This window comes from Thermobia domestica, chromosome 11 (assembly GCF_964235325.1).
Source record: "Thermobia domestica chromosome 11, izTheDome1.hap1.1, whole genome shotgun sequence".
NCBI lineage: Eukaryota > Metazoa > Arthropoda > Insecta > Zygentoma > Lepismatidae > Thermobia > Thermobia domestica.
Genome location: NC_137464.1, coordinates 196,807,035 through 196,951,213, shown reverse-complemented (window position 1 = coordinate 196,951,213; position 144,179 = coordinate 196,807,035). Strand labels below are relative to the sequence as shown.

General features: G+C 35.1%; 2 protein-coding genes across 6 annotated transcripts; both read left to right on the top strand.

Annotated features, from left to right (window-relative positions):
• Nucleotides 1-23,221: 23,221 nt before the first annotated feature.
• On the top strand, nt 23,222-47,614 carry LOC145664645 (transmembrane protein 70 homolog, mitochondrial-like). 5 transcript variants are annotated; one of them, XM_081731479.1, is made up of 4 exons: nt 23,222-23,581; nt 28,780-28,886; nt 34,802-35,166; nt 42,001-47,614. In XM_081731479.1, the coding sequence occupies exons 3-4, from the start codon at nt 34,843-34,845 to the stop codon at nt 42,223-42,225; spliced, it is 549 nt and encodes a 182-aa protein (XP_081587605.1). In that variant the 5' UTR covers nt 23,222-23,581; nt 28,780-28,886; nt 34,802-34,842; the 3' UTR covers nt 42,226-47,614. The 5 variants fall into 5 exon arrangements, with proteins under 5 accessions (XP_081587605.1, XP_081587604.1, XP_081587608.1 ...); XM_081731478.1 differs by lacking the exon at nt 28,780-28,886 and having other exon boundaries at nt 23,224-23,581; nt 42,001-47,611; XM_081731482.1 differs by lacking the exons at nt 23,222-23,581; nt 28,780-28,886 and adding an exon at nt 23,682-23,746.
• Nucleotides 47,615-57,567: 9,953 nt separating this feature from the next.
• Exo70 (exocyst complex component 7) lies at nt 57,568-121,076 on the top strand. Its single transcript, XM_081731477.1, has 14 exons — nt 57,568-57,912; nt 72,092-72,257; nt 76,165-76,373; nt 82,061-82,178; nt 84,913-85,142; nt 89,021-89,085; nt 90,189-90,289; nt 96,660-96,844; nt 101,219-101,398; nt 105,738-105,975; nt 107,968-108,184; nt 109,634-109,745; nt 113,898-114,031; nt 120,820-121,076. Exons 1-14 carry the CDS (start codon nt 57,853-57,855, stop codon nt 120,920-120,922), a joined length of 2,118 nt encoding a protein of 705 aa, XP_081587603.1. The 5' UTR covers nt 57,568-57,852; the 3' UTR covers nt 120,923-121,076.
• Nucleotides 121,077-144,179: the final 23,103 nt, after the last annotated feature.

The following is a 144,179-nucleotide window of genomic DNA, read 5'->3' as shown; positions in this document are numbered from 1 at the left end:
ATTTGATTGCCAAATAATCTGAGAGTAGCATGCTTGACATATTCTTATAGTCTTATCATAATAACTGCAAATCACAATGGTTTTGGAATTATATCAGGATGTGCATATGTGAAGAATGAAACAACAGTCTGTTACTTTAAAATAGAATATTTAATTATGACAAACAGTCAAGCTGTTGTTTCGAGTATTCTACTTGGACATTTTGCAAATCTCTTTTAAGTCGATGTAAGTTAAATGAAAACACAAAAAGCTGGAAGTAAAATTTAACTTTGCAGACTCTTTTGGCTGCAGTTTTTTTTATTTATTTATTTTTTTTTTACAATGTCATCAAAAATAACTTTGAAGCAAAATTATGCTCTATGGATATGGTCCTAAGGTTGGTGAGTCCTGTTAAATTTCTTAGGTATTTTTTTATGATCTTTTGTTTGCTAAAACTCCTTTCCTTGCCTTATACTGAAAATAAATATTTGCCTAGTTTTTCACTCTTCTAATCTGACGCCCGGGGCACAAGTCCGTTTGCCAACCTTAGTTACGTCACTGCAACCTAGTATGAACCACTGACCTTGGACCCCCCTCCCCCTCCGGAACAAAAACTTTTGAGTGCACACTTAATTCGGTCCAACATCACACTCCGGGCATCTTTACTTTCCCAGGATGGCCCAGAACCATTTTTAAGAGGCTAGATAAACCTTAAAGCAGCATTGGAATGAGGATAGGAGAAAAATCCTCGACTCCACCGGGAATGGAACCAATAATAATAATAATAATAATAATAATAATAATAATAATAATAATAATAATAATAATAATAATAATAATAATAATAATAATAATAATAATAATAATAATACAATAAAGGTGCAATGTAAATTTGCTGGTATTGCAGGAACAATGTAATTCTAGTAACATAACTTTTGTAATATTGCACGTTTTCCTATACCCTTTTTGTAAATGCTTCTGTTGTAGTTTTAAGGGGACCCGGACAAATCCGCCAAATGACAAATCCGCCAATTACCAAATCTGCCAATTACCAAATGCGCCAAACGCGAAAATGACCAAATGCGCCAATTGTGAAAATGGACAAATCAGCCAATGGACAAATCTGCCAATTACCAAATCTGCCAATTACCAAATCTGCCAACTACCAAATCTGCCAATACCAAATCTGCCAAACGCGAAAATGACTAAATGCGCCAATGACGAGAATGGACAAATCTGCCAATTGACAAATCCGCCAATTACCAAATCTGCCAATTACCAAATCTGCCAAACGCGAAAATGACCAAATGCGCCAATCGTGAAAATGGACAAATCAGCCAATTGACAAATCTGCCAATTACCAAATCTGCCAATTACCAAATCTGCCAATGACCAAATCTGCCAATTACCAAATCTGCCAATTACCAAATCTGCCAATTGACAAATCTGCCAAACGGAAAACACCGAACTCTGTTTGTATTATCATCAAATAACTGGATAATCTAGTAAAAAGCATACTGAAAGAAAGTATATATGAATATCAAGCAAGAAACTAAAAGTAATTAATAGAAAATAATCAAATCATCGCCCAAATATTTGAGGATTTGAACGAGGTAACCATTTAAAATAACATTAACGTTTACTCAGTATATGTAAAAAAAAAAAAAAAAAAAAAAAAAAAAAGTTGGTTATTTTATGAAGACCGGAGAGACATGATCTAAAAGTTCAATAAATCGTACATGCTCTAACGCAATGAGATAATTTGTTTGTTCTTATATGTTAATTTGATGAATTTATAACTGTTAAAAATAAATATTCTTGTTATTTGCTGGAGTGATTGCCCCCTTTCTGCACTGAGGTTATGTTTTTGGGGTGCCCGACCTCTTGGACATTACACTATACTTGTTACAGTTGGCAATACTTCTTAAAATGACGTAGTTGCGAGAAATTTTTAAAACGATAGTTGTTTGTTTTCGTACCTTTGACACTTGACCAACAGTTTTTGGTAGTCGCGATTACTACAAATTCTCCTAATTTCACGACTTTTAGCTGTATTTCCAACATTAACATTCATTATCACATCTCCTAAACCATGTAAAATAACAAATTGCTATTACGTGTTGTTTGCCAAGACTCGATTTTGGTGTTGTTTACCACGGTATTGTTCTCTCTAGCTTATCTTATATCACAATCGTGAAGACTTATACAAAATCGACTTATAAGCTAAGGGTTGCCAGATGAGCATATTATAATGATCAAATCTATTATATTATAAACAGAATGAATACAATACGAATTGTCCCAAGCACGTTATTGGGTTACTACGCTATCGGCTGTTAACGCCACAGTTAAATTTATTCAAGGTGAGTTCAAGCACTCAATATAATAATTTGTTTGCTTAGAAACTCTCCAAGTGCATTTTCAAAATTGATATTGCCTACAATTTGTTTGTGTTCGACTGTGTAGCCAACGTTAAATCTAGGCATATCATCAGGACTAACAATAAGGGGGGTATAGGAATCCCGATAAATGGGGACCCAAACCTTCTAGAGGGGGCGCGATACGCGATATATATATATATATATCAAATTAAAATTAGATTTAAAGATCTGGATTTAGCGATCTTTTAAACACCTTTGGTGAAAGTAGAAAAATTTAGTCTATTGGTAATACAAAAATTTAGTGACTTATGTATAGTTACTGGGGTATTTTCAAGTCCACACAAAGAGCTCCCTAGTGGATGAGCGGTTAGCGTAGGGACCCAGGTTCGATTCTTGGCGGGAGCTTATTTCGTTCGGATTCCACGTTAAATTGTAGGTCCACGTCTCATATAGCCTCGATGCTGAACGGGACGCTAAGACTGAAAATCAAATCTGTCCCACAGAGATTATTAAAATACAAGGGTCGGCAATCCCTCCATAGCCTTTCTGAAACAAGATGAAATGTATACGAATTGGAGTGATTTTGAGTTAAGCATCCCATTCAGCAGAAGACTATGAGCCTTGGGCCTACAACTTAACATAGTTTCCGATACACATGAGTTTCCACCGGTAATCGAACCCGGGTCTCCCATACCAAAGGCGCGTACGCTATCCACATAGCCACAAGGGAGCCCTGTGTACGATTTAAGACTATAAAACCTATGGCAGAAGAAACGGGTAGGTTACATTTCTCTAAGTTACAACCATTAATTCTCTCGGACGTTTGAAGATAAAATTTAGATCATATCAATGTAAGAAATTGAATCCCGCATTTGATACTGAACCACTCCGAGAAGAAATCAGAGAAGAACAATTTAAAGTATTGGCTTTTTGATGTAATCGTACACAAGATCGTATCTCAGGTGGATTCTCGGTGTACAGAAATGAGATATATTTACTTGACTTTTCAAGCAATTCTCAGAGTAAACACTTTAAATGACAGTGACGCAATCAAGAAATTAATTACAATCTACTCTGATGACTTCAGTTGTAATTTTGTCAAAGAGAAACAAGTAGTCTCTGTGCAGCTACTTTCTCGGATCTTCACACTAAAACTTATAAATTGATGTTATATTTGTGTTTCCTGAACTTTACAAGGCACTCAGAATTTCCTCGCGCGAAGTGGATTTTGTGGTGGACAAACACAGTGTGTCTGAGGTTTCTCGGGGTTCTTCTTCCTCCCATTTTCTTCATTACACTATTTTTCATTCATTCTTATCATTACCATCCTTTAGCTTACACGGCATAAGGGTAGGACGTAATTGAAATTGGAAACAGAAAATTATACAACAGGAGATAATATTAAAACTCCGTTAGAAGAGAAAGTGCAATTATATCAATTTATTAAGTTATTGTGATATTAATGATGTTCTATGTTCATTTGTTTTGAGTTTAATGTTCTCTTTCAACAGCGACTCTAATGAGACCTCTCTCGTCCCAAAGGCGAGAACATTTACCACTTGTTCCAGAGGATCAAAAACAGAGGTGCCTGGCAACCCTTCCTCTTACTCCAGATGTGAGTAAATTTTCACGATAATAAGATATGATAAGATCGGAATGCAAATACTTCGTGGCAAACAACACGAAAATCGAGTCGTGGCAAACAACACCGTTGCAAACAACACGCCACCCAAATTGCTGTAAACGGCATTATGATCATTACATCTTTTGAAAATAATCTACGTAATTAGATGTGATACTTATCTCAGCTCTTTTTCGAAACAAAGCCCTTTGCAAGAAGTCAAGTTTTGAATTCCTTGTAGCTTTTTTGTTCTGTTTGATAGAAATACATGATCTGCTGACCATAGTATTCGACACTAATTTGCTTTCGATGTGCGATGCACCATCCGTCTGACTTGCGTCCTTACTGTTGTAGAGGCCTCCAAAAGTGTGGAGGATGTGTGTATTCACCAGATAAAGATTCAAATTCAACACAAATTAGAATAACAGTAACCTTACACCCTTCACTACAATTGCAATATTATTTTGACTCACGACAATAGTTTATCCGATAAATATATTCTTCCTAACACAGTAACCTTCCCCTTCGTTTATATGCAATGAAAGATATAGCCATTTAACACACTTAAACACACTTGCACTTATACACTTTCGAGTGACGAACTCAGTACTAATCAGGAACTTTTACTCATCATACACAGTGTGAAACTACTTGAGCAACGTACAGATCTTTAAATGTGACATCTCATCTGAAACCTGTTACCTGATTGACTCGTAATAATCAATCATCTTACAGAAAACAAAGTTACACAAAAATTCTAAAATCCCTTCCCTTTCCTGCTCTACCTTCGCAAATACATAGAAATAATCTAATTACATGAATATAAACATTAATTCTTATGCCTTTTCAGTAATTTATCCCACTGGCAAGAGCGGACTTGGCTACCTGGCTACCCGGCAATCATTTCTTTCAACTATTTTAACGTATTAGCATTGTTCATTAAAAAAAAAAAGTACTTCATTTTATACTATATTCTTCATTTGCTGTAGGCAGGGGGTGTGCCTGGGGATCCGAAAACCCCTCTCCGAAATCACAACTTTTCGTAAATTTCGTCTAATTTTAGGGGCGATATTACAAATTTTAATACAATTTGTCCTCATATTGAATTTGGACGCCTTCCCTCCGAAATGAATTCCTGCTCACTCACGTTCCTGGCTGTATGTAATTATTAAACAAGTTTAATTAACATATAAGCGAACTCTATTTGGCAGGATATGGTCCAGCTCTTCGTTCCACTCTCTGGTTACCCTTCTGTATTGTACTCCTATTGCAAGATCCTTGTTGCATTTTTTTAATGTCAACTTTACCAAATAAACCTATCCTCCCTTTAGGTTGTGAAAGAGTTCATTTATATTTTTGTCTGACTAAGTATAGTTGTACATTTTCTGCTTGAAATTTTTTGCATACTATGGAACGTTAGGCTCAGACTGCTTGATGTCTGGGAAGTTTTATGAATCGGAATTTGTGCAAACATGTTTTCATTACGCAATAAATGGAACATAATTATGAGAACTATCATTTTAATTTGTCTCTTTTCTTTACACACAAGTATTGAGCGTCGGTGAAGACTTTTTTCACTCTTCAAAAATTTTCTGCGTTCCTGATCCGAGTTAAGTTGTTTTCGAGGAGTTACAATTCTATTTCTGTAGGCAGAATAAACGAGGTAAAAGAAATAAAATACATGAAAGGTGGATAATGTTAAAAGAGATTCTACTGTTTTACGTACAAAAACAAACACTTACGCACTCCAGAACTTGTAGGACTATGTTTATGCCGTTTTTCTTTTCTTCTTTCTTTCTTTCTTTTTTCTTTTATTTTTTATTTTTTCTTTTTTTGTAATTAGTAGACTTCGGATTTTAAGGCAAATGCCTATTTTGTTCCCTTTATAGGAAGTAAAAAATACTTCGGATCTTTACGAATCATGAGGAATTAAGCCTATTAAAACACTTTATAAGTGCCCTAAAAATGCCTAAAATGGAGTTTAGCGCCTATTTTGGCCGTTTTGGCCTAAAAATGCCTAAAACTGCAAAAAATACAAAATTCCTGTATTTTTTAAATAAACTTTTTTTTTAGTGTTGAGTGAAATTTAATTGACAAATCTGAAGGCAGAGTGAGTGTGTTTGTCGAGGCTAATTTTAGTCTAACTCGTATGAAGAAGTGAAACGCAGAGGGTGGTTGTATGTAAAAAATTGTTTCTAAAAGTTGAGCTATTTCTGCTCAAGGTCAAGCCCATTTGTGAAAGACAAAGACAAACCATCCCTTTGCATCCTGCAGACACTGTACTGAAAGATCTCTATCTCTTTCTGTCTGTCTCTCTTTCCCCAGGGGCAAAACCAAAGCTATTGCTAAGTGCATATCGCAGTAACCAATATTCCCCTCCCTGCCGTTCTGCATTCTTGGAACTATTCCACCTTTTCTCTTCTGTAGCGGCTCACTTCAGCTCTTCTGTGATCCGTTCAGCTCTCTGGAATTTGGACAATAGTTTACACACACACATTCACAAATCAACACACAGCTCTATTGAAGCAAGAATCTCTTCGGGTCTTCGCTTTCAATATTTGGGAAAAACCAAAGTCCACGAACAGAAACGATTCATGAAGTGACGCGGTTCAGTTGACTGGAGTATCCATCCATGTATCATTTTCGGGTCAGTGCAGTGATTTATCTTAAACACGTAGTTCAAGAACGATACATCGTCTCTACAACGCATGAACAATTGGACTCAACGGCTTACAGCCCAGTCACAGATCTTGAGGATTCTTAAAAAGAAGTTTTGTATCATACGCAACAATGCCAAAGGAGAAGTCTTCAAAAAGTACCTTGATTCGCCAGTGGTTGCAAGAATTTCCAGATCTAACATACGATGGAAGAATAATCTTTTGTCCATTGTGCAGCAAGCAGGTAAGAAAAGCTATTTTTATTTACAGAATTTATAAATTTAATTAAATCAATTGTACACCCCCCCCTCCTTGTTTCTGTATAGCTAGCTAAAGTAAAACCTTTATCAATGGGAGGTTAACTATTTTAAGAGACAACGTTACTGAGCTGCTGAACTCGTGAAAATCTAATTTACATGGAATTTAGATCAGTTAAGAAAAAACATAAAAATAATCCTGTAACACAGGAAAATCTTTAAAATGTAAAGACTTCTAGCAGCCTGCTTAAATGAAATATATGAACGATGGTTTTGAAAGTGCTAATGGAAGAAAGTGTCTAGACTTACACATTCAACAGTTTTAGGGATTCTCGGGGATCTTGAGAAAAGCGGACATGGCATTCTCGGTTCTTTCCGAAGGACTCCCCCCCCCGAAAAAAAGCGGTAAAGGTTAAAAACAATGTAAGTTAAAGTTGACATATTGTGTCAGTAACTCCAAAAGGGGTCCTCTTTTCGGAGAAAAATGTTTAATGCCAGCAATTACTCGACAGTTTCAGGAGCTTAAGAAAACATATTTTTGCTATCTCGTTTTTCAAAAGAAAAAAAAAAAAATACGAAAGCAGTTAAGAAAGGCGGGATTCAATTTTTTTTAAATGCCAACAGTTCCAAAAGTTTGAAAGAAGAAATGTGCAATGCCAATATTGATTATCTTTAAAAAGTTAAGGAAACTGGATATATCCTTTCATCCCGAAAATATCTAAAAACGAGGATTTCAGTTTGAAAGAAAAACTAGAAATGTCAATATCTTGAAAAGCATAAAAGATAGGAAAAATGTTTAAAGGCCATTTTTTTTTTTTTTTTTGTTATTTTTCTCGAAAAAGAAAGAAAAGATCTGTTAATAGTTAAATAACGGCGTTTGAGGTTCATAGATTGTCTCAGAACTTGTTTTACGAAGCAGAAACTTGTTTGTCTCTTTGTTTTTTTATTTATCAATTTTGCTCGAGGTGCTACTGTCTATTGTCTTAAGATGCTATTGATTTCCATCCATAGTTACAGACAAATAAATTCCACACAGGGGCAAGAAAAGAACAGTCTGACACTCGTCTAACAAGAATTACAATTGCGGATAATTTTATTTTAGGACAGATCTTAAGAAAGGAAGAATTTGTCTCTGATGTTCTCTCCCCAAAGCCAAAAAAAAAAAAAAAAAAAAGGAATTCTAATCGATTGCTCTCTCTCTCTCTCTCTCCTGATGAAGAATATCCATACACCTTTTGTCGCAGGGCCGCAAGAGACAACTAATTTCCAAAAAAAAAAAAATTAAAAAACGCCAATTTTATTTATTGTATCATGCTGATGTTCACGCTCAACTAAGGCATTGCTAATACTTTATTTTCGTTCTAACTTTGGTTTCTGTCAGTTGATAGTTGCAAAAATTTTGAATTTTTGAAATTTTAAAACGGCCCTTATTTTAAATTTTTGACAGGTCACTGATTTTCACACTGAAACATTTTAATCATATTTTGGGGAAAATTTGGTTCAAATCAGTTAAAAATTTTGTAAATTACAGTTTTAAAGAAAATTTTAAAGGGACGATATTTTGAAATTTTTCATGCAATTATTTTGGCATCCAAATCTCAAACAAAATATTGCCAAATTATGTTTTAATTTTTGCCAAGTTGGAGTGTGTCAGCATTCGAAATTAAATAAAATATAGTGCTTAAAATTAAATTAGTTACAGTGCTTAAAATTAAATATTATTTCTCAGATATTGATATACAATTTTATTGCTTCTGTCTGTAAATTGGGGATTATTCTGAAGTAAAATGCTCATCGATTAGTCTTTTATTTGATCTGTTCTGATTCGAAATGGGACTGGGGTATATTGGTCTTTAACGAGGTAGACCAACAAGTTTGCCTTTTTGTCAACTTTAAATCAATAATGTAACGTTCACCGATTAAAAAAAAAAAAAAAAGCACATTACGACCAGAAAGGCAAGCAAACAGTGATGGTAGTTGTCGCAATTAGTGCTCTCAATCGGGTCAGTTCGGGTCGACTTTTGGTTGGACACCCTCGAGTAACGGGTCGGGTCAGGTCAGCCTAACTCGGGTCACGGGTCGGGTAGCGTTAGACCAACTCAGTTCACCGGTCGAGTCGGGTCACCCGAGATAGTTTGACCCGACCCGACTGGTGAACTGAGTTGGTCTAACGATACCAGACTCGTGACCCGAGTTAGGCTGACCTGACCCGACCCGTTACTGAGGGTGTCCAACAATAAGCTGACCCGAACTGACCCGTTTGAAAATACTAGTCGCAATGTACACGAAGAAAATTAGAGAATTTGAAACCGAAATTAAAGTTAAAACGCCACCATCTTCACTAGTTTTGTAAGAAGCATTTGAAAATATATTTCTAAGCGTTTTTTTTTTTTTTTTTAAGGTTTCTCAGGAAAAGAAGTGCCACTTAAAGCAACACATTGATGGTGCTGGACATCTTGCCAAATCTAAAGCGAAGAAACAACAGAAACAGACACAGTTAACTCAGCCTTCTGGATCTGGATCTGAATCTGGAACTGCGAACACATTTAATGCGGATCTTGCTAGAGCCCTTGTCGCTGCCAACATCCCATGGAACACACTTCAAAATGAAACATTCCGACAGTTTTTACAGAAGTGGTGCCAGCAATCGATACCGTGTGAGTCAACACTCAGGAAAACGTGTTTGGATTCTGAATACAACAATACACTTGATACAATCAGAAAGGATATTGGCGATTCCAGCATTTGGGTAGGCGTCGATGAGACTACTGATGCATGCAATAGATACATAGTGAATGTTGTTGTAGGAAAACTTGATGAAGATGGACCTTCAACTCCTCACTTGTTAAGTAGCAAGGAAATTAAGAAAGTGAGTGCCCAGACAATTGCTTACACCGTGAACAAAAGTTTGCAACTTCTGTATCCTAGTGGTGTGGATGATTCTAAAATTCTTCTTCTTTGCACAGATGCAGCTTCTTACATGATTGCTGCGTTTAAGAACCTAAAACCTTTCTACCCCAACCTCATCCATGTTACCTGTGTAGCACATGCTTTTCATAGAATTTCTGAAACAATCAGGAACGAATTTCCTCAAGTCAATGCCCTCATTTCTAACATGAAAAAAACTTTTTGCAAAGCCCCATCGAGAATCGCTGTCTTTAAAGAAAAACTGCCTGGCATTTCTCTTCCTCCACAACCTGTCCTAACGCGCTGGGGAACATGGCTTGAAGCAGCTTTGTATTACGCAGAGAACTTGGACGCTATTGCTGGTGTTGTTGGCGAACTTCCTGGTGTGGAAAACATTGCAAGTGTTTCAGTTTTGAAGGAACTTTTCAAAGATCCCATTCTCAAAAGAGATCTTGTATATATCAAGTCAAATTTTTCATTCTTACCTACGACGATCACTAAGTTGGAAGCTACGGGAAAGCCACTTAGTGAACAGGTGTCAGTAGTTAACGAAGCCGAAAAGAAAATCCAAAGTGCTACGGGGAAAGTTGGGGAAAAAGTGCAGTGTAAGTGGGAAAGTGTAGTGAAGAAGAATGAGGGATTTCTTGTGTTGGCTCGTATAGGGAAAGTTTTGATGGGAGAGGATGAAACCATCCCCGACGAAGTGGAAATGAAAAATGTATCGAAATTTAAGTATGCTCCTGTAACATCTGTCTCAGTGGAAAGATCGTTTTCGGCAGCAAAGATGATCCTTACAGACAAAAGAGAGAGATTGACAGTCGAAAACTTTGAGAAACTGTTGGTAATTTACTGTTTCCAAAATTACGAATGAGCAAGTTGTGTACTGAATGAATCACCTGATTCACTGAAAACAAAAGATGTTAATAAAAAGGGGTATGTAATAATTTATACTATTATTTTTAGAGCCTATTTTTAATTTTTAGCGCCTATTTTCCTATTTTTAGTACCTATTTTAGGCGCCTAAAATTAAACTTTTTGGTGCCTAAAATTCCGAAGTCTAGTAATTAGGTATAACTTTGTTCCCGTGAATTGCAGTAGGGTGTCGAAAATCCGGATTCGTGAGCCATAATGGTCGGATTCATGGGTCAAAATTTTGATGATGGACCAAAGTTTGCCAGTCCACCCCTGCTCTGTGATAATTAATTCTTAGTTCTGATTTCGAATCCATTACATTCTTACCTTCTTTTTCAATGCAACTTATTTCTTTCCAGTTTTTCAGTATCCTTCTCTTGAACATTTTAATTACATTTATATTTGCTAAAGCAGGGCTACCAATATATCAAAATTATTGTAAGGCGAAAGGGGAATTCCCATTTTGCCTTATGATAACAAGTCATTAAGTACCAATTTTTGGTTGACGTTTCTTGTGATAAGAATCATAAGGCAAAACAGGAAAAGGCGAACAGTGAAGACACGATTGGGATCATTTCCCCATCAACTACTTGTATCGCCAGGATTTCTTTTGTGTGTGTGTGTTTGTGTTTACGTATCTAGTTATGTGATATTTTGTATGTTTATTAATAATAAGTAACCTTAAATTCAAAATTTTCAGTCATTAAGAAATTAAGTAAGTAGATACTATAATTTTAAATGTATGTAGTAGCCAAACTATATTTTGGATTTCAAGTACAAGCATTAAACTATTCTTCACCTCTATCGATCAATATTAAGAAATTCACAAAGAAGGTCTATTCAGAGCTTCCGTTACATTTCACAAAATATTTTTACTGTAAAACAATCAAAATTAAAATCTTCTTTATGTGGTCACATACCGAATAAAATTACAAAAGTTTACAATTATTACTGGAAACTGATGCTGTTACCCATTTCGAACATTTCTTTTTAAGCACATAGTTTCAAACATATTAAAATTTCATTTCTTCTAGATAGTATGAAACGTATACATTGTGAATTTTCATAACTGTTCTCAAGGTGGATTTGTGTACAGCCAGAGGCAGTTTTGTAAGTACAACAAAAAGTCCAAAATAAGCCTCTTAAAAACAGCTTTTATTTGTAAAAGAATAGAGAATGATCACTTTTGGCTGTTGCAATAATCTGTGCAACCAGCTTGATAAAAATTCAACGTAGCATAACAACAGCTGTTTCTCTTATTTGCCAAAAAAAAAAAAAAAAAAATAAATAAAGAAAGAAAAAGAAAAAGAGAAAAAGAGAAAAAAGTAAAGAAAAAAGGAAAGCTCGATAAGGTGAGTGTAGGGGCGCCGAAGTCTATAGCTACGGCTCTGTTTTTCATCCCCCTTCTAAACATTTGTCTAGTTTACTGACACTCACTGGCGTCTCTGGCATGTAAAATTGGGGGGGGGGACATCGAAGAAAGTGATTAAAATGGTGCTACCTGGCCCAACATATTTAATATTTTGTACTTCAAAATATTGGGGGGGCGCGACCCCCTCGTCCCCCCGCCAGAGACGCCTATGCTGACACTTATCGATTCGACTGTGATATTCCTCATTGTTGTAAAAAAAATATAGAAAATTTTTCGAACATTTAACTTTCCCCTTCATCGGACGCAAATTCATATTAATTAATATACTGAGAAAAGTCCGTTATCCGGACAGCGATACATTGTACAAATATACGGAATCATTATGTTTACTACAGGAATCTGCAAGGAGCACACCTTATCCATATGCTACAGACTTTCCTCACTTAGATGTTACATAATGCCGTTTCAGGATATATGACATCTAACAGTCTTCCATATATCACATACGTATGTTACATACGCCAGCTGTATGTTACATGTGTATATCTGTATGTGACATCCTGATCACTTATATATAGTTCTTTCGTTCGTACAGAAAGTGCGTTTATTCGAAATATTTATACGGAAAGTATGTTTTAGTTATACTTTTTTAGTTATACGTTTTTTAGTTGTACCTTAAGTCCAAAAACTCCATCTTTTAAGGAGATGCAAAGAATTTTCACCTATACAAAATTAAATATCACTTTCATTATTGCTTACAGTAACTGTATACATATACTTAATTTTCAACTCTTTTCATCTCTGAAACAAAAACAGATAATTCTTCCAGATATATTTATTTCCTTTCTACAGAAAGTAATTTATTACTTGAATTATTAAAAGTAAACTAAACTATTGCTCTGAATTTTACCACTATTTTACGTATTTATTTATAGACTATTCTCGTGGGTAATGATGTATATAGTTATTCGCTGTAAGTCGTAAATAAGACACGTGCGGATAACCATAATTGATAGGACGATCACTACCAACTTCATTGGAACATGTGTGGCCCCACCCGCTAGATGGCCCGCAATTATTTTAGCAATAATAACATCGTTAATAAGTAGGCAGTAGTTAGTATAATCATGACTTGTTTGCAAACACGTATCTTGAGATCTTTTTTGAGTACCCTATTTAGAACTTTAGAATATTTAGTCTTTTTTATATATAATTTATTAAAAGTCAGGTTTGCGGGGTTCTTAGATTGTAGGAACTTTGCCCATATTACAAGTAACTTTTGTCTTCTTGACCTGATTTACAGTCGTGAATTTTAAAACCGAAAGTTATAACAGAAAAAATTCTTTTACAACTATAAATTTTGGTATTAGTTTTTTGTACGATCTTGTACTTGGTGAGAAATTCTAGTTTGTAATTGTGAAAGTTGTAAATATTTGAAAGAATGTGATGAAATATTTTTCGTAGCCTTGTAAAATATAAAGTAAATATTTTAAGTAAACACTTTTCTAATTTTCTTTTAAAAGATTCTAAAGTGACGGCTTATATTTTGATGTCTCTATTCAAATTACCCGCCCCGAAAACAGGTTCGTATTCATTTTAACCAATTTGAAAATACTTATTACCAAGACTTTTTAATTAACTTGATTGTTGTTACCTACGATTACAACCAGCATGTTCGAAAAAGTGTATGTGTCACCTTACGAAAAGACAAGGAAACTGCTAGTTCGCTACTGCCAGGACAATGAATGAAAGCTGTCACTGTACAACGAGTATGTTGTATGTATCATTGGCAATCTGTGCCTATTTTCAGAAAGGGATCAGAGGCGAATTATGTGAACATTATAATGTATAAAAGAGAAAGAAAGATATAGGGTAAATGTGCCAGTCCTCGACCACCTAACTCACTTTCTTATCGTCTTTAATCGTTTTTCACTCAATGGAACAACTTAAGAGGATGCAAGTAGCTCACGTGTGTTCCTAAAACTATATTTTATTTATACTTTATCCAAAATTGAGATAACTTATACCATTTATGTAATATTAGTCGGAAAAACACCAGTAACTGATTTCTTTTAGTGTTCGACCATTTTTCGTTAATGTTCGACCGCCTACTGTTTAGTCACCGACCACTACTCGGTTAATGTGCTTTTAATTACAGTATGAAAGCTAAAGCATAACTTTACTAAACTAATAGCATCTGTAGATGTTACATAATTAGTTTTTCAGGTATCACTTCGCAATTTCGCACAATAGTCGCTGAGATTAAGTAATTTTGTGATAGTTTTGTCAAGAAAGAGACCGCCAAATTCATTTAAGGTTCAGTGGAATGCAGCACCAAACATGCTTCGTCTTCTCTGGGTTGAACGGCTATAAACCCCATCTTCTAAATTCATTTTTAATTACTAATTGTGTTGCTACCTTGTATATCACTCTTTTAATTAGTGGTGCAGAAATAACACGTGTAACATTTTACTCACTTTCCATGTATAACTCTCGAAAACGATTTGAACACCGATACGTCGCAGGGTTGAAGAATATGTGTGCTGTTTGGTGGAAGGCAGTAGAGTACTGTAGCATGGCTGGAACAAAATTCGGTGACTTCCATTGCCAAGTGAGTCTTGTGGCCGTCGATTAGCAGAAGGACTGGTTTCCTAATAGCGGGATATTCACCCATTTTAGGAAGACGTTTACTATCCATTCGTAGTGTTTCACTTCGCATCCAGCCGCTATCTGACCTGACCTGCCTATGAAAATCTCTGAAGAAACTGCACTGATGACGTCCTTTGGAAGATGTCTTACATACAGATATACGAATATCGGGGAAACAATTTCTCCTGCTGCGGAAAAAGTGCAAAGCAGTGTTAATGTTTCTTTCTCGTTGCCCTTCACCTCGTACATATTTTTCCACGCTTTGGACACCAACGCTTTTCTTGATTTGGGACACAGTTGAAATGTGGATTCATCAGCATTAAATATTCGCTCAGAATCATTTAGAATATCAGATTGTCCCGTTTGTTTCAAGTATTTCTCAAGGTCCTAAAACCACAAGCGAATGTTTCCCTCGGTTACAGCGTATTGGGCCTTGTTCAAAGTTTAGGGACACGATTTGTGGGTGTCTCCTCAAGTAAGTGTAGTACCAGGTTTCACCAGCTCAATTGTCTTTGAACGGTGTTTTGCGTTTTTCTGAATCGACAATTTTATAACACTGTTCAGAAGATCGTATTTCTTCTGTAGAAAGCTCTTATGCTCACATTAAGGAGCCAGTTAGCTAATCCCTCTTCTTCTTTCTGTGTTAGGTATGGTTCTGGATCTATTTTTCGCTTTTTGGGACTGTGACCATGAAATTTATCCATCAGCGTTGCCCGAGGGATTCCATAGATTACTGATGCCTATCGTATGTAGCGCTTTTGCGACAAGCCTCCAGAGCTTTTTGTAGATCCTCGTTTGAATAAGCTGGCAGTTTAAGCTTAGGCCTAGTCACTCATTGGCTCTGAAAGAAACAAAACTTCATAAGGACATGCAAGGAAAACAGATGTATTCCAGACGTAAGCTGATAGTAGCTATTCTGCTAACAATATTTGAATGTTCCACGACGAAGCGAGAATAGTGTAGTTCAATATTAAACGAATTTGACCAAACATAATAAATTTATTATTCAAATTAAATGTCATACCCTAACAGTGCAGTTAATTTTCTATGAAAATGTTGGAAAACTACATGAATATTCAGTTACTTGAATTTGAATTTATTTTATGGTCTTAAGGCATCTACGGTTCCGACCGTGATAGGTTGGGGGAGAGAATGTTGGAAGTTAGACGCCCAGGGCCTATTTTGATGATACCATCCCAGCATTTGCATGGTGTGACTGAGGAAAAACTCGAAAGAACTCAGTCAAGATGGTCGACCGCTGGGATCAAGTTCGTATCAGCCGAGACATTAAGCCTGAATGCTTCTCGAGCCAATTGGAGGTAATCCAATCCTGATAGGGACACGAACACAGAAATATCGATTACAATTAAAAATAACCTTGCTCTTGAGAGGGATTCGAACCCTCAGTGGATTGCCTCTTCACCATTACCACTGAGTCACGGCCATTCGGTGAATATTCATGTATTAACGATAAGACTCAGCAGATGATTATACAAATGTAAATTGATCACTGAATTGGTGTTTGAATCAAGAAATTCTGCGAGAAAGTACAAACGCAAAGCATGGTCGGACACTGAGAAAGAAACAGCTAATCTTCGACCAGTACAAATGTATTACGAAAAGTAGTGGTCGAACACTAGTAAATGTTTTCGTATTCCAGTATAACTTCAGAATTGGTAACTAGGTACTCATTACATGCAGATGAATCGAAAGTTAGTCATTATTGATATTTCTACAATTTTTCACTGCTCGACCACCCTGTGGTCGAACACTAGTTAACAAAGAATATTTCATAAGTCATTGTCCGACCACTACATTTTATTGATTTATTCTTCATACCTTACAGTTATCACTAAAATTTAATTACTAAAATGTGTTCTATAGTTCCATGTAACAGAATAATATGCGCATTTCTTACCTGGTGAGATAAAACTATGGAAAAGCACGAAAAACAGGGCGCTGTCGTTCCCATTTGCAACAGATTAAAGTTCTTGAAAAGTCAGTGCGTCTTCCGTAGGCATACATTTGATTGGCTATTACCGAATGCATGTGCAATATATTTTGACAGTATCTTTGTGATTTGTTCAGAATAAGCTGCAATTCAATTATAACGGAAAAGCATGCATTTTTATCGGAAAATAAGCCTAATATATGGTTCTAAAGTGAAAAGTGGTCGGCAACTAGGGGGTGGTCGAAGACTGGCACAACCACCCTATAGAGATTTCGAGATTATTGTTTTGTAAACGGTAACTAAAATAAGAGTTGTTGTTACTATGGCAACGATATAAATAATTGTACTTATACGTAGACATATTGATGAAAAAAAAAAGAAGTGTGTGTATGAAGGTCCATATATTTTGTTATATGTGCAGAAAAGTTAATTATATATACTTCTCATGATCAAATAATAAACGTCAGTTAAGAAAGTGATAAAACGCGTTGAGAATTATTTTGAAGATTAATTACGAACCAAGGAGACCCCTTACAACTGATTATTGGCAACGAAAGATACAGTGCAGCATATTTTTTTTTTTATAAACTAAACTAGTATTCGAGCATCTCATTTTATTTGGTTCGATGTGATTTATCGATGTATACATATATAATGTGTTTGACAATGTTATTTTTAAAGGAAGAAAATCAATCAACAGTGTGGACTATATCTCATTAACTGAGTAATGTAGTCTTATAAATGGTGTAATAAAGATCTTAATGACAGCGGCGACGACTTCTGTATAATTTTGGGGAGGCATTGAAATATGTGTATATCCTTGTCACAAATTCGAATAAAGATATCTACATTCAGGGAGGCCAATCTCCAAGATCAGTGTGCATGGTTAATGACGATATAATTCAATTTCACTTTTATATCAGTAAGTAGCTGTAACAGAGCATCAATGTTCATATCTACGAATACGATATTTTACTACATGTTCGAGAAAAGTTTACATGGGTTTTTACACGCATGTATAACATTTTGTTTACCTCAATATTATCAATGGAATGATATATGTCTCGTCATTGGAAGACTGTTAGAACTAAGCGTTTCATTCTTGGAAATATGTGTGTCAGTGTTAAGAGAAATCAAGTAACAAAAGGTACAATCCGATTGTTAACAGTTAATATTTTTCACTTTAGAAATCTGTAATCAGGATCACAAAATTATTACAAAAACACTAAGCATACAAGTTACAAAACACCAGTTACTAATGTGTATTTACTAATAGATGCGAAGTGAACTCAATTATACTAATTTTCCTTTTATATGAACTAATCTTGGATCATATTCAATCCACATTAAACGTATTAACTACACAAAGAGAAACTTACTCTGAAAATTATTTTTTGGCTATCGAATAATTACAACAAACATTAGTCTTTTCGGGTTCGATTCCCAGTAAGAGGGCATTAAAATTCAAACGCGTTACGTCACGTCTCATATAACCGATGTACAGCAATGGGATACTAAACTCCAACAACCAACATCAGAAAACATTTATTTTGAAACATAATTGCGAATTAATTAAAGTAAAACACATCAAAATTAAAATACCCTTTTCCGCTTTCTTTCATAAATAATTCTTCTTCTTTTTCGTAATATTGTGGGATGATGATTGAAGAATACATCTAAAATAAAATGATAGTTCGGTGACTTATCTGTTGGCAGATTTGTCCATTGGCAGATTTGGTAATTGGCGGATTTGGTAATTGGCGGATTTGGTAATTGGCGGATTTGTCAATTGGCAGATTTGTCCATTGGCAGATTTGTCCATTGGCAGATCTGTCCATTCTCACGATTGGCGCATTTGGTCATTTTCGCGTTTGGCGCATTTGGTAATTGGCAGATTTGTCAATTGGCAGATTTGCCATTTGGCTGATTTGTCCATTTTCACAGTTGGCGCATTTGGTCATTTTCGCGTTTGGCGCATTTGGTAATTGGCAGATTTGTCCATTTTCACAATTGGCGCATTTGGTCATTTTCGCGTTTGGCACATTTGGTAATTGGCAGATTTGGTATTTGGCAGATTTGGTAATTGGCAGATTTGTCCATTGGCGGATTTGTCCATTGGCAGATTTGTCCATTTTCACGATTGGCGCATTTGGTCATTGGCAGATTTGTCCTAGGCCCGTTTTAAGTATCAAGCACAGATTAAGAAATAATTGAGAAGAAAGTTTACTATTGGTATTGTGGCCAGCACAATAAATAAAGCAAAGTTGGATTGATTGATTTAGCCATGGGTAAAAGTGAGGAGGAACGCGGACGGACGTCACCCTCCCACTTCCATAAACGTATCTATAGCGTCCCCCAACTTTATAAAATATTACAATGGTCAAAGATAGGCACGGGGGACGGTGTGACGTCAAGTATACTCCTACCTTTGCAGTTCCATTCTTACCCCTGTATTTAGCTTGAGAAAAGGTTATAAAGCTTATTTATAATGTAATTCCAATCTAGCGGAAAATATCGGTATTTTGTTGGCACATTCACTGAAGATCAACATCCATAAACGAAATAGAACGGCCTATAAATATAAACTGGGAGCGTTATGCATTATTATTGTTATGCTTTCTTGTGATAAATCTATCCCATTGGTTTGTCTTGATTGATTTTAACCCTTTTAGAATTTCCACTTTTTGAGGTAAATCTTAGACTTTCACTCAAGCAGCTACTGCTTCCTTACTATTTATCGTAGGATCATGGTTCATACCTAATTTGTTTGTTTGTTTGTTTTTTTTTTTTTTTTTCAGAATAGAGTATACTTTCCAATGGTACTACTCGCTTGTCCGTATTATACACTAGAAACGAGAAAATCGGGTAAAACCGGGATATTTTTCGAAAAATATCGAAATGTTTGCCCCCCTCTAGCCTGAGCCTGGGCTCAAGTAGGGATCTAATATTTTTTTTAAAAAAAAGAATACGCTACTATGTATAGTACATAATACGCGTGCAAAATTTTAATCTTTTATCTCCAAAACTAAGGTCGGAGAAATTTTTGAAGGTCTCAAGGTGACCCATTATATATATATATATATATATATATATATATATATATATATATATATATATATATTGGCGGATCCAGGATATGATCAAGGGAGGGGCTAAACCATAATTTGCCGTTTTATCGAGTGTAAAGCTGAATCGAAGCCCATTTTATCTAGTGTAAACCTGAGCATTAAGGGGTGGGCTATAGCCCCGCAGCCCTCCTTAGATCCGCCCTTGTATATATATATATATATACCTACAAAAATGTTCTGTGTCATTACTATTTAACCTAGAGTCATGGCTCGAACGACATTTTCTTCAGTATAACGAGCCCTTTCCAACGGTACCACTCACATGTCCGTAACGTACACCTGAACAGAAAAATTCAGGAAAAACCCGGAAGTTTTTTGAAAATCCCTCCAAAACATTTTGCCTCTCTGGCCCGAGCCTGGGTACAGGTAGGGATCTGAATTTTTTTTAATACGTTTTTATGTACATAATACGTGTGCAAAAGTTCAATCTTGTATCTTGAAAACAAAGGCGGAACAAATTTTTGAAAAATGTGAATTTAGGTCGTATATACCTATATATACATATACAAATTTACTGCGTCATTAATGTTTGACCTAGAGTCATGGTTTAAACGTTATTTTCTTCAGTATAACAAGCCCTTTCCAACGGTACCACTCACATGTCCGTATCATACACTCAGTAGCGTAGCCAGGATGTGCGTTTGGGGGGGGCCCAAGTGCTGTTATAGGCACATATAGAAAAATTACAAACAAAAAAATATATAAACATAAAAATATATAAAAAAAATTACAAACATCAAAGTACCAAAGTACATTATCGGACCTCTTTAAAGGGGGGGCGGCCCCTCCGGCCCCCTTTCCTACGCCACTGCATACACTTGAACCGGAAAATGGGGAAAACGATATTTTTCTGGAAAAAAATCACCCCCTCGGAACACTTGCGGCCCTCGGGCCCGGCTCTAGTTTCACGTAGGTATCTCAAAAAATTTTTGGGTAATACCCAAAGGTACACAAAATCCATATGCAAAGTTTCAATCTGATGTCTGGGTGGGTGGGGGGCTGGGACGACGTTGTTCTGCCCCCCTCACTTTAATGTTCCATTTTCTTGGGAACGGTAAGGGATCAAACGGAGCTACTGCGGAGCAAATGGGAGCAAACCTAGTACAAACGAATGCGACCATCTGTTCCTCTCTGTGATTGTTTTTAATTCGAGGGTCTGGGGCCATTTTTTTCTGGCCCCTTAGTTTAAAGTTCCATTTTCTCGGGAATGGGAGGGGAGCAAACGTAGAAACTGCGGAGCAAATGGGAGGAAACTAAGTACAAACGAATGTCACCATCCGTTTCTCTCTGCCATTGGGTGGGGGGCTGGGACCATGTTGTTCTGGCCCCCCACTTTAAATTTCTATTTTCTCCCGAACGGTAAGGGAGCAAATGGGAGCAAACGAAGCACAAACGACTGAAATTGTTTTCGAAGGATTACGTGATGGTGAAGGGAGGGGGGGGGAGGCAGGACTACGCACAGCTAAATAACACGTTCACTGCGATCAGCTTCTAATAATGACTAACAATAATTGATCGATTTGGTACAATCACGAGTTTAGTTTCCTCATGACTCTATGGTTCACCAGCTATTGGGGATAGGGACCAGGGTTGCCACACTCGAGACTCGCGATGATGCCAATCACGGGCCTGAATTATGCTAGATTTTTGCAAAATTATGCCAGATTTTTAAATTATATTTCCGTACTAATTTTAAAGACCTGCCCCTATTATATATATATATATATATATGTGTGTGTGTGTGTGTGTGTGTGTGCGTGTCTGTGTGTGTGTCCAGGATATGATTAAGGGAGGGGCTAAATCATAGTTTGCAGCTTTAACCAGTGTAAAGTAGGATTGAAGCCCATTTTATCCAGTGTATACCTGAACAAAAGCAAAAAATCCTCTTAGTGATCGAATTAAAAGAATGTTATCTTCAGGTTAGTATTCACAGAGATTATTTTTGCAAAATTTAAGTTTCATGGGTAAATCAGTAGACTTTGAATACATTCACATCGTATCCATTGAGTTGCGAAATAGTGTACCTCGAGACATGGGCGCCCGAAGAAAATTTTTTAGGGGAGCATCTCCATGGTTGCTATATTATGTCTGGTGGTTTGCTATATTACGTATAAATTTTCGTGAGCCAGAGGAGGGGGGCATTCTTATCAATCACGGAGATTACTGAACAAAATATAATAAAAACATCTAATTCGAATTTCTATCATCCCTCAGTCGAACCCGAGACTGAAACATAAGAGATGGGCTTTGTTTTTAAACAACGTAACGTGCCTAGCAAAGACTTCACATTGTGAAGATTATATTAGTGAAAGTTACACAAATGGAATTTTACAACTTAATATACATATTACTAAATGTTGAGCTCCCTGTTGCTATGTTGTTAGAGTATGCGTGTTTTGCGAACAGAGTTTGATTCCCAGTAGGAGCTCATGTGTTTCAAATCCGACGTTAAGCTGTAAGTTTGCGTCTTGTAGAGCTTTGCTCCTGAAAGCGACTCTACACTATAATCTAATTTAATATCACTAAATATTAAAAAATAATAATAATAACACCGAGATGACGTGAAATGGCAGCCATCAAATCTATTTTATATTTTCACTTAATCTAGTGGTAATTAATATAACAATTACCAGGCACACGTATAAATACTCAGAAACAAGCACATACCCACGTACACGTACACAAATATGAACCCTTCAAATCTGTTTACATCTGGTGGACTTTCGCTGCATCAAGCACTGTTATCCTCAAACAAACTTCATCATCATCTTCCCATGTATCTGCATTATTTGATTCATCTACAGATTTGTCATTTGCACGCATCATTGCTTTTAGCATTTTCGGGGAAGGTTCAGGTTTCTTTTTTCATTTAAAGAATCGGTTCTCTGTATTGGAAAGAGAATCAGGGAAGGAAGGGAGAATTTATGTTTTATGAATGGATAACATTTTAAGAAATATATACAAAACATACCGCTTCCGACACAGCACTGAAGCATTTCTTTTAGCGGCTTACTAGTGGTCCCCTGACGCTCATACCCCTTTCCCTCACAAATTGTAAAGTGAGAAGGAACAGAAATATCCCAGATAACAACACTCAGGTTTCAGTTGACAGGAATAAAACTATGGGTAAGTAAACATCTTGTGCAGAGTCACGTTTTGCTAATTTTTGAACATTTCTGTGAATTCAACAATACAACAGCGGAAATACTAACTGGTTTTATTGCTCCAACTATCGCTACAACTAAAAGTTATTCTGATCGCTGAACCATCCAAATTTTCGTTTTGTTTCTGTTCTCCAGAGGGAAGAATGAAATTATGCTAGATTTGGCCAAGATGGTAAAGTCAAGATGCTAGATGCTAAATGCGTATGAATTATGCTAGATCTAGCACCAAGATGCTAGATATGGCTTCACTGATAGGGACTCGCATCAAAATGCTCTGATCGTACTACTCTTTGCTCTACTTTTCAGTTGCTTATTCAGTAAGTTGACCAGAATTTTAACTTGCGAAAACGGGACACATGCAATGGGGAGTGCTGAGTGATAAAGTCTGAGTTCCAGAATATATTTTGGGCAATAGCAGGGCTTTAAAATTACAAATAAGAGTGATAACGAATCAAGAGCATTCAAAAGTTGCAAGCACTCAAGATCATTCAAAAGTTCTAGGCATAGTCTAAAAATTCCCAGTGTAGTGAGAGTTGATGCTTTACCGAAAGTAGCTCTACATAGTCTTGTGTAGAATTTGCTGTTGAAAAATGCTCTATAAAAGTAAGTAGTATTTTATTTTATACTTGCACATATGACTTGCGACATTCAAAATTTTATAATTTTAACTCAAGATAAAGATATTACATTTCTATTAAATACATTACGTGAAAACAATAATACCCCATATTACTGAATGCTTCAGAAGTGTAGCGTTAACAATGAAATGTGGGTAATGGTCTTTTATTAAGATATTAAATTACTATTGAATTTTCGAGCTGGCAGACTCACTGTATTGCTTTTTAGCACATGATTTGTAGATTCCTAATCTTCAATTAATGTTAAGTATAAAAGCAATTATGAATTGCAAAGTAAGTTGCATATAGAACTTAAGATTTCACGAAGATTTTTGATGATTTTGCTACAAATCTATCTATTTTTTGCATAAAGTCTAGGTTATTTAATTAAAGCTCTATCTTCCGTACAAAGTAAGGTGCTGGACAAGTTTAGGCACCACATTTTGCAAAATTTACAATAAAATTCTATATTCTGAATGGAAAGACTTGTTTATAAGGAACAAATTTCTGCAGAAGGCATAATTAAAATAGTGAGTAGTACAGCTGTATTTTATTTTTATAAGTGAATGATAGTGTAAAATCATTACAGGTGTTTTACGACAGTCCAAGTAAGTGAGTGCATATAAAATATCACTGTTTTAGATACTATTTTCTGACTGCACAGTGTGTAAAAACCGTGTTATGTTTACAAGGTAACGTTAGTAATGTAAAACAGCTACAAATGCTATAGTGATTGTTGACGCCCCTGATCTCTTCGTATGCGCTACCGCATTTCTCACCATCTTCGCCCTGCCCTGGTGTATTAGATAGCATTTGTGCTTTTTAGATCCCACCTAGCACATGTTGGTTTGTATTTGCATTGTAGTTGGCACATATCCGGAGACTTTATTTATATGTAAACCATGATAAAATTGAAATTATTCAACAGTTACGTCTGGTAACCCCATTTAACTTCATCTATGCTAATTGAGGAATTGTCATGTCGTCCAGTAAAATTCTTTTGGAGGACAATATGAAGGAAATTAGTGAAAGAGTTAAATTTTTCAAGAATTATATTTCGAGTGGTCCGTCTAAACTTGGCCTGCAGACACATAATAATAATAATAATAATAATAATAATAATAATAATAATAATAATAATAATAATAATAATAATAATAATAGGTATATAACAAAACCATTCCCTATACTAGATGAAACTGCTAAAATATAAACTAATGTGTCTATTAACCTAACCTAGTTGGCATTGCTGACCTAACCTAAAATTAACTTGTTAACATTATTTTGTTGGAATTGAAATGTCTGATTTTACCTCTTATGGAAAACCACCCTCTTGAACGCAACCAAAGATGTACCAAAGTCATGTGTACGGCATCACAAACCCCGTACATTTCCAGAAAACAGGCTGGAATGCCCATTTAGGGGGTAGTGTGTCGTTGGAGTGTTGTATAAATGTGCACCCTGGTGAACATTCAATTATGGACGATTTTTCTTTATAAGTTAAACTGAATTATTCTGCACATATAGCCGTGAAAAACATCTACGTGCATCTGGGCAAGTAACGGTGAATGAATGAACTATATGTAAAATATATGGTTTGTAAAATTTTGTGCTGGTGACACAATATTGAGATATGAGGCCCGCGGCCACTGATCAATAGCAAGTTCTGATGAGCTTCTCAGGAACACAGTCGAGGAATTCGGAAAATTGGTCAAGGAATTCTAGGGATTCATTTCTGGTCTTTCGGCATCTGTGGCCATTTTAGCCCATCATATATGAGGAATGACGTCCCTCGGCGATTACACTGCCCGGGGAAGGAAGGAAGCAGCTTGGAACTTTCATGTTACGTTGTGAATGAGGAAAAAGTCAGGAAAAAACTCACTTAGGATGGATTTTATAGTTTTGCCAACCGTGTGTCTCCACCGGTACCACTCGTACCAATCATGGAATTACAGACAAATTGGCATACACCATGCCATTGTCGTTAAGTGACTCCGCACAATCGATAAAAAAAGAAAAGTTGAAAACATAGGTGCCACATGAGTTGACTCTGGCCGATAAAGATCGCCGTCTGGAGGTCTGTAGCCCTCTAAGTATACGAAATCATAGGAAGGTTTTCACATTTGATCAAAACTGATCTAGTACGAAAATCGTAAATACAATGCTGGAATCGTGAACAACGTGGGAGGTTGTTTCCGAAATTACTCTTTCGCCCACAGAAGGTGTTTTTGATGCCATAGTCTATGGTTAGTGACACTACACCTTTTTCTGTCCGTCATATTATTTCTGTCGAGGTGAAACCATCGCCTGCTGAGCTCCATGAAAGACTGCAAACTTGTTCGCAAGCATTCAGTAATGATCAGCTAACATGGTTTCCTCATGTTCTACGACAACGCACGCTTAAAAGACAGTTCTGTATAAAACGGTTCCTCATCCACCCGTATTCTTCCTACTGTTTTTCTTTAGACTACCACATTTTTCGGCATCTCGATCTCTTTTGGCAAGGAAAACTTCCTTGATGACAGGGTTGTGCAACGTGCGATCACAGCCTGTAGTTGTTGTTGATGATGATGGTGTTAGTTGATGTGTAGTGTCCCTTTTCACCACTGAGGCTATATGAGATGTGGACTTTAAGGTGGAATCCGAATCACCGTTATAGTTCAATGTTCTTCTACCGGTTTCTATTTTTTGAAATTGACACACTTCTTATAAGGATATTTCAACACCAGCACAATATAAGCTTCCTTACACACAATTCCATCAATACTTTTAACTAGTAGTTCATGCAGTTATTTTTCTCAGTGGGAGTTTAATTTTAATTTTTATTTATTTATCTTTCTTAACGTCTCGCAGTTATGCTTCTCAGCTGAAGGAGGCAATGATGATGCTAACAAAATATTGGAGTGAAAAAAATTAATAGAATCCCGAGAAAACCAACGCATACGGTGTTTGTCCACCAGAAACCCACTTGCCGAAAACTGAAATCAAACCAGAAATCCCATGCACCAGAAGCGAGGGCTCTATCACTGAGCCACCTTGACTCTTATGTGAAAGTTTCAAGAGCTACACTACGAGCATCTAGATCGATAAATTGGGGATTTAATTGAGCACCACCATCAAAGCCGTTCATGTTCACTACGAAATGCGAACTTTTAATACAAGTAGCCTAATATAAGTTTATGATGGTGCATAAATATAGACAAACTTTGAAAACTTTGAGTGAAAGTAATTAGTATGCGGTAATTTCTAATTTACTCGGGCTTTCGATTAAATTCGATTCTATAAGGTAAGTTACGTTAATACTTGAAAATATACATTTCAACATAGTATTCTATATTAAAAGTCAGAATTGGCAGCCATCTTATATTCAGTGTATAGTGTTCAATAATTAAGTTATCCCATTTGAGAAGCGGACAGACTCACAAAGCTATTAACTATAAGTTAAAGTAGTGATATTTTTTCCTCAATAGTACAAATATAGAATAAATAATTCAAGAAATAATCCCAGAGTGGTTTGTAACATGCTCGTCAATATTGATAGGAAACAAAAGTGTATGAAATATCCACGACGCACCACTCAGGAAAACAAACTAACTTTTAATAATAAAAGTCATGCTACTTCTAATGAGAGTGAATTAACTAAATTCTCAATGTAAAATTAAGTTTATAGTGGATAACTATTGAATGAGTGAGTTTTTCTTGAACGAAAATACTTGAATAGTTTGAATTTAAGGCGAGTTAGTAAATCTAACTAACTTACGAGTAAAAATTCGTAATTTATACATTGTCAGTGTAAAAACTACGTCTTCCAAATGGGAACAATTATATTTAGTAATATACTATTTGTTGGTAATATACACGGAGCAATCAGGTACTTAGGACTTTTTTTTTCAACAAAAGGAAATAGATTAGAAGCAGATAGAAGCGTGAAAGTTCTTTTTAAGAAGTCAGCCATTCTTTATGATGAGTGAAATCAAATGACAGCATAGTTCGTTCATTGAAAACCCAACATGTTGTTTAGATGCTAAGGATGGTGATGTCAACAATCGAAGACCAACGCGTTAATATTAATTTTCTCTACTTGAATGAAGAGCTCCTCCGTGGCTAAGCGGTTAGCGTACGCGCCTTTGGCTTGGGAGGGCCGGATTCGATTCCCGACGGGAGCTCATGTGTTTCGGATTCCACGTTAATCAGTAGGTTCACATCTCATATAGCCTCGCTCCTGACAAGGGACGTTAAACTCAAAATCAACTCAACTCTACTTGAATGGAATACGCAATCGAAATTAACAGTAAAAATTCCACACAAATGGATAAAACAGTTAATAAAACGTCTCTCATGTTCCTACCTGCTTCCAATTCCTTCCAAGAAAGAAGAAAATTCAGTAGATCTGAATTTGAATGTATTTTATAAATACAACATTAATGAAAATTTATTTTACAAGAATAAAATAAGATCATAACAGTGCCTGCTTAGGTGGAGTAGTTTCACTTTCATGAATGTAAATCACTGCTCTTTATAGAATAATTTGAATGTATTTGAAATAAACTCCATGTTATGTTACTAATTGATACGGTAGGATTCACATCTATTTAGTGTAAATAAAAATTCTTGTACCTTAAAATATCCAAAAGACATAAAATTTGCGTACAGTTTCAAAGAACCCTTAACATCTTCTTCAGCGCATCTAAAGAATTTGCTGTCATATAGAAGACACAATGATCTTTATATATATAAAAATACGTACCAAGATTTTTCATTGCGTAAAACTGGAAGAGAAGAAAATCTTACTATTAAATTCGACATTCATCTCATCACTTAGACTTTACAGGATGGATAAACAAAGAATTCTTTGCGTCATGTCTTTTATTAACAGCAAAGTTTTAGATGTGCCGAGCAAAATGAAAGGAACTTTAAAATGTTTTAAGGCGCAAGAATTTTAATTTATAGTTTCTTATTACATTCATAGATTTTAAAATTTGTTGTCAACAAATAATTTATCTTAGAAGTGAAACATTAAAGTTCCTTGTCACCATCTTCATTATTATTTAAACATTTTTTTTTTTTTTTTGTGGATATTCTATAAAATCCATCCAACTTAATATTTATGTAGTGTAAAATATTTATGTAAATTGTACTATTTTCTTTAATACCTACATACCTTCTCTTTCTGTCTATTCCCAGCGGGGTTCTTGTGGTTCCAGCTGCTCATTATGCTGTAAGTCCACGTCTTACATAGCCTCGCTGCTCAGAGTGACGCTAAACTCAAATTTACCTTCTCTTTGTGCATTGTTAGTAAGATTTAATTTCATTATTCAGTTTTCAATTATACACATGAACAAGAGAAACTAACGAAAAATGAGAAGGCGTACCGTACACTAATTGGGTCACATTATAATAAAACGTTATTTCATATCAAATTAAGGAGGGATGTGTATTCTGTTTCCCGGTTTTTAAAAAAGTTATTCTTAAGTAATCTTGATCTCTCTTTTGCCACACTGATCATGGTTAGGGTCCTCGACTATCAGGGCAATATTTTTCTATATTCCAATAAGGTTTTGTTTATAGAAAGGTAACCCAGAAAGTTCTGTCGCTTTTTGTGGAGGTCTGTGTCCAATTGGCCCTTACACAGTGAGTTGAATGAGAATGGAGATAAGGCGAAGGTCAGTTGTGGGTGTAGGTATATTCAACATACTACCTGGTTGTGGCAGTTCAGTTACACCGTGAACTTGTGTAAGAATGTCTGTAAATAATCGCTGACCAGCTTGTGAACTACATTCAAATCAGTACTTTTTATTAGACAAAACATCTTGTACTGTTACGTACATTCGGTAGATTAAAGAAGCCACAATTTCCTCAAATTGGTTGGTTTGTTAAGGTTTAACGGAAACATCAACGGAGTGGAGTTTTCTAAAATATTTTAAGAATTAGTGATGCTACGTAGACGAGTTAAGTTGTAGGAATAATCTAACGTTTATTTTATTATTTTTTTTTAAAGACAGTGTTAAAAAGTTCGCTAATATACAGTTTCAGTGTATGAAATCAAACGAATTTCTATAATTTTAAAATAAACTTAATGTAATCTGTAAGAATGTTAGTATGTGTATAATCGGCAAAGACATGTATGTGGCAAATTTCATGTGAAAAGAGCAGTAAATAAGAACAATAAAACGAAAGTAAAACTTCCTTGTCCATTTAGCAACATTTTGTTTTACTCATTCTAATTTTCGTATTTATAATTATTTTCCTATGAAATTTACTACAAATATACATTTCCCGATTATACACATAGTATCAGTATTAAAAGTACCTTGTATACTTGATACAACATCATTATCAAATTATATTCTTACAAGAAGACAGTTATAGATATGCGACAATCATTTTGGACATGAGTATACATAAGAAATAACAAAAAAGAAAGAAAAGATTACAAAATAAAAAACAAAAATATATTTATATATGTAGAACATTAACCATATTTACATAGACTTTAACTTGTTTTTAAAATGATTTTCAGAGTCAAAAATATCAACATCGGACAATAAACTATTATACAATGATGCCAGACTGAAGTATAAGGAACGTTGTATAATTGATAATCTGGGTATTACATATGTAAGTAACGTATGACTACGAGTAAGGCGAGATGATACGCGAAAATTGGCAACGGAGATCAACAATTCAGAGTTAATTTTCCCATTGATAACTTTATGGAGAAACAGCAAGTCCGCTACCATACGTCGAGTAAGTGGAGTCTGAATATTGAGTTTGTTTAGGAGCTCTGTTTTATTGTTCGCACTGAAGGAACTCTTTGTTTGACAATGGCAAGAAAAAAAGTTATGGACAGAATCAAAACGGAATAAGTTTGAAGCATAGGCCATATTCCACATCGGTGAACAGTATTCGATTTTAGGAGATACAAAAGCTTTGAAGAAAACACTGAGTGATTTGAGACGGCGAATTTCAGTAAATCTGTAAAGCATACCCAGTATTCTCATAGCACTCTTAACAGTAAATGTGATGTGATCAGCAAATGTAAGTTTCTCATCGAACAATACTCCGAGATCTTTATCTGTAGCGACTCTTTCGATAGGACTGTCATTAATACAATATTTGTGATAAATTTTATTTTTCTTCAAAGAAATACTAAGAGTACAACATTTTTGAAGGTTTAGTTTTAAATTCCCAGTCGTACACCAGTCCGTAAGTTTAGTAAGAATTTGTTGAAGTAGTAGAGCATCGTCTATGGTATAGATTTTATGGAAAATTTTACAGTCATCAGCAAGGAGAAGAATGTTCGTAGATGGTAAAAAGAGGAAGGAAGGGAGATCATCCATGTAAAGAAGAAATAGCAGTGGTCCTAGAACATTACCCTGGGGAACTCCAGAAAAAACTGGGACAAATTTGGATGAAGCATCTGGCATAACAACACGTTGCATACGATTAGTAAAATAATCCTTTAGTAAAGACAGAAATTTTCCATGAAGATTAAATCTGTTGGATAGCTTGTGGAGAACAGATGGATGTCAATTTCATCGAAAGCTTTTGAGAAATCTAAGTATATTACGTCCAGTTGAGTAGTTTTTGAAATATAGTTTATAGCACGAATAAGAAGTTCTGATATGTTGGTAAGGCATGATTTCAGTTGCCGGAACCCATGCTGTGCAATGTTGAAATAAGGGGCTGTGAACTTGCAAAGTCTGTCCTTTATAATTTTCTTGCAAAGAATTGACAACAGAGAGAGAAGGGAAATGGGTCTATAAGAACATACATCAGTTTTAGTGCCAGATTTATAGATTGGAATAATGTTAGCCTGTTTCCAAAGTAGGGGAAAAAGCCTTGGGATAAGCAATTGACGTGGCTGTATTGCGAAGGAAGGTTGTATAAATATTGTCGGGTCCAAGAACACGATGGTCAGGTAGAGCTGACAAGAGTGACTTGACTTCAGCGGGCGTAGTAGAAATCGAGGATAAGGAATGCGAATATACAGCTTTAAGAGCAGGAAGAGGATTTGTACCGTCTGGGTGGAGAAATTCCTGTAAAGTAGTCATTCAATGATTCAGCTCTGTGTACTCCAGTGACAGTACTCCCAGCATAGTTGACGTTCATGGGTATACTAGTTTTATTTCTCCTTGAAGTAATGAGAGACCAGAAGCTGTTAGGTCTCGAACAAAAGGAAGTTGCAATATTGGAGATGTAACTATTGTATTTTTTTCTAAGTAGGAACTTGGCGTATCGACGACTTTGCGAGAAACTATTGTAAGTAAACTGGGTGAGATGTTGTTTCCAGAGTGACCACGCGAGCTTCTTGTTTTTCAGAGCAGACCGAATCTCAACATCAAACCAAGAAGGGAACTTAGATGACTTTTGTGGTTGTTAAGGAACAAAGTCTTCGACAGCAGCTACAAAGGCATCAGCTGCGCGCTGTAGCATCATCGATGATACCATTTTCCAACAAACACCATGGAAAAAGATCTAAGGCACGGCAGATATCATCCCACAGTGCCTTCTTCCACAGTCTATTAACGTGATTCGTAGGACTAGAATTTCTGTTAGAAGTTCGAATATTAGGACAAAATATAATATCCAATGAATATAATGTCAGCAGAAAAAAATTCATACGTGGAGTTATGTCAATCTCATTTAAAGAGGACATAATCTAGGTTACTATCCGCGCTCTTATTGAACATGTTATATTGACGTAGGGACAGACCATGAATAAATGCATCCAAAAACCAGTCATCATTTCCACACTTGCCAACCCCCATATCAGGTGATATCCGATCAATGGACAAATTAAAATCATTCATTAAAACCACATCACCTAAAGAGAGGGCTGCTAATACAGAATCTCTGCAAGCTTTTAAGATGCTTAAGGGAGAGATTTGTGTGGCCTATATTAAGAAACAAGGAACACTTTCTTACCTTTAGCAACATTAACTTCAACTCATATAATTTCACAATTTCTAGTTAGGTCGTGGCGTACTTTACTGGTCCACTTATTATTATTCACACAAACTATAACACCACCACCCCGAGAGGATTCACGATCCTTTCTATATATGTTAAAGTGAGATGAAAATGGAAGTTCTTCATCTTCTACAAAAGCGTTCAACCACGTTTCGGTGAAAACTAGGCAGACATACTACACTAATTAAGTTATGTGAATTTCACAGTTCATTAAATTATTCTTTATACTCCTAATATTTTGATAATACACAGAAAAATCAACACTGATATTCTGTTATTTTGAAGTTTTGCGCACCCTTCGGCACAAAACTATGTAAGGCGTGGATCTACAGTTTATTCGGGTTTCGTACTACAATCTATAACGGAAATCGAAACCGCGTCTTCCTTACCGAAGATGATAATATTAGCCTTTTAGCTAATGGAATTCATATGTGATGTTTCGTTTCATAAGAAATGAACTTGTATCGTTCTTACTTCTGTAGTAATTTACGTAGTATAAAGATTTTAGCACACAGTTTCATAAGACGAATATGTTGTTGAAATATTTGATGGAATGAAATATCATATACACAGTAGCTTTCTCAGAATTTTATCAAGGTGAAGGGGGAGGGGGAGGAGAAGAGGAGAGACCAAGCATTCAATCTCATTTCCTTTTAGAACAAATATTATATACATATTATAGTAATCTTTATTCTTTCCATAATGGCTTCCCCTTCCGTACGCCACTATAAATTAGTTTTACGTTCCACAGCTATGCTCTTTCTAAAGAAGATGGATGAATTAATGAAGTGGAATGATCAAGAAATAGTTGATGGAATGAGAATGTGAGAACCCTGATAAAACCTATGGGCACGATGCTGTGCACTACAAACTCGGTGACCGGGAATTGAACCAGGGACCCCTTGCACTAGGTGTGAGCGCTCTACCACTGAACCACCGTGCCTGTATCATATATAAATATAAATATAGTCAGTTAATCGCAAGTAGTATTAATCGCTAACCGATCTCTACCTGACATTTAGCTTATTTTTTGTGCACTTTCTATTGTGTATGTCAATAACAAGTTCTATACCATTAATACATTTGTACGAACGAGTAGGTTTCTCGGAATGCAAAATAGATACTAAACTGTATTAGATTTAGTTTTCATGCTCATTTTACAATGTTGTTGAAATATGTGCTTTTTATTGTTTTCAGTTCGTTTTTGTGTAGAAGATTTTCATTTCTTATTAGCTTTATTTTCTGTTTTCCTTATCTTTTTTCATTAATTCATTCATATCATTTTTTCATTGAGTTGGTTCTTGTCACTCAGTTAATATTATTTTTAAATATTTGTTTTACCATTTATTCTTTAAGGAAGGTTATTCTCAGTTTTATGATTTTATGCTATGCTGGTTTTACAGTTTAAAAACTATTTGGTCAACGTAAGAAGCTAAAACAACATTACAAATATTAGAAATATTAATTGTACTACCCTTGGTATATGTCTGTGATTTAAGAATTGCTCGAAATCAATTCATGATATGTGATTAGGAATTTACAATCGATGTTTTAAGAAAACGCCGCTGAGGAATATAGGAGTACACACAGAAAATTTCAACAGTTATTAAATGACAGGTGTGTGTGCCAAGGTTAGTCCAACTTAGTGTTTGGACTACAATACTATGATCAACAAATGCTGTAGAAGAGCTTGAAACTCAAGGAAACTTTTATTTATTTTTCTTTTTTAAAAGTAACGTAAATAAATAATTAAGCTTAAATAAAAGTAGAAATTTGATTCTTTACGCTGATATTTTCTATTCATATTACTCTATGCCACACAACGTAGTTCTGTTAGTTTTCCGTTTTTTTATTTTTAAAATAAGGTTAAATTCTTGGTAAACGGAAAGTTTTCTTTTTTCCCTTCCTTTTTATTTTAATTTTTAAATATCACTTTGCTGACTAGTTAATTCTTCGTTTATAACACAGCAAATAACACTTTCTGAAGTTGCTCATTCTGATCGAGGTTTTCCCACATTTACCTCAGTTCCATTAGGTTGATCCGAGGTTTATCTTAAATAGAGTTTCAAGCTTCTTTCTAACATCACGTCTTGTCTGGATCGAATGGTTGTCATTTCTAACCTTCAATAGTTCAAGCGCGTTTAGAAGTCAAAATTAAGTTAAATTATCTTGTAAGTTGCATTATATGATTTATCATTTCAAATCTTAAGAAAGTATTTTATCTGTTTTGCAGGTCAACTTGCGTAATTTTATTCCTGCTTGAAAACTTTTATAATGTTTTTCTTATCTTCACCGCCTGATATGGAACTTGAAGTATATCAAGGCACCTTGATTCATCAGATTCGAAAAGCAAAATTGTTTACCTTTGGCACAAGTATCTTGGGTTTCCTCGCTCAACCTTTTGTCATCCGCAAGTCTTTGAAACTTCGCAGCCTTTCTTTTGCGCTTGTTGTTGGAGGAATTGTTTGCTTCATCACATGTGTGCCACCTCTTTTGCTGCATCATTTTGTGAAAAGATATGTTACTGTGATTCATTACAACCCTCGCAAGAAGTCGTTCACAGCTCAGCTCATGTCGTTCTTCATGAGAAAATGGGAGGTAAGTTTGGCTTAGATTTAGATTCGTTTTTCTTATTACCATTTACAGTAGAAACTCTACGGAACTACATAATAGTAACTTCTAGGGAAATTGCAAACTGTATATATATACATGAGGAGTATTCAGAAAGTAAGGTTACAAAGATTTCATACAACCAATACAGCCAACAGATAGTACATAGATTAGGTTATTTCTCAACGTAGTCTCCATATCGGTTGAGGCACTTGTCGCATCGTGGGATGAGTTTGAAGATTCTCTCCTGGTAAAAATCCTGTTCTTGTGTGTTCAGCCATGTTGTCACGAAATATGTTTCATTTCCTTGTCTGAAACGAAGCGACAGCCTCCTAGGTGCTCCTTCAAGTGTAGGAACAGGTGAAAGTCGTTTGAAGCGAGGTGCAGGCTGTAGAGAGGATGGTCAATGATGTCCCAACGCAACTGCTTCAGCAGTGTGCTGGGTTGGCCACTGCGCTCCTTGTCGGTGACGTTTTCTGTACCAGCCGCAAACTTTTGATGTCATCCTGCGACATGCTGACGAGACTACAGTCTTTCCGTAAATCTCTACCAGGTGAATTTCATTCGTGGTTACATGTTTCGCCCAAAGAAATCGAATAACTGAGCAGACTTCGTCGGAAGGCTAATTCTCCAAAACGAGTCGCCATTTGTGTTCACCTACAACTAGCGCCATAGATGCCGGATAGTTGAAACTCTGCACAGTTGCCAACTCCATAACAGACGAAACTCCAGAAATATCAGCCTTGTAATCTTAGTTTCTGATCCTTCCTCGTATATATATATATATATATATATATATATATAATATATAATATACATAGGGTGGATCATTTATCTTGGTACACCCTTATGACTTTAAAACTAATAGACAAAAAATGTTGGAAGTTTTTTATAATGCAAATATCAACAAAGGTATGATATTTGATATTTAACATTCCATGAAATAGCACTACATCAGGTTATTACATATTTTAAATACACATGTTAAACGAAAACTTACATATCACATCTGTTCTCCAGAACTATAAGCCAAGAACGCTACACATCACAAACATTCAAATTCTGGTCTCTCCTTTACCATTAATAACGCACGTGAGACGGATGAAGCAACACATTCAAAGTACTTTAATGTCTGATACTTTTTTCGTATCTCCGGAATGGTTTGGGGTATCAAATTACTGTAAACGGTATTGTGGTCTTAACTTCTATTGAAAACTATGTACGGAAATTGAATATGATGCTTTCTAAACGCTTTTCCAAATAAAATTATTTTTTAAAAAATCAAATTTTCAATTCCTTGTAACTTTCTTAATACATATTTTGAATATGTTTAAAAAATACAACTTTATGTTGAGTTGACAACATTGTTAATCTGGTTATATTGCAGAGCATATCAAACAATATTCCTCCCTCGATATTTCCATGGTACGAAATTTTACCGTTTAGTATGTGTTAGTTTAAACGTTACAAGAACGTATCAATATAAGTGGTCCACCCTGTATATCTAGTTGCTCACCCTGCAAACTTCGCCACAATATACTACGACCATTTTCACGGGTGTCGTTAGCAGGGGGTCGGGGGGGGGGGATTCGTGCCCCCAGTTTTTGTCAAATATATTTAAAGAAACTATACTATTTTGTATATATAAGTTTTGTCGGAAAGAGGATTTCGATTTTGATTCATCCGACCCCCACCCCCACATTTAAAAAGCTAACGACGCCAGTGCCATTTCCGTTAGTGGCCTGGTATATAAGTATTAATAGGCAACGCTAAAGTTTCAGCAGCTTCTCCTCTGAGGGAGATGCAATATATTATGGTGATCCTGCTTAGGAAAGAAGAGAAACTGTTGGTCGCTTCTACTTTCAACTTTATTTTAATATGTTTTGGTGAAAGTGTTATATACAGTGTTGCTTGCCTAAATGAATAGTGTTTTTTTTTAATATATATATATAAGTGTTCAGTGTTCTAATACTTCTTTTCTAACAGATACTACAACCAGTAAGAAAAAAAAAGAAGAAAAATATGGGAGTGTAATGTTTTACACGTGCTTTCAACACGACATGCTGGCTGTAAACAACTTCAGAAAACAGCCACAAAGAATACATCGTCGACCATCGGTAAAATCGTCAAATAAAGACCAACAAAGTCAGCCAACATTTCAGGATTAAAGAAGCCTCAGCACCGCAGAAGGCATTAATTTGCACTGATCGATCGTCAGGGTGTCTATCGGTCACGAAAGTCACGAAAAAGTCACGAAATCAGAAAACGGTCATGAAAGTCACAAAAAAGTCACGAAATTTAGCTTTTGGGTCACGATTTTTTTTTAATTGTGCAAATGTAAGTACAGATTGGAAAATTTTGTTCTATAAAACATCAAAATTCAACACCAAAAATGTCTATGATCGGCTTTAGACGCTACCAAATCGCAAGCAAAGTACGTTTGTGTCGCATGGATGAAAATTTGACCTAATTCGCACCCAAATTCGCTCTTGAAAATGTTAGGAAATTTTATGATTTGATAAAGAAAAGGTCACGAAAAAGTCACGAAATTTCATTGTGAAATTTTAGTAGACACCCTGATCGTCCCTTAACAAACTCTCTAGGACGCTCGGTCTCTGAGAACTTCCCTTCACTTGAACGCTGATTCTCGAAGTTACCTCACCACTCTTTAGGATGGACGCTTGGTCTTTAAGAAATCCTGCCACTTGGACGCCTGGTCCTCGTCAACATCTCACCACTCTCTAGGGCGCTTGGTCTTTGAGTTTTATTCCCCTTCTCTAGGAGGTTCGGCCTCTGAGAGATCCCTTACATAACACTCCTTGGCCACAAGAGCCTTGGATCCTACCACCCTAAAGACGCTCGATATGTGGGTCTCTACAACATGTCTCCAAGAAAACTACCAAAATATCTAAAAAGACTTAGTATTAGAAACTGCAGTTATTATTATTATTGTACATAGGATGAATTTTAAACTAAAAGGTGATTGGGAAAGTCTAAAAATTCCCATGTACCATTCCTTTCTTTAACCTCTACCGTAAAGTGAACTTTACAATATATACAGAGTAAAGGCTCACATTAAAAACACTTTTCAACATAGCCACCAAGTCTCTCAACACACTCCTCCGATCGTGACACAAGTTTCAAATTATCCTTAGAGGAGTGCGTTTCCTGGGAGTATTTGACTTCTTCGTCGTAACTGAAACGTTGGTCGGCCAAGGATTTCTTCATCAGACCAAAAAGGTATTCGACAACGTTCGAAGATGTATTGGCCGGCCATTACGAATGCTTATTCAATTCTCTTGCTGCTGTTACATGGCAAAGTGACAAAGTTAATACAGCCCTCTTCAAAGAAATTGCACCATCTGGATAGAGGTGTTGCTAGGTCCATAATCTTCACCATACACATACACCATTTCCCTGTGAATTTCATTCGGGTACTCTTGCCATTTGCGTACAAAATACGAACAACACATCTCTGCTCTTCATAAGTAGATAACTGTAATACGTGCCATTTTTGCGCATTAATTTACACTTTTGCCAGTAGAGGTACACTTGATCTGAAAACTACAGACTACAGTGTGAATTTCAAAGTCCTTCTCTTTCAATTTTCACGGCCCAAATCAGTATAAAACGCATAAAAAGGTTGTACATTATTTATTGATGCTTCCGTACTTTTACTTTTTCAAATGTCCTATGTTTTGCATGCAGGGACTCCTGTGTCTTTCAGCTAAGAATGGATTTAAAGTACGTAATGTAAGAACAAACTCTAAACATCGCGATAAATAGCAGGCTACTGAAGTAAAGCAGAATAGTTGGCGTTAAGCGCATTTAAAACCTTGAAGAAATTAAAACATCGAACTAAAAGTTCAATTTGTTAATTTTCATAATTAACAACGTATAATTACTACTACTAATAAAAAAAAAAATCACAGGAAAAGAAGTTCTGTTAGTGTTCAGTTCAGGAAGTTGAGTGTAGAAAGGAGTAAAAGTGTTTTTAATTTAAAAATAGAAATCACGATGCGTCGCAGGGATGGAAAAACGTATTTCTTCAACCATTTGCATAGTAGTTTTCATAACTCTATCAGTGGCATTCATAGTTTTGAAAAAATAATAATCAAGAACAGATTACTATAAGTGAGGAAATGCTGGGATCTAAAGTTATACTTCAAATTTAATAGGATTTTCTGCTGATACTGTGGTCTTCAAATATTTCAGGAAAAACCTTTTCGAGGATAAATGTATAAGGAATGAAGAGTAACCAGAGGTAACGTTACTCAAGAAAAAAAAAAAATGTTGAAATTATATCAAGAAGAATAATTCACTTTTGGAGACAAAATGAGTACCTGTTATTTAATTATTGACGTTAGTTACTATATTAGTGATAACCCTAAAAGAGATATCTTATATCGTATAATATCCTCTTGTAATGAAAACAAAGACTAGTAATTTGAATGGTTTACATAGATCAGTGGTTCTCAACCTAATTCCTATCACGACCCTCATTTTATCACATCCTCTTGCCAGCAACCTCCTTATAATTTCTGGTTTGTAATAAGCTTATGTGGAATTTTTAATACACTTATTGCAAAAATCTTACGATATCCATCTATTTCTGTAATAGTAGAATCCATTTCTTGTATATATTGAGTACAGTAACAGTAATATATTCCCTATCATGAAAGTGCTGTTCCAGATGGATATTAAACCCCTTCATTGAAGAGGCCATCAAAGTAGCTGATCTAAGACCAACTTCTTCACCAACTAATAGAATTTATCGTGCGGCAAGTCCTTGTAACTGGTTTTCTGTAACGAAGACTTGGACAAGTTTTAGTTGAAAAGGAGAGAACAATATCCTGGTCTAGTATCTGCTGCTTTAAAAGAAATAATTCCATTTGTTAACATCGTACCTTTGCAAAAGTGTTTTTTCTTCCATGGTAAGCATTAAAACAAAACAAGAAATCGCTTATCAGTTGAAAATGACTTGATAATGCGCGTCACGAAGATTGAACCGGACATTGCCGCACTATTGAAATCACACCACGCTCAGGTATCTCATTAGCTTTCAATTGTATATCAATATGCAGGTTTTGTTGCATTTATATTTTTGTGGTATTTCAATATGTAGTCGCATTAGTTTCATATTGTGCCTCTTTCATTTAAATCGTTTCTTAAACAAATCTGCTCCTGTTGAAAATGTTTAGTAGACCTATTTTTTGTTGTTCTTATCAGTATGTATAAAAATAAAAATATGCCTATCAGAACAAAATTCACAATAAAATTTAAAAATATTTTCTGGTATTAGATTCTAATTATATTTATCTCTTCCGCTTATCTTCACAACCCTTATGAAACCCTCTCGCAGTCCCCTTAGGAGTCGCGACCTCCAGGTTAAGAAACCCTGACATAGATCCACCGTTGTCTTGATATTTTATCTCAGCAAACACTAATTACTAGTTTTTGTAAGAATGTGTTCTTAGCACAACATAACAAAACATTAAAATAATTACAAATATATGTATTTTAAAAAATTCACTCTCATCTCTATGTTCCGTAAAGACAGATATGTGCATAAACGATGTGCAATATTAAAAACAAATATTCTGTGTTTATTCTTCTGCCACATAAATTATGCTTTTTTTTTTTTTTGACATGTTCTCACTTCTGTCAAACGTACTCAAAACCTTATAACTTGGAAGATTAATTGACGTAGCTTAGTCTTTAAAAATGTATAAAATTTTCAAAGATATTAACCAACTCGAATTTAAACAGGAACATTGTTTCTTCTTAGATACACTTAAGTAACTCATCTCGCTCTGCACTCTAAATAATACTATTATTTACAAACCCCTTTAATTAAACCATGTAGTAGTATTGTTGTTCTTTCACCTTTTATTTTTTAAAGAAGGAATTTTCTCAATTTATTTATATTACGTTGAACTGTTCTTAATTCCACCACAAAATAAATAATCGAATTTCATATTTACGTTCTAAAGTAATCATCTAAAGTTAATAACAATTGAATAACATGAACAGAAGATCGCAGTTTTTCTCCTCCACTTTTTTGTATATCAAACAATAAAAGAAATACGCACTGTCATACTAATTCCGCGTAAAAAATGACATTATTTATATATCAATTACCATATTATCTTTCTATTATGTCAACATTGCAAATTATGTTAGTTTCATTTATTATAACGGCGTTCTTTTTGCAATAAATCTATGTATTTTATTTAATAATATACTATAGATATACAAAAGTTCATTATTGATGTAATTAGTAATCATAACCTCCATTTTCTGTCCAATTTCCTTTGTCTGTATTGAATACTGTAGTTTTTATTTACTTATTTCTTTATTTATTCCTTGTATAGAAAGATTCAAATAAACTTCCATCTATTTAACGACGAAGAATCGTGCAAAACCAAAATAATTTTTTTTAGATGTTTAGAAAGCCCAGAGATTGCTTCATTTTTTTCTTTAGTATCTCTAATGTATTCTTTGATTGTTGTGTCAATATTTTTTAAGTGTTTTTTTTTTTTTTTTTAATATTATCAATAAAGTGTAAATTATAAATTTTTGAGTAGATTAACAGAAGATACATACACCTAAGGAATCTCAATAATGAAATATGTAGGAAGTAGAAAGGTAAGAAAAGCGTCAATATTTACTGCCAGAAAGAAAACGAGTTTTTTAAATTGTATTTATTGTACAGCTGTTTATGCACTATATGTGCCTTCAGAAAATAGGTGAGTGTGAAAGGAATAAATAAGTGTTCCTTATCTTCTGTAAGTAACTGTATGCATTTTCATTTACTTTTAGATTACTTTCACCCCATATGATGTTATAGTACCTCGTCATAGCAGGTTTACGTCTTTTATAGTCAAGGGATTTCCTATGTATGTGGAACCAGGTCGTTTCTATGATCCTATACACTATGGCAGAATTATGGGAAATGAAATACCATTTTACTTTGAGGAAGATACAGTACCATATCGCTTTCGAAAAATTGAAGAAGATTTTTCCATACGTAATACGGAGGGATAATTCTGATTGAATGTATTAAACTGTAATGTATCTTGTTCTTCAGTTTGATATATTGTAAGTTTATGATACTCTGTGATTATTATTTTTTTTTTTTTAATGACCACGTGGAAGTCTTACTTAACAGGAATATTGTTTCCTCTCAGATAGATTTAAGTAACCCACCAAAATTAGAATTTGAATTGTCCCTACTAAAGCTCTAAACCTCTAATATTTTGTTCTGGCTCGAAGAATATTTTCAAAAGGAACTTACTAATGTTAAACAGGACAGGAATACGCCTGAAGTTTTTACCGACAAATCATTGTGTATTGGAATTTCATTCCTGTTGGAGGATTGCCTCCAAGTGACTGAGTGACTTCGCTTGAAAAGAACTAACTTAGGTTATGAAATTGTGATATACATTTACAGTTGCTGGGCTGAATGTATCCGTTTTAGGTAAGAAATCTTGATATTTATTGAAATCACTTTATACGTTGGACCTAATCTCACTTTGCCTTTTGTTTACGATTGCCCTACAAGTGAGAAAGAAATATTAGGTTTTAGTTGTACAATATTAGTTTTGCAAGGTTATCAAATAAGATTTTCACGTGAATTAAAGGAAAAGGGTTTTCTTGCGCAGTAACTATCATTGTGTTTGAACAAAGTATAAGAACGCGCAATTTAATTGTCATATTTTCATACCTCGAGCTTGTTTGATTCATCAAACAGTGAACCGTTAAACAAGTGGTAATAATAATTTTAAAGTGTACTTAAGAAATTTATGGTAATCAGGAAATTGCCAGACATTTTATTGAAATTTAGTCACCAATAGTTGTTTGAATGATAATAAATAAACTTGAGGTGGGAGTAGTCATTACTTTTATCTTAAAGTTAATCTCCAATACAGAAGAGCAGGCTAAATTTTCAACTACTAGCTGCTGAAGTCATCTCCTGAGTTGATGCTATGATATGCGGAATTTAGGTTAGTTTTAAATTAAATTGAGGTTTATTGGGTTCAGTGTCCATTGGTGTCGTTTGTGTTTCGGTTTCTACGTTAAGTTGCAAAGCTGCAAGTGCACATCTTATAGCTTCAGTACTGAAAGAGAGGTGAAACTCTAAACGAAGAAAGAATATAGGGATTGGGATCAGAAGGCCTAGCAAGTACAATTTATTTTGAAATTAAATAAATCTTTGGATGTTTCTATATTCAATGTAGCTCAAAAATTAATTTCATTTAGGAAGTTACATAGGTTTTGGGATTAAATTGAATTAATCCATACATCCTAGTATTAGTTCAGAGGAAACACCAACCCCTTTTAATTGAAAATTTAACCTTCAGCTTTAGTCTCGAAGACTTGCTTGTAGTAGTAGTTTTTTTATTATTATTTTTTATAGCCATAATTGAATTATTTATAGAAAACGACAACTTCTGCAAAAATATCTAACATTAAAAATGAAAAATGTTTCCGTCTAATAGATTTTATGCAAAAATTTTAATTTATTGACAAAGATCGTTCTGAGCCTCATTCTTTATTAATAAGTATATATGAAAATAAAAGATGACACAGGAATCACAATTAACTGTATAATCCCCTAATTCTTCAAGAACACTATAAACACACATGTTAGTCATTTTGAGATGTTACTTATACTGATGCCAAAAATTATATTATCATTAAATGATAAGAATTTCGCTGAGCAGTTTACTAACTATATGTAATAGAGATGGCGTTAAGATTCACAAAATGACTATGTGGACTAGCCTGAGCCACAGAAATAATAATATATACTGTTAATTTAAGAAACAAGAAAAAAGAAGGAGGTAGCATCTTATACAGTCAATATATGTATTTCTTAATTAATATAATACAGAATTAAAAAGTTTGTATGAAATTATACCAATTGCTCTCCTAAATAAACATGTAAGGGCCGAAAGATTCAATATGTATAATTTATTTGTAACAAGTTGGATCACAAGTTTGATTTAGGACTAGCCGAAAATCTTTGCTGTAGATCGTACTCTATTTCAATTAGCAATGTGCGTGTGAAACGTGTTTCCCTTCCGTTTATGATCTCAATCACCAGTTCATTAGAGCATAAAACCAAATATTCACTGTTATTTCGTTTGAGTTTTTTTTCTTTATTTTAATTGCAACACTTCTGCTAAAAGATAGTTAGCACAATGAATAATCGAACCTAGAGTCACATGATCAAAGGCAATATCATATAATCGTCTTTTACGTGGTAATAAAATTCATAATTTTTTAGCACCAGTTTTTGTTCATCATTCATCTCTTCAACCTCTTGCAGTATTTTTAAAACCTACATTTTTGCCTCTAATACCTAGTATTACTAAGCAAGAAAGGGTAAGCTAAAAGGTAACGGAAAAATGGATTATCTCTTAGTAAACTCAAAAAGTAATCAAATTATTGTTATGTATTTTTCTGTAGCTAAATTTGAAGAAAGCAAAACACAAAAGAACAGGCGGGTACCTATTTTGAGTTTATTTACACGATTGCTCCTGAAGTGGCATTTAATTTAATTCAACTTTTCGTCCTTAAGAAACCTCAGAGGGAAAACTTAGATTTTAAAATCGGAAAATCGTGTAAGGAGTTAGAAGATTTGCAGCATAAGAAGAAATTATATGATTTTTTAGTTATTCTCTTCCGTCATTTTAATGTCACTGAAGTACTAATTTAGGTGGAAAAGTAGGATTTATATGCGTCTAAATGAAAATTGGTTAATTTAGTAATAAACCCGATATAAGAAAATTTTAGACTGAGTTTATTCTTCATCACTATAATATATTGCCATGCGATGCCATCATTATAATATCATGCCATAATGACTTTTCTCGTAAATTAAAGACACTAAAATTCTGTAACACTTGTTTGTCATAAATTGTAATGTATCACAAATTAAGGACGCTTTCTCTGTCATATATCTGTCAACGTAATACAAGATACTTTGTTCCTCGAGTTCAGATATTTTTGGGTGTTCTTTCAATAGTAAAATATCATTAGTCTGTGTGGTGATTTCAAACTTCCACGATTAATTGAAAGAGTGAATGCAAATGTTTTTGTATTATACGCACTTAAGTATAAATAAAAGCAAATTGATGAACATACCTTAGAGGAATGTATATATATATATATATATATAATATCTACATCATTTTACTTTTATTTATAGAAAGTTTACGTATTTGTTCACTTATTTCAACAAACACAATTTTGAAGAAAATTTAATATCGGTAACTTTTAATTATTACGACATGGTTACATTACAGTTTTAATCTTATAAATTATGAACAGTTCATATTCAATTGAATAATTATTATTTTCAACAAATACAAAACCGAAGAAAACTATAAACAAATACTAATCTTTGTACAAACAAATATTTTGGTTGTAATCACATAAGTGTATTATTAACGAGTTTTATATATATGTTTTGTACCCTTGCTTGTGTATGTATGATGCAGTTTGATTCTTCTAAGGAACCAATAATACATGCTTTAGATACATTTACATGTTTTTTATTGCTTGCTGAGTATGATACAAACGGAAAAAAACCAACATGTTTTCATCTCCATTTTAGTGCAATGACAGTCGATTTTCAGAAATTGAGTCGATTCATGGTAACCAAATAAATGTCTCGTTTTGTTGTCGAATATTATGTTAAGAAATTTTATTCTCCACTGTAGTAGAATGATATTAGTTCGGTTTCACCTTATAAACCAAAAATAACCCTTTATTTTATACCGAATCAGGTAAACATTTAGAGATATTAAGGAATAAAATACGATTTTTACAATAATTGTGTAAAAGAAAATTCATTTTCTATCGTTGTATGATAGCATATTTGGGAGTTGTTTCTGTCATAAATATATAAATATAAGTTTCTATATTAGTTTAGACAAGCAATTATTAAATATACAGAAAATAACAAGTAACGGTAAAAATAATCGTCCATTTAGTTTTACCGTTCAGTGTCCGTTCAGTTTCAAACTGTATCATCTAAGGAAAGGGAACGACTTTCACTATAGACATGAAAATTGCCTGCCGCAGAGCAGTTTGATATTACTTCTCGAACGCATCAAATGTTTCATATATTGAATTCGTTAGTAAATATTAATAATATTAATAAAACATATTTTTATGTTTGACTCATATATCTTCATTATTAAGTATGGCGTTTGAATATTAGTCTTACAAATAAACTTTATGCTCCCCTTATTCTACAGTATCCTTGTATAGATTGGTTTAGAATATATATTAAGAGTCGAATTTTGTTTATTATATATGTAATTTTAAAATTTTAGATGCAAATTTCAAGTGTAAATATTCATAGAAACAGTACCACAACGAACTACATTATATATAGCAGTCAAAATTCATTCGTGTATTAAAAGGTCTGCCTCAATGAAGTCCCAGAACACGATGTTATTAAAATCACAAATACAGAAAACTATTAAAACAAATAACAGTCATTATTTAAATGAAATTCACAGGTTCGGAAATATATTAAATCAGGTAACTTTTATTTTATTTATTTATTTTTAGTGAGGCTTCATATTCAGTCAGTAACTAAATTTTATATGTAGAAAAGCAGTCAACAATACCGATTGGTATAGCCGTGATTGGTGTGATCGATGTTGCAATTTCCCTTTATTTCGTATTCAATAGCTTTCAACTAGCAGGACTGCACCGAAGCGATAGCAATGTGATGCCGTACAAGTTCGGTGTTCCTTGTTTATTATAGGAATAAAATGTGGCAAAGGGGCCAAAAAAGTTAAAAAAAAAAAAAGAAAAGTGATAAGATTGAGGAAAAGTGCAACCATAATATAGTTTGGAGTGCTTTTTATTTTATTTTATTTTTTCGAGACAAACTGATTTGGACATTATAATAGTTCTAGTAATTAGTTCCCAACATCCTTTCTCACTATTTTTTTTTTTAAATCTATGTCTTGATGGTGTTGGATGCTGTCACCCAAAAGAAAGTTTAATGTTTGAACTAATTAACACTGGTATTCATTAATACTGTTATGATTTGTTGACTTGTTTTGTGGGGGAAAACGGTAAGGAGAGGAAAAAGTGGTTTTTGACCAAAAAACTTAACATCAGTGATTTCAGAAACATTGCTATTTTCTTCAATGGAGGAAACTGATCGAAATGACAGTTAATTGAAACGTTGCATCGAATTGCAGTTTACCATTTGGATGCTTATATAAGTACAATGAATTTTTAATTAAAGTATAACATTATACAAAAGAGCAAAATAAATCCTTTTGGATTTTACTTATAATAATAATTATCATATAATTACAATCGATTTTTTCGTGATCAAGATGTTGTAGATAGAATTGAATGAACTTTACTTTATACAAAATAGAGGAAAATATATTTCTTTTCTCCATTGTAGTATGATGTCAGTTATTTTTGATTTTGTTTTGAGTATACTAATGGATTCATGGACGTCTTTAGTGTACTAGAAGTGTTCACCAATTACTCTGTCTGATATAGAAGGAAAATCACTTTTCCACAGTCACTCATTACAGAAGAAATGCACTTCGTCCACCTGTGTTCTAGAGCTGCTACACTTAATGGAAAAGGATGGCGGTTGATCAGCAAGCTATTGTTCCCACAGCATCATTTTCATCGTGTAACGGCCCCATCATTTTCAAACTTTTCTCGTGAATACGCTGTTCTAATTTGGGGAACAAAGGGAAGTCTCTATGAGTGAGGTCTGGGTAGTAAGGAGATTGTACAAGTAGACGAAACCTTGCAGCCTCAATTCCTGCCATTGTGTGGTAACTTCTGTGCGCAGGAGCATTATTCTGATGCAAGATTACTTGTCTGCGTAACATTACTCTCTTTTTTCTTTGATGGCTGCCCGTAATTTGGGGTTAACTGCGTAATAGTGTGTCTGTTTTCAAGATAATTAATAAAGAAACCCCCCGGCATTCCAAAACATAGTGACGATAACTTTGCTAACAGATGGTTAGGCTTTGAATTTGCGGGGAGAGGGAAATCTTTGGTGCTGCCACTACATGCAGGTTCCTTCAGGTTCAAAATGGAATACCCATGTCTTATCAATGGATACGTATCTCACAATAAAGTTCTCAGGATTCCGTTTTAACAAGGCTAAATTGGTTTCTGAATCACGCACTCTCACGTGCATTGATCCACAGTTAACATTTTCGAATTCACCTGGCAGACAATGTTTTCAACGTAGCTTTCATGCAAAATTCTTTCTATTGAACTGGTAGATATGCTTGTAGTCTCACTGCAAACATTAATATTTTCTTGCGTACACATGTTGTTGGAGGATCAGCACCATTTGAAAGTTCACAGATTTTCCTACCACAGCGGAATTCACGAGGCCATTTTTCATCACTTGCTAGGACGGGACACTATCACCCAACACACTAACCATATCAGCGTGCATCTTCATCAGTGACAGATTTTTTATCTAAATGTAGTTGATCATGGCACCCACTTCACATTTCTCCATTTTCACAACCCGGACCCACTCACTACCTGTAAAAAACAGAAATCACAACCAGTATAAATAAAATTGCCGTGTACTTCGGTACACATACTTCTAAAATTTTGGAGTACGACATATTACAAGCACAATATTTTTGTTCAAGACCTTCTATATCAGGGACAATAATTGTTGAATACCTTCGTATGCATATACGTATTAACGAATTCAAACACGTTACTTCTATATATTTTTTATTTCGTTATGATATAAATTATTTTCGAATATATTAAGAACACGGAACCCTCCCTGCCAGTCTAATGGCTAGCACGTGTGCCCTTAGGGGGACAGCACAAAATTTGAATTTCACAATCATTCACTTTCATTAATTATCTGTCCCCTTTAGCCTGAAGGATATAACCGAAGAACGCTAAACTATAAAAAATAAAAAAAGTTTAATTTCATTAAGAATACAGTTCTATGCTATAGCTATTGATCTGATGTTCTAAAATGAGATCATAACGTGTTTAGGAATGTTTCAATTTACAATATATATATATATATATATATATATATAATTATATAGTTCACAGGGTCACGTAAATAAGCATTGTACATTATTTACTGTTTCTTTCTAAGGTGTACATGCAATAATATTCAGAGTATTGTATTACCAGTTTGAAACGTTGTTAAGGCACCGAAGACACGTACGCTAACTATACAATCATTAGGAAACTCTTGAATTTGAAAAGGATAATTTGGATAAAAGATGGGACACTATAATAAGAGTTACTTGAAATATCAATACTAAAATCACGTTCTGGAGTATAATAATACAATTTCATATTTTAAAATCGTTATTTATTTCTTCATGTCCTTTTCTACAACACTTTTTTTTGTTACCGTTTGGAATATTTACATATTTTTATAGAATATTTCATCAATAATTAAGTACCTAGCGAACTTGACAGAAAGAATCGATGTCTTTCGAGTTCGACCTTTCATTTACGTAGATTTGATGAATTTTTGTTCCTGCATTTTTCAAGAAACTCCCACAAAACTTTCTACTACTATTTATGAATATTATTTAAAGCATTAGCATTAAAATGCATTACTCTTCTTCAACAACTATAAAGAAACTTCAAAGGACGTACTATGAGGAGTCTTCTGTACAAAAACTGAAATAGAAAGTTTTTAGCATTACAGTGAACCGTTGCTACTTTTTTTTAAAAAAGTGCATATTTTGTTGATACTTTCTCTTATTGATTTAATTTAACTTTGTTCATACGTATAAGGTTGTTACGAACAAGATGGTACTTTTAAATCTCAAGAAGTCTAAATTAGTTCTACAAGATATGAGGTAACCAGCAATAAAAATTTTACTAGTACCTTTGAAAAGGCAAAGGCCTTCCCCTGAAACTCTCTGGTGATTAAAACTGTTGAAACAAATTGAGATACGTCCGTGATTGTCGTTTAATTCGTTTAATTATGTGTTCACTTATTTTGTTGACATTATTTTAATATTTTTAGTATTTTCTTTCTTTCTTTCCTTTTAAGCTCTCCCTTAAGTCTAACATTATTTAAACACGAGTTTAGAAATGAAATTGCAAGGTAACGATTACAAAAGTTGATTGATATTTCCTTTGGTGTTAGATCTCAACTGTGGTTCCACGGACAGTAGTGTCTCAATATGGCCACAACTGTGCTCTGAACGACTTTAGTGCTGTTTCACAAGTGATTAGTATATACTACAGATGTGTAGGTGGGAATGTGCTACTATTTGTGACTCCCTTGTAGCAAGGTAAAAGACTACGTGATTTCATGAAGAGTTAATGACAGCACAATCAGTTCTTACACAATTAGTATAAATATAAGCAGAAGTAAATCAAATACTGTAATATGAATCTTTATTGGCTGATCGGCTGTTTGAAATCCTTATTTGAAGCAGTGACGGCTCGTGGTGGAAGTCACATTGATAAACAGTACAATTTTATCATTACAATACAAGGAAAGAAAACTTAACTGCAAGTTTTCTTTCCTTAGCTTGTAATTATAAAATTGAAATTTTTACCAACCAGACTTCTCTCAAGAGGCTGCCACTGATTTGAAATAAAAAAGTTAAATTATCTTGTGTAGAAATATGAGAATGTGGTCTTTTAAAGAGAGGTAAGTGGCCAGGATATTTTAAAAAAAAAAAATGTATATACTTAAGTATACCAATTCATGTTGGATTAACTGTAATATTTGGAAATCATTTTACAAAGGGTATAGTAGACCATTCAATTTGAATTCTTTTGGACAAGACTTGGAAAAAGAAATTAATTGCACAGTAGATTTAGGTAAAATAATAATAATAATAATAATAATAATAATAATAATAATAATAATAATAATAATAATAATAATAATAATAATAATAATAATAATGTACACTGAAGTTACTACGAAAAATGGAAGGATTATACAAATAATGTTGCATAAAAAAAGAAAGAAAGATAGAAATGTAGAAAAGAACAGAAAAACAGAATTTGCACACCCTAAATCTTGCCAATACTAAAAACATTCAGAAACATTTTGCCTGTATAATTCTCTTAGGTCAGTTCAAGTTTCAGCTATTAGTAAAGAAAAATCTTTAACGGCTTTCAAAAGTTATTCCAGTTCAATGTACAACAGATTAAGGCTTAATGAACACCTAAGGCACTCAAGAAATAACGAAAGCACTATTTCAAGGTTAGCAAAAGACTTATTTGTAAACAAATACAAAATTAGTATGGCAAATATTTTACGTAAGTCCAAAACTCAAGTTGAGAGATCGTTGTAACTAAAGAACCTAATTTTAATGTTAACAAGCAATCTCAATAAATCATGAGCCGACTATTCATTGAAGTTTATCACGTTTGTTGTATCAATTTAATCATTTAAGTTTTATGGGTCCTCCGTTCGATTCCCAATGTTTTTTTTATATAGTTTTGAGGATGAATGGAGATGTATTCGAAGTATATTGTATGAAAATGTTCTCATGTAGATAGAAAAGAATTGAAAGTAAGAGTAATCCTATTTTTTCCCCTAGAGCTGTACGAGCTCTTAAGATATAAATACAATATTATTGTTACTTAAATCGTGTTGCTTATCCTAATTATAAAAGGGAAACGTGTCAGTCTAATTCCTAATAGTAAACAACCCTAATAGCACAAGGGCCGTAACTATATCTAGAATCAAGCATTAATATTTGTGAATTTCTACAGTAATCATATTGTACAATTCTGCTAAAGCAGGTAGAAGGTATAGCAATTACACATGGGAATCGATTTTCTCTCTCAACCAGTTCTATTATAAAAATAGTATAATACAATTCCACTGAATAAGTACAAAAGTTCCCTAAATTATGGTAAGTAGGTGTCCCGAGGAACAGGCAGTCAAGGGAAGGGCTCCTCATAAACTTTCGCTGCAAGCTGAGTGAGGTGTGAAGTAGAATTCTTAATGCGCCACTGCAAGCAGAGAGAGGCTGGAGTCCCGCGGAGCTCTACAGTAAGCTAGGCGAGAAAAGAAGTACCACGAAGCTCCATAGCAAGCTGGGTGGTTTGTGGCTAGCAATCTCTCGGAACTCCACTGCAAGCTAGGAGAGGGGTTAAGTTTCCAACAGAGCTCTGCTGCAAGCTAAGTGGAAAAGGAAGGCTCAAAGTTCCACTGCAAGCTAAGAAAGGGGAGTTGGCCACCCGAGACTAATATCGGTTGTGGTGATTCTCAGAATTTTATAACTACTCTTGTGTAGCGGTGGGGCTGGTATTCTTCCATCATGTGATGAGTGGTGGCATAGATTTCTGTTGCCTGCTTCTTACAGTAACTTGTAGCAAATGCACATGGTGTTATTTATAAATAAACACATATGTTGGTTGTTCATAAATAGAACCATATGCGGAGTATTATAATATTGTAATAACTTAATTGCAACTTAAACTGTATTGTTTCGATTATATTATTTGAAAATAAATAGTGGTGACACAAAATACGAATGTGCTTTTGAAGTTTATTATGAGGGTAAATGTAACCATATTAAGTTCTAAACATTATACCACTTACTAGTTTTTGGACAAACTAAAAATGTAAACAATTAGTTTTTAATTAAACATGTTTTTTAGCTATAGTGTATAGCAATCCCAAAGGTTGGGCGCAACAACTAGGCAGTTTAACTACCTCAATTGTAAATAATTTATGCTTATATTCCTGAAATTTCAATCTTCGTTAAAAGAAGAAGAAAGAAAGAAACTTCTTATGTGACATGTCAAGCTGCATTTCCGTTCGGTTCCCATTGTAGTTCTGTATCACCACATCATATATAGTAGAACTTCCTCGTGACTATATGGATAGTGTACGCGCCTTTGACGTGGGACACATGGGTTCGATTCCCGGCGGGAGCTCATGTGGTTCGGATTCCACATTAAGCTGTAGGTTCACCCTCATATAGCCTCACTGCTAAACGGGGTGCTAAATTTAAATCAAATCCAACATCATTGTTCTCGTTAAGCTCGAAACCTCAGTGGCTGTGTTTCCGTTGTAACCACATAACAGTAATCAAATAATGCCAATAGCCGATCTTTCTGCCAACACAACCTATCTGAGGATATCCTTTGACATTGCGTTATGTCCAGTACTTCCTGAAGCAATTTCTGGTAGATTGTATGTACACTTTAGAAGTAAGAATCTTATTTTTTTTTTAAGTCAAATTCTATACTTCATTTCTACCGAACATGTTCTTTACTTTATCTTGTAAAATTTTCATGGTTATTTAGTTACATGCCCTTCCCTTCGTGTTAGAATGTATCGTTTATCAAATGATTGAATGAAAATCTAAGTCCTACACACATAAGGGACAATGATTAATATGATCCTCAAAACATGGCAACACGGAAAACTGTTAGGTTTATCAACTGCCGTACGACTGGTCATAAATAAGTCCTACACTGATTTTGATGGCATTCTAAGCCACCCAAGGTGTAGCGGCACTGGACAATTTCTGTGCAGGAAGAAATCATACATAGTACAAAATTCCACAGCTTTAAATCGTTTTAGAAAAACTAAAAGATTCGTAATAAATATGATTAACAAATCAGGCATATATGTAGAGAAACATTTAACTAAATACTACAGTCACTTTACGAATGGAGATTTTTGTATTGGAAATGAAAATGAAATGAAATTTTGAGGTTTACGTCCCATGGTTATGCCGGTTGGGCTAAAGGAGACGGTGATAATGAGTAATGAATGAAATGGTGGAATGAAGAAAGTGGGAGGAAACGGGAGAACCCCGAGAAAACCCACGTACACGGTGTTTGTCCACCACAAAGTTCACTTGGCGGGAGCAGGGTTTGAACCCGAGACCCCTAGCACCAGAGGTGAACGCTCTACCACTGAGCCACCGCGGCCCCGATTTTTGTATTGGCTATGTGGTGAATTTATTATATTGAGAATTGACACAAGAGCCAAGGTACATACTAGGAATATTAGAAATACACTGTGTACATTAAAATTGTTTAAATATTTGTTAAGTGATGATTTGCATGATCTAAAACATTATAAAATGTTAAAAAAAATTACATTCTTAAAAGGAAAAATAATGGAAGCTATTTACACTAAAACTATAATTTTAGATTAAATTTGAACTAGGGTGAATTGGACAAACTACTTTTTACTTTGTTCAATAAATGTTTCAGAATCCTAAGGTACTTGTACTCACGCAACAATTTTTATACGGGGAGTTTGGCTACGGGCATTTCATTGGAAGTACTCAGCTACTACCTCTATAAACAGGTTGCGGAAGTACCCAGGATTATGAAACTTGGATATTTGGACAGTGCACATACTAGTTACTAAGTGAAGTCTTGACCCGACTACGGTAAGTCCCATAGTTTTGGAGCTATGGGCTTTTAAAGTTCACTTTTTCATGTTTTCGGCAGCCTATAACTTCGAAAGGAAGCATTTGTGCACCCAGGTTGGTTTATACCTTTTGTCTTATCTTGGTGTCAGGAATCACCTCAAAACGTTGTCCATGTTATTTTGAAACACCCTGTATATCTAGCTATTATATGTTTAAAATACAGCGTTCTGAATCATTAAGTTTGCAAGGTACATGCTATTTCCTTTAAAATTCCTTAATTCTGGTTCAAAGTAACCCCGTCTTACGGTATATAAACAGATGGTAACACTGAACATTCGTGCACTACAACTTTTTTGTGTTAGTGTTGACCTGGGTGAAACCACAGACAAAGGATATCCTTTGTCTGTGGATGAAAGTGAGTAGATGACAAGATCCAGTAAGAGGAACCAAGCCATAGCCTGGGTAAGAGGGATCAACAAAGTTTAAAGAGTACTGTGGCAAAGAGATGTAGCTCTGGAACGATGTTGATAATGGTCCGACAGCATCTTTCTATATGATATCAACAACTCTGGATTTATGAATGGCAGACGACGCCAAAAAAAAAAAAAAAAAAAAAAAAAAAACTACCTGTTTCCCACTACTAAGTATGATGGGGTCTCTGTGCAGGTTTGAGTCTCAATTTCATGGTATTCCATTGGTCCTATTAATACCGTCGAATACGAATTATTTTCAGTGATTATGTAGAAAGTTTCGGTTATCAGGTTATTCTGTGGAACATATAATAATAATAATAATAATAATAATAATAATAATAATAATAATAATAATAATAATACATTTTATTGTCGAATCAGCTACATAGCCATAGACAACGTCAAATTATAACTTACTACAATAATGTACAGCAATAGTGATTGTTCATTATCTACAATAAGTGCTAAAGTACTAAAGTTCACCACAATAACATATCTTAAATATTATTTACCTTACAAAAATAAAATATTATCGTATTCAAAACACTTATCTATTGAATAAAATGGTGTTTTTACTAACCAAGAATATAATCTATTTTTGAAGCTACTCATAGGTAGTTGTGTCAGTTCTATAGGTAATTTATTATACAACCTCACACTCATGGCTTCATAGCTATTTTGTGATTTTGTTAATCTCAATTATGGTACGTTGACACGTCTATTATTTCTAGTGTTGTATGAGTGTATGTCATGCCTATAGTGTATTTCTGACGTTTTGCCCTTTATGTACATCAACACATTATATATATATAAATTGATTACCGTCATTATTTTTAATCTTATGAATAATGGTTTACAATGACACGTATTCTCTGCATTCATCATTATTCTCACAACTTTTTTTTTTTTTTTTTTTTTTTTTGTAACAACAGAACGTCATTCACATGGCTACCATTTCCCCATAACAGTTTACCATATAGTAAGATACTTTGAAAAAACGCAAAATATGCGGATCTTACATAGTTTTCTGGTACCTGATTCCTCAAATTTTATATCAAATATTGACAGACAGTTTTCAAGGATGACAATGAGCTAATACATACAGCAAAACTTGTTCAGGGGTGTCTTGAGGAACATAATCAGAACAAACTTCATCATCCACCATGGCCTGATTAATCCATTTATTTTAATGTTATTGCAGGTATATGGTCAGTTTCCACCGTTGCTGACGCAACTGAGTATTCCGTCTACCCTTTGGGTCTCATCATATGCACCACCAATGTGAAACTGATACATCGTGACTAGAGACCTGCACAGCCCGGGCTTGGGAGGGCCGTCTCTGATTTCTCTTCAGGTCAGTCCGGGCTGGGACCGATTATTTGCAATTCTTTAATAATTATTGACTTTCGTTAAATGATAATTAGAATAAAAGTAAACGTTGAAGTGTGCCCGTGAAAAATGTTACAAAACGAAACTTTTAAAATTTATCGGGCCCAGGCCGGGCTTGGGCCAAGAATTAAAAAAAAAAACTCATCGGGCCGGGCCGGACCGAGCTGAAAATCTCCAAAACGTTTCGGCCTGGGTACATTCGGGCTGGATTGGGCTCGGACCGAAAAATTTCCCTCAAATAGCGACCCATTTGAGAGGCAATCACGTGAGAGAATAATCATTCGGCCTCCCACACCCTTACTATATTGCACGCTCGAAGTTAATTGCGCAATAGGTGTTTGCAGATCATGTTTTCTTCTCTCTCTCTCTCTCTCTCTCTCTCTCTCTCTCTCTCTCTCTCTCTCTCTCTCTCTCTCTATATATATATATATATATATATATATATATATATATATATATATATATATATATATATATATATATATATATATATATATATATATATATCGGAGTAAATTGACTACATTTCGGCCATGGCCTACATGTCTTGTTTAAATCCAGCTGAGTTTAAACTATTGTCAAGATATTTTATTTGAGGGAAAAGAGTAGGAGGGGTTGCAATTATGTTCAGACTCATATCTAGGAATCCCTTGAGTAAAGGCATTAAATTTAATATTAAAAATACTTCAACACGTTTTCAGCAACTTTAAAAACATCAGCACTGTGTTTATTCTTACAACGCAGATAATAAAGAAACTTAACTAATTAATAACAGTTTAACAATACTTAATTATTTAATTCATGGCTCTCAAAATAGAATTACTTGAAATATAAGTATGGTTCATAAATTTTATCGGGAATTTATACTCCGGTTGTCTATATTTGCATCATAAGCTTTATAAATTGTGCATATAAATTAAAGAACTTTCTGTTTTTATTTCTTCTTCTTCTTCTTCTTCTTCTTATTATTATTATTATTATTATTATTATTATTATTATTATTATTATTATTATTATTATTATTATTATTATTATTATTATTATTATTATTATTAATGCGAACTCAACATTAGAAACTGTAATTTCTATAACAATAATTTACGATCCTTTCGAGTTAAACAAGTTCCAATCCTGTTCTGAACAAAAGAGCAACGAAATTGCGTTATGGATTTGTAGAGCATAGTAGAATTCGTAAGCAGACAATACTTTTATTTTTGCAAGTGAATGATTATTGTTTCATGTGAGAAACAGTTTTTGTTTTTGTATAATTTACGTAACATTCATGTACTAGAAACGTTTCTTGAGAGCGGAAATCGAGACTTCTATATGCATATATTTTACATTCACATAGTCTGATTTTACGCGTATCACAAGAAGAGCTTATTATTTAAACAAGAATTGACTTTTTGTGGTAGAGACGTTGTATGATTAAGATGTATGATCCCACAGAAAGGAAGTTTGAAATAGAAAGCAAACTACAGAAGGTAGGTAACCAATTTTATATAGGTCAAGTTTAGGAGCTTAGTTTTTGTTGTGGTGAGACTAACCTCGCGTTGTATAATAATATTTTCACTGAAGGATCTAAAAATTAAAATAAATAAATAAAAATAAAAATCGGGTTATGTTTAGCAGAAGAGGCCCAGAAGCACGTAAAAAACATAAAATTTACAGGAGAAATAGATGATGCAGTTACTTAGACCTAACATAACGTAACCAGATCTAACCTAACCTAATCTAACGAACTAACCTAATATTAGTAGAAATAAGTGAAACCCTACCACTTTTTGGAAAATTATGCTGGATCTCTACACTAACGTAATGTAAAATAAACTAAACTAACCTAATGTCAAGAGAAATTACCGAAATTGTAACATTTTTTTTGAAGCAATTGCTGGTCCATTTCTGCTAAACATTATCCAATGAAGAAAAATATTTTACTGTATGGTGCTGGTTTTCTTTTGGCGCACCACATTTTGGAAGATGTACAGGTAAAATTTAATACTTTACATGAAAACACATATTTGTAGAGGACAAATTTCTGCAGGCGACAGGGAAAACAATACAAAGTAATACAGCTGTATTTTATAAGTAAGGTTACTAGTGTAAAATCACTACAAGTGCATTACGACGGATTAAATAAGTGACTGCATATGAAAGATGACTATTAGATACTATTTTCCAACGGTGCGGTGTATTTCTGCGCAGTGTACACAAGCTGAATTTTATCTTTACAAGTGGAGCGTTACTAGTATGAACCCATGACTATTGCTATTGAAGCTCGTATCATTGCCAAAACCCATTTGTTTTCACTACCCTTACTTAATCGTATACTCACAATCGCTGTCGCGCCTACAATTCGAGCGCACCGCGCTATCGCGTAGGCTTAGAAGCTTCGCTCTGCCCTAAATCGGTTAGAGAGTATTCGTGCTTTTTAGTGGCCTCCTAGGACAGTTTTTTTTTTTTTCACTAGCTTTTATGCCATACATCCGGACGCCGTTGGGTCATTCCACGTCAGTTCTTCCAGGCCACCTACCGACTTGGAATTTGATATGTGGCACACTTGGTCTCAGGGTTGGACCCACTTTAAAACCCACCTGGGTTTTTGAGCTTTTTGTTAGTAAATTATTAGTACAACTAAGGTGATCACATTGAAAGTGATTTTTATCAGATTTTAGACTTCTCTCGAGCGAATTAGACGCTTTCATGTTAAAGTATACAACACTCAACGTTAGACTTATATAAAGTTCTGAATGCACTGAATGAATAAAAAAGCTTATCTTAGCTTGAAATAATTACAGAACAAATTAATGTATGGATTCTGTTGATAGCCTATTTGAAGTAAAAGATGCAATTTTATATTTTAGAAAATACTTTCCGTGAATAGTGTGCTCAGCGACGCCGGGGGACGTTATATCTCATACATTTGACGAATTCAAGGACATATGTGCCTGTATCACCAGTAAATATGTAAATACATTAGTAAAACTATTAGTATTATTTCATACATTTGATGGTGACAAGTATTCTTCAGTAAAAGTTTGTTTTCCAGCAAGAGTAGTTCTGTCATTTGTTGCTACTCTTCAAATAAGCATTCTGTAGAATCAACACCAGCAATAACGTAAAAATTCTTGTCAAATTTAAGAAGCTTAATGCTCTCAGTTCCGAAGACTACGTAACCCTACTATTTCAAGGCTGAATTTACTTCTGTACTAGTGGAAATGTCGATGTCCAGTAAAGAAAATTGCATTTTCGGGGAAAACCCGTCGTGAAAGAAGTACTCGGGAAATTCCCGCAATTGAACACACAAGGCAGTGGAAATGAATACTTCAACAATAAAACTATCTATTTTAAGCTGGAACATATTTAACTTCATTTAAGACATTTTGAAACATTTACTTTATAAAATATGAATTATCTCTTTGTTAATTGTTTTAAATTCATTTTCGGGAAAGAATAAGCCTGCCATATTTTCTTCGAGAGAATACGGGACATCACCTCCCTCCGCCCAACTTTCCAACTCAATTCAATGAACTGTAGCTCTGGTTATGAACAACAGGATGATATATGGAAGTTCGCTCACCTGTAGCTGCTTTCATCTCTTGGGTTTCTGCAATTCTTTGTACGGATGGAAGGTATTTACAACGCAACTACATGCCTTAAAAACTGAAGACGGCGTCTTATAAAAATGCTCTACGAAGAAACAATATGCAAATAATCTCGTTTCATTTAAATCAGTGATGCTGTCTACCTTCAACATTCTTCGCGCGTTTAGCAATATTTATTTGCGTGGCTGTATTTGCCAAAATTGCGTTTCTCACTTTAATCTGGTGAAAACGTAGCTGATTTTTCTGCTTGCGTCGTGTGTGATTGTCAGGACCGAATTTACACATTTCCAAGCCCTCAACTAAAGCACAATCCTGTTCCCCTAGCCTATTATTTACAATTTCTCTTAACTTATCTGATGTGTTACTGGAGAAAGAGTCATTCATCTTCCTTGTGCTTGTAGATGTAGAAGCACTCGAAACCATCTTATGTTTGCTTGTTTTTTGATGTTGAAGAGTGTTCAAATTTCCACAATGTGCAATGGAAAAAAGTAGGATGGCAAATTGTCAGTCAACTTGCTAGTTCAACTTCGTTGCTTTCAGAAAAGGGCACTTCTTCAAATTGGAAGAAAATGTGCACTTCGATTTAGGCATTCTCGTTGATACAAAATTAGAACACTGTGCTTGTAATGTAGGCTGTTATCAACAGTAGCTCAGCTCGAGCACTTTATCAGAGATTCCAGATTCCCTTGACTGCCAACGGACTACAACTCTCTGCGCTACGAGTCTATTGACCTGCTTGCTATGAAACCAGAGAGGGTAGTGTGATAACTTGCTCCAAGCTTTTACATATCACAGTTTATTATTCATTCATTACTAACAGAGTTCCCAACCGATGTCAAACTTTTTGATTTTTTGCTTTTCGATAAGCTAATATTGAGAGTAGAAATGGGACGGTATTAAAATATGGGACATTTGCCTATCCCGACTAAATTTACGGGGACGCGGGACACTCGGGTCCAAAATCGGAACTGTCCCGTATTTTACGGCACGCATGGCAGGCTTAGTAAAGAACCGTCTTGCTAGTGCTAGGGAAATTCCCGTAATTGAACGCGCAAAGTATCGGAAGTGAACTTCAACAATTAAACCATTTATTTTACTCTGGAAAATATTTGCCATGTAAGACATTTTGAAACGTTTATTTTATAATACAAGAATTATATCTTTGTTTTAAATTAATATATTTGGTATTCATATTCGGCAAACGTTACTAAAGCTCCTGGGATGACTCGATCTACATTTGTTCGTTTGCCTGTACCACATACACATTACAGAGTACAACTTTCGGTCTTTTAAATATAAATTTTCAGAGTAGAAGCACGAAACACTCTAAATTAGCTGTATATATATTTTGGTGGCGATCCATCGTAAAATTTCAAAATGGCGACCATTTTTCAACTAGTGGGTATCCACTCTACAGGGTGTAATTTTCGGACTTTTAAGTTGAAATTTTGAGGGTAGAAGAAAGAGAGATTCTAAATTTGCTGTGTAGATTTTTTTCAGCGATCCAATGTAAAATTTCAAAATGGCTGCCATTTTTTCAAAACAATACTGAATAGAAAATTGTTGCAAGTTGCGACAATGGCAATCTTGAAATATAAATCACATTTTAACACTTTTACCCCAAAGACATTGAAATATTTCGAAAAAAAAAAAAAAAAACAATTAAACCCGAAAATACTCGAAAAAAACGCATATGGGCCCAGGCGGATTGGGTTTTTCAAAAATACCCGGGTTTTTTCAAACCCTGCCTGGTCTACGACCACCAAAACTAACTTGTGGAAAATTTCAGAGTTCTCGCTCAACCCGTTCCCATCTTATGGTCCATCAAAATTTGAACGTGGTACGCAAAACTTCCTACTCGCGACAGCCGGAAATGGTGCATCGAGGTTTATAATTGCCCTAATAACATGCTAATGTGAATACATTGAGGCAACAGAAATTTCCATTCTGATGCAGAATTGTGTGTAGATTTCAAATCCGTGGTCAGATTTGACATAGCATCAATCTAAAGTGCACTTTTGTTTTTTGTTTTTTTTAAAAAAAATATATGCTTGAAAAACGAGCATCAACTAGAAGTACAAAAATGGCTCTATTTCAGAAAGTACCAAATTCACAGAAATAATTCCTGGATATTCTGAAAGAGGATGAAATTTCTTATAAAATGAAGTGAAAATAGTTTTGGGTATTTGGCTTAGTGCTAAACAAGAAGTAAAACTGCAGTTTTCTACAATGTACAGGTAATTGTGATATTTCCCGGCACTCAAACACATTTACATAGGCCTATACGTTTCATTTTTAGGTAACAGTTTTCTATATCTGTTCAATTAACAATTTACGTTTATTATTTAGTTGGTATTGCCTACCAGTACGAGTAGATGGAGTCTAAATAACAGATAAAATGTGCTGTACTGGGACTCGACATGTGCCAGCTCTGCTAGGCCAATAATAGGATGCTTCAGGCCCAGCTGGATGCATGAGTTTTGTATTTATATCCGCATTGTCAGCATCAATTTCTACTACTAATCCGATATACCACTTATTATCATAGATGCATGCTACAAAGCAGTTATCTTTAATGTTCTGACAAGCTAACTTTTCCAACTGATCATATTCTGGTGCAAAGTTAAATCATAAATCTGGTGTTTCATCTGCACTCAATCGTCTTTCTATTATAACTGTATTTAACATTGGTACAAACTTATGAAAACCTTTTGTGCAGATGAAAAGTCCGAAAAGAAAACCTGCTACAGTCCGAGCAATCTGGATACGATTTATTAACACACTTTTTACACTGTTAATGTCATCTTCAAGTAGATAAAAATGTAATTTTCGACAACTGACGCTTGCAAAAGTCTTACATTTGTTATCAAGTTTTGAAATGGCCTCTGCAGATTTGCTTTTGTAACACAGCGTTTCACACTTCCACCAATCCCATCGCTAGTGGCAAAGAAAGACCAATAAGTAGATATGCCAAAGTCTTGGAGATGATGGAACAGCTTTAACAAGCTCTTACAGTTTTTATACTGTGCAGCACACCCATCTGTTACATATTCAACCTTGATGTAAGACATCAGATTAAAAAAAAAAAAAAAAAAAATCTCAGTTAAACGGTTAGTTTCAATAATATAAAGTACAACAGGATGTAAGGTACTTGACACATGGCTCCAATGGTAAGTCTGTATCTCATTTTCAATATAAAACCATAGTTCTCTGCAAAGTCCATCAATATAATGGCTTCATCATGAGAGAGATTTTGTTTATGTTCCTTTAGATAAGTTGCCTACCTCTTAGCAATGAAAGAATGGGGTATTAATCCTGGAGCTTCTGAACAAAATAATCAGTGAATTCTGGAATTGGTAGTGTTCTTTCTACTAACTGACTACGATCAGCATTGACCTACTCTGCAAAGCTCACCTGCTGGTCATCTCAGTACTCCTCAATTTTGTATTGGAGAAATTCTGTTATTTTAATGCTATCCTGGGTACATTTCATACATACTTCTAACATGCAATTTCTATTACTTTTATCACACACCATCGGTGAAATTGCATGATCAAGACCTTCCTTTTTTAAACTAATAGCATGCAATAATAAACCTAAGTTTGGTGAGGAGTACACACACAGACATTGTGTACCTGTTGAATCTGCAACAACACACCATTTAGGTCTTAATAAGCAGAATTTTGAAAACCCAATTTTAATGTCAGGATGTCTTTCTTTGAAAGCAACATAAAGCTCACTTAGATTGCACAGTATTAGTCGTTTTTGCATGTGGAGATTTAACATCCACAAAATCTTTTCTTCCACGAAGAATCCGACTAAATTCATCATCTTAATAGAAATTTTGAACTAAAGTTACAGTTTCTTCAGATAGTCTTTTTCCCTAATCTGCGTTCTGGTAAGGAGCATATACCCTTGCTTTTACTTAATGCCCTAGCCTGCCTAACCATGTATTCATTAACATTAAAAACATCAGACACTTTTTTGCGGGACCATGACTCTGGAGCAATAGTAAGAATTCGAAATTTTTCACGTCTATTTACTATTGCTATCTTCTGCTTCATTAATAGAAGTAGACGATCCATATCTGCTGCTTTTTCTTTTACTTTATTTGCACTGGCTCTTAAGTCCGAATCACTGGTGTCAGATAATAAGTGTTCTGTATCATCAAGCTGTAAACTGCATTTCATTGTTAACTTTGCTAATTCGTGCATCAACTGCTACACGCTGATGTGCAGGAACAGCATGCGGTTTTAAAGGTGAAAGACCTAATGTGTTAAGCTTGCATCAAGCTTTACTTTTTCTCCTTACACTAGAGCTTCTCTTGTATCCGGATCAAATTTGAATTCACGGTCTGAACTTTTGTGTGGAGATGATGACTCTGGCGTGTCTGAAGACGATTTCCGTTGTTTGACAATGGCGATTTCCTTCTCCACTCTTTTGCGGCAGTTGGAGCCTATTTTCTGACTTGGGATAACGATAATGTCCAGATGTTTCTTGACGGTTTTCGCAAGTTCCAGCGTCACTGTTCGCAAATCATGTCGCACATTTTTTTTTCTTTTTGTGCATTGTAAAAGGTTCACAACATTTCTTGTGAGCTAGTCCATAGTGATGAAAATACCACTGTTTATGATGAAAACAAATAGGTTCTTATTGGTACCTTGTAATTTAGACCTTCACAAAATAAGTTCAATTGCAATCTTTGTGAAAGTTTCATTATTAACTGGCAGAATTTCCTTCGTAGAACCATATGTAGTCTGCTGGTATTTTGAGTCTGGATGTACACAAACTATGCTGCAAGGAGGTAGGTCAGTCTCAGTAACTTCAGATGAACCTTCACCTTCCACTTCAATCCTTAATGAAATCAGAAAATAATTAATTAATTACTTTATACATTAATTAATTTATTTATAAATGTTAGTAATTACAAATCGCAATATTGCAGATTATGCAGCCACTGGTGTTCTGTAATTCAAAATGTGCCACAAACTATGAAACTTTTGCCTTTCAAATTTTCCCCTTTCTTGTGCCTCACTCTTTATTCGTGCAGGGTACTTCTAATTGCTGCCACATAGTAACAGCCATGTCAAGTAAAAGAGCCAGGAGGAAATTTGGACATTTCTTTTCATTCATTTTAACATTTTTGAATGTAGTACATTACATGCTCAAATACCCAACACAAATTTTACTTCATTTTATAGGAAATTTCATTCTCTTTCAGAATATCTAGGAATTATTTCTGTGAATTTGGTACTTTTTGAAATAGAGCCATTTTTGTACTTCTAGTTGATGCTCGTTTTTCAAGCATACTTTTTACTAGTTTTTTGTACAAAAGTGCACTTGAGATTGATGCTATGTCAAATCTGATCACAGATTTGAAATCTACAGACAATTCTGCATAAGAATGGATAGGTCTGTTGCCTCAATGTATTCACATCAGTATGTTATTAGGGCAATTTTAAACCTTGATGCACCATTTCCGGCTGTCGCGAGTAGAAATTTTTGCCTACCATGTCCAAATTTTGATGGACCATAACATGGAAACGGGTTGAACGAGAACTCTGAAATTTTGCACAAGTTAGTTTTGGTGGTTGTAGATCAAGTGTATCAAATATCATTAAAATCTGAGTCGGTGGGTGACATTTTCGGTTTTTCGCTGGATAAACTGACGTGAAATGACTCCGTAGTTATACGTAAGTCGTAAATGAATTGTAATTTTTCAACAATTACTTCTCATGGCCCCCCTTTAATTTTATCTATGCGAAGTGAAATATTATCATTTCGCCCAGTGCAAATCATTTAGGAGACAATAAGAAGGGAATTAGTGAAAGAATCATAATTTTTCAATAATTATTTTGAGTAGTGTACCAAAAGTAAATCAGCACGCTTTCTTTATTTGATTCCCTGAGCCATTCTGCAGTGCAGATTAACAATATAGGGGTATTTTTTTTGTTGTTGTAATTTTGTGGTTAAACTGAGTGAGTGCACCCCATCACTTGCAGGTTAAGTCTAAACACACCGCTCAAAATATTTGTTAAAAAAATATAATTCTTTAACTGATTTCTTACGTATTGTACTTAAAAAGTTTGCGCTGGACGATATAACAATACCCGATTTGAAAAGTTGCAATTCTTTCCCGATTTGTTTGTAAGTACAGCGTCAGGACATTAAAAAAAATAAAAAAATAAATAAAATCTAGGTGATCAGTAAGAAGCACGGCATATGTTGGTTTTTGGAGGGACCAGCATTTTTTGTAAAAATTGTCACTATTACGAGGGTGGGCTAATAAGTTCTCGGCCTGACCCAGAAGGACTTGAGCTGCAGGCATGAAAGTTTGAGGCTATTCAACATAGTCCCCTCGAAGGTCAACACACTTGGCACTTCGATGCTGCAACTTCTCCAACCCCTCAAATATATATATATATATAATTTCTCAAGGTCTGCAGAAAAACTGTTCCGCAGCTGTTATCACCTCTTCATCATTGTGAAATTTCTGTCCTTTCAGTGCTGTTTTGAGTTTTGGAAACAGATAATAATCAGAAGGGGCAAGATCTGGCGAGTAAGGTGGGTAGTCAATGCACTGAAACCCTAGGTCCCTCAGAAAATCCATTGTTCTGCCAGTCTTGTGGACGGGAGTATTGTCCTGCAAGAACAAGACACCTCGTGTCAACTTTCCCCTGAGCTTTCTTTAATAGCGTCCTTTATCTTAGCCAGCAGACTGCGGTAATACTCTGCAGTTATGGTTTGACCCTTTGGAAAGTAGTCTGAGAACAAAACACCATCCTTATCCCAGAATATTGAGGCAAGCACCTTCCCTGCGGACTTTTGTGCTTTGATTTTTTTTTTTGGGGGGGGGGGGGGGCCTTGGAGATCCTGAGTGACGCCACTCGCATGACTGCTGTTTAGTTTCCGGATCAAAGTAATGCAACCACGTTTCATCCTGGGTAACAAACCGATTCAAAAAATCGTCCTTGGAGTTCGCAAAGTGCCGTAAAATCACCTGCGATGATCTCACACGTTCGCGTTTCTGATCCGCGTTCAAACATTTCGGAATCCATTTCGCAGAAAGCTTGCGCATGTCCAACTGATCATGGATTATTGACCCAACACGTTCTTTGGATATGTGCACTTTGTCAGCTATCTCGTGAAGCGAAATCCGTCTGTTGCTCAAAATCAGGTCATGAATCTGGCCCACTTTTTCCGGAGTTGACACTGACACTGGCCTACCACACCTGTCACCATCTTCTGTTGAAAATTCACCACGCTTGAAGTTCGCACACCATTTCTTCACAGTGTAGTATGAAGGGCACTGTCCACCCAATGTGTCTAGCATGCAACCATGGATTTCCTTCGGCGACTTTTGTTGCAGGAAGAAGAACTTCATTACACCTCGCAACTCCTCTTTGGTGAATTTGACATCTGGCTCCGCCATGGTTCATTCAATTACCTGTAAAATAAAAACCGTTCATTGTAGAATCGTGAAATTTGGTACTTAAACATATAGAAGATCAACATTTCACATGACATAAATTACATCAGGGTAGTACAGTCGGAAGGGGGTCGGGCCGAGAACTTATCAGCCGACATTCGTATGTTATATATTGGTTACTTTTTGTTAGCTTAGGTTAGTTTAAGCGAGGCTAGGTTAGGTACTTCACGGTCTTAAATTTGTACTTACCTTCAGAGTTTGTATAGATCGGTTACGGCCTTCAAAAACTTGTCTAATCCTTCACTAAACATCTGAATAGGTATTCGGCCAAATATCCTTTCATGTGCGTCGTCCTCTACCCAAATACAGGCACAGAGCACTTTGTCCAACGCTACCTACTCTGTACCTACCATTGTACACACTGCATTTCCATTCTATTCACTTCACAAATTACTCACACATCAATTACCCTTTCGTAACATGAACTCATTCTCCCTATGAACATTCTGTTTCTTATGGTTTTGCCTTCCCCCTAAAACCGACGTAACTCAAAAATACAAATGCTATCTAAGTGATTCAGGCTGGGCGAAGATGACGAACCGGTGAGAAAGCAGAGTGTCAGCGATGGTTCGTATGCATATAAACGAGATTAGTGAAAACGCTTGGATTTTCGCAGTGATGGGGATTTCTATAGCACTTGTAATGGTTTCACACTAGAACGGTACACTTGTAAAATAAAATGCAGCTACCGTGTGTATAGCTACCGTGCAAAAATATTACGCCATCAGAGAACAATATCTGATACACCTCTTTATCCGGGACAGGACGTTTTGGCGCTGCCGTTTGGGCGCAAAGCCGTTTAGACGCCAGACGTTTGGGCGCGAGGTACATAGTAAAAATCACAATTTACGATATATAAAGTAAGCTAGGCACTGAAAACTAAGCGCGAATATAGATATATACATTTCCTACACTTCTATCTTTATCTCACCTCATTTATCTATCTATTTTCTATCTCTATCTTATTTATTCATCTAAATGAAATAGTTTAATGCGTTTGTGGCATTTGGTGTCTAACTTCGTAAAGGATTGATTTTTCGCTTGTTCACAATTCTTGTACTTCTGATCTAATGTTGATCTAATTTTTGTATTATATAAGAAAGCTAGGAAATGAAGGAATCAGACGAACTGTTAATAATTTTCTTAATGTTAATTAAAACATATTGATTTAATTTCTGTATTTTTTAAAAATAAGTTAATAATTACGTATTTATGAATATTAATTTTTTTTTTCGTATTAGTTTGCCAAACTCTTCTCTTCCTTAAGTTCAATAAAGAACTACCAATAAAAGATTTCAGCGTAGTCGCTAACACTCTCGCCTTCGGTGCGAGCTGTCCCAGGTTCGATTCCCGGTGGGGGCACTCGGTCGAAAAAGTGCAACACGCTCTTTCAGGCCAGACACCCTGAATGAGGTTTTCCTGGGTTTTCCTCATTCACACCAGGCAAATTTATACCTAATTTATAGTTCCAGGTCGCTTCCTTCCTTCCCCAATCCTTTCTTCCTTCCCTTTCCCCGGGTAGCGTGCTCCCTCAAACGTGACGGGCTAAATGGCCTTAGATGCCGAGAGCCCAGAAATCTAAAAATCCTAAATCCTAATCGAGTTGAGGGAAAGATTTTTCGCATACAGGGTGTCTAAGACATATTTCGCATACAGAGTGTCTAAGACATTGAGTTTAGGAACTGCAGTAAGCCGTATTTCTGGTATCACTTTTTTTTTTTTTTTAATTAACATTCCAATATAAAAATCAAAACTTAACACACTTTTTTTTCGGCCCATTGTAAGCATTTAATCTGCATTTAAGAAAGTGGCGAAAGGAAAAAAAAGAACGATTTCAAAGTGAAAAATAATAATTAAGTGTACATATATTGCTCATTTAGCCACTAGAAATGTGTTTGACATTCACACTTATTGCATAACTACAGTAGAAGGCCTGCTTTAAGTTCTTTAATGGAATAGGCTCACTATGTATGTAACGCAGTCAATCATATCTAGTCTCGTCTACTTACCTTTGGCTTGAAAAGTTATCAAATAAAAAGCACACTTAACTTTGGTTGAAACTTAAATTTACAAAATTTAATTGTTAATTCAGATTTTAGAATTTTGAAATTCCAGTGTTTCTAGTATTAAAACAAAATCCAGTATAATTCAAGGACTTTCACTGCAGTAGACACCTTGTGATATCTTGATTCGAACTTAGTACTCAGCGCCTAACATAATGACTTTTTAATTTAACTCGCGCCCAAACGTCCAGTGCCCAAACGGCAGGGCTCAAACGGCGGCGTCCAAACGTCACGTACCGTCTTTATCATGTGCACCTCTTATTTTAACCGTTGTATAGCACTTGAACTGATTTTAGATTAGTGCCCCACACTTGTGCATACAATTACATACAATGCAGCTGTATTATATCTATGTAATTCCGTAGCGTGCAGAAATTTCTTCAGAATAAACCTATCTTTCATTGCAAAATCTGTAATGTTACCTGTAAAGTTTGAGAAGTATGGTATGCCTAAACCTGATCTCACCCTATGTTAGATATTAATTTATACTGACGGAGTATTTCTGTATGCCCTATGCATTTACGTTGTAATACCCCATGTTCCGTAATGGCATTACAAACTCCTAGATGGCAGTATGATTATTCGATACGTTTTCATTTAGTTATAATCATCATGATTTAATTATCTGGCTTTATTTCAGTTTTTAAAATTTCAAAGGAATACTGTCAAAACGACATCAAAACGAGTTGGTGAACAGTACACAATATTGCACCTTAACATTTTATTGTACTAAAGAAGTAATAAAATATTATTCTAAACTGTATATTCTAAGTTACTCTTCCGACGCTCTTTATAATTATTTATTTGTAACAGTTTATTACTAGACAATTTTGTTTAATACAATCTTCAGTATAATTTAAGTATGTTTTGTGCCGCTTCTCCTTCTTTATTATATTCAAAAGTGTGGAAAACAAATCTACTTATAACAGGCTAATCGTCCATCTTGGACGGGCCATTTTGTTTCACAAATTATTAACTAAATCAATTTATAGTATTTATATTGATATTGGTTACGTTATTAAGCATATTCGATGTGATTTGAATTTTGAAAGAAGAGATAGTTACCGAAATTTGCCAACGATAGATAGCTACAAACTGTGATTGGCTGGACGAGAAATGGTTGCTCCCCCCTTTCCCCCCAAAAGAAAACTGAGTCATAATTCGAGATAAAAGAACATAAAGTTTTCTTTAAAAAGATGTTCCTTGTAGAATTACAAGGAAAATTATTACTGCTAGATGGGTGTGTTATTCTTCCACGCAAAATGTGAACCCCGTACTTGACTAAATTACATTCTGATCATTTGAGTATTGAAAGACTGAAAAATATTGCTTTAAGTGAGATTGGGTGGTCAAATCTAATAGAGGAGATACACTGATTGGTCCAGCATTGCAATTTGTGTTAAGCTGTGTATAAATGTCTGTTTTATCCCCAAAGACAGACTTAACAGTTGTATATCGGAGACTAATCCTTGGAAGCGAAACCATTTGGACCGCTTTTATATTTTTGGCTTCACTGTATTACCATTAGTAGGCAGGCCCGTATTTATATATTGTGCGCCCCTGTGCTGTACATAATTTTCCGCCCCTGCCCCCCTCCCATGGCACAATCTCATGTCTCAAACACGGAAAAAAGCCGTGATTTTGCAAACATACGAGCTCTTGTTGAGTAGCAGTTTAGGTATTACAAGTTACAACGTAATTTTAAATGGTCTAATTCTCTCAATGCTGATTATGATGTGGTGTTAGATAGATGAACGATAATAGATTGAAACATGAAATTTTAATGTTTTAAAACTTTCAGAGAAATGGTCCAAATAACCTCTTCCAGGTCCCTAGGTCACATCTGAGCTCAGATATGGGGTGCAAAATCTCCATAAGGAAAACAATGGGGGCATTATAAAAATAGTCGAAAATGACCAATATTAGAGTTGAATTAACAGTTTTTGGGGTCGCTGAAATGAATAGTGACAATTTTAATCCAATTCAATTTCAAGGTGATACTCCACTTTCCAGGGAGGGGGCGAGATTTTAAGAGTAATCGAAAACGACAGATATTAGTGTTGAATTCACTGTTTTCGAGGTCGCTGAGTTTAACGGTATCAGTTTTCATGATGTTCAAGTTCGTCGTCACCCCTTGGGGTGAGAGTGAGAGAGGATGACTTTTTAAAAGCATTCAGATAAGGTAGCTAATTAGTAACTAGCGAATTAAACACATTAACATATTTACTCGCGCTTGCGCTGAACTTTGCGGGTTACTAGTTTTAAATATTACTTTAGTGTATATCTTAAAAAAAAAAAAAAAAAAAAAATGCCGCCCAGCTACACGGTAATTTTTTTTATCTCGTAAGAATCCAATATGTATCCTGTAGCAACTATTAGCAAACATATTATTAGACTTGCCAAAAAGGGAGCGGATGAATTAGTGTTTAGTAAATAGTTTATTTTTCCAAAGCATAGTTTATTTGATTTTCTGACAACTGTTTCTCTTTTCAATCTTTATTTAAAGGAGCTGAACAATTTGAATTTGCTGAAGGAAACTGTGGGTAAGAGCAACCAGTTGACGAAAGGTATGGTAGGAATCCTGTCTTCATTTGAGCATCGCCTGGCGCGGTTAGAAGAGACTATATTGCCTGTGTATAACGAAACTGGAAACCTACAGAGAAGACAAGAGAGTATCCTTTGAAGCAGTTAATCTTATCTATTACGGTAAAATCTGATTGTTCGATAATTGCTTAATGACTCGCAAGTAGTGAAGTAGCTAAACATGTGTTTCTTGTGGGAGGTCATTGAGCAGTTTAAAAATTAGTAACAACTCAAACTATCATTTAACATTTCAAAATTATCTTTTCTGCTGTCTGATTTAAAGTGAAATGTGCGTGAACTCTTGAATAAATTGTAGGTAAATGTTAGAGATAAATAAGGAGCAGTGTTATGGGTACATCACTTGTAGTAGTGTGGTTTGTTTGTTTGATGTGATATTTTCTCAATTTACATTGAAACTGGAAGTAATAATCCGTTTCTAGCACTTCCGGTTTTCGTTGAGCGATTAGAGTAGAAATGGGACGCTTGATTCCAGAAAACATCATCTCCGTGTCTAATACCGATTTTGCTCAATAGTTTCTGATACGTTAAAACCGGAAATGGTTCTACCATTTTTGGTTTGAATGTAATTTCCATTAATAAACTCGATTCCTACTTTTCGATCTACATCCGGTAATTGATGGTGATCCATCAAGCAGTTCTTAAGGTTTCGTGTCTTCCGGATAGACAGACGGATACACGGACAGATAGGGTAAATATATAAACCAAAGTCCTTAATGAATTAGTACATTTATCTCCTGATTGAGTTCCTAAATAATTCTTTACAATCCTTTAAATTGAATGAAACAATCTGGCCACGTCTTGTAACGAGAACCATAGACAGAAATTTCATTTGGGATAGGGTGAGGGTTTCAATATTTGCCACTGTTAAAAGTTAATGTGAAAATAACTATTCGGTTTTCTAAAGTCCCATTTTTTTTTTCCGTTTCTCTACGGGAGATTTGAATCCCATGGATTTTCTCCTTCGGTATGTCCCTACTTGTAACCTCCACTAATTTTTTAAGCATCTCGAACACAAGGATACGTTCATTCCATCAGTGTATAATTTTCCATTATCTGTTTATTGGAGGAAACTTCGTAAAGTAAAGTGTTCGCTAACTTAAATTTTTGGTTTTCAATATACACTTACGAAGACTACGATTGCTGTTTGTTTTCAATATACACTTACGAAGACTACGATTGCTGTTGGAAACAGTTTGTTGTTGTCTGCGGTATTAGAGGATGCTTTTAGTTGAGTTTTTCAACAAGTTTAATATGTGTCTATTATTATCGTTAAGCCGTTTTTTTTTTCATCTATTGGGATTTTGATAAGCTTAAGAGATATTATTATTAGGAAATTTATTATCTATTAAGTGCTCATCCCTATGAACCTCATAAAAGGGAAGAAACCTAAGATTATTTAACTATCATCGAAGATACGTACATTGCAGACGGATATATCTTTAAGAGCGATAATTTTTCTGCTATTTAACTATCATCGAAGATACGTACGTTGCAGACGGATATATTTTTAAGAGCGATAATTTTTCTGCTGTTTTATATTTGTGAATAACAAAGCATCCATTAATATCATTCACATTAATCGCAGAAATTTGTGCACTTTTGTAATGTAAGTTGAATAAATAGTGTTAAATCAAGGATCTACAGTTTATAATGCACCGCAGGCCAAGACAAAGTAAAAACTATGCTTTGGGGTCATGCAATTTAAAAATAAATTGATACTTAAAAATTAACTTACAGCGGTGACAATTTAAGAACACACATTCGTATTTTCTATTCTGCGTACTCTACTTCATGTTTCGTTTGGGTAGGCCAATTACGGATTGAGTCACAAACGGTTAAAAAGTCTATATGAATTCTGTATTTTTCTGAAAATCAACCCGGTACCATTGACCATATCTGCTTCATAACCAAGCATGGTTAAAGAAAATATATTTACAGTTAAGTCAGATCTCGATTTAAGTATCATGGTGGCTAGCCACTTTTTCGGTCACGCATGGAATTGAAAAGAATTGGAACAATATTCATATATTGTTATTTTTATTCGCGGGCTTGATGACACATAGTTGCCGCTATTTGGTTATTATTGGTTTAAATAGTTTTGAGCTGTAAGTGTCTTTGGCTTCATTACTGATTGGAAAGTGTCATTAGGAAATCACAAGGCATTTCACTTTATGACTTTACTCGTGGTGAATATTTTCATCGTACTAATCTAAACTATAACTTTAAGTATTACTTAAAATTTAAGCACAACGAATATCTTATCTATTTATAATACAAAATCATCTCAGTCTGTGACTAACGCTAATTCCTAACAGTTCAGAATTGCCACTCCGCTACTTACGCTGCCTGCCTACAGGTTTGCCTTTATTTGAAAATAGATAATGATGATGCTGAACATGAGTGTGCTTTGCTATTCATTATTAAGATAAAAGCCGTATTAATAAATAAAGTTGTAATTACTTATATAAAATCCATCCGCACGCGTCACAATATAAATTGAAGCGCTTGGAGTATAAAGGTGTTATGTTACATTTTTCGAAATGTTGCATTCTGGCTGTTCATGCACGTGTTATATGGTACTCATGCTACCTAATACATTATTTGGTGAGTCCTCGTCGTAGTGCATATATTTAGAAACGATGAAGGTAGTATGTTAACGGACAAAGTTGTGAAAGTTAATTTTTCCATCATATTCAGTTTGTTACATACAACCTTTATCCTCCAAGCACTTCAATTATTAACGAATCAACATGAGCACGGTATGTAGACAGTTGTTGCCGTTTACCTTTAGAACAGTGCAGCATTTAACAAGCTTTACCTTCAACCCACATGAAGCATTCTGCATCATAATAAACATATTTAAATTTAGAGTCTCGCTGCGTATCGGTCTTCGCAAAATTTGCAATGTGCAATTACAACTGCTTTGTTGATTATCATAAAAATTGTGTTGCGTTAGCACAAATCGATACGAAATGAGGCCCTTGAGCATTAATATTTGTGTAATCACATGTTAGTTGGGCAAACTGAAAAAAAAAAGTTAAGTGTAAACAATTAGAATTTGTTGTTAATCACGACTTAAGCGTATAGTATACGCATTTATAGTAGTCACAACTCATATAGTACTTCTATGTACTATACAGTAAATACATTGGTTAAAATACACTATATATACAGGCTAGTATCGAAATACTGTACCCAGTATTCGAATTACTGGGGGAATGAGGGAAACATCTTTCTATGTAAAGAAACCAAAGTATCGATGAGGGATGTGTTTGTATGGGCGTGTACTGCAAAATATAATTTATTGTAAAGTACAAGTCATACCTCTAGAAAAGCCCTTTAATTCGCTTAGTGACTGTATTAAAAGTAAAAGTAGCTCAATAAGAACGTTCAACATTATTATCAAGTACTGAAACTAGATAACTAATCAATCGACTGTTTATGAATTTCTTAGGTTTATGAATTGCAACAGTTTTTGCCGTATAATCTTCCAGACTCTGGTTTTTGATCGAAGGTTATTTGTGACTGCTGGATCGATTGAATGTTAATTTTCAAATTGCAGAAAGCGTTTTCTGTGCTAATACGTCCAAGCTGAGAATAATTCCTGTCCGTGCCCATATCTGAGTGTACGTAAAAGGGAGGGTTCTTTCTCATTAATAATACTTATATTTTTGTCTGGGTAAGAAAGGCTGTCAGCTGTTGAGAACTGTCCGTTAATAGAGGTTTACTGTATTAGTATCATCATGCTCAATCAATGTTGTGGCCTTTAGCACTGGTTAAGTGGCTAGTGCGTGTTCCTTTGGTGCACGAAGTTTCGAGTTCGATTCTCGATGGGAGAGCACAAAAATTTAATTTCACAATCATTCACTTTAATTAATCATAATTGTCTTCTTTAGCCTAAAGGGCAATAACCGTGGGACGTTAGAATATTTTTTTTTCAATCAATGTTGCTTCTTCTTTAACTCATGACTTAAGATATTGAAAGAACGTTAAACGCATTAGACCATGTCATTGGTTTCTACAGTGTAAGTCAAGAAGTAGAGCCTGTAATTCGTGCTGGGCCTGGACCTATTGCCAATGGAGGATCAGGTCTTGATGCTTTTTTATCTTCTATGGATAGACTCCAGGCGGCATTAGAATATTTTGAAAAGAATAACTCACAGAGTGTAGAGTTAGAGAATGTGGTAAGTAAAAAGTCCTGTCAGTTGCACTTAATTTAACACTTAATCTTATCAACAGAGTTTTGAGAAGAAAAATAAAAGCACTTTGTTGAACAGGGCTGTAAATTTTATTTTTAACAGTCATCATCATTATTATTATCATAGGTCATTTGCTGCAACTGAGAAGCTTCCATGCTCCACGGTCTTCCGCTAACCTCTTCATTTTCACGTACGATTTTTCTGTTTTGATATCATCCATTAATTGTAGTCTCCTTCGCTCCTCCCGCTCTTTTCTGCCACCATACCCTCTAGCACGTCCCTCATGATACAGGTTCTTCTTACCCAATGTCCCAACCAATTTCTCTTCCTCTTCTTAATAATATTTAAAATTGTTCTTCCTTCTCCCACCATTTCTAACATTTCATTCGTTTTCCGCTCTACCTGACTGGTTCTCTCCATTCTTCTCCACACTCGCATTTCGAAAGCTTCCAGTCTTTTTTTCATCATTTTTGCGTAATGTCCAGGTTTCTGATCCATACAGCACAATTCTCCACACGAAGCATTTTATGAGTCTTTTCCTCAACTCTTTATTCAAAGTCCCACAAAATAGTATTTTCTTCCTCTTAACCCTCCTGTTACCAAGCTTTTCGACTCCTTTATTTTACCTACCCCAATACAATTTTGTGATTTAGTTTAAGATTTGTTTTTAGATTCTGTTATTTTCAATGAATAGCTTTATTTAGCATTGAAATACAGTGTTACAAATTATTAAAAATATTTAAACTAATGCACAGTACAACAAATTTTATATCATTCACAAGAGAAATTCAGTATTGGACACCTGTAAAATAAAAAATGTACACATTTTGGTTATCGTTGCAGTAAACTAGTACTTAGCCACAGTATAACAAATAACAATTTTGAAGTGTTCATTCGGGTACATTTTTGCACAACATGCACTTCACATGACATGCAGTTTTACATGTCAGCAGAACAGAAAGGTTGTCGAAAAGTTACATTTCCTCTCCACAGATGTGAAGCGCTTGTGCGATGTCCATAAGTTCGACCAACCGCAATAAGAATTACTAATGCAGCATACACTTTAGTTGTACTTACATCCCTCTATGTCTTTTGTTTGGACGAGTAAGCTACAATCCAAATAGAAATTACTCCTTTTTGCTTCCCTTGTTCGTTTCCTCGATAATAACGTTCACAATTTCTGGTCAAATAAATAACAAAAATGACTGTTGTGAATGTTTTCCCATCACCCATTGGGTCAGGTATTATGTTCAAATGTTGTGAAGCCGTCGCCGTCCAACTTTTGGTGGTTCACTGGAAAATTCTAGCCCAGCCCTCGGAACAAACACATCTCCAATGTCTTCATCTTCTTCCTCTACTTACTCACGTGTATGTCTATTATCTTCTGTTATTTCACCTTCAACTTCATCTACCGCTGTGATATGGTCTTTGTCGAGAGGTTCCATATATTCATTCAATTCATTATCAATGTCCCACTTACTTCCATTGTGTAGACTTTCCAATACCCCCTCTCTAGATAGTCCTTTGGGCATCCTTACTTGCAATTGAAATCTTGACTCGTATAATTTCAGCTCAACAATGAACGTCTACTAGAGATGCAAGGGCTCGGAAAAAAACCGGCTTTTTTGGAAAAAACCTCGGTTTTTTCTGCTTTGCTTTTTTGCTTGGGAAATTTTGGGCTTTTTTCAAAATTCTGCTTTAAATCGAAAAAGCAGACTTTGTTTCGCTTCTCTATAACACAGAAAGGCATTTAATTAGTGGTTGATGCCGATAATAATATAAAACCTCGAAAGTAAACCATGAATTTCGAAAAGATATTTTAAACAATTTTACTTCAACATTTTTACATTATGAATTCCAAAGGATTAACCAATGTATATAATAAAAACACATTTTAACCTCCTATATACAAAAGTAAGCAGAGCTGGCAAAAACCATGGTTGTTTCTGAAAATGCCAAAAACCCGTTTTGGGGGGGGGCAGTTTAAACCAGGCTTTTTTGGGGTTTAAACCAGATTTTTTGATTTAGATATTTTGCTTTATGTATTTATATTACATATTCACAGAAATAAGTTTGTTTCGCCTTGGTGTTATTATTCAACAACGGAGTTATGTTGGAAGAGGTCCCATAAGCTTAAAGAAGTCCGGTCAGTAAATTTCTTAAATTGAGAAACTCCCGCCCTAGCCATCGGGAAAATCCCGTCATTCTTTTAAATGTAAAACAATAACGGGAAAATCCTGTTAAATTTAATTTGCATGTAAAATTTAAAGGTCAACGCATTATAATCAGTACGCTAAAACTGAGTGACACACAATCATAGTCAACGTCTTACGAATAAAATCAGAAAAATAAACGCACTGCTGAACAAGACTGCACTTATTTAATATAAAAACACATTTACACGTGACGTTTCGATCTTCTATCCAAGATCCTCATCAGACGTCACACGTAAATGTGTTTTTATATTAAATAAGTGCAGTCTTGTTCAGCAGTGTGTTTATTTTTCTAAAACTGAGGTATTAAATTACAAATTTAGTATGTAGGTATCATTGAAAGTCCAATCCAAGCTAATGTTGGAAGCTAAGTAGGCAATCGATAAATTTTACCAATTTTAATCAATATATTTAAGCAACCTTCGCTTCTTTATAAAACAACAGGCATGCAGAAATATATAATTTGGTTTCGTTTTGTATGTTTAGGCTTAACATCCTTACGTAATACCGAGGTTATCAAGGAGAAGACTTTCGCTTAAACTGACATCCGAAAGAGTACTTGGTTTACACATGAAAGAAGGGTTGTGGTTCTACCGAGAATTGAACATGGGACACCTTGATTAAAAGGTGAAAAGGAAATAAGACTAATGCAGATGGTTTGACATGTGAAACGTCACCATGAAGTTCACACGATTCGCATTTTTGTTCTTTTAATTTTTTTAGTTTAAACCAGTTATTTAAAAAAAAAACAGCTGGTGTAAACGAGCCAACCCTCAGAGTAAAAACTTCTTTCAAAAAATACACAAATAACTAGCAAAATTGTATGTAGTATTTTTACTTCAAAATATTCCATACCCTCTTTTTGAAACAAAATAAAATTAAAATAAAACATAAGAGAAATACTTAGATTTGTGTGATACAATTAAAGGCTGCACATGGTTCTGTATATTCTTGAAATTCTACAGTCAAGTTTTTTATAACCACCATCAAGGGCGCCCATCAGGGGGGTTAAGGGGGCGCTTGCCTCCCCTAGAGGAAAATGTACTTCAGAATATTGAAAATCCAATAGGATTTTTACATTAGTTACAGCAAAATTTGAAACTATTTTTGAAACGTCGCTTATACTTGCCCCTCCTTGGAAACCACAACATGGGCGCCCTTGACCACCATCATGGTTTACCCAGTCCTCAAGTTTTCTGAATTTTTAACAAGAGGGATTCAACATATCATTACGGAACAAAAAACAAAACAACAAAAAAAAAAAGACTACGGAATATATTTAAGTTAAGCTAAATACAACTGCACAACAAACGTGACTGAGTGGTTGGCTTTTGCGCTTCTATCGGGAAGTCCGGGATTCAACCCAGCATTCGACCATTCTGACAAAGCCTTCCTTCATTCCATCTGAGAATGTAGAAATAGTGCGTGTACTGGCCGACTAGGAGTGTAGGAGTTGGCCGACTTCCTTTCTTATTGTTTTTAAATCGTTATTATTACTAATTACCAGCAGTGACGGTTTTGCGAAGGTTAGAGGATCGGTCTTTCGGACTGAAGCCTGTTCTCCAAAGTTGTGGAATGTCTAAAACGAACGAAATATCTATTAGTTATGCCTTTACTCATAAACTTTAAGCTCCCGTCAAATAAAAATTACGAATGTTTAGAAAAACTAAACATTAGTAGTAAGAAAACCCCTCCCAAAACACTTTTTTAAATTCGCCACTGATTCTCAGTATAAAATGATCTTCAAGGTTGTATCCGGAAGATTATTGCTAAACATATAAACGAAACGAAATATTAGTTATGCCTGTACTCATAAACTTCAAGCTGTTCCCAAATAAAATTAAGACTTTTTAGAAAACGAAACAATCAGAGAAACCCCTCCCAAAGTACTTTTCTAAATCCGCTATTGATTATTTGTATAAATTGGTATTCAAGGTTGTATCTGGAAAATTATTGCTAAATCATTGCACAACTACAGTATAACAGAAATGTGGAAATACGGTTTGACGGACATATTGAAAAACGTATGCTTTGACGGATATATAGAAAAACGTAAGTTTAACTTTCGTGCTAGAAGCTGGAGTACTAAGCTCTTAGAAATGAAACACGGATGACAAACTAAAATGATCTAGAGAAGGAAAAAAAAATGTCGATAACTCAAAAGTTAAAATAAAGTTAAATAACCTGTAAAATTGCCCTCAAATACTACATTCTTCATGTTAGCTTTAATTCGTAAAATATGTGCTCCATCCATCTTGATGGTGAATTACAGAGCTAAATATGGCATTCAGGTCGTGGAAATCTTATCTAACTATAGAATATACTATAAGAAAGCTATTTGGATAGAAAAATCATGAAAATGAAAAAATCCAAAATTTCCAAAATTCTCGGTTTTTTTCCAAAAAAGCCGGCTTTTTATGTGAAAAAAACTATCGATTCAAAAAAGCCGGCTTTTTTGCATCTCTAACGTCTACCTCATCTCAACAGAGAATAATATATGTTATTTGAGATAAACGATGGATGTATAGTAAACCTCAACAGTGCAAAAGATAAATAATGAAGAATGAGAGAAATATTTCGTAAAACCTTCTTTCTGACAAATAATAAAATAAGACATTTCATACCAAGCGGGGTAATCTCACAACCCCATTAATATATTCACTCAATAATAACTATAAAAACAAAGAAATGGGTTTGTCAAGAGTGTGAATACAATTTCAATCATTTTAGGACTAAGTCATGAAACCACAAGTATCCAGGTATCAAAAACTATACACTTATTCTATTTTTTCCCTCTTACTTGTATATTTGACACCGACCTCTTCGTGACAATCAACATGGCTTTCGTCTTTGTAACATTTATTTTCATCCCGTATTCTTCACAACTCTCCCTCACGTTTTCTAACATCTTATTGATTTTCTCTTCAGATTGTGCAACAAGCGCCATATCATTTGCAAACCATATACACCTAATCATTCTACCTGCTACTGAAATGCCGTCTTCATTATGTAGGCTCTTTTTCACTCTCTCTTCTAGATATATATTAATTAATGTATCTAAATAATGTATCTAATAATGTATGTATAAATTACTATGTTAAATAATGTATCTACCACAGTAATTATAGAAAATAAATTCTACAAATGATCATTATTTCCTATTAATGAGTCTACTAAAAAAATTAATGCTGCAATACATTTTGAAAATTTAAAAAGAATTTTTAAAGCTTTATAATACTTCATATGAGATTTATCTGTTATTTGGTATTGAATTGGAATGCTTTTGCACTTTTTTTTACATATTGTGAATGATCTTCAATTACGAATTAGTTCTTTTTTCTTCTTAATTGGTAAAACTAAGTATAACACCCGTTTTTCTCAAAATTATATTCAATTGTAAAGAAAGAAAAAGAAAAGTACAAAACATTTTATTAATTATTATTATTATTATTATTTCAGTCTACAATTTTCAACTCTGGTGGAGACACGTTAAATAGAGAATTCAAGGATCTTCTTTTCAAGCACAGTAAACCTGTTCCAGCAATTACACTGTTAGATTTAATGAGTATAGACGAAGGTATGTATTTTTCAATTATTTGTGAAATTAATCGAAAGTCAGAGATGGAAAGCAGGTTAGTACGTAATATGATAAAAAATCAAGAGGATGGGATATGAATTCTTTTTTATATGTCCACTTTATATTAGCTAAAGGGAGTGAACCGACAGCACTTGAACAAAGGCGAGCTCAGTGAAAAGATCGCATAGTTGAGAAACCAGAAACTCAGACATGTTGGTATAATCTACCATTATCGCTGGAGTGGAGAAAGATAATCATTCATTGAAATTATTTGTGGATCTTATTTGTTACACTAACTGAAAATGAGAAAACAATACCGAGATGAAATAACCAAAATAATCGGGAAATCGATGAGGAAGTTGTTGTAAGTGTGTAAAGCATGATTGTTTAAAGGGAAAAAAAAATCAGTGGGTTTTATTGACTAAAATTGGGTTGTATTATTATTATTATTATTATTATTATTTTATTTATTTATTTATTTTTTTTACATACTTTTAAAACTATATTCCTTCTTAAAGGTAGTATTTAAGCATTCATGTTCTGTTGTACTCCTGAAACTACGGAATTCCCTAGCTTCCTAATTCCAAGTCACACAAAGGGAATCCGTGAAGCCCCATTTACGTTTTCTAAAACACACTGTGTACCATTGGTATTCGCTTTTATTTCGATATCTAGAAAAACGAAGAAAGTAGACGATTTTGTAGAGTAACTTAGGGTTGGACGATCTTATATATTCTTCATACGGGTATGTATAAAAATGTATGTAGGTTCCAGCATAACTCTAAAACACCTGGAGCAATTTCACCCAAGTTGGTACACACATGACTTATAACCTGCAAAAATATACTGTGAAGGTAAAACAGCCGAGGGGGGTGATGGGGGGATGACGCGTAAAAATAACTTAAATAGACCGATATTAGTGTCGAATCCACAGTTTTCGAAGTCACTGAGACTAATAGTAATACTCACGATGCCGTTTTAGTTCAAATTCATCACCCATCAATATGAGGGGGAGAAGGATTGAGGGGCTGAAAGAGGGAAATATGTGAAAGTAATCGAAAACTACCGATATTAGTGTTGAATTCATAGTTTCCGGGGTCGCTGAGATGAATGATGACACTCCAGATGCCGTTTAAGTTCAGGTTTACCACTCATCGGTATGATGATTGGTAAGGGTGAGGGTAGAAAAGGGGAAACGTGTAAAAGTAATGTAAAACTACCAATATTAGTGTCCAATCCATAGTTTCCGAGGTCACTGAAATGAATAATGACACTGCCGTTATCATTTAAGTCCAATTTCAACCTCCGTCGACGTGGAGGCGAGAAAGGGTGAAAAATAAAATGTCCAAATTCGATGTTATCTGTTGTTTTTGATCGCATCACGGTAAAACGGCTGACAGATTTCAAATTAATTTTGGAACATAGTACATATCTCAAGCTGGATTCGTATCATCTCACTGTGACTAAATGGTACATCCTAAGTGAGTAGGGGGAGTTAAAACATATAAGCCAAAAATAAATTATCTTAATGATTTTTATCATTACATTTACATTGAAATGTGTATCCTAAGGGGAGGAAGGGGTTAAAATTCCTTCCGTAAACCTATTCTTCCCTTGCGAAAAAAAAAGTGCATTTCCCTGGGCCAGCCGTCCTAACTCAAGATTCCGTTTTAGTCAAATAGTGAAGTAGTACCTCAAGGTCAGCGTTATCCAAGTGTGGTGTTGACAAAATAGAAGTATATCTTTAGTAGTTTCTTTTTTTTAAGTGAAGCGTTTCGGTTTGTAATTAACTGCCACATGGAGAAAGACATTTTATTTTTTTGTACTAGTATGTAAATATGTACTACAAAAACGAAGGGAATATTGTCACATTCATTGCTTTATGGTCCAGTTTACAGTTGAACACCGTTACAGCAAATTTAATTGAGCGCGAACAAAATTCCCAAAAATATTTTCTTTTAATGGCATTCCCTTCTGGAAATCTCTTTATAAACACCTGTTTTAGGCTAATTCTGAAACTAGGTGTGTTAGAGAGAAATGTAATTGAAAAAAGTATTTATAGTCACATTAACGCTCTCATTTCAATTTAAAATTCGAAGTATATTTTTGGAGGTGGGTTTTTGGGTTTTATTGTGGGTTTTTTAATGGGGATTTTACCCAAAAAAGCCAACTGGATATTTTTGGACTAGGGAAAATTCTAACAATCCTGGTGTAAAGTAAGTGGTTGGGAAGAGAACATGTTTTGCCACTAGGCTCAGTATGTGAAAATGAACCTCTTAGTAACAGGTACGCTTTTGAATAACAGCGGTTAGTACATCAGGTTAAATCTTATCGAAATCTCATGTAGCTTTGATAGTGAAAAGTGAACATTGATTTGCCCCTTCAAGTAAATATAGTGATTTAGTATGGACCATTAAATGGAAGTGAATCATAATTGGGATAGAATTACGTCAGATATTTACATTATATATACCGGAAACTTTACTCCTCAACCAGTGTTTGTATATTTGTCTGTACGCGTACTGTATGTATTTGAGATATGTAAAATTATATGAAGAAGTTGGGAACATTAATATGGAACTGATAATTTAGATTAATTTATTTGAAGCTAGTAACTAAAAAGTGTGCGTAAAAGGTAAAGTGAACAAATTACCAGAAAAAAATACATTAATTACGTTATACATAACTTGAATAATTTTCTTTTTTCTTTCTTTTTATTTTTTGTTGGCTGTAGAGCCAGCAGGGGATGATTTACCATCCTTGAACCATTTCCCAGACAAAGTGGCGGAGGAACTGATTCGAATCGCAGATTGGCTAATCATGCATGATAGAGATGAATATATGAATGTCTATGCACGAGTGCGGGCTACAGTGTTGCTGAAATCTTTACAGCAACTCAAAGAGCATCAACGGTCAGCTAGTGGAGGAAGCATCCAAGGCGTTGCTGCCAGTTCCCCATTGATGGTCAGTATATAATGATGGTTTACTTTATAGATAAGGAAAATTGTATCTTTCTTGGTTGCGGACTAGGCCATTTCTTTTTTCAACTATTATGTTTACTCCAAGAAAATGCACGATTCAATTTTTGATTAACAGATTAACAAAAGGTTAAAGAATTTCACAATATCACAATATTTTTTATTAAATAATTTCACAATATCACAATAGTTTTTATTTTCGTGAAATCGAAGTATGCAGTAAAACGCATCTGAACGACAACCTCTGTAAGCCGACTATCCCTCATCGCGACAGATTTTTACTAAAACGGAATTATACTTCCATAAGAGCGATATATTTTGAACCTCCTATAAGATAATTAAAGAAATTTGTAAGCCAGAATCAAGGAGCATATTAGATATTCAAAAAAGCAGAAAACCCGACGTTAGGTTTATCGAAACATTTAAAGAAACACAACACAAGGTAGAAAGATTCAAAACTTTATTGAGTGCTAGGAATGAAGTAGACTTGTTTCTGAAAATTTATTTATTCATTAATAATAATAATAATAATAATAATAATAATAATAATAATAATAATAATAATAATAATAATAATAATAATAACTGAAATTAAATTAAATTTGGACAAGGGAGTTAAAAAATGAAATGAAATCTTTTAAGTTTTACGTCCCACGATTATTCCGAGTAGGTTAAAGGAGATGGTAATGATGAGAAATGAATGAAATGGTGGAATAAAGAAAGTGGGAGGAAACGGGAGAATCACGCACACAATGTTTGTTCATCATAAAGTTCATTTGGCGGGAGCTGGGATCGAACCAGGAACCCCACGCACCAGAGGTGAACGCCCTACCACTAAGCCACCACAGCTCCTGGGATGGTTAAGTGATGAATGGGACGCGGTGATTACAAAATTTACACAGCATTGGCACAACAAAAATAATAACACGAGCTGGTACCTTCCAACAAAGAACAAAAGAGTACACAAATAGACTCCGCCATATTGCAGGATGTATTACCACCATTTGAAGATTACCGATGTATTTGACAACGTGTTTTCCAACACAGCTCTTTCCTTGGTAAGTCCGTCCCATTTTATTCCTTGGCGTTTTTATTCTTCTTCTTCCTGTTTTTAACCTCGGGGACCAAGGCTCCAAAGGAGAGTCAAATACTCGGAAGTGTAAAGAATATTCAGGAATTTCAGAAATCTGTAAGTAGAATGAAAGAAAACATTATTTTTACTTCTTCTTGTGATATACAGTGAAAAGTACAGTGTGTCCTAAATTAGTGATATTGTCGTAAATAGTAGTTGTTTTGGAATAGATAAAGGTAGAGGTATAATTAAAAGTAAGGCAAAAGTATTTTACTTTATAGTGTAATTATTTCCTTTGGTAGCGTCACAGGCATCTTAAGTACACAGCACCAATTGCGAGAGATGTTAAGAATATCTGGTGGGAGAGATGGGGCGATCTTTTTTTCATAAACTTTAGCGCTGACACTGATTAGAGTGTATTTGTTGATTTATAGATAAAAAATTCAGAATTTTGTTAAGAACTCTTGGAAGCTGTTTTATCTGTCACATCAAACTCTTGCTCTGCATGGCAAATATCTACATGTCTTCATATGTACAGGGCAAACCAAAGAAACTTCTCATAGCAATAAATTTTTCTTTAGTTTACGTAGAATTTTTCGCCTTTATTCTGATTTCTTCCAGAACCATAATGGAGAGTTATCGTTATTTTATAAATTCTTGTAATATTATTGTCTAAACGTAAATGAAATTAAGGGGATTTTTATTCCATTAAGGATAGTCGAGTGAAAAGGGGATTAATTGTTATACTCACTTACAATGGAATGGAAAGTGCAAAGCTGTTATTTAAAGTGAAAATTGAATTTCGATATTTTTAGCATCTTATAAAAAGTTTGATATTTATTTCATTGTATATAATAACTTTAGTGCATTCAAGCTTAGGAAAACAATTTTTTTTTTTTTAAAAAATAAAGCTAGAATAAAGAACTGCTTTTAAAAGATGCAGCCACCATGCAATCTATTTTGGAACGTAGATGTAAGATTTTAACTTAGTGTAGTTTCAATAATTGACGATTTATTTGATATGAGTGACTACTCTCCACTTCCTTCCGACACCGAGGAAAGTACCATGCTTCACTTCGAACCACACCGCTTCGAGTTCGAATTGGGTGTAGTTAACAGATGCACAGATCATCATGCGAAATTAACTCGAACAGAACAGTCCTTGTTACACCATATCATTTCATTTCGAAGGTCACTAGACTCAAATCGTAGCTTTCAGTGATTGAGAATATCTTTAGCATTTCTTTGTTATAGCAGATAGTCCTTAGACGAGGTACAGCACAAAACAAATACAATAGAACAGTGTTCCTAAAGTTACTTTTCCGTATTTATAGTGGTGAGTGGACTGATGTATAATGTATTTGTTTACCACAATGGCAAAAAAATGATCACTGCATAAGACCATTTTAAGTTGAAACTTATGCATTTAAAGTGTAAGAGGAAACAAATCATGTAAAAGAACAAAGAGTGAGGGACATATTTACATATAATTTCCAACAAAAGATATTTACAAACAAAAATAGCACTGCTTAGTTTCGTTTTATGAGGAGTGATCAAAAAGTAATGTTATAAAGCATGTAGTGAAACGTGTATATATAATTTCGTACAACCAATACAGCCAACATATAGTATACATTAGGTCATTTTTCGACATAGTCCCCATATCGGTTGAGACACTTGTCGCATCGTGGAATGTCCTTGTAAAAATCATGCCCTTGCGTGTTCAGTCACGTTGTCAGGAAGTGTTTCACCTCCTTGTCTGAAGAGAAGCGACAGCCTCCTAAGTGCTTCCGAATGACATTCCCAATTCTGCCATCAGATGCCGTAACGTGATTCTCCTGTTGTCCTGAATAAGCTCCTTCACGCGAGTTGTGTTCAAATCTGTTGATGTCGTACTGTCTGTCGGCCATTGCACTCCTCGTTGGGGACGTTTTCTTTACCAGTCGCAAACTTTCAACAGCATTCTGCGACATGCTGACATTATAGTCTCTCCGTAAACCTCTACCAGCTGCCGGTGAATTTCAGCCGCGGTTATATGTTTCGTCCACAGAAATCGAGTAACTAAGCGGACTTCTTCGCGAGACCAGTTTTCCAAACGAGTCGCCATTTGTGTTTACTTACACCTAACGCCGTAGGTAGCGTGTGACTAGAACTGCACGATTGCCAACTCCAGGTATTAAAATTACCGCACACTCCTCATTCTTCTATAACAGACAAAAATCAAGAAATATCGGCCTTGTAACCTTAGTTTCCGATTCTCCCTTATATATTCTTTCATATATATATCTTAATTATCGTATAAAAGTCACTTTTCAATCCTTCATTCTGTGCATAACGCTGATTAGTGAACAGTCCCACTAATAGAGTAGATAATTTGCCGCTTTAAAACTATGGTGACGATTTAAATGCAAATAAAAACTATATTGCTTCAGTTTAAGTATTTCAGCATAGGACAAGGACTATAACCACGTTTAAATTTGAGCCTTAATGTTTGTGGAGCCGCATGTTGATTGGTAGGCAAACTGAACAGAAAGAAAAAAAGTTAAATGTAAACAGTTTCGAGCTTTTATTTAAGTACCATTTCAACGTATAATGTACAGCGGGCTGCAGACTAGTGGACGCAAAGATTAGTTAATGTAAGTAATAAAGAGTTGTAATTAGTACAAAGTTTGTAGAAAAAAATAAAATCAATAAATAAAAACAGTATATAGAATATGAGCAAAATGAGTGCTCTTAAATCTGCACTAAATTATTATTGTATATGTTAAAATTTGTTTTGTTTTACATTCCAGAGACCGAAGTTTCAAAGCCGCCATGAAACACCAAGTAGAAGAGCATCTAAGAGGCTGCAGCATGTGTGAGTACCATTGAATTCTCATTTCCTTAAAAATCAAGTTCATTTTTGTATTAACCACTTCCCGGTCCACTTTATCCGAAGTAACCAGGTCCTGGCGGAGCAACTCAAGCTATTAAGTTTTCCGCATTTATTTCAATTTGGACCAGGACGAGTAAATTCACACTTTGTTTCGTCGACCGTTCTTTCGTGCTTTGTTGCGAGATATTTCGTGTACAACATAGTCACGTTTGGGACGAAAATTCGACCAGGACTGACCTACTTAGTAAAACGAAATAACTCGGGTTAAACCGGGAAGCGGTTAAATGCATCATTAGAAAAAAGTAAATGCAAATTATTGTTATTTGATTTTGTTTTTAGTTTAACTTTCCACGTTTATGCATCGAGGCTGAGGGAGACGAGGATGATGAGATTAATGATAATAGTGGAAGGAAATGTAAGAAACCCGGAAAAAAAAACATGCACACGGTGTTTTTCCACCACAAAGCCCACGTGGCACGGGATCGAACCAGGGACGCCCCACACCAGAGGAGAGCGCTGTACCATTTAGCCATCGCTCTCTTTGTTATTTGATGTATGCAAATTTAGATTTTGGTATTATTGGATAGTTCGTTCAAGAATGGTATTGGTTGAATTTCCGGATGATTTATCGCCAGCTATAGATGTAAACAATAATACAAGTATAAAAGTTAGGAAGGGTAAAATCTTAAGAAAACTTTATTTATTTTGTATTAATGGTAGTATTACACACTGTATTAGGAATTTTGAATTATGGAATGAAATGAAGTGAAATCTTTAAATTTTATGTCCCATGATTATGCCGATTAGGCTAAAGGACACGGTGATGATGAGAAATGAATGAAATGGTGGAGTGAAGAAAGTGGAAGGAAACGGGAGAACCTCGGGGAAACCCACGCACACGGTGTTTGTCCACCACGAAGTGCACTTGGTGTGAGCTGGGATTGAACCAGGGACCCCATGCACCAGAGGTAATGACAGGCCCAACCATTGAGCCACCGCGGCCCCGAATTTTGAATTATGCAATAGGCACTTCATAAAGTGTAAATGTTGTTAGAAACTTATTTATTTTGTATTTTTTAAAACAGGTTCGAGAAGAAAGCTAATAAAATGCTTCTAAAGGCATCACAAACAATAGAACAGTCAACCGGACTGACGATAGGCCCAAGGCGTACTGGTCTGCATTTAGGTAATGTATTAATATTTGATTCATTGATTTAAAATAGTACTTTTTTGTTAGAACTGCTGCTTTATATATATATATATATAAAAACTGTGTTCTCACTCACTACAAAAATTTCCTTTAGAAGTGTTATAAGTAATTCAAATTGTTCTCTGACAGGATCTTTGTGTTACAAAGTTGGCACGAGTTTTTCACCATGTAGTTGTTTCCTCACTTTTGTTCATGGTTTGTTTACCACGAGTATTGTTTTTTGAACAGGCGTCTGGCTTGGTTAACCTGTGTGATATCTGGTGGGAGTGCATGTTCGGATTCCACATTAAATGTTGTCCATGTCTTGTCTAACAAACTCTTAAACATATTACTTATATATTTTAAATTACTCTCCTAATAATATTCCTCAGTCAATTTTCCTTGTGCCTCCGAGGATGAAAGTCGGAGTATTACACTCGAAACATTGGAAGGAAAATTGACTGAGAAAATATTTCTAGGTGAGTAATTTGAAATATTACAATGTGTTCCGTACGCGTTATAAGTAATTATTCTACTTACATTTTGTTAAATTGCATCAAAGGTTACCACTGTATCAGAAACAATATCAAAGGAACGTACATTTGTATGAACAAATTTATTTGTACTAATCCTGCTTATTTATTATTGAAATTACTCATCCACGAATGTACTTATATATTATTACCAGATAACTAATATTATAGGAACTTTAAATAAATATATAATACCTTTTTGTTAACTAATAGACACGTTTATTTGAAAATGTATTTTAACGCATATTTTATATGATTAATAAAAAAGAAACATAATAACTTACTGCGTCCAAATCCACTTTAACATACAGATTTCAAGTATTCTACAGCAGTTACCGAAATGTTCGTGATGTCTTTAAAAGCACTAAATTAAATTTAACTTTTCAGCAATAACTTCATAAAATTGTTTCAGAGATCAACAGAAATTTACGAAATCAGGTCCCACATCACACTCAAATTCATAACGGTATGTGCTGTTGCTTAACGGGAATTTCAAGTAATTGAGTGATAAATTGATTTATAATTATAACAGTAACTTAAGTGCTTTTCAGTGGTTAGCAGCATTCTATAAAACTACGGTAGTTGTACATTACATATGGTTAAATAGAGGTCTAAAGAAAAGTGTTTGCAATAATGGATCTTCAGAAGAAGATATTTACATTAACAAGAGTTTAATCCTCATCATTTGCAACTAGACATACTAAAATGATATTCTGGAAGAAAGAAAAAAAATGTGAGATTTTTAGAGCTACTGACGAAGACAACAGAGATTGCTGAAAAAGTTTAGTGGCTAAAAGTACACTCAGGCGTAGTAACTTCTTATGTTCTCAGCTCTTGTAAAGTTCTCAGATGTTTTGGTAGTGGTGTTTTTAATACAAAAAATAAATAAATAAAATAAAAACGCAATCAATACATCAGTTACGGAAGTTAAAACAGGAAAATTCTTTATAAAACCTGTTACACTCGAAAGTGGAAGTTGTTCTTTTCAGGGAATGTAGTACTGTATGGCACTAAGAACAGTAAAATAAATAAATAAAAATATTTTTTTGGGATTGTCATGTTTGAAATAATAATAATAATAATAATAATAATAATAATAACAATAATAATAATAATAATAATAATAATAATAATAATAATAATAATAATAATAATCCAGAAGGCTACAGCATGAGAACTTGGACACATGTTTCTAAACGGAGGATATCATTTTAATCAGTAACTTATTCTCTTTCAAATAAAACATAAAGCAACAAAATATCTTGAACCGTTCCAGAAGTAGAACATGTTAATATTTTGCCGAAAATCAAACGTGAGAAATGGCGGCCTGTATCTCGGACAGGGAAGTTCTTTGAAAAAAAAAGTCCGTGGTCCTGAATTTTAACAACTGTTAAATTCAAAAACATCTTAAAACGACGTCCTCGCAAGTGCCTTTTAAAGTTAAAGAAGAGTCAGAAGTCACATAGCCAAATCAGGGCAATAGGGGGGATGCGGAAGTGTTTTAACATGATGAGTCTGGATATACTCCACTGTATGCTTTGCAATGTGCGAGGAGGCAATGTTGCGGTGGAAGAGTAAACCTCGGATTTTCAAGGAACCAAGAACTTGGGGTAAACAGACTGTTGTGTACTAGTTTGCAGTAACAGTCTTCTGTTCTTGTAACCTAATAGCTACGACGAGACCAGGGCTTCGGAAGAACACAGCGTATATTACTTTTTTCATCGCTTGCTGTTTTTTATAGTAGTTTTCATAGGATCATCTTCTTGGATCCATACACGATTTTCGTGTGACGAGTGGGACAGTGATAAAATGCGATGTAGGTTTCATCACCTACCATAGTTTTAGAAATCAGCTGGTGTCCACCTTGGTTTAATATATCCAGGGTTTCACGAGCAATTCTGACTCTCTCTGCTTTCAGTTTGAGATGCTTGTGTAAAATTGTATGCACTGATGAGGAACCAATGCCAAGTGCCTCCTCTATCATCGCATAGGTACACCTTAGATCTTGAGAGACCATGTCTTGCACAGCCGCCACTAAATCTGGCATTGTTGAACACGGAGGTCTTCCTTCACGGTCTTCATCTTGCAAAGACCTCTGGTCTTTCGAAAGTCCTTGTACCATCTAAACACTGTTGTACATGATGGAGCAGTATCCCCAAACGCTGACCTCAATCTTTGGTGACAGTCTTTCTCGTGTAGGCCAACGCGAAAATCATAATAATTCATGGCTTCGCGTGAGAGCTCCATTCCAACCACATTTTTGTCCACACTTTTGATCACAAATGTCACTCTTACATCAAACTCATAGATTGGACAATGCAACTCCGTATGTTTTCAATATCTGTGGCGCTGAACTAATGAGCAAGTTCAGAAAGCTATACAACACTGAACTTCACAATAACTAGAGGTCAGAATTAAAATGCGTGTATTAAAGCAATTGCAGGGCTCATAGCGTGTCACTTTTTTAAACTAAAAGTTACTTTATTCAAGTTGGTCACTAAAAGTCACTTTTTTCTTCAAGTTTGTTACTAAAAGTTACTTTGGGGGGGGGGGGTTGTAAAATAATTTTTTCGTGTGATTTGTTTTACATTGGAAATTTCCAACAAAAACGCAGTTAAATTTTGTCATCTCAAGTGCAAACATTTTCAAGGATATCACTGAACTGCTTCAGGAGGAGTAGCGCCTTGTACATGTTCTGTAGTCTAACCTTCAAACTATTACCAAGGTTCTGTTGTTGCGAAAGAAGTTACATCTTTGATTGAACTGAATGGAAGTGCTGCAAATGAGGAAAATCTGTTACCTGTTGGTGAAATGGAGTGTAGAGAAGAAGCAAGGTTAGCATTCAGCAGCTGGAAGGAGAAGTATGTACCTAGTTTCAAGAAAAATGTAAAGTCTCACTACGTGGCAGTATATAAACACGTAGTGAAAATCATTGAAATTTCCCTAGAGCTTAAATACTTGTTTTGTCTTCATCCGGAAAATGTGAAGTCATCTCAGAGTGTCACGTATATTAAAAATCTGGCAAAAGTTCTTCCCCTCAACATTGACTTGGATTTACTGAGTAATGAGTGACGTTTACTTCAACTTGAGAATTTCTCAAGTAATCTTTGCAGTGGCCGGGTAGATGATTTCTGGAGTAATTTTTTCATCAAGTTTCCTACAGTGGTAACGGTGGTGAAAGTTTGTTTGTCTCTAAGTCATGGCAGTGCTGACGTTGAACGCAGGTTTTGACTGTCACGTCGACTGATCTCTGAAGATTGCACAGCTCTCTCAATGCTAAGTTAAATATAATATCTGGGATGGAGAAATTTGGAAATGGGTCAGAACTGGTTCCACTTAGAAGCTTCTTACATCTGCTAGGTCTGCTTACCGTGACTGCAAAGCATAATTAGAAAACCTAAGAAAGGAAGAAGCCCAAAAAGCAGAAGTAAAGAAGAAAAGAAAACAAAACAACAAGCAAAGAGAGAGGTGATGGAGAAATTGACAAAGGAGAAAAGGGGCATTATGAACATGGAATCAATCCTGCAACAGAAAAAAAAAGAGGATATCAAAAGAAAAACAGAAGATGAACTTTGTTTCCGGCGTCTGAACGTCTGAAAACAGCTGTGAAGAGAAAGGATATGACTGAAGTGCACTTTGTGCAGGGTATGTTGGAGGGGTTGAATAAAGTAAGGAAAGATTTGTAAGATGAACAGAAACAGACTAATGACTTGCAGAAAATGGTGGATAAGAAAAACTCCTCTTTAATAACACACTTCTTTATGAAAAAAAAAATAAGTCTATGTGAAAATATGAAAATCTGTTAGCATACGTTTTTGTTACTGCTTTTTTATTTCATTTTGTGTGCAACTGCATTTTTAGTAAACATTTGTAATTTATTTTAAAAGTTCATAATAAGGGAATAAACATAATCCACATTATTTGCTTTGATCTTATTGTGTTAAAGAAGAATGACATATATTACCTGCTTACAGTTTACTTTTCGTTGTATGCGGATGTTGGTAGAAGCCATACTTATGTTTACCAATCATGTGGTACCAAGACAAAATTTGTAATGAACCAATTGTACAAGACAAAATGTTATTACCAGTTAATGGTAATCTAGATACTATGTATTAATTACATTAATTTAATTTTGTATTTTTGGACATAATGAAAATATTGAGATTATTCAAATCAAAGTTGAAGTACAAAACCATGCGAAGTATGTAATAATGAACCTCTAAACACAAGGGGCCTTATGCAGAGTCGTTTTGACGTTTGATTAGCGTCATACTAAAGGCCTGACTTCTGCAGGAAGCGTTCGTCGAACTCTTTAGTATGGCACTAATCTCGCGTGAGAACGACTCTGCATAAGGCCCAAGTAATCCATTTTTTTTAAAAAAATTAGCTGACAAACTTAAGTAAAATAATTTTTAATCTTAACATTTTAAAACATTATATATTTCAGCTATGATCCAGCCGACCCTATTTTGGTTGGTGAAAAAATAATAATAATTGTAAAATTCCATTTATGTTCAAGTTTGGCATCAAGGTTTAAACTTACTTTTTGATGAGATTTTGGTTACTTTTTCATGTGCTTTTGTTCACTTTTGAACTATTTAGAAGAAACCTTACCACTATGAACCCTACAATTGATTTCTGTTATAACCTTGTTATGAAGATTTGAAAAAAAAAGTCAAAAGGATGGTAATGAACATATTAAAAATGAGAGAGTAATACGGTATATATAATAGTGAATACAAGGTTTCAAAAGAGAATTGAGCTCCCTCCTGTCTAAGCGGTTAGCGTATGCACCTTTGGCGTTGAAGATCCGGGTTTGATTGCCTGCGGGAGCTCATGTAATTAATATCCCACTGTAAACTGTAGTTCCACATCTCACATAGCCTCACTGCTGAAAGGGACGCTAAACTCAAAATCAAAAGAGAATTAAGAGTAACCTGAAACTACGATGCATTTAAAGCAAGTGAGATACGATATTAATTACGTAGAAAACTGAAAGAAATGGAATAAAAAATTATACGCACACTGTGTAGTTTTGTACAAAATTGTACATATTATGAGTGTTAGAGGAGAATCTCGGCGTTAAGCAAGTAAACTTTAAAATTTTTTTTAATAACGTTGAGAATGACTGCTAGTCTTTGTTTCAGGCATTATAATCCTTGCCCTTAGCTCTGATGTAGAGAAACATCCCTCTACTTTCTGTAGTCTGTATCTTGGCATATCTTTTTTAATAGTATTACGGGTCACATAAGAATGCGCGATGTAAGTACTGAGAACATTTCATTTTTAAGATTTTATGAATAAATTATCAAAAATGCAAATACCTCAGAAACATCTAACGGCACTTGCAACGTGGAGCGTGAAATCCTAATTGAGAAACCCAGGGAAGTTTGGTTGATGAGTTGAGTTGATTTTGGGTTCAACGTCCCGTTCAGCATCGAGGCTATATGAGACGTGGACCTACTGATTAACGTGGAATCCGAACATGAGCTCCCGCCGGGAATCGAACCCGGGTCTCCCACGCCAAAGGCGCGTACGCTAACAGCATAGCCACTTAGGAGCTCACCAAGGGGAGTTTGGGGAGATCAGTAAGAAGATAGAAGGATAGCACAGTATAAAGTAGAACCGTAGGGAGGTTGGAAATAACAATTCAGAGTAGATTTTCTTGGCACAGGATAGAGTCCAATATGAGGTTTTGTTTCTTCTGTAATGAACCCTCGCGTTCCTTAAAACATACATAGTTGATAAGTTTGCGGTAATTTTAAGTGCTTTTACTTAGTTCTTTATGTAAGGAATTAAATCTTTATTTGTGTTTTGTTTTGTTTCATTAGAAAATAGAGAGGATGTAGTAGATGAGCAAGAAATGGAGAATTACTTAGTGTGTGTAATGGCGTTGCATCGTTTAATGCAGAGTGAACGATCCTTAATGGTTGGCATTATTCCTTTACAACATCAACATCAGGTCTTTGAGATTGTCATTCGAGATGCAATGGATATGGTGGTGCAGGACGGAGAGGTAATCGTAAATCTTTCTTTTCTTTGAAACGTAGTTGACTGTATTGTCTTTGTGAAAAATTAATTAGAATAATTTAAAGAATAACGGGAAATTATAATTTTTATACATGATAATTACAAAGCCATTATTAATTTCACTCAAAAATCAGTTTTATTGCACAATGGGATATTACTGAAACAGAACTCACAATAGGATTCATAATCAGTACATTTTAATGTGATAACTTGCAAGTCAAGTACAACATGCAGCGCTATTCCACAGCCCGAAAACTTTTGAATATCTCCAGCAGTTAGTGTTTAAAGGTTGATTTATTATCGGTATTGTGATCTTCATCGTTCATTGTTGTAGGCTTTCACCTCGTAAGCCTTAGACCTTCAGAGATCCGATTTGATAAACTGGGATCAACAGTCTTGGCGATCCACGACTAATTCATTTACCGGAACCTTTGGGAAAGTGCCAGCGAATTTTGGGATGCTCTTACATTATGTTGAATATGTGTCTCTAGAACCTTTTATTCAGACAGCGTGGAAGAACCGCAGACCGTTGATTTCATTATACCAAAATAGTCATCTAGAGTTTGGCTACTTCTCTTGCGCATTTGCTTTTAACCAACATTTTACAGTTGTGCCATTTTATATCTATTTACGTGCCTGTTGGATTGGTAATTGATAGTTTGGCGAAAAGTTAATATCATTACTTTCGATATGAGAAAAAGGTTTATTTTGCTATTTTGTTTAATGTAATTCTGTGATTTAATGTGAATATTTGTTTTTGCGACGCACATTGAGATTGCTACTTTACGTAATCCTATAATTGCTGAAGTTATCCTTCGTACCAATTAATTTGGTGTGCATCGATTTTCATCAGTGGTGACTGAGATTTCATTACCAGGTAATATTTCGCATCATTATTGCAGAAGCTCACATGAAGGCCAAGTATCAATATTTTGAACCGTTTGATGTGGAGAAAGGTGATATCGAAGCGTATTAAGAAACATTTGATCAGTACTGTGACGCAAATTATATTTCTGACAAGAAAAAAAGTAAGTTTGTTAATCTCACTTACGGGATAAAGAGTATATGGAACACTTATGCAGGTGGTGGCATCTAAAATATACTGAGTTGATAGATGTATTAATAAAACAATATGGAAAGCCTACAAATTATATTGCCGAATTATTTAAATACCATTCCTTGAGACAGGCAAGGAAACAAGCAATACAGGAATCTTTACTTGCTCTCAATAGCCAAGTGTACAAATGTTCCTATGTTAGTGGCTTACAAAACCCCATTCGCGACGAGTTGGTGTTCGGCATTAGTAGTGAGGTGACGCAGAAAAACTTTAGCTAAGGCGATGAACATAGGGATACAAATAGAACTTGTGGAACGTGAAATTCAGGTATTTTACCAGGATAAACATGAGCGAGGAGATGATAAGTTGAGATCTGCGAAAAGGAAGCAGGAACCGGCCAGATGAAAAAGTGGAATTTGTGAAGTGTGGAAACTGTTACGACACACAAGTTGAATCGGTGCCTGGCATGTGGAGTCAAATGTCACAACTGCAATCAATACAACCATCATGATAAGCAATACTTATAGTCAAAATATGCTATCAGATAGTGAGCGAATTAGTATATCTTCTACTAGTAAGGGTTCAGCCAGTTTATCGTCAGTAGACGTCGATATTGTGGACGAAAAACCTTTATTAACTAGGAAGAAATCTGAGAAACCGGTTAAGAAGAGGTGGAAATAGAAACGAGTAAGGGAGTCGAAATAAATTAATGAAGCTAATAAGGCTTTGGACTTGCTATGATTAGACACTATGGAACTGAAACATGACAGGCTGGGATCTGATGATGGTTGTTTGATACGGATATAATGTGGACAACAAACGTTAAATTTTAAAATTGATACTGGAGCGGCAGTAACTATGATTCCTTACCGTATGTATTTGAAGGAGTTTGGAAATTGAGTTGAAACCTAGTGAATGTATTTTAACTGCAGCTGACAGCAGGAAAATTCCAGCACTATGTTAGTTCACAGTACCATTATTTGAAGAGTAAAGTTTATAAAACTACCAATCATCGTGACAAAAAAGTGTTTTCCTGGACTTATTCTTGGACACAATTGCGTTGACAGAGTTTACTCGACTTGGAAAACACCGTTCCGGAACAATTTCAGACAATTCAATATAGGAAACAAAACTGCACCAGGTCAAAGGGTTGTTTCGAAGAAGAATGAAGAAACTATGAAGCTGTTAAATGAAAAAATAGTGCAAATTTATTGAAGTACAACAAAGGAAATAGTAAGAAAAATCAAATAATAAGATTCTCTAGAACGGATTATGACAAGAACTGGAAGGAACCACAAAATCGAGTTCGAAGTGGCAGGAAGCAAAGGGCGAATCTTCGAGGATATGGTTGAAAGTAAACCCAATAAGGCAAAATTAAGGAAGACGATGGATAAGGATGAAGAAGAACCCTGAAGATGTGGTTATGAGAGTTCTAATGCCCACAGGTGTGATTGGTAACTGAATAACATATTTTGCATCAGTCATTTTCTGTATCATCTATACATAATTTATCGAGCTGCTGCATAATCTTCAAGCTTCAATTCGTTATTACATATGTCTACAACCGGAATGTAGCATGCTCATTTTTTCAAGTTACAACACACGGTTATCCATATAGTCGGTTGTGAAGCACCAACCCCCCCCCCTACTGAACTTCCTCATAAATATGAGGGATGTGATGTCACGTCGTCTGCAGTGGATCTTCCGTGACGTTCTTCATCACTGTTCACCTAAAGTTGACTGATGAATTCCGTAGTTTTCGCGTGGATGACGTCTGCCCGCATTTGTTCATACACAGACAAACACCAACAACTGTACGCTCTTATATTATTAGCATTGTTTCATGTCACCTATAAAAGAAATGTATTTGGTAAGGAACTATGTAGAGATTTTATATTCACTGAATTAATGTTACAAAAGTAGACGCAGGAAATTATACTAAAATTTCAACCATTGCTAATAAATCAATATATTTTTTTGAATTTATATGTTTGCTTCCGACCGAGCGATTGTTTCACTGGCTTTACTACCAACAACTTCTGGGGAAGACGTAATATAGACTCATAATATATAAATGGATTATTGATTTTAACACCTATGTACCAAAGGGTCCCTGATTCCTCTAATAATGCCGGCAAAAGCGAAAAATATATTTATTTACCATATTAGTAAATATTGAAACAACTGCCATGAAAATATAAAACAATATATTAAGTGTGAACTTTGTGGTGGACAAACACCGTGTACGTGAGTTTCCTCGGGAGTCTCCCGTTTCCTCCTACTTTCTTCATTCCACCATTTCGTTTATTGCTCATCATCACTGTCTCCTGTAGCCTAGCCGGCATAACCGTGGGACGTAAAACTCAAAAATTTCATTTCATTTCATTTCATTTTCATTTTTATTTAGTTATATTGAAGATTACATGTTTTTTTGTACGAAAATAACTTTAGTTTGCTAGATATGCTAATAATAATTTAAAATCTGAAGCAAAAACTCACACTGTACATGTTCTTTTGTCAGTAACTATTCCAAAGTTATTGACAAAAGAACATGTACAGTGTGAGTGTGAGAATACTGGATCAATTTCAGTATTCTCTGAGTAGAGGGAATGTAATTATCTATAAGCTACCAAAAGTTCAGCTCTTCCGTAAACCTTATTGCAAACCTATTAAGACTGTACGTACGGTGGTCACTAATACAGCGAAGGAGCACAGTAAGGAAAAATGATAATAATCTTCTAAACTCGCATGAATATATTTATATAAAGAGTTATCTTACTCAATTCACAGAAATATGTTAGAAGATCCATTGCTACTTACTCTCATTGTGGAATTTGTTTCTGGATATTTTGAATTCATAGTAAAACCTACACTTCAAGTCAAATTCTGACAAAGTTTTTATTTATGAATGGGTTAGGACAACGATTTTATTATTATTCCTTATTGCTTTCAAAGTCCTATAGTAACTAACGTAGTCCTTGGGGACAGCCCTTCTTGGCCTATCTTCTTGTCCTCCCTGTTTTCAACTGTACGTGTGAGTACGTAAGTGCTAAGCTGAAACTTAAACAATGAAATACGAGTACTAATCCAAAACGTTAATTTTTTGTTCTATGTTTAATCATTTAATTATATTATGACTCTAATATTTATGTATGTGTGAAGCCAAAGCCGCAAAATTTGTAGAGAACATCCAGTTAGAGTAATAGTTTTGAAAAAGAATAAGTACTGTATGTAATAGGTGTGTGTAGGATGAATTTAGTATTTCATTCGAATAAAATAGTGATGCTTTTGTTTTTCTTCCAGAACATTGCATCACGAGCTAAACGATGCATTAACAAACATGATTTTGCAGCAGTATTGGTAGTGTTCCCTATATTAAAGCATCTTCTCTCCATGAGACCAGAATTCGAGAAAACAGTGGAAGGATGTAATATTAATGTTCGATCCAAGTTTTCCTCCATTCTTAACACACTACATGGAACGGTAAGCAAATGTATTTCCAAGGTTACTTAAATAACATAAATTAAATTATTGTTTTCTTTAAAGAGTATAGAAAATTCAACAAGCTTACGAGGGAGTATCGTAAAGTTTTAATTATCACCAGGAAGTTATTAAGATATGATGAAATTTTGTCAGTATTACTTCTGGTTCTTATGTGTATGCTATAAGAAATGTAAGGAAATTAGCTCCTGTTTTTTAAAAGGTATGCCAAAAGTGACTAAAGTGCAAGATGGATAAGAAGCAAGCACGGCGTGACCTTTCCCATGAGATGTTGATGCTGTTACAAGAGGAGTTTTCCGGGCGTCTGGTAACCATGGATGAAACGTTGATATATCAAAAGCGTGAGCATGCCATTCCCCCTCTCAAAAAGGCAAACATGCAAAAGTGAGGGGGAAGGTCACTGTCCGGTTTTTGAAATTCTCGAAGATTACCTTGCAAAAGGGCAAACCGTCACTGGGAAGTACTACAGCAGTGTCCTGAATAAATTGCGCAGTGCTTTGAAAACGAAAGGCCACGGTATGCTCACGAAAGACGTTATTCTTCTAGCTGACAACGCACCAGCTCATTCGTCTTAAGTTGATATCGACAAAGCAAAGGCGTGTGGCTTCCAGGTATTGCAGCATCCGCCTTATACTCCCGTCCTCACACTTAGTGATTTTTTTCTTGTTTCCCCAAATAAAGAATCCGTTGTGTGGTCGCCATTTTGACACAGATGACGTCATTCATGAAGTGGAAGAATGGTTTAAGTACAATGTCAGACTTCTATAATGACAGTATTCGTAAAGTGAAGGAACGCTGGGAGAAATGTGTAAATCTGGATGCTGACTACATAGAGAGGAGTTAACAACTACAAATCCCAACAATCCTTGTATCCTGATTTTTCAAATATGAAAATTAAAACTTTAGGATATCCCCTCGTAAACAGAAAGTTGTATGTTGTTCTTGTTTCTCCTATGTTTATAAATATTAGTTGCAGTTTTGTATAGAGATTTATATTTAAATTAAATTACTAGTACAGGTTGACGTGGTGATATTTAGTTCATTTTTGTGCACTAAGCATAACTGCATGATCTTTTTCATGATAATGAGTACACATTTTATTTCTAACTATTGTTTACAAGAACATTGGAAATAAATAAACAATAAAATTTAAAAATTTTGATTTTGGACAAAATTCGGGAGAAAATTACAATGATGCTTTATGTCTGTGTTTTTCACAAGTTCTTTGAAGTAGTAGTAACGTCTATACAGCAAAAATTACAACCAAGGTTTGACAAACAAACAAACAAACAAAAAAAAAAAACTGTAAAGTGGTCTCTCCAACAGTGTTCTCAGATTCTCTTTTCCCTTTTGTTTGCTTTCTTATTTCAAATTCAACTCCGCAAACTGGAGCAAAACACCAGATAAAATAGGCATGTGATTAATGCAGTGCGAAATACGAATTATGTGGGAAAGACAATCACATAAGTGGATATTATGTTGTATACCATAAATCAGAGGCCATCGTATAGTAATTAGTTAAGAGTAATATTTTTCATTGAATTTGAATATAATTTTACCTATATAAAAAAATTAAGGTTGGAAAAAATCAGTTGTTGCCTTAATGTTTGAAATGTGTGTGGTACTTTCAGTTGCAAACAATACCCTTTTTAAACAAAAGTAACAGTAGTTACAGTCAGTAGGTGTTGTCCCATGATGTCTAAGAATCAAAATATGGAGCTATTCAGAAAGAGGGGGCAGATTTAAAATATTTATTTCTAATAAATAGAGACACAAACAGTACATGACGGGATAGAAGTAGTTTTGTTATATGGATTCAATAGGAGCACCGTTTTTTAAAGTTTTATTTTATGCATTCAGCATGAGAATCATTTGTTACGCGACGAACATCGAATCGGTAGTCTATTTCTTGTCACAAACGAATTAACTGGTTCCTTGTTATTGAAGTCACTACTGTAAAAATTCGGTCTTGCAGATCCCGAAGAGTAGCAGGGATAGATGGTACATACACGCTCTCTTTTATGTACCCCCGGCGATAAAAATCGCAAGGGGTAGATCTGGTGATCTTGGCCCTCACTTAAGATGCTCGTGTTATCCACGTCTTTCAAATCCGTCGCTCTAGAACGGTGTCATTCAGATACTATCGTACTTTGTGGTGTAAGTAAGATGGATAGACGTCTTGCATGAAGATAAAATTATACCAATCTTGTTGAATTTGTGGAAACAACGAGTCTTGGAGCATGACCAGATATGTAATTCTAGTCAAACTTTCCTTCGTAAAAAGGAAAGAGCCATAAACTTCGTTGACGGAAATGACGCAAAACACATTGAGCTTTGGAAAATCTCTTCCATGTTTGGTGATTACTCCGGGATTTTCAGTTCCCCAAAGTCTGACATTGTAACGAATCGCTTTACCAAAAATATGAAAGATTAATTTATCGGAAAAAATCAGCCTTCCAGAAAAAGTGTCATCTTCCAAATCTTGCAAAATTGCAACGCAAAATTCGTATCTTTTTTCATGATCGCCAGGATGCAATGCCTGGAGTAACTGCAACTTATACAGCTTCAGGTGCAGACATTTTTAAAGCACGCGCCATACCATTGGTTGCAAAATTCCAAGTTCTCTGCTTGTGGATTTCCTAGGGCTGTAAAAAACATTTGTGGATACACTCAAAATTTTCATCTGACATCGAGGACGACCCGTGCTTTTTCCTTTGTATATGCAATAATCATCTACGACCAATTGTACCAATTGTAAATATGTGTATGACGAGGCGGTTCTCTGTTGAACTTACAACAAAATGCACGCTACACTACAACAGTGGATTCACACTTTGCATAGTGCAGCACTCAAAACGACTACTCTTGTGCGTCACCATTTTCTCGTCAACAAGCTACAGCTAGGGTTGCCAACTCCGAGAAATAGAACTACCGGCACCCGCTCATAATCTTTAAAATAGATGACTAATAACTTTAATTTAAACTTTCAAATATATCATTCCGCCTGACAAAAATATCTGTCTGGCGGTAGAATACTGGTCAGCTGGCAAGCTTAACTACAGCCCCGCTCTAGGCATTCAGTGGAACTAATAGGTGACGGTTTAAAACTTTGAACTTTCCTCGATTGAGTGATGTATCGTATGTCTCTCTATTGTCGTTCATTAGAAATAAATATTTCAAATCCCGGTACTAATATATGATACTAAAAAAAAAAAAAAAAACATTTTTATTACAGCAAAACTGTTAGCGCGTTTTTTCTCATATATGTTCCTTTATATGTATATTTAAAATATTATCATATGTTGCATTCAAAAGCAATGCCGATAATTTCACTTTTGCATACGACACTTTTTATTGTAGTATTTAGTATTCACTTCAATTCACGTTTGTAACATGGTTTATTTTTTTTTACTCAGGACAGCAGATGGTTTATATATTTTAAATAATGTTAAGTTATTGGTGATATCGATTATCAACTTTAGTATATTTTTCTCTTACGAAAGAGAAGAGTTAATCTTTCAGATTTCAACGATACTGTAACATTGAAGCAACAGAATCTCTCTATTTAATTGTGTCAATGTATTTATTTTCTGAACGCTATTGAATACTTGTGTTATTTAATCCATTAATTTATATGGAAAATTATTTTTTGTTTTCTTCGAAATTGTACTGACACTAGCACCACTTATTACCTTAACAATCGATATAACTGTTTGATGGATTTGTAGAGCTATGGTAATAGTTCCAAGTTAATATTTGATGTTGTCACATAGTGAAATTTTGATTCCTCATAGCGGCTGAAGGAGGCCACGGAGGGCATTCCATCATATAATATTTTCATATATATATATATATAGTGAGGTTCTCACCATCGTCAATTCAATGTAATTTTTAATTCAGACTTCGATATAGTATTCCATAGTAGAATGCTAAAGTGGTAAGATAAGATGCCAAAATTATTCGAATCCACATATCGCTATGTAGCTGTAGAGTACCACCAATGCATGTCTAGAATAAATATGTTTCTCTTTCGTTCCTACTGGTTATAAAAATATCCACAAAGTAGGTCTTTGATGTTCTGAAATACAATCTGTACCAGAAGCAGCGACTGAACTATAGTAACCAGAAGATGACTAATGCACATAACTCCTGTAATTTTTCAGATATAAGTTGAGCTATATTATGATTAAGTGTGTGGTTACAATTTCACCAGTTAAAATTGTGAATTTTTGCGAATAGTTTAGCAATTAAAAGCTTTATTTATGTATGAGACGTAATTTTACAACCAAAATATTAGGTTCCTTTTATTCAATTTTTGTAGGGTGCAAAGGCCTTGGAGGATTTCATTGACAGTATTCGGAATGATCCAAGCACTCAGCTACCCAAAGATGGAACGGTTCATGAGTTAACAAGCAATGTCCTGATGTTCCTGGAGCAACTTCTAGACTATGTAGATACAATTGGTGGAATGCTTGCCCAGGATTCTGTGTACGGCAATGCTCTTGCTTTAATGCAGGGAAAAACTGATAAGAATAAAGCACTCCTGGGAATATACATCAGTAAGTACATTCCATTTAAAGAAATTGCATGGTTTATTAAAGTTCATCTTACAAATAATGTTCAGATAACTTTCCTTAAATATAGTGATACCGATCGTAAACTATTTTTACTTTTTCTTGATTCAGAACAGCTCCTAGGCTTAGAATCGGTATCGTCAACACATCGGTAAAGTAGATGACACCCGTTAACGACGCAATAGGAAAAGATTCCGAAAAATGCTACCAGAAGCCGCCGCAAATAAGTTTTTTACCATCTTGTAGACTTGGTGTTGCCAAAGTAATGGATATTCTTCTAATTGTAGTGGATTTTTAGTTTCTGTGAAGAAAGAAATGCAAATTTTATATTGCTTATATTTGAATTTCACATATATCGTATGAAAAAAAAAAAAAATCTTTACCTAAAAAGCATATTAATTTAGCAGAATTCATCAACATGTAGCGAAAAGAAAATTATACTTTGTATTCTTTTTTTTTTTTTTTTGTTCAATTTTCTTTTTCGATCTTTGGGAGGTCAGTTTACAATTAGGGTCATCTTATAACAGAGTACTTACAGTAAGTTTGGAAAACTGCATTGTTTCTTGTAAACCAGTATGTTCCTTTTCCGCTCTAATTTCGTGTTAAAATTTGACAAGTAACATTGAGTACACTCGCAATTGTCATTGGACTTTCCTAAGGCTAACTTTTTTTTCCTTTGGCGTAAAATCATTAAGCGTGTAAACAATACTTGAGAATCAGTTTGTAGAGAACTCGTTTAACATCATTTCCCTCGCAAACTTTCGGCATTTGTGTACAATTTTCCTATAGGTGAACTATAAAATGATATATTAAAGTTTTCTTATGACAATAATTACTCAACTTGTGTATAATGAAGGAAATAATTAATTTTACGTATCTTTGCGTATTTTTATTGATTTTAATCCCCTGTTTAATTTGCTGAGCAAGAGATTGTGCATTTCTACTCGATTTAAGTTTCAATAGACGAAATCTTCCCGAAGCGCCAGATGCAAAAGTGAGCGAAATATTAGGATTGAAGTAAATAAAAATATGCAGAAGTACATATTTTTTCTCTATTATAACTAAAATGTTTCACATTAACTGTTTCACAGCCTTTACCATCACAATTTTAATACTTAAATTTACCAACAATACTAAATTATTTGTCTAAAATATTTATCTGAGAGAGCGCTCTACATTAAACCATCGTGCCCTTGCCGAAATATAAAGCAGAAACCATTCGAAGCACTTGACTAATCCAACAAGCAAAGTTTCCTACCACGAAATTTTTCCTTCTTTTTTTTTAATAAGTGTTACATCTGACTGTGTAGTCGACTAGCTAAATCGTGCTTCTTGACTGGTTCTTAGCCCAACAAAGACCATTTTGACTGAAGTTTTTGACTTTTCGATTACAGACGCACGCCTCCTGACGTTTGGTGAAAGCTAATGCCATACAAGTTCAAATTATGAGATCGCACTCTCTTATGAATAGAAACACAAAGCTGCATTTTAGTCAACTAGTTCCCTGTGGAACTATGACTTCAATACGTATCTAATAAAATATAAACTGCTCGACATAGAACGATTATTATTTTTAAACAGCAGCAGCACTGTCACGAGAAACCTTTTTCTCGTGCAAATCATGTTTATTTTTGAGTTTACAAGCGTCGAGTGCTGCTCTTATAAGGCAATAAAGTGCATCTGCTAATGACTATTGCGTCAAAGCCTAGCACTATCAGACATCACAAATCTTTTATCTGATGTGCTGTTTTATCTGAATTGATCATCGATAACAATATGAACTCTTTCTCTCTCGGGAATACATTCGTTTTAAGGTTAATTCTTTTGGTGCAAAATAAAATTGTGTCTTAGTCATAGTATTCTGTCTAAATATTTAATAATAATATTAACATACTGTGTGATGTAAGCTTTAATTTTTGTTATTAGAAATTGAGTCTTTTCCGTTGAATTACTAAGCATGGGTTTTTGGTTTTTCAGAGAAGGTTCTCGTTCAGTTGAACCTTACCTTAGTGAGCAAAAGTGATTTGTACAACGATGTATATTTGCGAGCAGTATTTCGACTCAATAACAATCATTACGTCCTGAAAGCCTTACAGCGATCTGGATTGTTGGATTTAGTTCGATTTTCAGAGCCTGACTGTGAGCAATCGTACTTTGACATGATAAAAGAGCAAAAGAAATGCTATACTCAAAGGTAAGTAATTACGCTTGTTCTACAATCTCTATTTATACAATTACGAAAAGATAATTATATTGATATGTCTTGATCTTAACGAACTTGATGATGTATCATCGGAGCTACGACACATGAATTATAAATATTTATTAACAAATTCAATCATCTAACTTACTGTACATTGCATTTCCTGAAAAATCATGCCCTGCCCGCTAGTCTAGTGGTTAGCGCAAGGGCCTTTGGTACACGTGGCCCCGGGTTCAATTCCCGGCGGTAAAGCACAAATAAAAATTTGCACGTCATTCACTCATTAATCGTCTGTCTCCTTTAACTTGAAACGCATAACGGTGGTGCGTTAAACCTTAAAAAAAAGACATTTTAACTTTTCCTGAAAAATCATTGATTTTCAAGCTTTCGGCTTTTCCCTGGAATCTTGTTCACGAAGGATAAAAGTAGAAGTAAAAGAAATAAAAACCTCAGTGAAGTAAAGAGGAATAAATAAACATCAAAAAATGGAAATGAAAAGGATGGGGAAAAAGCAGTGAAAATATACCATGTTAATCGCTCTTTATCATACATGGCGAACCCGAGTCTCCTATGTACATGAAAATTCCTACTTCTGGAATGTTTCCCTACTGTGTTCACTGTCTGTATATCCATTTTTTTTTTCCACTGTACAATATCTAACAATGTAATCAAATTAACTAACCCTATAGATAAGAGTGATTCTGTGTTAAAGTGGCTAACGCAACTGTTTTTTGTGCGTGCGGTCCCAAATTCGATTTCCAGTTTAGGGTATTTGCATGGCTCAAGGCAATACAAGATCGAGTAGTAGTTTGGATCTCACTGTAAACAGTATACTCCGTCTCATACAGCCGCGATGCTAAAAAGCAACTTTAAACTTTAGTCATTCAATTAATCTATATAGATAAAATACCAGGTTCATCTTCGCTAAATAAAAGCCGACGAGTAAATTTTATCGTGTGATAAGTCACTTCAGCCAGTGTTGTTATTATCTTGTTCTTTAGGATCCATTCGTAAATTATCTTTATTTCTTTATTTCAACTCAAAGATCTCTTTCTCAAGAATTTCCCAACAGAAATTCTGAAAACATTTTTATCCTCCTCCTCTTCTTCTTCTTCTATTGCTATTATTATTATTATTATTATTATTATTATTATTATTATTATTATTTTTATTATTATTATTATTATTATTCATCGTTTGACTTGGAAAAGTTGTAAATTGCTTGTGCAGTGTTTATTTATGAAATATTTAGGCATAGATTGGTTCTGTAGATATGAGTTTTACTTCTTTGGCGTTTAACTTTTGGCAATATATATCATATCTATTATCACGAATTACACCTTTTTAAAAATTTCACCAAAATTTTGTTATGCTTTCTTTATCTTAAGTAAGTTATTGGCATTCTTGTCACCATTGTAAACTTTTGTTTTGTTTTGACAGCTGGAGCAAAGTGCTAAATTACATCTGGTCTGCTGACGATGTGCCTGTTGCAGTTGTGCAAGCTGGGAAATTAAGAGACAAGGATAGGAATCTTATCAAGGAAAAATTTGCTGTAAGTCATATAAGAGTTAGTGTGTATATTAAAATATTTTCATCATAAATATAATGCTGATTGATCTCTTTTGTTGAAGACAAAATTAGATTAAGAAAAATGTTTTAAGTTTCAATATAAGTTAATTATTTATGTGCTCTTGTCTGAACAATCTTCGTACCTAAGACATGGAGTTGTAGAAAATAATGTTCCTGAACATTTATACTTTAAATGCATATGCTAATGGAAAAACAAGAAAAAAAAACTGTTAAACTAATTAAAATGGTTAAATTATATAATTGTTGACACGAATAACGATGTTCTTTAAAGTGATTGAAATTCTATAATTTGAAGAATTACTTTATGATTGTTAAGAATAAATTCTTAAATTCAATCCTTCTTTATTATTCATTTAAAATTATCACTTACCGTATCATTTTGTTCTAGAACGTAGTATTGCAGATATTATACGACTAACGGATATTATATAGCAATATATTCAGTATTTGAGATAACATATGTATGTCTAAGAATCCTTTTGTTGTGTCAGCTGACTAACTTAACAGTATGACCTATGGGACGCAGAGGTTCAGTATCGCCTTCACAAAAGCTCTCTATTGACTTAGCCAACTGGATCCTGTTTTTACTTTGTACTCTTTATTTCTGCGAGATCCATCTTAATATTATCTTCCCATCTGCACCTAGGTCTTCCTAATGGTCTTTTTCCGGTTGAGTTTCCAATCAACAATTGTAAAAACAATATTTTAATTAAAACAGCTCAAATAGTGAAAACAGACGATTTTTTAAAACTTCTTCGTATGAATTTAAAATCAAATAAAACATGGTTGAATTATCAAAATATTTCAGTCATTCGTTTTTCCTCTTTGGAAACTTTCAGGGCTCCCATCTGTTCTATTTTCCTATTTTTTCCCTATATTTTGGAAATTTGTGTATATTTGTCCTATATATGTCCCTTTTTTTCATCTTGTTCTGTATTTTTCAGTGATTGAATTATTAAAAACACAGGTCAAGGGCTAAATTGCTACATATTAGCAATATGATAAATGTATCTTAGCATTTATTTTTGCTGAGGGACTAGTCACTAATCCTTACAATTATTATTATTTTTTTTTTCTATCCTTCCATGTCCATTTTTTCTTTGTTTCCTATGTGCTTAGTCTTCCCCAATGAAGCTTAGCTGAGGAACCTTGCCATACTCTAGTTTCGTATAATGCAAGCTGTGTTAGCATTTTCTTTCAGCAATGTGTGCAGCAGTGTTGGCTAAACCTGGAGGTGTGTTGGTATTCACCAACATATTCCAACGCCTTCCAATATTGTTGTACATAATATGCAGGGTTCCCATGCGCGTCCTGGGAAACTTGGAAATAAAAGTGTGTCGTGGAAACGCCCTGGAAAAGTTATGGAAAGCAGAAAAATGGTAAAAATCCTGGAAATTATTTATGAACTGGAAATGTTCTGAAATTTATGTGGTATAACAGTTGTTAGAAGTGTATATATAATTTGCAGAGCTATGATTAATGAAATGCTGTTACATTATTTATTTTAGAAGGAAATGTGTTGATAAAATCATTCAATGTTTAATTAGATTCAAATATTTCATTACAGAGAAATAAGTTATGTCTTCTTTTTTCATTAGAAAGATACGAAGTAATGAGAAATAATGCCAAAATAAAGTTCATCTGTAAATAAAAGAATTAGAAGGATAGTAGGAAGGTAGAGAAATAGTTAATATTTTTGCGTGCATTCACAATTATGTATAAATAACGACATGTAAAAAGTGTTAAATGCCATGGCAATCTTATAAATAAGAGTTAACTATATCTATTTCTTCTGAGGTAGTGCGAATATGTTCTAAATTCTAACAATATTGAAGCTGCATTTTTTAGTGTTTTTACTATTTTCAATGCCTTGTTCAAATTCCATTGTTTGCATAAAAATCATAAAAACAAAAGAAAAAGTAACGTGAAAAGTGTAATTCAGAATGTATGGAGAGGTGATATCCTTAAAGAAATAATACTTCCAGTTGCATTACTAATTTGTGTTTGTGCATTGAAGTCAAAATTGTTGGTACCCCGGAAAATCTGCAATGAATACTGGAAAAGTCTTGGAAGGTTGGCGGGTGAAGGGTGGCCTTTTCTTACAATACAATTATATTATTTTCTGTGCTTCAGAGCGTCTGTATTTTATTGTAGAAACCAAACTTTCTTATTTTATAAACCAAACTGTCCTATTATTTTTTTCAATGTCCTGCTGGGAGGCCTGAAGTAGATAATGGAGTTATTTCTTAAGAAACAAGCTAGAAGTTGAAAGTCATGTTTTTGATAATATTATCTATCTATTAAAATGCTACACTAGCAATTAAAAGCGCCCGAGCTCCAACGTGTAACTATGGCTTTCAAACCTTTCATTTACGGTTATGTGTGATTTCATGTTTAACCGAGACAAACATTTTAAGTACAAGTACTTTAAATAAATTAGATAACTAGATCTTTTTCATAAAGTTTATGATATAAAATTGTTCAAAGCCTTTGTATTTTAATAAGCCTTCTCTAAAATCAATGCACATGAATTGTACTTCCATCTTCCGAGTTCTTTTAAACTATACGTTGTAAACATTTATATGTTTGTGGTCAATCATTTCGACAATGAGATCTCGGAAACTACAGGCTCTAGAAAGAAGACGTTTTCACTGATCGATTGGAAATTTTGCGTAGATTGTCCAGTTCTAATTGAATATTTAAAAAAAACAAGGCCGTTATTTCTTTATTACATTTTAGGGTGCACTGGAAGCGTTAAAAAAAAAACAACAAAAAAACTAAAGCATCATATCCTACGCGTTATACATTCCAACACCACATTGATGTATATAGGGGTTGCATATGCCTAAGGCTTTTGTTTCATGGCCTAATAATAATGAAAAAGGAAGGATAACCATTTCTCCAGTCTTATTTTTGGAGTGTTTGGCCCAATGAACACCCTATATAACTGCCATTATAATTAATTATGCATGTAATGTATTTGCTTATTACATACTGCATGCAAGAAGAAACACTGGTCATGCATGAATTAGAAACTCCAACCGTAAGTAGGCTCAAATCTTGCAAACGGTGCGAGATATTGAGAAAAAAATGATCGATAAAATCTCCTCTTTATGATACGCCTTGCAGATTTTTTTTTTTTTTTTTTTTTTTTAAGACTTCCTTTCACTTATGTCTGTAAAGGGACATGTACAGATGTGAGGAATGGGAAGGATATTTATGCTCATATGCGAATGATGCGCTGTGTAGAGAGCGCAGGTTCAGCTAGGTTATACTTAAAATCTTACGTAATTCCACAGGTGGTCTAAATCAAAAATTATTCGGTAATTTCAGTATTTTTGTTAGCCAAACTACTGGTAAATATTTTCGTTAGGTTGAATTAAGGTGAAAGTGAAAGGAAGGCGAATATTATAAGGACATATAAAAGGAAATAGGAAAAACTAACAAAATAATAATAATAATTACAAAACAGTAAATAGATATTATAGTTAGTTACCAAGCGTATGGAACACATCATAATAAATCAAATTATTCACCTAGTCGTATTACTTCCAATTTTTCTTTTCCCCTGTATTTCGAATGAGTCACTCCCAAAACCTTTATTACATTTTATTGGTTAGAAACATCTTAAAAGAAATTTATACGAATAAAAATTTTAGGTTTATTGTTGGACATCAATTGAAAAAAATAGTTTGATCTGGCGACATTGTATATTTAGTGACTTAAATAAATTCTGTGCAGTGAATATGGTGGCATGCTGTTTAACCTTCATATTTCTAAGGTTTTAATCAATTTAACCACTAAGCCGAGTTCACTTGTACCCCAAGCGTTCACTTTAGATCATTCTGCTCCGTGCGACCTTATCTAATTTGACCTTATATGTAGTCCATCTAGAGATTGTAAAATATATGTAGTTTTATCAATTCGATGCACATTCCATAAAAATTGTATATTTGTATGAAAACCTACATATAAGAAAGGCAGCTTGTGTTTGCTCTTTAATTTCTACTACCAAATATTTTTAAGGCAGACCTTACTATTTATGTGTGTTTATGTTTGTCTTTATATCCATGTTTTCTTGTTATTACAAATTATTATTTTTTCCCTCTGTCAGGGCTTCAATAAGGAAATGGAAGAAATTGTAAGAATACAAAGAGGATACTCAATTCCTGATGTGGAGCTTCGTGAATCTTTAAAAAAGGACAATAAAGAGTATATTCTTCCAAAATATACAGCATTCTATGAGAAGTAAGTAGTCTTTAAGATTTCTTGTTTTCAAGTTCACATAAATTAACAAGTAATTAATTTTTTCAAGTATTCAAAGCAACCAAGTAGCACAAATTTTACTCTGAGCTTGAAGCAAGTGCTTAATGTCACCTTTCTAAATCTCATTATTTTTACACTGTAGAGGATACAAAACCTTTTAAAAGAAGTGAAGAATTGTATTTTGTGTGAAGGTTATTTTTCGTCTCCGATTTCCATATAGTATATATCTTAAAATATTGGCAATGCCTATTTGTCAGTAATCTCTTGACAGTATTTTGAGATATTTTTGCTTGTGCTGGATATCATCGCTGTCTTCATATACCGTGCTTTATCTCTTCAAAAACCGACATTAATATGCTACTGGACGATAATTGCTTTCGTTCTAATTTCCAGTATTGCTTGCTGAAACTCATCACTGAAAGTGTAAAGGGATACGCTTATTAACGCGATGAACCGAGGCCCATCTCCCTGTTGTATCACTGGTGGAGGGAGCTTCGCAGGACTTAGCTTGCGTTGCATTCTTTGACTTCAGCGACGAAGGAGACTTCCACTGACAGCTCTGGCGCGTGGGTTCTAGGTCATACTCAGATACTTATGTCTTATAAGCAGTGATGACTATAAGTCAAGTCTGTTCAATTTGGAGACGTGAAATGATTTCCTGATACTTACATGCAGCACTTTTTCCAAGCATCATTCATCAAGCACGGCACGTTTCTACTAATATTTTCTGCATGGCCAAAGTTTCGGTGATGATTTTCCTAACATTGTTCTTTTTTGTGCCAGCTAATTGGCAGTCATTCAGTCAGCAGACGATCACCGCACAGCAACTGCCTTACCTATTCCACATGAACGTCAGTCCTGCTTGTCGAAAGCCTCCCGCTCCTGGAGTCATCTTCTACTTCTTTGAACCTCTTGTGCCACTCATAAACTCATGTAGGTGACATGGTATTTTCTCTGTACATTCAAGGGTGATTCGTTGTTCCACATTCCTCATTTATCACAGCTGAACGACCTGCAAAGAAAACGGTGTGAACAAAATCATTTTTTAAAAAGAAAGAAAGAAAGAAAAAAATATAATTTATTTATTTATTTAACAACCACCAGATACAGCTCAGAGGCCATTTTACACTGGATATCTAACAACAACAACAACAACAACAATGGAAAGGATTTGGGAAGGCATCGGCCAGGGCCTGTTTAGTAGGTACCATCCCGGCATTTGCCTGGTAGAACTGAGGAAAACCCCAGTCAGGATGGTCGGCAGCGGGAATCGAACCCACGACCTCCCGAATGCGAAGCCAACGCTCTACCACTTGAGCTTGGTTACAAACAGCTGAGATTGTAGTCATATACTACGAAAACGTCATATTACTTGATTAAATAATTAATTTGTGGGCTATTTGGTCTAGACCACATAACAGATTGTCTAGATATTTTTCAGACAGACCTTTTATTATCTACGATTTTGTAATTTTTTCGTTCTTGTATGTAGCAGCGGTTGGGGCAAAGTATCATATCACTAAATAGTTTTATGAGCTCTCTCTCCAATATATTAATTAATGTCTTTAATTGAGCCTGTTCCGATTATGTGTCATGATACATACTCTTTTATCAACAAATGACTTCAGAATAAATTGATTATAAAATACACTTAGAGCTTGTAATCCTCTGTAAAGCTACTGAAGCCTGTCCCCGTGTTTCGAAGTTATTTGATAAAAGCAGAAGTTGAAGTTACGTGTACACTTTAGATGCATACTGGTAATGCTGTTAAAATATACATAATCCAATTTTGGAATATAGAACAATATTTTCTTTACGTTATTATACATAATAATTAATCGGATAGAAAATTACTTGAGTAAATTTAAATAAATTGAACAAAGTATTGGATAGAGTTATAATTTAACTGTATTGGGTAGCACTTGTTAAAGTTTTATACTGCATATTCGAATCATCACTATAAATGAATCACACTCAGTCACAATCTAACTGTATAACATCCGCCCTCCCACCTTGCTCATCTAGTGGTTAGCGTGCGCGCCTTTGGTGCACGGGGTTCCGGATTCGATCCCCAGTGGGAGAGCTTGAAATTGGTACACATTACTCTGTGATTCGGATTCCTGCGATTCAAATATTACTGTAGAGTAATTATATATATATATATATATATATATATATATATATATATATATGGGGGTGGGGGGGTATGTATGTATGTGCTAGTCGAAATCTCCGTTCTTCACTGGGAGAATCGGTTTATGGAAATATTTGCACGTCTTTCCTTCCTTAGGATACACATTTCAGTAAAAATGTACCAGTAAGTAAAACCCATGGAATATTCATTTTGCATAAATTTTGACCCCCCCCCCCCCTACCGCCTTAGGATATGCCCGTTAATCAATGTGATATGATTAAAAACCTTGAGGTAAGTACTAATTATGTTCGGAAATCCTTTCAAACGGGTCAGCTGTTTTCCGTGATATGGTCACAAACAACAGATGACGTTGATTCTAAGATGGTGAAAAATTATAGAAATTGCCCCTTTCCCCTCCTTAAACAGGAATTTTGGAAAATGCTAGATCACGAATCTGCTTATTTGTAATGAGCAGTTTATATACCGAATTTCATATTCCTAACTTGAGGAGCTTCAAAGATATTCTATTTTTGGCATTAATTTTGAGCTACCTATTCCCTTAGGATACATTCTTTAATTAAAGTGATGATCGAAAACCTAGCTCGAGGTAGATACTAACAGAGCTCATAGCAAGTCACTTTCTTTAAAACTACACTAAAAGTTACTTTTTTTGAAGTTTGTCATGAAAAGTTTCTTTTGGGGGGGGGGGGGGAGTAAAGTCAATTTTTCGTGTGATTTATGTTTTGCATTGACAATTTTCTATATATATATATATATATATATATATATATATATATATAAATGGAAAAAGGCAATCATAATCCACATTATACACATGTGATCGTATTATTTGTTAAAGGAGAATTATGTATTACCTGTTCATGTATTACCTGTTTACAGTTTACTTTTCATTGAATGCGGAATGTTGGTAGAAGCCATACCTATGTTTACCAATCATGTGTACCAAGACAAAATTTGTAGCAAACCAATTGTACAAGACAAAATGTTATTACCAGTAAATGGTAATCTAGATTAATTACAGTACTTTAATTTTGTGTTATTGGACATAATGAAAATACAAAAATTTGACCTTACCCCATCCAGATCAAAGTTGAAATACAGAACCGTGCAAAGTATGTAATTAATAATGAACCTCTAAACACAAGTAATCCACATTTTTTTTTTTTTTTATTAGCTGACAAACTTAAGTAAAATAATTTTTAATCTTAACATATTAAAGCTTTACGTATTTCAGCTATGGCCCTATTTTGGTTGAAAAAAAAAAAAAAGGTAAAATTCAATTTATGCCCAAGTTTGGCATCAAGGTTTAAAGTTACTTTTTGGTAATATTTTGGTCACTTTTCAACTATTTAGAAGAGACTAGACCACTATGAGCCCTGTACTAACAATGGAACTTTTTATGGTGTCACACGAAATGTAAAACGAGACTATGGTCAATCGATTTGTGTTAGTGAACAGGAAAATCCATAGGCGGGAAAAAACCCTCGATCGCAACCGTTAGGCGGGAAAAACCCTCGATCGCAACCGTTCCGTACTTATGGGGGAGTAGGGGCACTGACAACACAACACGTTGTAGATGATACGAAATATGGAGCGAGTTCGATGAAAATATGCGTAGAAGCACAACATTTACTACAATGTGACATTATATTCAACAATACTGTGACAAGTAAGGGTATAGGCGTAACACATAACGACAGAGGAGGGGGCGGGTAAGCGCAAATAATAAATGGTTATATAATTTAGGAGAACGGAGAAGCGAGACGTCAGGACAATGGTTTGTATCGACTGTTGCATACAAGTAGGCATTCATTTTCATATGTTTATGATTATGTTGATGACATGAAAGTACGACAACAATATATGTGCCTGTGTGAATGCACTGCAAAGTCCAATACACCACTATACAGTGAAAGATCAGTTCAGGAAGGTGGGGGCCGTTGCCCCCTTGCCTTTCTACTCTCCACCCATGTACTTGATCCTGTCCACGATATTACTATGCTCTTCCCCTCAAGTCCGGCTCGTATGTGTTCACTTCTTCTATGGAACTTTTTCCCTAGGCTATACTCTACGCTACTAACTACCCTCTTCCTCTGTCGTTGCGTGCTACGCCTCTGCTTTCAGTTGTCAGAGTATTGTTGAATATAATGTCACATTGTAGTATATGTTTAACTGCGCTTCTATGCATATTTTCATGGAACTCGCGCCATATTTCGTCTCACTATCCACAATGTGTTGAGTTGGCAGTGCACCCTACTCCCCCCCCCCATAAGTATGGAATGGTTGCGATCGAGGGTTTTTCCCAGCTATGGATTTTCGTGTTCACTAACACAAATCGATTGACCATAGTCACATTTCACATTTTGTGTGATACCAGAAGTTCCCTTGTAAGTATGTTTCAAAATTTATTTTAAAGACTTCAGCCGTTTTACTATGATATAATTGCAAATAATATGAATGGAAAATGTAGAAAGTGAGGACTTCAGTGGTTATGGACTTCAGGATTGTATCTGGCAGACTAGAATTTAAAAGTTCTACCTTTGGTTCACCACCGATAATACACGGCAAGGCGGTCTTCCAATGAGCAGTTCTTCTGCCATTGAACGAAATAGCAACCGATTGACCAACTTTTACTTCTGTTGTCTTTCATCCAGCTACGTAACATACTTTCCACATATTGATTACTTTGTTCAACATTTTCCTGGACCTCTGGATGTTGTGGTCCCCGTGAAAAAGTTTTGCAGTCTGACCAGAATTCCACCAATTCCTTGGTTATCTTTGTAGCGAACTCTCAGCCATTGTCATTCTGTAGTATATGCGGAGCACCGAACTCAAGGAATATTTTCAAAAGTTCAATCACTACTTCAGTAACTCTTTTGGTGCGCAATTTTTAATCAGGCGTATTCTTTACAAAGAACCTGGTCATATCGTCAGTCCTTTTATGGCAGGTAGTGCATCCTTACAAACGGTACAAAAACTATCAGTCTTATTACGAAGAGGTTGATTGAGAATCACGTTCATTATTTTACAGACAGCTTGTTTTTTGTAAAACTCCTAGGTTCTTTGTAAAAAGTCTGAATTTACAAAAAACCTGTAACATATACACAATTACGTGTACGTGATTTGTACAGGACACAGTAAACCACATTTTCCAAGAATAACAGTAAAGTGGTGCGAGCAGATTATTTATAAATCATACAAAGCAGTATTTTGTAATTTTGTGGAAGTTCTAAAATATTACTAGCGTTTAAGGGGAAACAAATGTTACCAATTGATAGATCTTACCGAACTGAACAAAATGATATGAGTCAGTAGTAAATCCTCATGCGTAGTTCCGAGAAAATCTAGAAAAACTTTTTTTTTTTTTTTTTTTTTTTGTAAACTTAAAAGTTTACGGTGACTTTAACCACACCACTTATAAAGAGAACTCTGACACTGAAATATATTCTTTACAAACTTTTGAGAGATATATATCCCATAATTAACATTAACTCTTAAGCTTGTAATGTTTGTTTAACTACAACATTGTCCAAAGATAAGACATAGATCAATCGATAAATCGTCATCAAGCTAAACAAAATGAGATGATTGAGGAGTTTAATTCCTATGCGTAGTTTTCAAGAAAATGCAGTTACATATTTTATGTGTAAAAAGGAAAAAAAATGCAATGTTAATTTGCAGATTCTATCTATTGCCGTTTGTCTTCGAACAATAACACTTATAGTTTCTTGCATTCACTCATATATTACTTTTAATACTTAAAAAAAAACAATAAATAAAGTTTGATTCCGATAAATCATATCACTCCTAGAACATTCCAGAAGATTTACAAGGTGTTTGTAAATCTTCTATCTTTCCAACCTTCATAGCTTAAGAGCCTGACATACTGAAAATAATACAAAATTTATCATTTTGGTTTTGCTTGTTTTTCATAAGTGAAAGGAGATAGTGAAATGCAACTTATCACAATCATAGATAATATTATTCAACACAGAAAATTCAGAACATTTGAACCTGAAGAATTTTCAGGTTTCCATCCATAGAAATTACAGTGTTGCCAGAATAACATTTTCCCCAAAATGTGAGTTCAGGCAGCGACTAGAGGATCGAACTCAACTGCATTTGATTACGTATCATGTTGTTTTGGAATCCTGTGAACTACTTTTTAAGTAACATTATTATTTAATTTATGTTAAAACTATTTTGTTTATTACAAAGTAAGTACAACTATTGTTTACAAAGTATTCACAGAATTCCAAGACAACATGATACGTGATCAAATGCTGTTGAGTTAGTTTCTCTAGTCGCTACCTTAACTTAGATTTTGAGCGAAATGTTATTCTAGCAACACTGTAATTTCTATGGATGGCAGGTTCATATTTTCTGTTGTAGAATAACATTGCCTATGATTGTGGTAAGTTGCATACCATTATCTCCTTTCACTTATGAAAAACAAGCAAAAGAAAAATGGTAAATTTTGTGTTATTTTCAGTATGGCAGGCTCTTAACAGCTTTCATTCGAATTTGATAAATATTGGATTTATAAGTTAGATACATTCTGAATTCAATTGGTAAATGTTTTACTAATATTAATAACAATTTTTCCCCCTTTCAGGTATGCGAATATTCCGTTCACTAAAAATCCTGAAAAATACATAAAATATAAACCTACAGATGTGTCTGCTGCAATAGATCAGTTCTTTGATGTTGCTGCATAAACATTCCTGAGAATTCTACAAACAACATTGTTATTTTCTTGTTATTGTAAATAATATTGTTGACTAAAGATCTCTTATTTATATAATGTAATGTATTGTACTCAAAGGTATTGTTACTAAGATTAATAAAATATTTTTATTTGCAATAATCATATATTTGTTGATTTCATTTTCATAACATAATTTTATTCGTTGAAGTACTAAAACTTCTACTGGCAACATTATTTTTCAGTATTTTTTTTTAATATTGCTTATTTCAGTACCATTGATACGCAAAGACATCTAAAACTTATAAAACTATTTTAGAATACTAGAAACTTGATCATATCCTTGTGCCGGAAACATTTCATTATATTTTCGGAAAATGTTCATTTCTTGTGCTTAAATAATGACTAAATTTTAGGACTGATGTGTTATATAAGCAGATGAAGCGCTCCTTTTCATTGCTTACCTCCACTGTACTATTGTTTGTATACGTGTCCTAATATATTCCACTAGAAAACACTTTTCTGTGTAAGGTTTACTGAGTCAGGGATAGAAACAATAAAACGCAAGGCTGTCTGAGGAAGTGACTGTTACATTGCCGAAACGTATCAAGAAATCCGTGTTTTTATTGTATTAACTATCTTTGACTCAATGGAACTTAAAGTACGGAAGTAAGACAAAATATTGTAAAATAGTTTGTTTTTTTTATTTTCTCTCTCTCTCTCTGCTATTAATGTTAGTGTCTTACTTCATGTTTGTATACTGCATTGAGGTTGTATGAGACATGGACCTACAGCTTAAATGGCAACCACATGACCCCCCACTGGTAGTTTTCTGCAGTAAAGTGGGAACTGGAGTCTTACTTTATTTTAGTTCATCCATGATGAAGTTCGATGTTCTGAGTGAAATAATCGAGTTTTTGAAGATTGCTTGAAGTTAAAAGCCCGTTTTCAGTGCCAAGCTTTAAAAGGTGGAACCACTGCTTAAAGTGTAATCGAAACCACTATATTCGAGATTATCCGAAACAAGAACTCGCACTAGAAATTGACCCTGAGACCACGTACAAAGAAAGCCGTTTTACCGTGAAGGGGCTTGTTTCGTGTGCGTGTATATTTAAATTATTTCTATCAGTACTGTCTGTAAAGTGTTTTGTTTGTTCATTTCGAGTTTAACATTGTGTTTGAACACAGAGGCTATATCAGCTGTGGACCCCAACATCGGTTGAGCGATTGATTATGTGTTTTATTAGCGAGGAGCCTATTTGTTCTTGTTTCAGAAAGACCAAATGCTGCTCATAAAATAACAATGATCTAAAACAAGATTTCTGAAAGAGAGAAAAGTGAATAAAATCGATGAAATTTAAAGCAAAGCATAATAAGATTAAAGTCAAATTAGAGGTCATGGAAATAAATTAAAAGAATAAATAACAAATTAGAACACAAAACTAAATAATAATAATAATAATAATAATAATATAATAATAATATAATAATAATAATAATATAATAAAACAGGTAAAAGCAATAGAGATATTAACTATTTGGTACATCCGTTTTTGGTGTGAAGGTACAACACAAGTCTAAGTTACCTAGGACTGTGCATAATCGTCACCATAATCGACAACTTTTTGCTATTTTGCTGGTAGGATATAATCCCACGTTCGATAAAAGTTTTGAGTTTTGGAATTGAAGTATTTGTTGTTAAAGAGTTTTCACAGCCTCCACGTTATCAAAGATCTTCCAAGCGAAGGTGGTCTTCAACATGTGAAATAGGTGATGTTTCCAAAAGGCCAATTCAGGAGAATAGTGCGAGTAAGTTAAAATATCCCAACCGAAGTCTGTTAATTTTTGGACTTTGGTAACAGCAGTATGCAACCTAGTTAATCATGGCGATTGACAAGACCTGGCCGATTCAATTGCGGTGGTCGCAGTCTGTCCAACTGTTAACAGTAGCTGATGATATTAAAGATGCGATTAAGAGCCAAGACTTTCCAGTGGATCATTTCTTTTATATCCGACTACCCACTTAACACTTTTGGGACGAGGTTCTGGTTTGGATATCGATGGCGGCGCTTCAGAAACACGATACATAGTCCTGCGACACTTTACGTTGCAGTACCTAAACCATTTTCATCGCCGAGACAATGCGTGGCAAGAACTGAATTTTTGTACGGGGAAAGCAAGGAAATATAGGTCACGACTTTGCCCTTTTTGGTTTGCACACTCCTGATGTGGAACATAAGGATTGACTTTATGGTTAAATCCAGCGCTTTGAACATTCTCTCGACCGTCGTCCTGCATACCCGGAAAGGCGCTGCAGTTGACTTGTGACTGTCATATCCTCTTCGGAAAACCGCTGAATGTCCAAAGCGTGACAGCCTCTCTCTCTGAATTTTCGAAAGCATCTGACTACTGACATCTACCCCATATGTCACTAAATATTGCGGAAGGCTATGTCAGCAGTACTGCATTTATTGTATTCAAAAAATGTTTTATGTATAGGTTTTCGGTCTCCACGCACACCGCGACTCGTGAGAGAGATTCGTTCACTTAAAACAGCATTATATTCAAACCCAGACTAAGATTATTAGGTAGTCTTAAACATTTTCTGAGGTTTTGAGTATACCGGACAATCTAGAAGAATATATTGAATACTCCGAGACAATGCAATCTTCGCAATATGGATGGTTAACTACACCTAAATACGAATATGAGAGATGAGAGTGTTTCATACATAAACGTGTTAAGACCACTTCATCAGGACAACTAATACGCAATGACGTCTGTTAATTGTCCAGAATAGGTTTCATAGAATGGAGCTCAGTTTCGTTGGCTCGATTCCAATCTGCTTGCCAATTAAAGCGCATCCGTTGGACGAAATAGCTACATAGATCGGAACACGAAAGAACGCTTCGGTGCAACGCTCTCCAATGCGATATTTTTGGCTATTGGGTCGATCATTTCCTTGAATGCCGACATGCTTAGACCTCTAGCAGACGACGACACAATGCCGTTGAAATAACATCTTACAAGAATGTTTTGCGAAGGTGTGTTTACTACAGACATTCTGCACGCTGTTAATAATACTTTGCGAGTCACTGTAAATAAGCATACGCTGAAGTTCATAGCTGAGGGTAGATTTAACTACTGTTAGTTTAGCAGTGAATAGTGATCATAAGCGATGTAGACTAAATTCTGAGCCGTTCTTGTCTTGAGAAGGAATAGTCAATAGAATTCTCACATATTGCAACATTAAAATCTAAGTATTGTTCCAGCAACGCTCCAAACTTGTTGTACTCTGGTTGTTTATGTACTTTTTGAAGTGTAATTGTGTATGCTTATGTACTGAAGGTCGAGCTTTAACGAATACAATATACATCGTGGAAGAGCACTAAGGAGTAGGACAAGTCCGGTGAGTTTTCGTCCGCGACAAGACTCTCATAAGTACAAAAATACGTGCTGCATACCGGCCGTAAATCAGCTCATCACTCAAAGGACTGCAGCGGTACTGATGCGGAAAGCACCAATAGCTAGCCGAGTGCGCAGTTGATGAATAATGTTAATTTACTTCCGATTAATAAATAATACGACGTGAATCCAGCTTAGACGGAATTAGACTATGGTATACTCATCAAAAGACCGAAAGCCTGTCTCATTCGAACACGACGTCGAAGCTGTCGAGAAACACCACGAAGATTGCGGGAAAAAGATCTTGGCTTCTCCTGGAAAGCGGTTGCTTCCACGAGAACCGGAAACTGCGGGACCAGATATGGGGGTGGAAGAGGGAGACGTCGGAGAGCCCTTGGTAACGAAAGACGTGGTCGTCCAGGAACCAATGATAGAAGAACTGGAAACTGGACAACCATTAACAGCTCCAAAAGAAACCCCACCAAGGAAAGATGGCGAAGAAAATAAAATGGTATGACGAAAACACCTGTGCCACCTTCAGGGGCGGATCCAGGACCGACTTCTGGGGGGGGGGGAGAGGTGGGTTTCATACTGCTACTTTTAAGGGCTCCAAACTTTGGGATGGGTTTTATTTATATATATATAAAATAAGCAAGTTTCCTCTTCTGTGGTGGTGGTGGTGTGGGGGCGATTGCCCCGATCGCCACCCCCTGGATCCGCCCCTGGCCATCTGTATGTGTGACTTTCGAAACTACAAGGGTGGAGAAGAGTGGATTCAGTGTATTAGATGCGAAAAATATGTGTGTGGGTTTTGCAATAATAGATCCAAAAATCCGCAATATGTTTGTTATGATTGTGATGTTGACTATTAAGGTTTTCATTCCGTTGCTACATGTATAATGATGTAAAAAAATAAAAAAATAAAGATTTCCTGGTTAAAAAGCATATAGCATGACCAAAACAGTATTTTACATTGGATTTATATTAATTCCATGTTAAAGTAACCCCATACACCGGGTAACTTTGACTTTACGCAGCAAATACATAAGATGTCAAAGTAGCCCCGCCCCGGGGGCTACTTTGACAGGTAATTCTTTAATTTTTCCCACCAAAACTTACTTGCAGAAACTTAAGTTCAGTAGTGGATGTGATAACCTAGATAGGGTACAGCGGGGAATTTGAATAATGTTAAGCATTTTGCCAGGTGGAGTGGAAACGCGGCTCGCCATGTTAATGAACCTGTGGTAGATTTGTAGGTGGTGGTTTGCAGAAGTCGCTCTCAGAAATACAAACTATTCCTTCGGTTCTGAAGGCTTATACGATTTTTTGTTTGCTGCAAGGTAAGTACGAATGTGTGTATTTTTAGGTCGTTATAATTTTCAACGTTGTTTCCTTAAGCTTTCCTTATTATTAACTAGATAAAATGAAACCGCTGTGGATTATAATCGTATCAGTAGCATGTGGGGCATTGATGTACTGTACGCTGGCGTCAACTAATCAGCAGTTTTCATACCACGTTCTGAATGGAATATTCGTCGACTGCGGGACAATTTGAATAGCAGTGAAATTAGAACTATAGGCCTGCTATTTTATATTTGTTTGTCAAAAGCGAGAGCTTCTAGTGTTAACAAGGAAACTGCGAATTCTTATTTTGACTTACTGGGAAAATTAATGAACGAGTATGATCTCCATAAACCAGGCCTGTCCATGAATTGGCTCCCGGAGCCAAAGCGTGAGCGGGCACGAGCGAAGATAAGAACAGGTGAGCACAGGTGCTGCTAGCTTCGCTTCTTCCACTGCATCCGATAAGTGTTGCCAACCACACATGATGGCGAAAAACCTATGGCCAAGCCTGGCCAGAAATTCGCACGATGATAAGCATTGTGCAGACGCAAGCGTGAAATGTGCAGGTGTGCTCTCCCCCTCCCCATTTCGAAAGCAGTGACGCGAAAACACTGCAGGAAATAAAATTGGTACGTTTTTTGGTTGAGGAAGACGCATGATAGAGGTTACAGTTAGCGTTGAAGTAACTAACAAATGAACAAGAAAGAAAGAAAGAAAGAAACTAATATTAAACATGTCATCTTACAGACGCAAAAACGACTGCAAAAATCGGAAACGAATTGTTTCAGACCTTTTTAGCTTGCTTACACAATTCGTGACGTTGTATTACATTAGCACTCGGTCTGTAATTTGTCATTCGCTTCAGGTTTGCTAAGTTGTAAACGCCTTTCGTTGCTAGATTGATAGGAGAACGATGGGAGGTTGAAAATAATAATAATAATAATAATAATAATAATAATAATAATAATAATAATAATAATAATAATAATACGCATTATTATTATTATTATTATTATTATTATTATTATTATTATTATTATTATTATTATTATTATTATTATTCGGACCAAAGAGGGATGAAAATGGGGATTGGAGGAAATTCATAACTAGGAATTGCATAGTTTATACCGCTCACCTAACATTATTAGGGTTATGAAGTGTAGAAGGCTCAGGTGGGCAGGCCATGTAGCCAGAATGGAAGAAATTAGAAACGCTTTCATAATTTGAACTGAAAACCCAATTGGAAGAAGACCACTAGGAAGACCTAGGCGTAGATGGGAAGACAATATTAAGATGGATCTTGCAGAAATAAGAGTACAGAGTAGAAACTGGATCCAGTTGGCTAAGGACATAAGTTAGTGGAAATATTTTGTAAACGCGGCATTGAACCTTCGGGTTCCATAGACCATAGAGTTAGTTAGTTATTATTATCTAAAAGAAATGTTCAAATGTTGTTAAGAGACAATTACACAGAAGAACCGAGTTTCAACCAAACACTAATTTGCCGGAAGGAAATTCCAGTGCAGTCCAGCCTACTTTAAGCGTTATCCGTGCAACCCACGTTTCATGTTCAAGACATTGGGAATAATTGTTCGTATCATTCAGTTGGAACGTTTCCTTTCGAATTTACGCTATTACAGTAGACCTACGCTATTACAGTAGACCTACGCTATTACAGTAGGCCTACGCTATTACAGTAGGCCTACAACATTGTGACTTTCAAAATCAGTCAGTAACTATCGAAGAAAGACAAGCGTGTAGCTTCAGTCGTTGAAATGATTTAACATTCTTTTTCACTTTTAACAAGCCACCGGCAAGCAACCAGCCAGGGACAATACATTTTTCCTTATTAAAAAGACACTCCTTGTTAAAAAAAAAAAAAAAAAATGCAATCACTAACGGTCACACTTAAAAATGGAAAATCTCTTTGGCTCTCTTAATATTTTGTTTGATTCTTTGCGATCAAAGTAACTTTAAAAGTGGAGTAAGAAATACTATTCTTCCTATTGATAGTGTAATAGTGGCTTCTAATCTCCACAACCAACCCCTTGCTAAGCCTATTCGTACACACATACATGCATAAGCTAATTTTCTGGAGATATACTTAGATAATTACAAACAAGTGCTACAGTTTTTTTTCTTATCAACAGATTATCTCTTTTCCTAAAAAGCGAAACAACATAATATAACAAACCCACACTCGGATATAACAAACCCACATCCCTCTTTAACAAAAGGAAAGAAAAAAGAAGAAAAGGAACGTACATAGTTTATCATTTGATTGCTGTTACAAGTTTGTATTGTCTATAGTTAACGGTTACCACACTTTGTAAAAAAACACTTTACACTAAATGGCAATCAGTTACCATACATACTTTTTTTTTTTTTTTTTTGGGTAAGCTAGTGATTACCGTCAAGGTTGACAACACTTCCGCTCCTCTAAGGACAAAACCCGAAGGTCCACGAAGCACGAACAATGGTATTTGCTCGTAGAATGCTCGTGAGCGTTCACGAGGAGAGTTTCCACTATCTGCTCGCCGTGGGCAGGGCTGCCATAAACCATCGTAACCGTATTTATAATATGGACGAAAATAATCTTCCTCTAAATAACAGACCCATAAAATTTTTGCAGAAAAGGGTAGAAAAGAGGTGGTAAGTTTAAAATCTGTTGAGCGAGGGGAAAATATAACGGTGATAGCATGCTGCAATGCCAGAAGGTCTTTTATACCTCCTGTAGTAATATTCAAAGGCGTACGCCTAAATCCGGACTTTAAAATCCAAAATCTCATTCACAACGTTTGTCTTTAGAGTTCTACCAGTCACGACAAATGCTTTACGTACTTCCACACACAACACACGTATTATAACCACTCTATCGCTCTGTTTTTAAGGCCCTTAAAGTAAATTACCACCAAGAGGCAACTATCTGGATTCACTAAAATCCGAGGTTAGTGATTAGTAAATCTCAGTTCTGCATTTTGTTCACTGAAGCCTAGAAGTGGACCGCTTCTGTTGGACTGGCAGTTAATGGGTTTTCATGTACTGGTATCTACCCCTGGTAGCTATTGACGAATTTCGATTCGCCCCTTCGGAAACGTATGGCCTTATTATACATTTTGAGGAGCAGTCTTCTCGGGAAGAAGATCTTAACAACGCGCCTCCTTTTTCCGGTCATGGCTCTCAAAACTTTGTCCCAACGAAGCCTATAGATGAACCCATACAACAAGTGCTTCACAGCCCAGAAAAAGTTTAAATGAAAGAGACGTCGTGTCGCAGGAAAATCATGCCACTCAACTTCTGAAAATATTCGGGCAATGAGAATAACACACCTCCGAGGAAAGACGCAAGCATCGGGTGCAACAAAATCCAAAGACACTACAAGAAAGAAGAGTGCTAATACAGAACCTGCCAAGAAAAAAAAAAACAACAACAAATGAATGCTCGAAAGAAACTGATATCCTCTACCCCTACCAGTGACGAAAATGTAGGCCTAAGGCTAAAAATGGCTGCAGGCAATGAAAGTCAAACAAGGAATTGCTGTTTTTGCCTTCTTAATTACTATTCAGAACGTTCTGCTAGAAATGGAGACTGGATTCGTTGCCAGCGTTGTAAGACATAGTTCTACGAAGTCTGTGTCGGTGCAGAAGGTCGAAAACAGTTTATCTGTTGTTGTTATGTTGAATACGAACGATGGAACATGAATTAACCAATTACGGCTCTTTGCCTTTCTGAACATTTTTTTTAGTGTAGGCCTACATTCAAAAAGATAGCAATAGGCGACGCATATTTACAATTTATGAGGCCTACTTCTTTTCATTCAAAACTAGCATATTTCAACTACCGTAGAAATTGCAATCTAACTATTAAATAGTTAATACATTAATTCTATAAGACTTGTCTATTTTGTTGGTTATTCATATTACGCCACTCGTTATTCAAATTGCCCCTCACATTTACGTTTTTCGAAATTTCGGCGGGAAAATTGAATACTCAAATTTCACAATGATGTATCTCAGATACTATCTTAAGAAAAATTGTTAAGTAATAGTAAGGTTCAAAGTTTTTGTCCACAATTTTATATGTGAATACCAATTACAGTTTCCGAGATATATAAGAAAATGTCTGAAATTATTCAAATTACCCCGCTGTATCCTACCTATTGTTATGATGAGAATAGTATCATTGACTGTTTGCAGCTTTGTCCCCTGAACACATCTAAAATAGTACAAAACCTGTCAAAATAATAAATTAACTAACTACGGTTTTACGGTAATAAATTATTATTGGGTTTATTGCAAGCAGAAAACTGCCAATAACTGGCCAGACACAAGGGGCGCGCTCACGGGGTTCCATTGGTCCCAAATTCACCAAATTTCCTAACTCAACATACATTTACAAAATACACACTTTCTCAATAAAACTATAATCGTTTAACAGAGAAATGATTGGTGTAGCATGATAGTTTGATCTTACACTCCATCTGTACTCTTTCAATTATAAAAACTATCTTGTCATATTTTTTTTTTCTGAACATATAGGTGGAAGTATTTTACAATTATCGTCTATTTGGGTGGAGAATAATACCCGTTCAAAACTACATGGACGTAGTGGCTTATAGGTTGGATCCCCCAAAACTTGGACCCTCCCCAAAGCTCGGATTCCCCAAGAAAATTTTCTGAGTGAGCACCTGCCAGAGATTAATGATTCCAATTCTTCAAAGTGACTACTGAAACCGTGAATGTTTCATTGAAGAAGCACCATATTGCGAAAGATAAGCCTTTAAGACAATTCTTATCTTGTGTACATTTAACATCTACTTACTATCCATAAATTCTTGTTTCATGATATCAGATTCAGGGACACCATTTGGAGAGGTCAAGGGGGCAATTTCCGTCCTGAGTTTGAGAAACATATGTTTAATAAGTTGTATACCTGTATATTAATGAAAAACGTGAAACTCTTATGTCGCTGGACAATCTTGTCCCCCTGGCAAAATCTGAAATTACACTATTAATCAGATTTCAGTGAAATTGAAGGCTTGTATATAGCTTGAGATTTCGATTTGAATTATGAGACAACAGGGTCGTTAAGGCAAAGATGCATATATGTTAGTTTCGTGCCAGAAATATATTGAGTGACGAGAAAGTGGCATTGACTTCAGACCACCGCTACAAAAATACGCGAAGTCTTGAGTTTTGCGCTGGACACTACATGATTGTTTATTATTATTATTATTATTATTATTATTATTATTATTATTATTATTATTATTATTATTATTATTATTATACTGTCTTAGTTTGCGAATGCTGTTTAGATGGAAAGGTCAATTGTGTGGGTTGAAACAAATTCCCGAAAAGTAGCGATGGCAAATGCAAGCAGAACAGGGAACGTGGTTGGAACGCTCCCTTTAATACAATGTTTCGCATCAATAGAGGAAGTATTTTCGAGAATCCTAATCTGTCAGATGCACTTCTTCCTCTGAAAAGTTGGTCATTTCCTAGACCAAGCGGAATGATCATCCTTATAATTATCGCTATACAAGGTGCGCATCATGACTTTACCGCAGTTTGCACGTCGCGTTAAAGATGTGTACTGTGCCTAAAATGCTAGTACTTGATTTCCTTTTGAGTTTAGCGTCCCTTTCACCAACAAAGCTATTGGGCGTGAAGCTACAGCTTAACTTGGGATCCGAACCACATGAACTCCCACCGGGAATCGATCCCGGCCCTCCCAGGCCAAAAGTGCGTACGCTAACTGCTTAGACACGAAGGAACTCAAGTGTTGGTACTTACGCAACGAAGAGAACTGATAGTGTAGGAAAGCACCTTTATATAATACGACAATATCTAGTTTTGACTAATTCTGGAATCATAGATAAACTGCGAGTAAAAACCAAAGAGTGAGTTGGAAGCAGTTCATCTGACTCTTACTTTCGATCCAAGTTGCTTCTGCGACATGTTGGTTAGCTAGGCTAATCTCTTCAGTTGAGTTTTGGAGATCCCAACATGAAATTGCTCCGCGACTCACATTAGCAGATCGGGATGAAAGCACGTCCTCCTCAGTATCCCACCAACCACTCACAAATATGGTAGTACTTTTGTTTGCTGAGAGGACAGGCAAAGAAAAAGTAGAGGAAAGGTTGATGAACGCATGATAAACAAAGCTGCGCTTTCAGCTCCGCCCATTTCCCGCGATGAGGGCCGAATGGACCCCATCAGCTTGACGTGGAATGTGAAGTACACCAGCTCCCGATTTCCCACAACAAATTTTAATCAAGTTATTGTGGTTAGAAGAAAGCACTGTAGAATTTGTGTTTAGAATAACATGAATCCAAATATAGTTTACATAAAAATCAAAATATAACGCATTTAATATATTTCAAGAATGAGTTATTTCCTTTCTCCCTTTTAGATTTGATGATCATCTATTGGAGAATGTCACGTATAAAATTTAAACCTTCATGCATTGGAGAGATGTATACTTTTCTTCTACATATTTTTTCCCAGAAAATAACAATTCTTCCATATCAATTACTTTGACTTGCCCTACTTTCTTCGAATATAATTCTGTCATGACGTTTACGGTAGCTGACAACAGACATTTAATCACTAGAATGTTTTAATAACGTCCATTTGCTTAAAAATGTTTTTTTTTTTTTTTTTTTTTACCTTCCAACTAATTAACTTTCTCTATTATATATATGTATACATAGAAAAAAAAAGAAGGGAAATGTTTTCTTTCATCCTAAAACTGTCAAATTTCTCATGAAAAGAAGAAAACCTTCATTTATCGTATAGTAATGAAAAACTGTTTGTTCCGCTTTTTGTGATAAAGACAATTTGTCTCCTAATTATTGCATTTTTGGAAAAGAAATATGGGAACAGATTTTACGTAATTTATATAAACTGAGTGCTAACTAGTTGTGACTACCCCTTTACATAGAGGGAATGTGGCCAGCAGCCGAGCTGATTGCATCACCATCCTTACTGACAATATTGCGGAGAAAGAACACACTCGAGGCTACATGTTTGCAGACAGCACACTGTTTGAATAGGAGGTGGGCAGGATTTATCCACATTCCAATAAGGCATGATTGTGGGTACCCGAGCAATATGTGCGTCAAAAACCCAGACAACAATACTTGTCGAATGCGCCCGTTCCTGTGTAGTGAAGATGTACAAGGAGTGGGAAGAAAATGGGGTCCGTCTCCAGGAGATGGAACTGCAGGGGCGTACGGAAGTTCAAAATGTGGGATGAGTGCAGACCCGTATCCACGGGGGGCTAGGGTGGGTAGGGTCCCCCTAGATTTTTGCTGGCCCCCTAAAATTTTCACGGTAGGCTTGCAAATGGACTATAATATGGTGATGAACTATACTATGGTTGGATCTTTCCCCTCCTAACTTCTACCGCCCCCTTACATTTTTGGGCTGGCTACGGGACTAGGTGAGCGTAGCGTCAAACAGCTTGTGACAGCCAAATGGACCATCAGTGTCCGGGAATTACGTGACCAATACAATGGTGGATGCGCAACACCCGTATTCTATACAACTATGTATATAGCGACACAGGCATACTGTACGTGAATTCGATAGCAGACGACCCACTCCTTATGACTCGTAATCGCCGATTTCGTATCACTTGGGCACAGGAACACGCTAATTGGACCGTAGGTAATTGGAAAACGGTGTGTTGGTCCGATAAAGCACGGCTTGTGTTATTCCTCTCGGACAGCGTGTGCATGTGTAGCACGAACAGCACGAAATTATGGTCCTCTTGTGTATGGTGCGTAATGTATAGGCAGGTAGGGGCGGCTGTATGGTTTGGGGATGGTATAGTATGGACTGGAACCGTTGGTGTGCATGGACTACACTGACGAGGAAGGTCCATAAACCATGAGAGTTGAATTTTGATGAAAATTAGGACAAGATTCAGTTCGAGATGCTAAGTAACGTAGTAGTAGTCACTCGATGCGCAAATGCTTCGTTGAGCTGCTACGCCGACGCCATCTTGAAATCCAATAGGCAATGTCCAAGAATACCCTTTTGGCACAAAAACGAAAACGCTTTTGGTAGATCTGACTTCAACATTGTAAATCGGGATAGGGCATCTATATGTGGGAGTACTTCCAGTGCATGATCGCCATCTTAAAAAGCGAAATATTGAATCGCGGTCAAATATGATAAATAGGAAGGGGGTCATGTGGGGTATCAAAAAGCACTGGAATTTACTTCTGAATCCATTTCCGTAACCAAAGTTTACATATTTGTTTTTATTTCAGAGTTAATTGCTCTCTCACCCGCAGGAACATATAAAAACTCTGCGAGTTAGATTTGTGTGATGAAACACTTTCGTGCGAGCAAATGCAGAGTTTTAACTAATGCAGTAGTAGGCACTTAATCTACAATAGCCACTATACCAATCAAGTCTTGAGCCTAGTGAGAGAAATCGTTAATTAAATTGAAATGCCTGTAGTGAAAAATGGAATAGCAGCACTGTAACAAATTATACCTATTTCAAAGTGCGATGGAATAGACTGGTGGTCGATGAAATACATGTTCAATAGTACTGACAAGCAGAGAATACCAAAGAGATTGTTCGGATATTAGAAAATCCACTATAATCAGTAGGTCCACGTCTTCTTTGGCGTAGGAGGCGTAAGTGTGGGACGTTGAATTTAATCAAACAAAAAATCTATTTTAGGCAATTTTACGTGGTCCATTATATTGTATTAAGTTTTCTTCTCCAATCTTGAAACCTTACGCAAAGACCCTCATTGTTGCAGAATATTGCGTTCTTTTCCAATACTCATACTTGACAACCTATAATTTACCATGCATATTACGAAGTTAAAATACTTTAATGTACAGTAAAGCGTCGATTATCCGAACGTCGGTCAACCGAACGACCACTTAACCGAACTGTATACTCGCTCGCATCTGTTACTCTCCCACCCTACCGTCCATCATCCCCCTCACTCCCAAACCAAGTTTCCCACAGTAGTCGCCGCACTGAGCCACCGCTGGCGGAACATTGCTTCTAATGGGGCCTTCATAAGGCGCTGCTGACCGGCCAAGCCGCCAGTCGCTGTGTTTCAACAATCAGCACACTTCTGTCGGTTTGGCACTGGCTGTAGAAGTACAGTCCAGTACAGTGCAGTGCAGTACAGTACAGTACAGTACAATACAGTTCGATTATCCGAACAAACCAGTTTTCCGAACACCCATGTCCCCCAATTACTTCTGATAATCGACGCTCTACTGTATTTATTGTCAGTTTGTCTAAATACAATCGATTTATCGCTGACGCATTGAACAATGAAGGGAATTGAAATTATCAGTTCACAATCTATTCTTAGAATATACACCTGGAAACTTAAAATACACTTTTTTGTGTGTCTGTTCTGCTATTAGTGATAAGAGAATGCATAAACACCTGCTAAGAAGAGATGGCAATAAAGATTACTACAAGATTCAATATCAAGTTGCAATCCATAAAACAAGCCTCTTTCTTGCTTTTCCTTCAATATTAAATAATTAGATATCTGCATCTTCCCACCTTTAACGATACAACACTCGCTTATAATAAGGGCAAGACTAGTTTTTATATCAAAGCTATGATAAATAACTAATTGTAGTAGGTGTTTCGAGGATTTATTTATTATTTAAATCACGTACTTGACAACTCAAGAAATTCATTTTGGGACTTGTTTTCATGTACTTTAACAATCACAATGATATATATTGCTGTCTCTTGTGTTTGAAATACTCTATGGGAATGTGGTAAATTCCGCCAATATTGTACTCCGTATTATTAAAAACTAACAAAGTAGTAGACTTATTAGTTTTCTTGACTTTAGACTATAGTTTAGGGTTTTAAGACCCAGCACGCAGAATTTAGTGTTTTCCTACAGGCAATTGCAACATGGGTGTGCAGTGAGGTGTATGGTGTCTGTCTCCGAATGACAAACGGTAGTAGTACAGCAATTTTGGTGCGGGCAGGCGTATGACGTGCGGTACGAACGTATTTGTTGGACAAGTGAAACTTCCGTGCATAAAATGCGAACAATTAATCCGATAAACGTATTCAATATTTTAAATCAAGCAGTGGTGGAAAAATATAGTGTCGTGAGTGAGATCAGAGATGGAGTGGGTCGGTGGGTCAGTGGGTCAAGTGGGTCAAGTTTTCTGAGTGGGTCAAGTTTTCTGAGTGGGTCAGCGGGTCGTGGGTCAACAGCATGTGACCCACTGCGACCCACCACCCACCATGACCCACTGCGACCCACCACCCACCATGACGCACTGCGACCCACCACCCACCGTGACCCACTGCGACCCACCGACTCAGTATGATCTACCGACCCTCTCTGCTCACTGCATTGTAGACAGTATCTTCTGAAGACTGGTAAATTTGTTTCCGTTTTACTTTCAAGACCTTCATTTCCCTTCCTTTTCCACTTGTTTCTGTCTACTTACCTGAGGTGAGTATATCTAACCAAGTGGAAAAAGAACTTCAGACACTTTTGGATATTGATATTTTTATAGTAATAATAGAAATAGGACTTACACTACAACTTGGCTTTTGAGACCTGTGAGCTTTTAGAGCTAAGTACTGGAAAAAATACATTTTTGAATCACTGTAATATAAATTATTATATAAAAAATTGAATGTAACTATGTGTGCCTGATCATCACGGTCAAATTGCAAAGTCGAATGAAATTATTTTTGATATATAGTTAGGCCTTAATCCAAATTGGGATGTTATATTGCTTTTATTATAATGCATAATATCCTAAGGAGGTAGTGAGGATCCAAATTTTTGCGGAAAAAAATGAGTATCTCGCAAGCCGTTAGTTAAACTTACGGAGCTGAAATTCAGTGTATTAACTCTTTATTGAAAATAAACAGAATGTGTCCTAGCATTTTTTAAAATTCTCCTTTATGTGGAGGGGGGGGGGGGCACTTTCTATATATGGAAAATTGGTAGTGAGTTGGTTTGTAAAAATGATTGAAAACGATCGATGTTATTTAAGAAAAAAATTAGAAACAAAAAATACAGTGCTTGGCTTCATATATCCATTGCTTTCTACTATAATAATTGCTGAAGCTGATGTTTATTTTATGGAGCGCTTACAGCACAGGGCAATCAACCCATAAAGTTGTGAGAAAAATAGGCATAAAATTTGTACTGTAAGCTTAAATACACGGAAATTTTAAGTTTGGATTGTACGTATAATTATATGGAAAATTTTACACTTCTTTTTCCCTTTACGTTGGTCTACTTACCTTAATTTGAAACTTTCAAATTTCATCCTTTTTTCCACAGAAAAGTATCGATAATTCAACAAGGAAATAATTATACTATCATAATTTATTTGAAATTAATCGTAATTTGGCACATGGGAAACAGCAGTGTGGTAATTGAAGTTGAAGGAGGGAAATTCCCATTCACCTCTCAACACTTTCCAGGAACCTCGTTCCATTTCGCTTTCTTGACGGGGGAGGGAACTTGGTAATGGTATCAAACCTTCATATGTAATTACAAAAATTAAATTTATAAACAAATAAGAAATCATCAGTTTATCAGGCTTTAATTGATAATTTATTCACAAGATTCCCTATCAAAGGCGTGGTAAATGAAGTTTCTGTTCTACATGGGTCGACATTGCCAACTGACATGGTCGATATGGAAAACATTTTGTATGGTGATAGAGAGATGATACTTCTTGCTGAGTACAGTATTTCAAACCTGACCAAGAAAAATCGTTATCAGACTTAAGTCTAACAAGTAGATTGTCGATGAGAAGTTGCAGAAATCGGGTAGAAGTATTATCAATTTCCACGACAGAGTGCGAATGGGGATTTCCCCTTATGAATTTACAAATGACTGATATTAGAATTAGACTAAGTGCTCAAAACATTGTCTAACTTGTTGCTCATCAATGTTAATGGCCCACCGCTAGACAAGCTCAAAGTAGACGAGCTAGTTATTTTTTGGCTGGAGGATGGACATCATTCCACTGCGGATGATTTACCGCCCAAAAAGTTACCAACAGGAAATAAATCCGATTTCAGATGATTTTTAAGGTGGAAAATTACGAGTTACGGGAAATGTATACTTGTATTACTAATGACTTATTTGTGTTATTCAACTTTGTACCTAATTTTTAGTAAGTATCTTCTTTGCTTTAGGTAAACTACTTTAAATAAATATTCATAATAATTGCAATTATGCATATTTGTAACTTAAATTTAACGTGGTGTTTTAGTGATTACACAAATTACAATTATGAGCATACTTATGGAGATGCTCTCACATAGGGTACCCGAGCACCTTTATACCCTATGAACAACTGATTTTTCAAGTCTTTTGTGAGAAAAATACTGTGAACTGAGAAACCATAACCTTTTCTATATTGTACAGGGGTATTTTCTTGCGAATAGAAGTTTCTTGTGGAATGCGTTCAGAAATTAACACTTGCAAGAATACTCTCTTAGTACAAGTATATTTTAGGCACACACTAATTGAATCACTGATTGGAAAAAGGGAATAAGTGCATCAGACCTAAGTTTTCAATAACGCTAAAAAACCTTCTAGAGGCGTTGTTTGTATTTGTTGCAAAAAGTGTATAATTGATTACTTGTAGCAAAACAACTAACAAACACTAAGACAACAAGAAGAATCTTGTATTGCAGCCCTGGAATTGGTTAGAAAAGCTTAAAAATGGAAAAAATATTCCCTTTTTCCAATCAATTAAAGTTGGGTGCAATTGTAATTGTGTGTAGGGTATGTAATGTGCAGTTTGATAGAAAGCTATGAAAATGTACATGTTGAATGCAATGTTGTATGTTAATCTTGGATATATGTATTCGAACTATCACGCATATAAGGCTTCTAACACTTTTATTGTCACCGTTCGTTTTTCTGTACAGCACATGTTATTCGTACAGCAAGAAAAGTAATACAATAGACAACTGAACAAAATACGTAGCAAAATACCTTGTCACAGTAGAATGGGTTTACATAGGGTCCTATCCGTCTGCATCTTCTTCTTCTACAGTTTCTTGGTCAGTGGTTTTCCATGAACAAATCATCCTATAAAACTGTTTGTATTGGTCAGGTATGTATTTGATGATTTGTGAAGAATCTTTGATCTTTTTCTGATTGATCGAGACTTGCCAATCGTATGCCTTTGGCGTTGGCAGTCCAACGTTTGTGACATTACTTTTGAGTAATCGAAAAATATCAGTTCTTAGTCCATTGATAAACTTATGAGCTTGGGCATAACCTGGAGATTCTGCTTTGTAAACAGTGTCTCTATTTACTTACTTGGAATTTCACTGTTTTGTCCACAATGCTACCTGAAGATTTCTAAAGCGGTTACCACCAATGTTTAAAATCTAAGATTTCTTCATTGACAACTTCGTAAACCTGAAATGGAGGATCAGTATTTGTTGCATTCGTAATCATGTGGTTATACTGTGCTGGTAAATAAATGCGATTGTGTCGTTTGAGTTCTGGTTTGATTACAGCAAAATTTCGGTCACATGGTAAAAACTGTGACCTCTGACAGGCAAATATTGGTGTATAGTGGGAACCGTTATGATACGGTCAGGCTGAAAAGCATTCATGTCATTCAATGATTGCAGTTTTGACCACCACTTGTATTACTGAAAACATGTAAATCTGTAACTGATTGGAGCAAAAAGTTCTCCATAGATTGTGCAATGCAAAAAGAAGGCGAAGTATCGTAACGAAAGCAGAGGGCTCTGGTGGTTGTCTACTTACACACAGTCTCACAGTTGTGGTCGTGTCCTGTAGTGACTGTAAGAAGGAAATAAGAAACGTAGTTATTCCCTTTTTCTAATCAGCAAGAGATTTTGCCTTCTACATTGGTCACATAGAGTTGCCCAAACATTCCAATTTTCTACTCAACGATGCAACTAGCTTAAAGGAACACATATGCTATCTCAGGTTAAAATCGCAAAAAATTGTACTTATTCCCTTTTTCCAATCAATGGTTCAATTTCTCTCCACCTCGAACTGCTTCAATTTCCTCACTGACAAACACTTTACCATTTTATATCGTAAAGGTCAGATCCACCGTTATTGTAACAGAGTGGTGCTTGAGCGATGGACTAGAAATTCAAACCCCGATTAGTGACAATTTCACAGTCTTCTTTTATTACAAGTGTAAACTCTTTAATCAGTTCAGAAGAGGCCGTGGATCGTGTTCAGAGTTGATGACGATGGATTTTGGTGAGTCAGAGTAGGTCAAAGTGGATGAGAGTGGTTCATGGTGGGTGGTGGGTCACGGTGGGTCAGAGTAGATCACGGTGGGTGGTGGGTCAGAGTGGGTCACCGTGGGTGGTGGGTCACAGTGGGTCATGGTGGGTGGTGGGTCAGTGGGTCGTGGGTCAAGTTTTCATTGACCCACGCCAACTCTGATTTGCAGGTACATTGCTTGTAATGATAGCAAGCAAATATGATGGTAATGTTTCTCTAACAGTTAGTGACACATTAGATGTAGACACTGACACAGAGTGAGCATGAAGATTCGACAAACGAAATGGATTTGGAACAGATAACTAGTCCATCAATTAGTGACAGTGAGCCTTTTACGAGCAAGTTTGAGATATCATCTCCAAGCCGGACTAAATCTGTACGTGTAACAGAAGTTGTCGTTAACAAATACAAATTCAGGAGCACGTTGAATTATTGAAAAAGCATGGGAAACATAACACTGTTGCAGCTGAAGCGAAGAAATTCAAATGCAATACGACATTTGTGTATAAGGCTTTGAAATTCCATAACAAACCTCCTCGCTCTCATATCATGTCACTACTAAAATACAAAGTACTAAAGACGTTCAACATTTATCGCACTAAAGGACTTGCGGTACATGATTATCATTTAAAAGCGTGGATGTTATTGACAGCGAGGAAATTGAACTATCCATTCCGTGCTTCTCGTGGTTTCATTAACAGATTTGAAAAAGAGCACAGGATTCGCTCACGAACGATTACTCAATTTGTAACGAAGAAAGATGTTGAAAACGAAGGTGAATTACTTGGTAATGCCCAAAATTTTGTGATTAAAATTAATAAAATAATATACTACATGAGAAACCGTACAACAGTGAATGCATCTTTAATAATGATCAGTCTACGTTTGAGTACGAAATGACCTCTGGTAGAACTCTGTCAGAAATAGGTGAGAAACATACTACAGCAGTCGTCCAGGCTTTGGCTTCAGTGTTCCACGCATATACCATTCAAATTTACATTTCTCCAGTACAGCTAGGCACACACATATATGTATGTTTTCAGGAGCCTAAAGGCGTGTTCGGATCCAAAGAGAAACAACAGTTAGCTAGACAGACACCTTTCAACATTGTTATTAATGCGAGCAAATCAGCTAAACTCACTCGCGAACACGTCAAATGGTGGTTAAAAGAGGCGTTTTATTCCTGATGTGAAAGAGGATTCCTGCTGTTGCTTGACTCGTGGAGTGGACAGACGTGCGAGAATTGTTACATGGGAAAAACATTAGTACTGAAGTTATACCCTCAAATACCACCAAATTCATTCAGCCTCTTGATGTATACTATTTTCAGCAATAAAAGCTGGTAATTCGAAGACTTGAGGATTATTTTCGACATCAAATTTATTGTTTGTGGTACGCCATTCCGTTGTATCATCAATTATGCATTCTGTTGTATCATCAATTATGTGCGTCAGTCCTAAAGGACATGCTTGCATATGCATGGCAGAAATATGGGTAATAGTTGGTTTATTTACAAATGTTTTGGAGACTATGTCGGAAGTAGAAAATAGTGTCTGTGGTCATGAATATTGTGACGAAAGTGCATTTAACTGTATGTTCTGCTCCATGGTGCTGTGTGCTAATCACTTCGTTATGGATCTCCACCATCACAACTGAAGAGCAAAAAATTAGTAGGTTAATATTTGCTTATGTGCACCAGTTTATATTATTTTTTTGATAATTTTTCTATTATATTTCTATTAATTTTCTAATAATTTCAAGACATATCCTTGTAAAGTCATATGTGCCGTTGCACATAACTTATATTACAGCATTTAAATGCTATGCATAATCACAACACACAGAGACTCATATATATAGCGCACTTCGAAATAGGTATAATTTGTTACAGTGCTGCTATTCCATTTTTTACTACAGGCATTTCAATTTAATTAATGATTTCTCTCATTAGGCTCAAGATCTGATAGGTATAGTGGCTATTGTAGATCAAGTGACTACTACTGCATTAGTAAAAACCCTGCATTTGCTCGCACGAAAGTGTTTCATCACACACATTTAACTTGCACAGTTTTTACCGTTCCTATAGATGAGAGAGCTCTTAACTCTGAAGTGAAAGAAGATATGTAAACCTTGGTTACGGAAATGGATTTAGGAGTAAATTCCAGTGCTATTTGATACCCCACATGACCCCCTTCCTATTTATCATATTAGACCGCGATTCAATATGACGCCTTTCAAGATGGCGATCATGCACTGGAAGTACTCCCACATATAGATGCCCTATCCCGATTTACAATGTTGAAGTCAGATCTACAAAAGTTTCTTTCATTTTTGTGCCAAAAGGGTATTCTTGGACATTGCCTATTGGATTTCAAGATGGCGTCGGTGTAGCAGCTCAATGAAACATTTGCGCATCGAGTGACTACTACTACGTTACTTAGCATCTCGAACTGAATCTTCTTACTAATTTTCATCAAAATTCAACTCTCACGGTTTATGGACCTTCCTCGTGAGACATCCGTGTGTACCTGCATGTGTTACAATACTGAGGGGAAACAAACAAATAATAATAATAAAAAAACTAAGTCTGTTCTATCCTTGAATATACAGTGTAGTCTTGGAATTTGAACTAAATCCATTTCAGAATCTTGTTCGAGTTCCAAGACAATTTTGTCTCTTTTTAAAATAATACTAGCTGAACCTGCGCTCTCTACACAGCGCATCATTCGCATATGAGCATAAATACCCTTCTCATTCCTCACAACATCTGTACATGTCCCTTTACAGACACAAGTGAAAAAAAGTTTTGATTTAAAAAAATCGGCAAGGCGTATCATAAAGGGGACCTCAATATCTCGCACCCTTTGCAAAATTTTTGAGCCTACTTCCGGTTGGAGTTTCTAATTCATGCATGACCAGTGTTTTCTTTCTTTTTGCATACAGTATGTAATAAGCAAATACATTACATACACAATTAATTATAATGACAGTTATATATGGTGTTCATTGGGCAAATCACTCCAAAAATAAAGATTCATCTTACTGGTTAGACTGGAGAAATGGTTATCGTTCCTTTTTCATTATTATTTGGCCATGAAATAAACGCCTGATACATATGCAACCACTATATACAATAGCGTGGTGTTGGAATGTATAACACATAGGATATGATGCTTTAGTTTTTTTAATTTCAACGCTTCCAGCGTACCCTAAAAAAATGTAATAAAGAAATAATGGTCATTTTTTTAAAATATTCAATTAGAACTGGACAATCTACGCAAAATTTCCAATCGATCAGTGAAAACGTCATCTTTCTAGAGCCTGTAGTTTTCGAGATCTCATTGTCGAAAGGATTGACCACAAACATATAAACTTTCACAACATATAGTTTAAAAGAACTCGGAATATGGAAGCACAATTCATGTGCATTGATTTTAGAGAAGGCTTATTAAAATACACAGGCTTTGAACAACAATTTTATATCATAAACTTTATGAAAGAGATCTAGTTAACTGATTTATTTAAAGTACTCGTACTTAAAATGTTTGTCTCTGTTAAACGTGAAATCACACATAACCGTAAATGAAAGATTTGAAAGTCATAGTTATACGTTGGAGCTCGGGCGCTTTTAATTGCTATCGTAGCATTTTAATAGATAGATAAACTACATGGATTCGTTCCTGGAGCCCTTGAACTAGAATCGTTTTCTAAACGATTATAGCAGTACATATAATGGATTTTAAGGTAAAATTTTAACAAATATGAATGTTGAATGGAAATTAAATTAGTAGCATGCTGTTACTCGAGGTGCTTTCAGTACAAATTCCAACAACAAACAAAGCATATGGATGGCCTAAGCGTAATAGAAACGTACGCACAGATGGGTGTTCCGATTCTGATACCAAAATTTGCTCGAATTTTTCGTTCGAATTCTAAATTTTCGAGTATTGAGGCGTTTGGACTCTGAGATCAATACTGTTTGTGCTTTTGGTAGACAACATCGTGCCTTTGGGTTTTCTCTGAATTCTGTTTCTTTCTATTATCTTTATTTCCTAGTTCTTAAATCATCCGCTTGCATTTAACGTGACCTCTTTAGAAACGATTTCGTATCACATTGTGTCGAAGATTCCATCAAACTAAAGACTGAACTTGTACGGTGCTGAGTTGCAATGTGATTTGAAGTTTAATACAATATTCCTTATACAAAGGAAAATAAAACATAGAAAAAAAAATA

Excerpts from the sequence above, each read along its gene's own strand:
- LOC145664645 (XM_081731479.1), top strand. The coding sequence starts at position 34,843 with ATGTTTTTCTTATCTTCACCGCCTGATATGGAACTTGAAGTATATCAA. Across the intron at positions 35,167-42,000 it reads TCTTCATGAGAAAATGGGAG|ATTACTTTCACCCCATATGA; the intron begins GTAAGTTTGGCT and ends ATTTACTTTTAG.
- Exo70 (XM_081731477.1), top strand. The coding sequence starts at position 57,853 with ATGATTAAGATGTATGATCCCACAGAAAGGAAGTTTGAAATAGAAAGC. Across the intron at positions 76,374-82,060 it reads GTGTAGAGTTAGAGAATGTG|TCTACAATTTTCAACTCTGG; the intron begins GTAAGTAAAAAG and ends TTATTATTTCAG. Across the intron at positions 89,086-90,188 it reads TCTAAGAGGCTGCAGCATGT|GTTCGAGAAGAAAGCTAATA; the intron begins GTGAGTACCATT and ends TTTTTAAAACAG.